Source organism: Dermacentor silvarum, chromosome 4, assembly GCF_013339745.2.
Source record: "Dermacentor silvarum isolate Dsil-2018 chromosome 4, BIME_Dsil_1.4, whole genome shotgun sequence".
Lineage (NCBI taxonomy): Eukaryota > Metazoa > Arthropoda > Arachnida > Ixodida > Ixodidae > Dermacentor > Dermacentor silvarum.
In genome coordinates, this window is record NC_051157.2 from 206705183 (window position 1) to 206849361 (window position 144179).

Consider the following 144179-nt stretch of genomic DNA (forward strand, 5'->3'; position numbering starts at 1 on the left):
CTAGGTGGAGCCTCGCTAGTTCTGCCGCGGTGGGGCTCGCGGTGAAGGGGATCCGACATTGTCTGTTGACCGCCCTAGCCGGGATGGTGCAGGCTGCAGCGGCTGATCCGTTCGCCAGGACTGATTCATCTGTGTAGACCAGCAGACTTCCTTCCAGATCCTCGTGGAGTTTGCAGGCTGCAGCCTGTTGCGGTGCTGCAGCTGGTGTCTGTCGTTTATGCGCTCCAGTGAGCGAGAGGTGGACGTCCGCTGGTCGAAGGTGTGGTGGAGGCAGCGCGATTGTCACAGGGGGTCCGTGATCACCTGCTCGTACAGCAGGAACAGACCTCCCATTCGTGAGGACGGCGGGCTGCGGAGTCTAGCCAGCAGGTCTCCGCCATCCGGAGCACGATGAAGGCGGTCAATGTGCCCCAGGGCGCGTTCAAGCATCCTCAGCGAGAGCGGCCATTCACCAGCCTCTGGCAGTGTTGCGACGACCGGTGAATGCTTTGGGAGCCCCACGATGCTCCTAATAGCACCTCTGTGCAGACCCTCCAGCTGCTCTCTCCTGGCCGGTGTGAGGTTGACTAATGGAAGGGCATACAAGAGCACGGACGTTGCTGCGGCCTGGTTCAGCTTCAGCGCCCATTTTGTGTTTCAGCCGCGCCCATGATGCTGCAGCTTGCTGACAGCTCCCTGCGCCTGGCGTACCTTGGTAGGGGCGGCTTTCGCTGCAAGAATCCACGTGAGCCGGTGGTCAATGGCGAGCCCCAGGTAAGTGACCATTTGCTTCCAAGGTAGGGCTCGGTCAGCAATCTTCAGCTGCTTTGTATAGCGTCGAGCTGAAGCCAGTGGATGAATCAGTATGGCCTCGGTCTTGGCTGCGGAGACGGTGAGGCCTATGCTACAAAGGAATGCGGTCACTGCATCTAATGCCCGGTGTAGCGAGCACCGAATGGATGACATGCTAAACGCCGTTATCGACACTGTTAGGGGAGAGGCGGGCGAGAGCCCAGAGAGAGTCGGCGGCAGAGGCCGGCCGGGCTGTGCGCATGCGCCACAGTGGGAGAGCGGGCACCCACACGCACAGTCTAGGGTGCCTCAATGCCCTCCTCGCCCACCACTCCCCTTCCATTGGGAAGTCGCGTTTGCTCTCCGCCATGCGTTTGCTCCCCGTGAAAACGCCCGTCTCTCGCCCTCGCTCACTTTCCCTCGCACATACAGCATACGGCCAATGAGAGTTTTTTTCTATTGCCTGACGTGACGATCGAAAGGTGAGTCCTTAACAGCTTGGCTGTAAAATTGGATGTCAGAGCAGGTTTTACTGCGTTCAAACCACGGATCACCCTCCTTTAACTAATAGGGCAAGGTTGCTTTGTCCAAGCGAACTTGCATGGGGCACTAATGGTTGTTCCGTAGCCTTTATCTCGCACGGATGCCGTGCGTAGAACACAGCATTCGCAGTAGACGGCATGCGCGTTTTGCAATATTGGCGATGTGGTTAAACACACACACACACACACACACACACACACACACACACACACACACACACACACACACACACACACACACACACACACACACACACACACACACACACACACACACACACACACACACACACACACACACACACACACACACACACACACATGCACAGGAGTTCGACTTGACTGTCGCATACAAGGCGGGAAAACGGCACGCAGACGCCGACTGCCTTTCTCGGTCTCCTCTTGAGATGGCAGCACAAGACGATGACGTCACGGTCTTTCGGGGACTCATGGCCACTACCGATCTTTCACGTTAGCAACGGGTTGACATTGAATTGCTACCGCTGATTGATTACCTGGAAGGACGAACCAACAGCGTGCCGAGGCTATTTGCGAGAGGGCTGGCATCGTACTACTTGCGCCGCAACGTACTCTACAACAATTTCTCACCCAGCGGCAGCAACTACTTACTGGTTGTTCCCTCGTCGCTTCGACGTGAAATCTTACACGCCTGCCACAACGAGCCGACCGCTGCGCGCTTGGGCTACACTCACACATTGGCACGGATTCGGCAGCATTACTACTGGCTTAGACTTGCTGGGGTCGTTAAACGTTACGTTCAGACATGTCTGGATTGCCAGCGCCGCAAACCGCCTTCCGTCAAACCAGCCGGCCTACTGCACCCTGTTCGAGTACCTGCCACGCTATTTGCCCAAGTAGGCATGGATTTTCTGGGCCCCTTCCCAACGCCATGGATTATCTTACTAGATATGCCGAGACAAGTGCTCTGCGACGAATTACAGTAGAAGCGGCGCGATTCCTTATTGAAGCCATCGTTTTATGGCATGGCGCTCTCGCAGCAGTCATCACGGACAGAGGTACTGCGTTCATGGCCAAGTTTTTTAGACATCGTTCTACGTTTACGTGGTACTGCCCACCGGAAGACCAAGGCCTATCACCCTCAAACAAACGAACTGACGGAACAACTCAACAGGACACTGGCTGACATGATAAGCATGTACGTCGATGTAGAACACAAGCACTGGTCGAGGTTTTACCTTATGTCACCTTCGCGCACAATAGGGCTTGTCAAGAGACCACTAGCAACACACCATGATTCAGTCTCGAGGACGGCCGTGAGGTTACGACAGCATTAGACGCAATGCTCCCTCATGAATTTGATGACAACGAGACGGGTGCTGAAGAGATCACACAACGAGCAGAAGCAGCTAGGAAGCTCGCGCGTTGGAGAATCCACGAACAACAGTACTGTGACGCCAGACGCTATAATCTTCGGCACAGACCCGTAACGTACAACATCGGCGACAAAGTGTGGGTCTGAACACCTATTCGTCGGCGTGGGCTCTCTGAAACGCCCCTGCGCAGATAGTTCGGGCCCTACATAGTTCTCGGATGCATCATTGACGTTACCTGCGAAGTCGTTTCGGATGGCTCTCACTATTCAAAGCGCCGACGGCATTTACCCGAGGTCGTTCACGTGCTTCGTATGAAGCCGTACTATATGAAGACTGACAAGACTGTGCAGTTCTTTTATCGCAATTTGCCAAGCCTATGTAATCGGGGTGATGATTTTTTTTCTACGGGGGACAAGGTAGCACGGGTTTTTAGGCTAAGCGTGGAGGTGGAGTTGACGTTGTTGGTTTTTTGTTGACAACTGATAAGGTGTCTTTGTTGGTGCTGCTCCGTGTCCTCGTCGATCCCTCGTCGTTACAACACACACACACACACACACACACACACACACACACACACACACACACACACACACACACACACACACACACACACACACACACACACACACACACACACACACACACACACACACACACACACACACACACACACACACACACACACACACACACACACACACACACACACAAATATATATATATATATATATATATTTGTATATGTAGCATTCCTAACTAGAAGGGCTATATAAAAGACATAATCTCAGTGAGACGGGTGTCGTCCGCCATTTAATCTCACTTCTTTCTCTTCACTTCTCCCCCAGCGACTCTCTTCGTCTTCTTTCATGCATCCAGCGCAAACCGCTTCACTCTTCCGGACTTCTTTTGATTACACCTCCTGGCGCAATACTTGAATGTGTTCCCAATGGAAGCGCACTCCGTTTGACCGGACGCTCCAGTGTACCAGACGCTCTTCAATATTCCATGCTGGGATGCGGTCTTAACCACTTCAAATGGTACGTAAAATTTGGCGTTTGAAGGTACAGTTCCTTTCCTTAAAAGGACATAGTCTCCAGGTTGTATGTCCGGTATCTCGCCGTTGTGTCTCTTGTCAAAATTTCTCTTCATGCGGCGCTTGTAGACCTCCTGTTCTTTTGCAGTTTTCTTGACTTCATTGAGTTGGAGGTTTTCTATGAGGTCTAGCTCACGATCTGCAGGAAGTGTGGAAGCTGTGCCTGAAGTGGCAAAATGAGGACTGCAGCCTAAACCAGTGGTGTACGATCTGTTGTCATGTTTCACAGCGGCCTCGAGGCAGCACTTCCAGCCACCTGCAAAGTCTGGACACATCTTCAGAAACTGCTTGACGTCTCGTATGGCTCGTTCCGCTAGGCCGTTTGCTGCCGGGTGGTACGAGAGGAATACTTGATTGTTATCCCGTGCTCTTCTGCCCACTTTGATAACTTCGCACTCCAGAAAGCCGGCCCGTTGTCGCAGACTATCGTCTTTGTGTGCTTAAAACTTTCAGCCTTGAGGAGATCGATAACGCTTTTTGTATCTTCTTTACCAGCTTTAGCTGCAATCATCCTTGTGCACTCGTCTATGGAAAGCAGGAAAGCTTGCGTTCGTTTGACTCCTTCCCCCTTCTTCTTGAGCTGCGCGAAGTCCAAATGGATTACTTCAAATGGGACGCTTGAATATTCGGGGTTTGTCATAACGTCTGTCGACTGTTTGAATTTAACTTTGTTCACCTGGCAGAGGTGGCATGTGCGTATCTAATGGCTGACGTCGTTTTTTATGCCCGGCCATGTGAATCTCATGAGAAATTTCTTATATGTGCGCCAGAAGCCATCATGTCCGCCCGATCCAGGAGTGTCGTGGTACAAATGAAGTATCCTTTGAACCATAGTTGGTGGTACGTGATACTTTCCTTTGATGAACTGGAGATCTTCGGTACCTTCCCACAGCTTAGTATGATTGATTACTTCTGGATTTTCGCTTGATTCGTGTACAAGTAATCTAGATAGTGCACCAGTGAGAAGCGGGCCAGGACGGTGCGAGATTATGAAATCAAACTGTTGCAGATAGTTGACCCATCTGGCAATGCGGCCTCTTGGTTGTGCCATGCTCAGAAGTTGAGTCAGTGCTTGATGGTCATTGAATAGCTTGAATTTTGCACCTTCCAGGTAAGTACGAAAATACTGAACAGCTTTTAAGACGGCCAGAGCTTCCTTTTCTGTGGTGGAGTAATTGATCTCAGCAGGCTTCAGAGTATAGCTATAATACCCCACAACGTGGTGTTTCGTTTGATCAGCTTGGGTTGAGGATTTTTGATATAGGACTGCACCGGTTGCATAGTGTGACGCGTTTGCGTTCAGCACGAAAGGCAGAGAAAAATTCGGTATTCACAAGATCGGGTCCGATGATATTAGTTTTACCAGCTCACAATAGGCACCTTCGCACTCCTCGTCCCATTGAAAAGGCATGTCCTTCTGGGTTAAACGTGTCAGACACCTTGTTCTCAGGGCATAGTCTTTGATAAACGCCCGGAAGTGTTCTGCTAGGCCAAGAAAAACACGTAGGAAGTGCACGTCGTAAGGCTTTACCAACTTGGAAATTCTTTTTACCGATTCTTGCTTAGTGCTTTTAGTGTGTCCATCGAACAACCTGCCAAGAAATACCACTTTTTCTTGAAAGAATGCACTTTTCTTGAAGTTGACTTTGAGTTGGGCAAGGCTGAGAGCACGAAGAACTTTTGAAAGATGGCTACGGTGCTCCTCCTTTGTCTTTGAGTAGATGATGATGTCGTCGATGTACACGTTGCAAAATGTGCTCAAGTAAGGTTTCAGAATGTCGGTCATAATCTTATGAAACCACGCAGGGGAGTTTTTCCAACCAAATGGTAGGCGGTTGTACTCAAACAAGTCAAATGGGGTCATGAACGCGGTGTACTTTTTCGTCTCTTCACTTAGCGGAATCTGCCAAAAGCCCTTGCAGATATCTATTCGTGAAAAACAATGGCAACCACCAGTTTCGTCAATGATGTCATCGATTCTCGGCATTGGATAAGGTATCAATTCCGTTTGACGATTGACAGCACGGTAGTCTGTACAAAGGCGGAACGTTCCGTCGTCTTTTGGCGCTATGGTTATAGGAGAAGCAAATGGGGATACAGAAGGCCGGATGATACCTGCGTCCAACATTTCTTGCAACGCCTTTTGCAGTCACACCTTTTTATCTCTGGACATATTATAGGGGGCTCTACGAACCACTGTTTTATCTGCGAGCTCAAAAGGAAGGACATGTGATTTCATCGCTGGAGGATAGCTGCCCATGCATATAAGCTCTGGGTGCTTAGTCTTGATGTCTTCCTCGTTGAAAATCAGCCTGGATACGTTAGTTTCTTCACCAGGATCTTCTGTTTTTATGTTGTCTTCGGCCATTACTTTGTCGTCCCAATAGAGGTTTATCTTCAGTTTCTTCATGTCTGGGCGGGACAAAAGAAAATCATAGGTGACATTGGGAATTGCCAATACGTCACTGGTAATAGAATGACCTTGGAATTCAACAGCCAGGGTTATCCATTCGCTATGCATGGTCACTGACCCATCGTAGGCTTGGACACGCAACGTTCTACCAGCATGCAAACGACCGGCATCCACTCGACTCTTGTTGATAATTGAGACAGAAGCCCCACTGTCAACAAGGGCCTCCACTTCAATGCCATCTACCTTAATGGGAGCATACAGTAAGCCTGACGACACCAAATACACGGTCTCACAGCAGCTCTTTTGCTCGGGATTTTGATCCACGGCAGTCAGTTTATGTGGAAGTAGTCCGTCGTGAACTACAGTAACTGGTCCTTCACCATCAACACAATCATGATCGATGCTTCCCAGATGTTTGCTTATGAAGCTTTGTTCACGCTCGGATGACGGCCACGACTCTAGATGTTCACTCAGGTTATGAGAATCAAGTTGTTCTGTTCTGCCGCCTGGTTGTCTTCTCAATGGAACTGTTGACACTGTGGTATGTAGAAAGCTCAGAAGGTCATCAAATGTTCTTAGACCTTTCAGCTGGACTTGACTACGGATTTCGATACACAACCCTTGCGTTACCAAAGCTACAACTGCACGAGACGCTAGCTTCGGTTCTGCAAAATACAATAGGCGACGCTTCTCAATACAGTACTCAAGCAGAGAGCCACATGTATATCTGAACCGTAGTGCGGCATCCCATCTTTCTACCTCGTTGCCTTGGAAAGCAGCTAAAAAGTTGCTTTTCCACAGTTCCCAACATGTTGGTTCATGATCCATTAGGTGCACATCATACCATTTTCTGGCGATAGCGCTCAAATAACGGCGCATATTCAAAATCTTGGTGTCGTCGGAGTGCCACATATTCTTGTCACAGGCGTATTTGAAAAACCACAGCCAGTAGTGCACACTTTGCGAGTCTCCTTCAAAAACATCCGGCTCTACAATATATCGTGATGATTTCTCTTGATGAAGCGTTTGGACAAAAGTTCTCATTATTTCACTTTGTTGCATCGTTTGCCTTTGCAGTTCTTCTATAACAGTCAAGACCAGGCTCACCTTCTCGGCGGGAGTTTCCTCTTTGAGGCTGCCGCGGCGTATGGGTTCCAGAACGAGTTCGCTCAGTGTCTGGAGGTTCACTGTCACCCATCCTGTTTGCACCAAGGCTTGGCGGCTGATTGCAGCTTCTTGCAGCACCACGTTGATCAGCCCGGTAGAACTAACTTCGCGAGGAAGGTCCGTCGCTGGCTCACCGTGCACTTGGTATCGGGTGAAAACAACAGACTCCGATGACGCCTGGTCGACGAAAAATGTCACCCACATGTCTGGTCTTCAGAAGTTGTCGGCTGCAGAAAAAGGTGGAGTTCCTAACTAGAACGGCTATATAGAAGACATAATCTCAGTGAGACGGGTGTCGTCCGCCATTTAATCTCACTTCTTTCTCTTCCAAGCACCCTCTTCTTCTCTCTTCTTCTTCTCTTCCAGCCACCCTCTTCGTCTTCTTTCATGCATCCAGCGCAGACCGCTTTAATATATACACAAAGCACTTGGATAAATCCAGCCACGTTCCGTAATTTAAATCGGAAGAATTGTCCCTGCAGAGTGAAGAAAAAGTAAGATAATTTGAAAGCAGCGCAATAAATAGTAGCAGTACACAGAAGCTCGGGCTCAGTCAAAGTTTATTCCGAGCAAGCTTTTTCGAATTCACCAGCACAAACGACCTCTGATAGTAAATTATTCCACTGAAGAATTGTTCGAGGAAAAAAAAAGAGTATTTAAATATATTTGTCCTAGCAATGTATGGGAGCAGGTTATGCACATGACGATGCCTAGATGCGCGTTGTAAGAACGGCTGTATGTACGACTGCCCAGGTATATTTACCTTCCTATTGTAAAACGAATGCAAAAATTGCAGGCGCGCGATTTTGCGGCGATTTTCAAGCACAGCCATGTTATTTTCCTTCATTAACTTCGTAGGAGAATCCGTTGATTGAAACGTTGCAAAAAAAAATAAAAACAGGGCAGCGCGTCTTTGAACCTTCTCAATTTTCTGAATGTAGAAAGGGTCCCAAACCACTGATGCAGATTCTAGCTTTGGTAAAATGTATGTTTTACATGCGAGCATTTTTAATTAGGGAGGTGCTTTTTCAAGTTGTGTCTTAGAAAACCGAGTTTTCGTGAAGCTGATGCCCAGACGTCTGTTATATGGGTGCTTTATATATGGGTTTTATATGGGTTTATATGGGTATATATAGACGTTTTATATGGGTGGACCATGAAAGCGTGTAAGTAATGGTTACTCTCAGGTATTTATATTCATTTACTTCATGTACTGGTGTTCCCAGAACGCGGTAAGTAAACGTGAATGGTTGTTTTTTCTTCGTCAGGCGTAGAAGGGCAGTTTTATCGGTGTTTAATTTCATAGACAACCCGGTACACCATTAAATTACTTTTGTTAGGGCGAAATACAAGTCAACCTGATCTTATTGACATGTTACTTTCTTATATAGAACGCAGTCGTCAGCGAACAATCCGATATTAATATTAGAATGAACCATATCGACCAAGTCGTTCATATATATAAGGAAAAGCAGCGGCCCTAGTACAATTCCTTGAGGAATTCCCGAAGATACTGGTAATATGTTAGAAGCGTGTCCCCTTACATCAACGTACTGCGCACGATTTGAAAGATAAGCATCATTCCAATTTATGATGAAAGATGGAAGAATAAGGTTTCGGAGCTTCAGGAGAAGTTTTGCATGAGGGACACGATCAAATGTCTTGCTAAAGTTCAAAAAAATTTAATCTACCTGACCAGAAGAATCAAGTGTCACTGCGATATCGTGGACTGTTACGAGCTGCGTGCACGTTGATAATTGTTTACGAAAGCCATGTTGAGCTGAAGACAACAGGTTATTACTTTCAAGGAAATCGGTAATAAGATGAGCAATAATGTGTTCGAGTGCCTTGCTGCACGCGGAAGTCAGAGAAATTGGGCGGTAGTTTTTTTTTCAGCAGGTGATCACCTTTCTTGTGCACAGCTAGAACTATGGCAAGACGCCAATAATTCGGTAAGGTCATCGTTTTGACCGATTCAGAGAAAATGTTAGTTTAGATATGCGATTCTGGTTCTGTATATTGACGCAGGAAAAAGTTCGGAATTCCGTCAGGGCCCCCAGAAGATTTTTATTTTATAGTCAGTAGCAGAAAAAACACACCTTCAAAGGGTATGAAATCGGGACTAGCGACGATGGAACAAGATCAGGATTTGTATCGTCTTTTGAAGAAAACACAGAATGAAAGTAGTCATTCATTAGGTTAGAAATTTCTGCTGGGTCTGTAACTGTTACGTCGTTGTGTTTGAATTTTTCTAAATGAGAAGCTTTACTTCCGAGATAGCGCCAAACATTTTTCCGCATTACTCTTTAAGTAACTTGGCAAGGTTTAAGAAAAATATGTCGAGATGCAGATAGTGCGCAAGAAAGTTGAACTTGAAGTTGTTAAATAAGGTCGTGGTTTCTGTTTAAGTTCTTTTTGGCTCGATTTAGCATTCGCTTAAAATGCAGAATGTCTCAGGTAATCCAAGGGTTTGTTCGCCTCGTTTTAATACGGCGATCAGGAACGTAAGTATCTAAACATTGATGTGCTCTCAAAAGAAAGCCACCAAGAAGCGACAACAGTTTGGGGTAGCTGGTCGACTAGCTGCCACAATACATCAAGAATGAATTCATCATCAGCTTTTGCCATGTTCTTCACCGTTTTCGGAACTTTTTTGTATGTTGCGTAAGATCAAGTTTACAAGTGGGCAGTATCAACTTGTGGTGTGATACACCCTCTTCAATAGCCACATCGCATGAAGAAATATCTCTGCTGAGAAATAAAAGATCTAATATCGAACCATGATTTGCGATTACCAGCGTGTTCTCAAGCATAACTTGTTTCAAGCTGCAGGAAAGCACAATGTCAAAGAGAGGGCTATTAATAAAATGTGAAGCAGACTTTTTCGACCACTTGATGGAAGGTAGGTTAAAGTTACCAGTCATTATGATGTGATTACACTTTAATGACGACACGTAATCATATGGTAGTGATAGGAACTCGAGAGGGGAAGACGGTGGCCAATAGTGAGCGCACAAGGCAAACATATGGCCCCGGCAGTTGACTTAAAAAAAAGGCTTTCATGGTCGTTCATCTGCACGAGTATGCTGGTGGCAAAACTATCTTTTGGTATTACTGTCACGCCTCAACCTCGACTGGTGCGATCGCGTCGAAAGATTTCGACCGCCGGGGATTACATTCGCATCACTAATATCACCATGTAGCCACGTTTCGACACTAAGGTGATGTACGGATCATATTTAAAAGAAGTTGTTCAAGCTGTTCAGTCTTCTTTACTAAGCTGCGGGCGTTAAAACTTAGCAATCTGAGCTTTTTTGAACTACTACGGGTGTCCTGTTAGTGACTATCGCGTGGTTTACGAACTTCTCAGAAAAGGACGCGCTGATTACTAGTGTCATCCCATACGTAAAGGCTGCCATGACGAAGATGACGAAGATCTTTCCAAGATATGCTGAATGTTGTGTTAGATCCTACACCTGCTGTTTAAATTGGAATAGCTAGATTTTGCCTTACCGAAAAATGTTCATCTGCCAGATACTACACATACGTCTGTTTTGCATTTCAGTTCCCGCAGTTGGCAATGGTGACAGCATTACTTGTTTTCTCAAAGAAATTTCTTTAAAGTTTGACGTCATAATGATATCTGAAACTTGGTTTCAAAGCAGCTACGATGTTGTTAAACTGGAAGATTAAACCCCGTTTTACATGAACCGTCAGAATAGGCGAGAAGGCGGTGTCGCTCTTTATGCTAAAATTGTGATTATGAAGTGTTGCCAGATTTTTCATACATTAGTCATGACTACGAAATGCTAACAGTCAAAGACAGTAGAAGGTTGTTATCAGTAATATACTGTCCTCCGAACTGCCGTATCGATAATTTTTTGTTGTTTTGGTAAGCTTTTGGAATTATGCTTAGTCGAAAATGTTCATTTTGTCGGAGGCGGCGATTTCAACAAATATTTTGGAGGACAATAAGTATGTACATGATATAAACAGTCTACGGCTTTACTAATATGATTACTACACCAACCAGAGTTACCCATTCTACTTCATCTGCCCTCGGCCCTCTCATTACAAATATAGAAACGCCTGTATGTACTACGGGTACAATTTCCTATGATATTAGTGATTATTGCCGAGTTTTTGTAGTGTATTCAATGAGTAACACTATCAAACAACACAATGAATTACTTACCACCACATTTCTAATGACGCACTCTATTTATTCAGTCTGGCTGTAATCACACAAGATTGGAATTTTGTGTTAAGAAAGAAAGGGCGCAAGCGAAGCCTATAACGCACTTCTTGAAGCCCTTGTGTGCCTTTAACATGGCGCATTTTCCATTCAGACAGGTCAGGCGTTCAAAAAGATCACAGATCACGAGCGAGTACGTCGAGCTGATAAAAAGTAAAAACCGCCTTTATAATACGTTCTTGCACTCCAGATCAGAAATAAAACTTAAGAAATTTAAGACAGACAGAAATTAATTGAATAAAATACTAAGGCAAGCGAAAATAGATTGCTATCAGCGTGTGTTTTCTGAAATTCTCAAGAAGCGTCTGGATGCGGTTTGGAAAGTGAATCTAAAAAGCAAATTAACCAATTCGATAACTGTGAATAGTTGTAAACTTGGCGGTAAAGCGCTGGCTAACCACTTTAATACTCAATTTCTGAACGCAGGCACAGTGCACAGCCTTGACTCCCGTGTGGCTTTTTCACTCAATAATAGTATTGCAAAAACGATATTTATGGAACGAACTAATGAACATGAGGTGTTTAGAACAATCATAAATTTAAATAATAGCAAAGCATTAGATATGTAGAATTTTTAAGTCAAGCCAATAAAATACGTTAATTTTAGAACCCGTGCCCTGCATTCGTGCGTTGGTTCACACATATTCAATTTAGCAATAGAGTCGGCGACTTTCCCAGATGGTATGAAATGAGCTAGAATACTGGTGTTTTTCAAACACAGTGATTTAAATCAAGTCTCCAATTACTGGCCAATGTCTGTCCTACCATTTTTTCCAAAGCATTAGAAAAAAATTTCTATGCGCCTAACAAAGTTTCTAGACAAACGTGACGTTATAAGGAATTCACAATTTGGCTTTAGGAAGGGAAGACCTACACAGACAGCGCTTCTATTCCTTAAGCGAAGTGTTGTGCTAGCTATAGACGGTGGGAAATTCGAACTCGGGCTTTTAATTGATTTCAGCAAGGCTTGCATTCCCTCAGTCATGATATTATTATATCTAAGCTTTCAATGTAAGGAATTCGCCGCAATCTCCTAGCTTTGAAAATTGGACTTAAAAAATAGGACTCAATGTGTATGTATTGATAATGCTCAATCTTTTTTGTTAACAATTAAAAACGGGGGTGCCTAAAAGGAGTGTTTTGGGCCCACTATTATTTAACTTATATGTTAATGGCTTAGAAAAGATTGATGTTACAGTTAACTTCTTTGTATATGCAGACGATAGCACATTACTCTTCATTGGAAAGGATGCAAACGAAGTAATTAGGTGTAATGCACTGCTACTTAAACTTTGAGTGGTCACAGTCAAACGTGATCAGACGTAACCTTGCTAAGAAGAAACCTGTTTATTTTAGAGCAGGCAATAAAAGTTTTAAACCTGAATACTCAATAAATTATTTAGATAAAACTATTGATCTAGTTAACGAACATAAAATACTTGGTATAACTTTTTCATGTGATTTAACTTGGGATGCTCATTTTAATCAACTTCGCAGTGAGTTTTCTGCAGTGGCCGGGGTGCTGGCCCACTGTCTAGCTCTCATGCCGGTTAAAACGTAGCTACAAATTTATCATGAATTGTTTACCTCTAAACTTTATTATTTTAGTTTAGTATGGGGGTATCAACAGCAATGCGAAAAAAATTCCTGTCATTCAAAATGTGTTTAGCCCTCCTGCATGTTTCTAAGATGTCAAGAGTGCTATGAACGGAAAGCCTTATTTAAAATATACCGCATTTTTTCGCATACAGCCCGCATCAAAAATGAAGAAAAAAGATGTCTTAAAAGTGGGGGTGCGGGTTATCTGCGAATATTCGGGAAGAGAAGGAGGGGGGGGGGTGTCGGCTTCACGGCAACATGCGGCCGGCCGTGCAGAGTCCGCACGCCCATTGACATCGACATGTGCGAAGCCCACAATGGCCAACACAGGTCATAGCCAGATCCACTTCCATATAGTCTTGTTAGAAGCTTTTTTTGGATGGCAGATATGCTTGACATATGCTTGCACCTCGAAATAGTGAATTTATGTTGTTCTTGTATATAAGCCTGATCATATAGACCATTGATGGACTGGCTTTGACGCAAACATGAAAGAAGTATTCGAAGCTGCTGATAAATGTAAATGAAAAGGAAAACAATAATTTCAGAGGCGCGAAAGAAAAAGGCCGGAATGAATAAATACACCACGCAAGCGAAGCTTAGAATGCTGTTAATCGTGTAGAGCGCACATCGCACTATATGGAGAGCATAACTGCGCGACATGCCTGCCGAACATGAACACCCAATCTTTGCGAAAATTACACCTACTCCAAAGTCAGCGCACGCATGACTTTCAGATGCGGTTTCAAATACGGCGCGATAATTTGTCTTTTCATAGGCAAATCACCTTGAAACGCTGCTCGTTAGGTAGCAATGTGCTAAGCTTTCATTCTTGTGACTCTGTCATAGCATTTTGTAAAGCATCGAGTTTGATCATATTGTTATACACTATTCTTAGACAGATATACTGTTCTTTTTATGAATAATATCTCACAATGTGTTGCTGTGCGAAAAAGACTCAATGCGTTGGTACATAAGAATTCTCTCGCTACGTTCGAAAACGCATCTCTGAGCGAATACATTATTTACTTGATTCTAACGCAGCCTCGGACATAACACGCACATGCTTTTTCGACCAGAAAAGGAACATGCAATGCCGTATGTTGTAACTCGCACCCTGAGTTGCAAACTTCGAGAAATTAAAGATGCTGTTTTGTTACTGTTCACTCACCAGTCTTTTCATAGTATTCTAAGAATAAAAAATGGAAATTTGCTCTCACTCGAAAAAAGAAAGCTTAATGTATCCGCGCTACAGTAGACCGAACATCCCTCGTCGTCACTGCCAGATGCCTCATTATCACTGTCAACAGCCCAGAGCATCTCTTCTTCACTGCGGTGTATGGCACTAGAAATCATGCATTTGTTAAACGCTTCGTAAACCATGACACCCTGAATTTAATGTCTAGTATATACTATAGCCTTATCAACTTATAAATCGGACAGAAACTTCCCACAGCTCACAAGCCCAAGTGCAGCTACATGTGGATTGAATTGGAGTAATTAAAGTTTTTTTGCCAATGATGATAGCCTATGACTATCGCAGATTTAGTTTCAGTCTCAATTTTGTCGCAAATTTCACGGGCAGGTATTTTTTAAAAGTAAATCCTTCTGAAAAAAAAAGTGCTTCTTACAATCGAGTAAATACGATATATGGCAAATCAAGCAATACCATTTGCCGCCACTAAAGAAGTCACGACATTTATACACTGAACTTGCTGCTCTAAACATAGAGATAATTAAACACGGGATCAATGTACCACAAGTTGCCCCTCGTCTATCCAAAGCGAGCTCGAAGGTTAGCATGGAAATATAGTTGTCGGTGCTTTCTATCGTCGGCCTCCACACCCCTTCTTGAAAGCGATTACAACGACACAATGCTTCATAAGGGCACTCGAGGTAGACAGAATCAACGGACGGCTTCCCCTTTCTAAGCACTCCTCGGTCCATGCTGCCTGCTGTTGTTACTCTGTGTTGTAGATAACGCGTCGCAAAACCAGCGTGGCGCCCAACAGAGGAGGAAGGCTATAACACCTACGAGCTACACGCTGCTCCTCCACGTCTCTATCAGGCTCGAAAGATACACGCCCTGTTTGTCCTCCCCGGAAGTAAGCGCAACGAGACTCTTGTTGGCAAAACGTTCTGCAGATCTCTTGGAGCATTGCCGACCGCGAAGCTAAAGCATGTCCTCGAGCGCCATGGTGGAGGATCCCGCTCGGCCGCCGGCCGACGTCGATGACATCGAGAAGCTGGCCATGGCCAACCTGGATCCCGCGGTGCAGACCTTTATTCAGACCGGATACGGCCGGGGCCTGACAGTGCGCGAGAATCGCGAAGCCTTCGACAGGTGTGTGGGAACAAGCGATGTTGTCGAGTGTGACTCGTTTACCCGTGTGGATGTGCGATTCTTCTTCTTTTCCGGTCGCTTTCTTTATACTTTTTTTCTTTCCTGAGCGCAGTATTTGCATTTTGGTATTGCCGGCTCTAAATAGACCTACCTCGATATTTTTGTTTCTTTAATAAATTAAAAAAGAAGGCATAGCTTCACACGGGATGACAGGGGTTCTTGCGAGCCACGTAGCTGAGTGAGACCACTGATTTTATTTAAATTACAATTTTCCGAAAGCGGCGTTTTGCCAATGAGCAAGACCAAAGGCTAACCCAGTACATCGGGGATTTGGTAACGTATATCAAAATCTTTACATGCGCATTTAACCACTTCTACTGAAAAATGTAAGCAACGAAGCAGGAGAGGGAACACGCCAATTATTGTCGTATACTATAGGGCGTCATACATTCAGTGATACAATTGGGCAAATAATTTTTTATTATGCCAAGTTGTCTACAACACGCTATTGTTATTAATTGAAGTGATATGTGGAGCCCGGTATAGCTAAACTATTTGCTAAACGTCTACTTCTTGCTACGGTTGCAGTGCCCACACTGCGTTTCCGCGGTAACGCTCAGCTAAGCACAAATAAAAAACTTAACAAATGGGATGCTCTAAAATAATTATAAAATAATTATAAAGAACTCTAGGAGACTATCCATATTAATTCATTTCTATTTACAGTCGGAATAATGAGAAGCGACGGAATCTGATCTTGCTGAGATGAGAAATTGTGCACATAGAAATTACTCGTTGACGGATACAAATATTTTGTGAAGTCTTACAGAAACGAGAGAGAAGAATAAGGGGATCGGAGGGGCTCGATTTTTTCTTTGTCACTAAGATGAGTTACTGCAGGTGGAGACCATACCCATATCCACAGCATTACGTGTTCGGTGCTTTAGTAATTGAGCTAACGCGGCGGCCGTTCTCTCGCCCACCTTCTTGGGTGTTTGTGCACAAGATAAGCCGGAAGTGCGTTAGCCAGCGCCGCTCACGGCCAAGGCGGCGGACGTGGAACGTCACTTTAACAGCAGGCGTCACGTATGCAGTACGTGACCTTAGGAGCAGGCAATTGGCAAACGAATCTTCGTACACATTATCATCGTATCATATGACTGCCCAATTCGAGGCCCTCGCTATGCGCTGAGCGAGAAAATTAAGTGGATCAGAGAGGCTCGAACATATGGTTAGTCACAAGCGTGCGAAGTATCCGACGATGAATCTAAAGGAAGCTGCACAGGCACTCCGCGTGTTTCAAGAAGGCACTGGGATGCCCGAACGGCGAATGCCCACATGAGAGGACCAGGAACAGCGGCGGAAGGACCAGACAGAATAATTTAGCATTGCGTTGCCCTTCTATCATCACCGTGACCCGTTGATATATCACTGGCTGTATCGCTTTGGTACTTAGCACGAGATCACTAGTTGGATTCTCGGTAGCAGCGGTCTCATTCCGATGGGTGTATAGCGCTAAAACGTTCGCGTATAACTGTTTGGGTAGACGTTAAAGGACCTCAGGTGGTCGAAGTTAATCCAACTGCTTCTCTTGACGTAAGAATAAACCCGGGGACCGACCCCAATAATGCTTTATTATAAATAGCATTCCATGCCACCAGCCAAGCAAACATCTCCAGCTAATCATCAAAGGCAGCATTTCTGTCACTACTTCAAGGGAGTGCGTACTGACCAAAACTTATCCACAGTGAACCACGGCAGACTAAAGCGAAGAAATGGGCTGATATGATTGTTCTGCGATTTCTTCTAGGCTAATCCTAATCGCTCGTTCCGTTTCGTGTGCTTTGCAGGTGGCGATTTCTACCCAAAGTGCTCTCGGGATCCTCGCAGAGGAACACCCAGACGACGCTGCTGGGCAGAGTCGTGTCCATGCCCGTCGGCATCGCTCCGACGGCGGCCCACTGCATCGTGCATCCCGATTCAGAGATCGCAGTTGTAAGAGGTACTCGGGCAAATAGCATCAAGCACGCACAGACGCATGCCTGTACACTGTGTTCACAATGACAAATAATAAGCGATTATGCCAATAACGGAAGCACATTCGTGCTCCTTCAACCACTCAATGATTTCTCATATGCACATCTGACACGCTATTTAACCAGACAGTTGCGCAATCTTCATGAAGACAGAGGCCGGTGTGGTAGTGTCCAAAACCTTCGTCACAGCTAGAGCACTGCACGGGCTCGGGCTTATCCGAAAGCCCGGGCCGGGCCGGGCCGGGTAGAGGAGTTTTTTCACGGGCTCGGGCCGGGCTCGGGCCGGGCTCGGGTAGGGCGTGTGCTTTTTGACCCGGGCCCGGGCCGGGCTCGGGTTTTTTGACGCGGGCCCGGGCCGGGCTCGGACTTTCTGCGAGATATTCTCGGGCTTCTCAACTCTGAAAAACATGTATGTTTTGGTCTCGGGCCGGGTTCGGACCGGGTTCAAGTCGGGTTCGAGTCAGGCTCGGGCCGGGCTCGGGCTTAAGGTAAAGGGGTGGCGGGCCGGGCCGGGCGGGTAACGTAGATTATTTCCGGGCCCGGGCCGGGCCCGGGTCTCGCCATAAATGTTTTGATCGGGCTCGGGCGGGCCGCCCAATGTAAAAACGGGCCCGGGCTGGGCCCGGGCCGCAAAAATCGGTCCGTGCAGTGCTCTAGCACAGCATTCGAGTTTCAGATGCACAATAAAGTGGCATGCACCAATATTACGGCATTAAAATTTCATTCCGTGGTTCTTGTAAAGTGATTAAACCATCAGGCAATACTTTGTTTTCTCAGTGCTCTTTTCATGTCCACGTAATAACTTTTTATTCAAATGTTAAGACATTCCATGTAACCCGACTGACGCAAGTACTGAGGAAAGGGTCGACAGACAAGTAACACGAGCACAAGTTTGCAACTGTCCTTTTTTTTTTTAATCGCCGAAACAAATACCCCGTCAGAAAACTCAGGCAACCGAAGCTTGAGCACCATGTACAACGAAATAGGGATAACAATATACATTCGGTTTAGTGTATATGTGGTAGTTAATTAACACGCTTGTCGATCAGCAGTACCAGTAACGGCTCGCTTAACGCGGTGGTGCAGTGCTGCATTTAGTGCGGCGCAGAGGTGTGCGCATGCACCTGGTTCGTCACGGTCTAAGTTATGCTATGGTAGGGTGGTTAGTATGCGAATGGGTGAACTGCATTGAAAGAGCCTGATTGAGAGCATTGATTGAGCGTTCATAAATGATGCGCATTATTGGGCGCTCAGGTATCCACACTATAATCACATGACTATTGCTCAAAGGTGTATCGGATGATTCCAGAAAGTCATGTAGTTTGTTTTTTGGAGCAAATGGTTGTTGTTTACCGCATTTTCTATGCTCGAGCTCTGGCGCCTGTATGAATCGCGAGTAGCAATTATAAACACGTATTGTTGAAACACAGTGACTACCACTCTGTCTTTTTTCAGCTTGCGCACGTTCACAATGCCAACAAATAAATTATACGCGATGTTTGTACGACACAAAGTAATGTTTGTGCGTTGCTCCAGAGTAACACTGGAGATAAAGAACTTGTATGGCTGCAATTGCTTCATCTTTCTGGAAGCACTGGGATTAGAAAAAGCAGGAAAGATGTGGAGTTCTCACTTGAAACACTTGTACCTAGGCTACTTCGGCACGTTTGCGGAAACACGTTTGCGTATTCATTGCATACTGTTCTTGTATTTTGGCGGGCGCTTCACCGCTGACCCGTTAGATTCCCGCCACAGCCATGGCCAACTACACGTGTGATGACCACAGTGGACATTGCATTCGTAGCAGCGGCGACAGATATATCGCGTCTTACGAAGACGTTATGATGTCCTAGATTGACAACTCAACCTTGACAGTGTGTGGTCCGGGGCTCTTACATTATCGTACGTTCTATACTGACAGCGGCTCGTGAAGCAAAGGCCGTGATGGCTGTCAGCGTGGTGCACTCCGCTTCGCTGGAAGAGATAGCAGCCGCCGCAGGCCCCGACGCCGTCCTCTGGGCACAGCTGGATATTCGCAAGGACCGCTCCATAACGCTGGAGGAAGCCCTGCGTGCACAGCGCTGCGGCTTTGCAGCGCTTGTCGTGACGCTAGACGCTCCCCTCGTCGGACGCAAAGCCGCACCCGGGGTCACTGACCCAGTGAGAGAAGCCTTCGGAGAGACGTGAGTGATCGCCAATATGCGTTACATGCGTGCGCACGTGTGATCCGAGAGGAATGGGATACAGCTAGCCAAACTTTACGTTAAAAGCGTCTTGGATTTCTACGGCACTTGCTACCGCAACAGCTCATGAGTAGCCTGTGCAGTTGTAATTCAGTAGGTGTACACATGGCCACAAAAGTTTACGGATCGTACTATCCGAGAAGAAGCACTATAAAGGTAGTTGAAATGTCATCACCATCAGCGTATATTTATGTCCACTGCAGGCCGAAGGCCTCTCCCTGCGATCTCCAATTCCCCTGTCTTGCGCTACCCCTGTCCTGCAAATTTCCTTACCTCATCACCCCGCCTAGTTTTCTGCCGTCCTAGACTGTGCTTCCCTTCTCTTGGTGTTCATTCGGTAACTCTAATGGTTCACTTGTTATCCATCCCGCTAAAATAATGCTGCATTTTATATTAGTCCACTAGAATTATCAAAATAGCAAGCACTCGATCATGATCATCTACGGTTGTTTGAGACATCTTTAAAACAGCCTAGACGTCGGATCAGAAAATTAGACAATTCCATAGAAGCTTCTAGGTCTTCACTGCTGCTGTCTTTAAAAAATACCTTGCGAAGTGGACAACAGCAGAAATGTTGCGTCGTTTTATTGATGAAGTGCAAGGAGCACTGGGAGCTAGCGGCGAAGATGCCTTTAGTAGAACTTTTATTTTTGCAGACTCCCCAATCAGCCAAAAATTGTTAAATCTGACAAACAGGTAAAATTCAGTCGTTATTTAAGAGGGTGCATGATGTTGCTGATAGAAGAATTCCAGGGAAAATGTCTAACAGGGCGTCAAAAAACGGTCGAACAAGTTGACTAATTGATATAGTGCGGTCACGAAATATTTAAAAACCTGGGAGTGCTCTAAAATGTGACTGCCTGCAAATTTGCCTTATAAGCAAATGCTTTACATGACAAACGCATTACGCGGCCTGCCCATCCACATTTCCCCTCTTAATGTTAGAATATCGGAAATCCCCGTTTGCTCTCTGATCCACGCCGCTCTTTCTTTGTGCGCTCCTTAACTTGTTCTTGAGCTTCTTTGTTAACCTCCAAATTTGTGCCCCATATGTTAGCACCAGTAGAATGCAATGATTGTTCACTTTTCTTTTCAACGACTGTGGTAAGGCCCCAGTCAGGATTTGGCAATACCTGCCGTATGCACTCCAACCGAATTTATTCTTTTGTAAATTTCCTTCTCATGATCAGGGTCCCCTGTGAGTAATTGACCTGGGTAAACTTATTCCTTTACAGACTCTATAGGCTGATTGGCGATCCTGAATTCTTGTTCACTTGCCAGGCTATTGAACATTACCTTCGTCTTCCGCGTATTAATCCTCTACCCCACTCTTACACTTTCTCGATGAAGGTCTTGAATCATTCGTTGTAATTCGTCTCTATTGTTGCTGAATAGGACAATGTCATCTGCAAACAGAAGGTTGCTGATATATCCGCTGTTGATCCTCACTCCTAAGCCTTCCCAGTCTAAGAGCTTGAATTCTTCTAAGCATGCAGTGAATAGCATTGGAGAGATTGTGTCTACTTGCTTGACCCCTTTCGTGATGGGTGACCTTCTACTTTTCTTGTGGAGAACCAAGGTAGCTGTGGAATCTTTGTGGATATTTGTCAATATGTTCACGTATGCCTCTTGTACTCCTTGATTACGCAATGCCTGTATGACTGCTGATATCTCCACTAAATCAAATGCCTTTTCATAATGTATGAAAGCCATATAGAGAGGTTGATTATACTCCGCAGACTTCTCGATTACTTGATTGATGACATGGATATGATCCATCGTAGAATATCCCTTCCTGAAGCCAGCCTGTTCTCTTGGTTGGCTGAAGTCAAGTGTTGCCCTGATTCTATTGGAAATTATCTTGGTGAATATTTTATACAATACTGAAAGCAAGCTAATGGGCCTGTATTTTTTCAATTCTTTAACGTCTCCCTTCTTAAGGATTACTATAATGTTGGCGTTCTTTCAGCTCTCTGGTACACTTGAAAACGTGAGGCATTGCGTATAAAGGGCCGCAAGCTTTTCAAGCATGATATCTCCTCCATATTTGATTAAATCGACTGTTATTCCACCTTCTTCAGCAGCTTTTCCTCTAGTCCTGTATTGCAAAGCCCTTCTAACTTCATCGCTAGTTATACGAGCCTCTGTATCTTGTTCATCCCTACATCGAATGAAAGTAGCTTGGCCGCTCTGGGTTCCATCGTCTGCTGTTTTTACTATGTCCTCGAAATTGCTTATGATATTACCCTGCTTATATTTCAATGCAGATATCTTGCTTTGTCCTATGCCAATTTTTCTTCTCACTGATTTCATGCTGCGTCCATATTTTACGGCTTTCTCAATTTTTTCCACGTTATAATATAATCTCCAATATACCGTTCTTTCTTCTTGTTGATCAGTTTTGACTGTTCAGCGAATTCTATCTGGTCTCTTGAGTTTGTCACTTTAACGTTTTGTCGTTTCTTTATTAGATGCTTTGTTACTTGGGAGAGCTTACCTACTTGTTGCCTTGGTTCCTTACCTACCACTTCAATTGCTGTTTCTGAGATCAGCCTAGTTACCGTTTTACTCATTACTTCTATGTCGTCTTCATTTTCCTGTTCTGAAGCAGCATATTTGTTTGGGAGCACCAGCGTGCATTGGTCTGCTTTTACCCTTACTGCCTCTAGGTTGGCCTGTTTCTTCTTGACTAATTTTGTTCTTTCTCTTTTACAATTGAGAGAAATCCTAGACCTCACTAACCTATGGTCACTGCACTTAACCTTACCTAACACTTCTACATCCTGCACTATGCTGCGATCGGCAGAGAGTATGAAATCTATTTCATTCCTTGTTTCCCCATTAGGGCTCTTCCAGGTCCACTTCCTGTTGCTGCGCTTCCTGAAGAAGGTATTCATTATTCGGAGCGTATTCCTTTCCCCGAATTCTACCAATATCTCTCCTCTAGTGTTCCTAGAATCGATGCCGTAGTTGCAAATTGCTTGCTTACCAGCCTGCTTTACCCCCACCTTTGCAATGAAGTCGCCCATGACTACAGTATACGGAGTTTGCACCTTTCTCATCGCTAATTCAAGATCTTCATAAAACTGTTCTATTTCTTCACCACCATGACTGGAGGTTGGGTTGTAGGCTTGTATTATCTTCATTGTATACCTCCCATTCAGCTTTACTACGACGACTGCTACCCTCTCATTAATGCTGTAGAATTCATCAATGTTGCCCGCTATGTCCTTATGGACTAGAAATCCTACCCCACATTCTCTCTTATCTGGAAGACCTCTGTAGCAGAGGACATGGCCGTTAGTCAACACTGTATCATCATCATCAGCAGCAGCCTATATTTTATGTCCACTGCAGGACGAAGGCCTGTCCCTGCGATCTCCAATTCTCCCTGTCTTGCGCTAGCGTATTCCAACTTGCGCCTGCAAATTTCCTAACTTCATCATCCCATCTGTTTCTCTGCCGACCTCGACTGCGCTTCCCTTCTCTTGGTATCCCTTCTTTAACCCTAATGGTCCACCGGTTATCCATCCTACGCATTACATGGCCTGCCCAGCTCCATTTCTTCCGCTTAATGCCAACTAGAATATCGGCTATCCGCGTTTGTTCTCTAATCCACACCACTCTCTTCCTGTCTCTTAACGTTAGTCCTAAGATTTTTCGTTCCATCGCTCTTTGTGCGGTTCTTAACTTGTTCACGAGCTTCTTTGTTAACCTCCAAGTTTCTGCCCCATATGTTAGCACCGGTGGAATGCAATGATTGTATACTTTTCTTTTCAACGACAGTGGTAAGCTTCCTGCAGCACTGTATAAGCCTCACCAGTTGTTCTATCCTCACTAAGGCCAATAATATCCCAGGCAATGCCTGATAATTCCTCGAAAAGCCCTGCTAAGCTAGCCTATCTCGAGAGAGAGAGAGTGAGAGAGAGATAAAATTTCATTGTTTCCATGATGGGGTCTGGGGGCGGCGGTGGTTGGGAGACTAACCCCCAGGCCTCCCCTTCCTGAGACGGCGGCCAGCCCTTGCTTTCTGGCGGCGTCTTCGGCCATCCGGACGGCCCAGAGCTGCTCTTCTGGGTCCAAGCTGAGCAGCAAAGTCTCCCACTGCTCGGCCGTAGTTATGATGTGTGTAGTGTTAGTGCGGTGGGTGTTGGTGGGTGTAGCTTTCGGGCATGCCCAGATGATGTGATCGAGGTCAGCGCGTGCCTCGCAGGCTTTGCAGAGTGGAGAGTATGCATCGGGGTAAATTCGGTGGTATATCACAGGGTTTGGGAACGTTCGCGTCTGAAGTAGTCGCCAAGTGGTGGATTCTGATTTATTCAGTGTTTTGTGCGCTGGTGGGTAGCGTAATCGCTCTCTGCAGTAGTGGAGGAGGGTTTCTCTGAATGTGACCATGCGGTAGGGCGCGTGACCACGGTGCAGAACTAAGGGCTTGTCAGGATCAGAAGACGCTGGAGACGGATGATGCGCCTGGTGTGCTAGAGCTCGGGCGGCATCGTGGGCAGCTTCGTTTCCAGCCAGACCCGAATGACCAGGGGCCCAGATGATCTGTATGCGGCGTTGCCTTGAGGCGGGAGTGCCGGAGAGTAGTTTCTTTGCTTGTGGTGCTATGAGTCCTCTTGTGTAGTTGCGAATGGCCGTTTTTGAATCGCTGATGATGTAGTGTGCATTGGTAGATGCATAGGCCAAGGCGATGGCCGTTTCTTCTCCTTCTTCGGGTTGAGTGGTGAGTATTGATGCGGCCGCGGCGAGGTGGTACTGCGAGCCCACGACTACGGCGACCGCCATGGCGTTCTGGTGGGGGCATTCCGCGGTGTCCACGTAGGCTACATCTGCGGCTTGGTCGTAGCGCTTTTTTTGATTGATTCTGGGGTTTAACGTGCCAAAACCAGTTCTGATTATGAGGCACGCCGTAGTGGAGGGCTCCGGATTAATTTTGACCACCTGGGGTTCTTTAACGTGCACTACAACGCAAGCACACGGGCGTTTTTGCATTTCGCCTCCATCGAAATGCGGCCGCCGCGGCCGGGATTCGATCCCGCGATCTCGTGCTCAGCAGCGCAACGCCTTAGCTGACTAAGCCACCGCGGCGGGTTGTAGCGCTTTTGTAGATTTTCCTTTTGTCCTCTGTCTGCGCGTCGCTACTGATTGTGTTCTGGGTGCATATTACGAGGTATGGGCGATATAACTAACTGATCGCGAATATTTGGAGGGACGGGTACTTTTGGTCCAAATTGGGTGGTATAGGTTATGCCTAGGGTGCGCAGAATGTGCCTGCCCGTGGTGGAGTTGGCGAGTCGTTCGTATTGTGTTATACGCTGAGCTTCAATAAGCTCGTCTATGGTATTGTAAAGGCCGAGGGCATCCAGTTTCTCGTTAGATGTGGAAATTGGAAGCTGTAGGGCTTGCTTATAGGCCCTCTTAACCATGGTGTTGAGTTTGAGCTTGTCAGTCGCATTGAGGTGAAAGTACGGGGCGACATAGGTGATTCTGCTCAGGGCGTAGGTGGTTACCAGACGAATCAGGTTGTTTTCTTTCATGCCGTGATGTCGATTTGCGATGCGTGCAATGAGGCGAGTGGTTTGGTGTACATGGCTATCTTATTGATTGAGCATCTCCGTGTTTCTGCCGTTTTGTTGGATGCGTAAGCCAAGGATACGGATGCTAGGCACTATAGGTATGAGTTGCTGATGCACGTGGAGTTGTATCTCGGGGGGATGAGGGTCTGGGCGTCGACCTCCCCACGTAGGCTTGTATAGAAGGAGCTCCGATTTCTCGAGAGGATGCGCGTGTTGAACGTTGCCAGGCCCAGTTTCCAGTGGCGGCCTGCTTGGACCCAGAGATTCTTAGCACCCTCAGCCGCGTCGCAGGTCTGACCGCTACCTTGGTGGGGTGCTCCGCAGCCGCTGGAGACTGAGGGCCATGGGGTAAGTGCAGGAATCATAAGGGAGGTAGTGGCCGAATACTGCACCAGGGAGGCCAATTCCTGTTCTGGTTAGGAAGTGCCTGTCTTGAAGCATAGTGGGCGTTCCTAATGTGGTTGCACCTGGACTAGTATAGCCCCACTGGCTCTCGGCTACATATTTTTTGCGGGTGTCAGGCGCCACTCCATGCAGGAAAATGTAGGGGACTGGAGGAGGATTGGAACTTGCGACCTTCAGAGTAGAAGCCGGTTGTTGTACCTCAGCTCCATGCCACCACTACTATATATGCAATAAGCTCGTATTATATATATATATATATATATATATATTGAGACGTCGACCGATGCGTTGCCTATATTTCCGAGCAGTCGCCTGAAGCAGAGACGAAGCACCCCACGAGACAAAATATGATGATGAGTCGTATGTACAGATGACGACGACGATATGCACAAATAGCGCTCACACAAGATGATGAGTGGTTTGTACAGATGACGAGACGATATGCGCAAAATGCGCTCACACTAACTTCCCCTCCTTCAGGAAAGCGGTCAGCAAGACCGCAAGCTAGAAAGGGTAGGTACGACGCATGTAGGGTTTCAGGCGAGATACGTGAACGATTTCCGTAGTGCGGCGGCGGCGGCGGTCAGTAGCTGAGCTGACAGGAGTGATGCGGTAGTTAACGGCCGAAGTTCTTTTCAAAACGGTGTAGGGGCTGAGATATCTGTGGAGAAATTTTTCACAGAGCCACGGTGCGCGAACAGGTGTCCGCAAAAGAACTTCGTCGCCTGGGCGGAACGAAGCAACGCGACGCGTCGCATCATAGCGAATTTTCCTTTTGTCCTGAATGGTAGCGGTGTTGGCGCGGGCAATTTCACAGCAGCGGGAGATGCGAGCAGCAAATTCTTCAGGAAGAGACGCGGATGGAGCAGCAGGTGCTGATAGGAGTGTAGTGGCCAAGACGAAAGACGGCGCACGACCGTACACAAGGAAAAAGGGACTGTAATTGGTTGTACGTTGGACGGCAGTATTACACGCAAACGTCACGAAAGGTAGGATGGTGTTGCAGTTGGCGTGATCGGGTCGAACATACATTGAAATCATGTCAGACAAAGTTCGATGAAAACGCTCTGTAAGACCATTTGTTTGTGGATGGTACGATGATGTGGTCTTATCGGTGGTGTCAGAGGCCTGGAGGAGTTCACGAAGGACATAGGAACGTCTTGCCACGGTCACTAAGGAGGACACGAGCTGCGCCGTGGCGCAAAACGATACTGTGCACGAAAAACTCGGCGACTTCGGAGGCAGTACCAGAGCGAAGAGCAGCTGTCTCAGCGTACCGCGTTAGATGATCCACTGCGGTAACGATCCAGCGGTGACCAGCAGGCGTGAGTGGGAGGGGTCCGTACAAGTCTATGCCCACAATTTCGAAGGGGGTGGACGGGCATGGTAGAGGCTGCAGAGGGCCAGCTGGAAGGGATGTCGAGCGTTAACTGTGTTGGCATGATGCGCAGGATCCAACGTATTTGGCGACAGAGGTAAAAAGGCCAGCCAGAAACAACGCGTTTTGATGCGGTCGTAGGTCTTATGAAAGCCCAAGTGGCCAGCCGTCGCGTCGTCGTGAAATGCTTCTAATACTTCGAGTCGAAGTGAGCGAGGTATGACTGGTACCCACCGGTTACCGGAAGGATGATAGATTGATCGAAATAACGCTCCACCTTGAAGCTTAAAACGCGAAAGTTGTCGTCTTAAGCGACTATTGGGGGGTCGTGCCAAGCCAGTAATTCGGTCGATCAGCGTACGGCAGTATGGGCCAGTACTTTGGAGTGAGACGAGGTCAGTAGACGGAAGAAAGTCAACTGAGGCAACTGACTGTCCCGGGCTACTGGGCGTGTGCTGAGACGTGTGGCTAGATGGTGACGTGCAGACCGAAGGTGAAGCATGGGTGTTTGGGGACAGCGGGCAGCGCGACAAAGAGTCGGCATCTTGATGTTGTTTTCCGGATCTATACGTGACAGTGAAGTCATATTCCGGTAAGCGCAGTAGCCAACAGCCGAGGCGTCCAGACAAGTTTTTCAGGGACGACAACCAACAGAGAGCATGATGATCGGTCACAACTGTGAAATGGCGGCCGTAGAGATAGGGTCGAAATTTTTGTATTGACCACACGATGGCGAGGCATTCCTGTTCTGTGATTGTGTAGTTGCGTTCAGCAGGACAAAGAGCACGACTTGCATAAGCCACGATTTGCTCTTCGGACTTCTGATTCCGCTGCAGCAGGACAGCGCCAATTCCATGCCCACTGGCATCAGTGTGTAGAATAGTAGGGGCTGCTGCATCGAAATGACGGAGCACGGGCCCTGACGTGACAACTCGTTTGAGGGTCTGAAAGGCGGCTTCACAGTCGTCCGACCACACAAAGGACGCGCTCGAAGTCAGAAGTTTGTGTAGAGGAGCGGCGATGGTGGCGAAGTCACGGACTAAGCGGCGGAAGTAGGACGCCAGTCCTAGAAAGCTGCGGAGTTCTTTAAGTGCGGTTGGTTGCGGAAATTGCAGTACTGCAGCGATTTTATCGGGATCAGGCTGGATGCCATGCTTACTGACGACGTGGCCCAATACTTAAATGCTTCGGCTTGCAAAGCGACACTTTTTAGTATTGAGTTGGAGACCAGCCTTTGCTAGACAGGCGAGAACTTGGTCTACACGTTGTAGGTGCTGGGAGAAACTCGACGAAAAGATGACAATGTCGTCCAAGTAACAAAGGCAGGTCTTTCATTTTAAGCCACGGAGTACTGTATCTATCATACGTTCAAACGTAGCTGGTGCATTGCACAGTCCAAAAGGCATCACGTTAAATTCAACAAGGCCATAAGGTGTAGCAAACGCAGTCTTTTCTTTATCTGGCTCATGCATGGGAATCTGCCAATATCCGGAGCGCAAGTCGAGGCTCGAGAAATACTCGGCACCTTGTAAGGTATCCAAAGCATCGTCAATACGATGGATTGGATAAACATCCTTACGGGTAATTTTGTTTAGCGCCCTATAATCGATGCAAAAGCACACAGAACCATCCTTTTTTTAACAAGCACAACAGGAGAAGACCAAGGGCTTGCTGAAGGCCTTATAATGTTGCGTGTCAGCATGTCGTTCACTTGTTCTTCTATAACTTTTCGCTCCGAAGGTGACACACGGTACGGGCGACGGCGAATGATGCGAGAGCCGTCTGTTTCAATTCGATGAGTAGTTACAGTGGTCTGACCCAGGCCTCGCGAACAAACGTCAAAACAAGCTTCATGCTTCACTAAAATGGTGAGGAGTGCATTGGTCTGGGCCGGATTGAGATCGTCACTCAAGGTGGCGTTAATATCACTAGTGTGGCCTTCTGCGGGCGTACAATGCGCGGAAGATGTGGCAGGCAAAACACTGACGACACATACCGGCGCAGCGTCGGCGAGCTTGGCGACAGTAGACCCTTTCGGCAGTAGTAGTGGCTCAGGAGTGGTATTAAAGGCTGTGAGGCTGGCGTAGCCACTCGAGAACCGGACCAAGCAAGAAGTGATCGCGAGTCCTCGAGAAATGCACCGCTCAGAAGGTACAACCAATGCATCTCCGTCGACAATGTCTGTTGACTCAACGGTAAGAATACGTTCTTCGTCTGGTGGGATAAGAAAATCCGCTGCTGCAATACGTTTGGGGCACGGGGAATCGAAAACTGGAAAAGTCTCGGTGTCGCTGATGTGAATCCTTGGGTCGCCGCACGAAATTAGTGCAGAAGCAGCGGACAGGAAGTCACATCCTAATATAATCTGATGAGCGCACGTCGAAAGCACCGCAAGTTGCACATGATGACGAATACTGTCTATCAGAACGTGAGCTGTGCACTGTCTGGTAGGAAAGATGGGAACGTCATTGGCACCACATACGACTGGACCCACTTACGGAATTTGCACTTTTCGCAGACGAAAGCACAGTTCACGATGTATAACAGAAATAGCGGCTCCAGTATCTACAAGGGCGTCGACAGAAACACCTTCCACACAAACCGAGAGCGAATTGGCGGGGCGAGCAGGAGGAATTAGGATAGTCCGACACGATGCAGTTTCTCCTCCAAAAACTGCAGCCTGTAGTTTTCCAAACGGGTGTCCACAACATGGGAAGCAGCGCGCAAGGGCGATGAGGAACGGCGGTAAGGTGAAGGAGAGCGACGCCGGGGCAAGCGGGATGCTCGAGCCATGTCCTGGGAAGGTGAAGGAGAGCGACCAGAGGAGGTCGTGGGAATCTGGCCCTGGTGTCCTGTCTCGCTCAAAGTTGGCGTAGCCTCGCCTTTCACCTGGGTGACGCCCGGGAACGTAGGAGTCAAACCTAGGTGCGCTGTCTCGCTGAAAGGTAGCATAGCCCTGCCTTTCATCCTGCTGACGCCGACGGCAGTAGCGAGAAATGTGGCCGCGAATACCGCAGTAGAAACAAACCGGGTGCGACGACCGCCACGGAGAGTAGTACGGCTGTGCAAGAGTATTCGCTGCCAGCGAAGGTAGGGGGTCGCGGTAAGCTTCGGCAGGTGGAAACTGAACGGTCGAGGAAGGCCGGGAGGCAATTTCGGCATAACTGGGCGGACGAAATGGTCCAGTAGACTTTTACATTTGGGCGTTTGTCATCCACGCCAGTTCGTCCTTGATGATGTCACGCAGTCCAGTAGGAGCGGGGCGAACGGTCGCAAGCGGCGCAGGTCCAGAAAGGTGTCCGTGAAGTTCCTCCCTGATGAGAGTGCGTATCATGGCTCGCAACTCAGCATCACCGTTGAGACGAGGGTCGCAAGAGGCGCGTGGCAGGCGAATAGACTGGAGCCTGTCTAGACGTTGGCATGCTGTGATAAGACGGCAACGGCGACGACGACGGCGACGCCGACGGCAGAAATCTGCTTCGGAGTGTCCATATAATTGCTATCGCAATAATATAACCAACGCAGGTTGGGCTCTGCATGACGAGAGCATTAAAGGCGACTGTGTTGATGCCCTTCAGTATGTGGCGAACGCGGTCAGCTTCCGCCATATCACTCTGCGCGCGGCGGCAGAGAGCGAGGACGTCCTCAATGTAGGATATATAGGACTCGTCCTGTTCTTGTTCGCGCGTCGCCAGCCTCTGTTTCGCGATTTCGGAGCGTCCAGACGACATGCCGAATATCTGGTGAAATTGCTGGGTGAATGGTGGCCAGTCCGAAAAGTCACTTTCGTGGTTAAAAAAATGTCACAGTTTCGCCCTAAAGGCGAAGCAATGAATGCGATCGCAACACAGCAATGTCATACGAAGTAAGGTGAGCGGCTTTGGTAGCAATATGAATTGTAGTAAACATGAGCTGATTAAGTAAGCAGGTGTACTGCGGCGTAAGTAGACCGACATGAAGAGAGACTCGATGACCACGAGAAGGCGCGTGTGAAACGGTGGTGTTGATGAGAAGCGCTTCCCATGGGCAGCGCGTGCGATAAGGGACACACCTGTAGCTCTGCACTGCCGATCCAGGCAGCATTGCATGTGTAGCGTGCGTTGGAAAATGTGGCCCGACTATTACTAACTGAATGAACAAGCGTGGTGTGAGCGCGCACAAACAAACGTGAATAGATCACACTGAATGACTGCAGACAACGACTGTCAAAACGCTGGCAGCAAGCGCATATATACGCCGCAGCGGCGAAGGTACGTGCGGTCTATCGCTTCAACGGAAACTGAGCGGCGAATGCACGGCGCATAAAGGTCAGAGCCGTGTGGAGATATGAGACGGTGCCGGCGAGCGACGAGCGCGGTTGTTGGCAGAGTAGAAGTGCGCCCCCCTCCCCCCCCCCCCCCCCGCGCTCCCTCCGGCGCTGGCTTCCCGCTGCCTTGCTTGCGCGTGGGTGATTGAGTGCGTTCGCTCTCCGTGATAGCGCGCGTCCCCGCACGCTTCCGCTCGGGCATACGGCGCGCGGTGGAGATTTTATCTATAGGGAACCTCATGGCGACGGCGACGACGACGGCGACGGCAGAAATCCGGTTGAAGTGTCCATATAATTGCTATCGCAATAAAAACCACGTCTTCGCAACTTCGGTTAGGTAAAAGGAGACATACTGCCATTTGTGCGTGTCGTCCCAATGGTTGAAGTCGCTGGCTCTGTTGTAGTGATCGAGCCAATGTTCCACGTCGTCGCCGCGGAGGCCGGCAAAGACGGGAGGATCGCGGTGTTTGGTGTTCACCGTCCAGGTAGGCCCAGCTGGCTGAGCAGAGGTGGTAGCAGCACTGGTGGATGGGTTGGTTTCTGCCATCACCGTGGTAGGCGAGAGCAAACGACGACCGGACCGGAGCTCCAGGGGAATCGGGAAAGTAAGAGGACGTGGAAATCGAAGCACCTCCGCCACTTGTGAGACGTCGACCGATGCGATGCCTTTATTTCCGAGCAGTCGCCCGAGGCAGAGACGAAGCACCCCACGAGACAAAAGATGATGAGTCGTATGTACAGATGACGACGACGATATGCGCAAAATGCGCTCAGAATATATATATATATATATATATATATATATATATATTATAAGGGTGTTTATTGGACGGCACTTAAATCAGCGCATGGGCGACAGTCCAAAAAACGCAGCACGGACTCTCAGAACGAGCGGCGCTCGAGAGCCGAAGAAAACGACCCACTAGAAGGCGCTGGAGCGGACGACCCACTTCAATGCGCTGCAGCGGACGAGCCACTTCAGAGTTCCAACGGTTCGCTACAATTACCCCGGGTGTGAAAAGGGAGCCGCCCGGCAACTTAAAGGGGTCACCATGAGTGGGTCATGGTATATCTTGAGGCGCTCCAGATTGACGATGTCGCGCCCTCGACGGCGCATGTCCGAAGATGGTTCAACGGGTTCGATAAGGTAATTTACTGGGGACGTGCGTTCGACGACACGGTAGGGTCCTTCGTATTTGGGAATAGTTTTTAAGAGAGTCCAGTTGCGGTGGTAGGGACTGAGAGCCAGACGAGCGCCCCAGGGAAAAACGTGAGCGCAGAAGTGGTGGTGTCACCGCGGATGCTCTTCTGCCGCTCCTGTTCATTTGCAGTAAAGGTCCGGGCAAGGTCGCGACACTCTTCAGCATGTCTAGCTGTGGCAGATATAGGCGTATACTCAGACGTGTCTGGCCTGTATGGAAGGATCGTGTCGATCGTGAGCGACGGGTGGCGGCCGTACAGTAAGAAGAACGGTGAGAAGCCAGAAGTAGTCTGAGGGGAGGTATTGTAGGCGTAGGTGACGAAGGGCAGAATGGCATCCCAATTTGTGTGGTCGGCGGCGATGTACATTGAGAGCATGTCGCCGAGCGTGCGGTTAAATCGCTCTGTGAGACCGTTTGTCTGTGGGTGGTAAGCAGTAATTTTGCGGTAAACGACGTGACACTCTTTGAGAATGGCTTCGACGACTTCCGACAAGAACACGCGGCCTCGATCGCTGAGTAGCTCCTGGGGTGGACCGTGACGCAGTATGAATCGGTGGAGCAGGAAGGAGGCAACATCTCGTGCTGTAGCCGCTGGAAGGGCGGCAGTTTCGGCGTATCACGTGAGATGGTCTACAGCGTCGATGGCCCAGCGGTTACCAGCCGACGTCGGAAGAAGAGGTCCTTATAAATCGATGCCAACGCGCCCAAACGGCCGGTTAGGACAAGGTAAAGGTTGTAGACCTGCTGGCGAGAGGTTCGGCGAAGATTTCCGGCGCTGACAATCGAGGAAGGAACGAACAAATTTGTGCACGTACTGGTACATTCCCCGCCAAAAGTACCGTTGTCGAATTCGGTGGTAAGTTTTGTATACACCAGAGTGTGCACACTGCGGATCAGAGTGGAACGATTCGCATATTTTAGAACGGAGACTGCGGGGTACTACCAGTAACCACTGGCGGCCGTCGGCGCTGTAATTGCGTCGGTGAAGTAGCTCGTCGCGAATGGTGAAATGGTGGGCTTGACGACGCAATGCGCGAGTGGGTGGTGTTGCCGACGGATCAGTGAGCAAGTCTATCAGCGAGACAATCCATTGGTCCTTGCGCTGTTTTGTAGCGATGGTGTGAAGGTCGATGGAAGAAACGGGCAGTTGAGTTCCTGAGCAGCGGACGTTGTCATCGGGTAAGGGGGAGTGCGAGAGGGCGTCGGCGTCGGCATGTTGGACGTCCGTTGCGGTAGAGCACGCGGATGTCGTAGTCCTGCAGACGAAGTGCCCAACGGGCGAGACGGCCTGAGGGATCCTTCAATGACGACAGCCAGCATACTGCATGGTGGTCAATAACGACATCGAACGGGCCGCCATACAAATAAGGGCGAAACTTCGTAAGGGCCCAGATGATAGCTAGGCATTCTTTGTCGGAGACGGTGTAGTTGGCCTCGGCTTCAGTAAGCGTACGACTTGCATACGCCACGACATATTCAGGGAACACTGGCTTGCGCTGCGCAAGGACAGCGCCAAGGCCAACACCCCTGGAGTCCGTGTGTACCTCTGTAGGGGCCGTAGGGTCGTAGTGGCGTATAGTATGGGCGGAGAGGTCAACAAACGACGGAGCTTTGCGAACGCGTCCTCGCACACTCACGACCACGAGTCGAGGGACCCCTTACTGCCAAGGAGCTTCGTCAGTGGCGATATAATAGTGGCGAAGTTTCGAATGAAACGTCGAAAGTAGGAACACAGACCTACGAAACTGCGCAGTTCTTTGACGGACGTAGGTCTGTGGAACTCGGCTACGGCCCGAAGCTTGGCTGGATCTGGGAGAATGCCATTCTTGGACATGACGTAGCCCAGTATTTTCCGCTGCCGTGCTGCAAATCGGCACTTATTTAGGCTCAACTGTAGGCCGGCGTTGCTCAAACGCGTCAAAACATGCCGGAGGCGTTGAAGATGCGTGGAGAAGTCCGGAGCGAAAACGACGACGTCGTCGAGGGAGCACAAGCACGTGTGCCATTTCAGGTTGCGCAAGATGGTGTCCATCATGCGCTCGAAGGTCGCGGGCGCATTACACGGTCCGAACGGCATGACGTTGAATTCGTAGAAGCCGTCGGGCGTGACGAAGGCTGTCTTCGGTCGAGCGTCCCCAGCGATAGGGACTTGCCAGTATACCCTAAGCGCAAATCGAGCGATGAAAAGAATTCAGCTCATTGGAGGCTGTCAATCGCGTCGTCTATTCGGGGCAGCGGATAGACGTCCTTGCGGGTTATCTTGTTGAGCCGTCGGTAGTCCACACAGAACCGTAGGGAACCGTCCTTCTTCGCAACAAGAACGACCGGAGACGCCCAGGGACTGTTTGATGGTCGAATAACATCCCGTCGAAGCATGTCGTTGACTTGCTCGTTAATTACACGACGCTCGGCAGGAGATACGCGATATGGACGTTGCCGTAGTGGCGGTTGGGAGCCAGTGTCGATGCCATGCGTGACAGTGGACGTGCGGCCCAGGGAAGTTTGCGCGACATCGAAAGATGGGCGAAATTCTTCCAACAGGCACAGAAGCTGTGAACGCTGGACCGGCGTAAGGTTTTCATCGATGGAGGAGCCAAATACATCTTCGGGCGACGAATCAGAGTGCGAAACAGCACTAAGTGTGAAGGAGCTGGGCCAGTGCGTGTCATCGGGTGCGTCGACAACTTGTGTGTCTTCGATGGGTTCCACTCTGCCGAGACATTCCCCTCGCAGCAATGTGACAGTATATGGGGATGTATTGCGAACAAAAATAGCGCTGTCACCGTGAGTGATTTGCACTGTCGCAAAGGGCACCCACAATCCTTTCTTAGTGCGAACGCGGTCAGATGGCGAAAGGAGTGCAATTGTGTCGCAGAGACCGTCGCAGTACATTGACGTAGCCGCTGACGCGTGCGGAGGCACTTGGGTATCGTCTGTGACGAGTATCTTATTCGAAAGCGATGGTCTGTCTGCCGGCGTCATCTCTGAGAACGGCGAGAGTTCTATTTCGGCGGGTGTGCAATGAATGACGGCGTTGTGGCGGGAAAGCAAATCCCATCCCAGGATGATGTCGTGCGAGCATGCAGGAATGATGATGAATTCGACAGCATACATGACGTCCCGAATGACGACGCGAGCTGTGCATACTGCTGTTGGGTGAATACTTTGGGCGCTAGCCGTACGAAGGGATAGCCCCGAAAGTTGCGTCGTCACTCTTCGTAGGACACGGCTAAGTTGGGCGTCCATAACGGATACGGCGGCTCCAGTGTCTATAAGGGCAGATGCGCGAACACCGTCTACAAACACGTCTGTTATGTTCGATGGTCTCTGCTGAGGGCTTTCACAGTTCGATAGCGTCGCAGCCCTTGCCTCGTGGACTGCGACGACTAGTTTTCCCGATCTCGTGCGACCTGACGTGGCCGCATCGGCTTCAATGAGAGACGTCGTGGAGACGGTGCACGGCGGGTAGATGGAGCTGGGTGTAACGTCGGTGACACAGGCGGTAGTGGTTCGTAATTAGGGCGGCTGGACTGGCCCATGACGGGTGATGCGACTCGAGGCCGCTGCACGCGATTGCAAAAACGTGCAACGTGGCCGGCGTAACCGCACGCAAAGCATATGGGACGGTTGTCGGAAGTGCGCCAACGGTTTGCCGGAGAGGGTCCCACCCATGGCTCAGGACGCGATGGACGTAGCGGCTGCTGATATGCCTGCATGGGGGGCTGCAGACGGAGCCTAGCGACATCGGCGTACGTAGGCGGCACAACCACTTCGAACGCCTGAGGTCCAGCGACGGCTTCGGCGTAACTGAACGGGGCAGCCGCAGAGATCGCTTGGGCCGGTCTAGCGACAACTTGAGCATAGCTATGTGGCGCCGGTGCCGGAGGGCGCTGGTGATATTCGGGCATGACTTCGGCGATTTCCTGCTCAATCACTCGGCGGAGGGGAGGCGGGGCTGTGGTTGATGGCTGTTCCACATGCTGCGGGTGAGCAAATGGCAGCAGAGAGAGCTGGCGCGCAATTTCTTCGCGCACAAATGTCTTCATTTCTGCCAGTAAGGTGTTGTGGTCAGAAATGGTTGACAAGCCAGTGAGATCTGCGTCCCGTGCTGGCGGCCGACGGGTCAACGACCGCTGCCGGCGCAGCTCCTCATAGCTCTGGCACAGCGATATCATTTCTGCCACCGTGCAAGGATTTTTGGCGAGGAGCATGGTGAAGGCGTCGTCGTCGATGCCTTTCATGACATTTTTGATCTTATCCGCCTCGGACATGGTCGCGTTGGTTTTCTTGCACAAGTCCAGAATGTCCTCTATGTAACTTGTGAAAGATTCCCCGGCCTGCTGAGCTCGTTCGCGCAAACGCTGTTCTGCTTGCAGCTTACGAACAGCAGGGCGGCCAAACTCGTCGATAATGGCAGTCTTGAAAGCGGACCAGGTCGGGAAATCGGATTCGTGGTTGTTATACCACAGACTTGCTACTCCCGCCAGGTAAAAAACCAAGTTGCTCAATTTGCCGACCTCGTACCATTTGTTAGGGACACTCAAGCGCTCGTAGATAGCGAGCCAGTCCTCCACGTTGGTGCCATCCGCGCCAGTGAAGATAGGTGGGTCGCGTTGACGAGAGACACCGGGACATGCGGTTGGTGCTGGAGGAGGCGTTTGCTGGGAGGCGTCTTGCGGCATGGCAGATGGTAGTGCACGGGATCGAAGCTCCAGGGGCATCGAAGGGGTTGCGGAGTGGTTTTGAGGGTACAGCACCTTCCACCAATTTATAAGGATGTTTATTGGACGGCACTTGAAGCAGCGCAAGGGCGACAGTCCAAAAAGCGCAGCACGGACTCTCCACACGAGCGGCGCTCGAGAGCCGAAGTAAACGACCCACTAGAAGGTACTGGAGAAGGAGACCCACTTCAAGGCGCTGGAGCAGACGACCCACTTCAGGGTTCCAACGCTTCGCTACAATATATATATATATATATATATATATATATATAAACTGGGGGGAAGGGGGGTTCCACCCCGTTCCCTGGCTGCGCCACTGAACGGAGACACAGAGTCGTGCCCGCAACAAATCTCGGGTTCTGATAAACGATGGTTTGTACGCTATAGTTGCTTCTTACTTATGAATGCGAAGTTGCGCTGCAAAGTTCAAAGCACACACGCGAAGGAAACACAGACAAATACACGAGATGATGTGGGATATCTTGTGCTTGCGTGCGTGTGTGCGTGCGTTTTCATGTGATAGATAGAGAAGAGAAGAAAGGCAGGGAAGCCAACTAAAGCCCCTATATAAAAAAGTAGCGTCACGCTTTGAAGAATGCCGCCGCCTCCTCGCACACCCTGTCCGAGGCCTACGCCGCGTCGGTATTGGCCTAATGGCATCACGTGGACCGTCGAGCCCCCGGGCGCTGGCTGCGTTTGTTTACGATCACGCTCCATCGCCATTTTCGCCCGAGAAGCGTCTACCGACTGGCGAGGAACACGACGATAGCGACGAACACAGTCGGCGATCGTCGAATCTGATCAGCGGCGAAAGATAAACAAATGCACGTGTTTCAAGCGGTGTAGGCGGCGCCACGGTCGAAAAAGGAGCGCGAAAGAGAGGAGAAACGAGGAGGAGGGAAGGCGGAGGAGGAGAGTGTCGCTACTTTTTATATATAGGGATTTTAAGGCCAACCAGATGCGCGTCCGATTTGCTACTCTACACAGGAAGGAAGAGGGTTAAGGGATCAAACTATGCAGCGGAACTTCGTTGACGCGACTCGCGCATACTTTCAATGAAGCTGCGAATGATTTTTTAAGCTCTGATATATATAATCATTTATTGAGCCAAAGAAGCACGGACGTTGTTGTTGCCGTGCAGCCTACATCTCGAGATCGCTGATTTGACGTCACTCTTGTTTTCAGCTGAAGGTTTGGCTCGGGGCCAATGCCGACTTCCACATTCAAATATACATGAAACGCAGAAAAGCTCTGGTTAGACTACCGCTTAACGTATTTGAATTGAATGTGCTGCTTTTGACAGAGAAAACTGAATTCTGCTGATTGTTGTAAGAAGAATTTTTTGAGTTAGGGGATCCGTTTTTCTTTTTCAATAACGACCTACATTTGGCACACGCAGGAAAATAAAACATTAGGTTTACAGATTCAAAGCTCTGCGCCATAAATAAACCTTGCAATCCGGAAAGAGAGGGCCATCTGGTAATGTGAGAGTGTTAAAGGTGCACATATATGACGCATTAGTGTAGACATGACGCTAAGGGATTACGTCAATCTAGCGCGTTTTGCGGAAGTCCTATTCGCGAGGTAAAGGTGCAATAGGTGACCCGTAAAATGAGAAATCGCAGGGAATTGTGGGGCGCGCCGTCTGCTAGCAGCTTCCGGTTCGACGGACGACGCGGCGGCATCGGTGGTAGAGCACTGCACGGGCCTGATTTTTCGGCCCGAGCCCGGCCCGGGCCCGCTTTACGAGGCCCGAGCCCAGCCCGGGCCCGTAATACAAAGCCCGAGCCCGGCCCGGGCGTTCATTACTAAGCTTAGCTAGGACCCGCGTGTGCATGACCAGGCCCGGCCTGTAATAAAGAAAAATCTTTTTTTTACTTACAGATTGTGCCGTATCTGTCAGCCTCACCTTCTAGAGGTTTAATAAGCTGCAGTATATAAGCAATAAAAGGCCTAAATCTTTGTTTCTCCAACGGGAACATCAGTAATCCGGCCCCTTGCCTGTGCTACTATTTTTCTGGTGGTGCGCAAGCACTTACCTTGATTTGTACGATATAGTTCTATGATGTCATTTAGCATGCAAATATACAGGGCGTTTCACTTTAGCTGAACCAAATTTTTAAAGATTGCCTGTGGCAGATAGCGCAATTATAATCCTTGATCTAAACTACTCGATGCGGTGGCCATTATTTCCACGAGAAATCAAAACGCCTAATTCAAGAATTAACATTATTATGCTAATTAACGTTTTAATTAATTATTTTATAGCACATCTTTCAATCTAAGAATTATAGCCGCCGAGTTCGCAAGGCATATCCACCTGGAACGAATTCTCAGGACTAAACCAGTTTCGAGATAATTTTCAAAGTGTCCGACGAAATCAATCGAATCAAATCAATTTATTGTCCAGTTTACATGCTGGACAGTCATTTTGGACTAAAAGCTACATATGTAGCTGGGCACGCCATGTAATGCGTAGGATGGATAACCGGTGGACCATTAGGGTTACATAATGGATACCTAGAGAAGGAAAGCGCAGTCGAGGTCGGCAGAAAACCAGATGGGATGATGAAGTTAGGAAATTTGCAGGCGCAAGTTGAAAACAGCTAGCGGAAGACAGGGGTAAGTGGAGATCACAGGGAGAGGCCTTCGTCCTGCAGTGGACATGAATAGGCTGATGATGATGATGATGTAGCTTGACGTGACCCAAAAGACCAGGCAAGGCAATAGTACAGCAAACAGTGTGCACACATGCACAATAATTCACATATATTTCCAGCTCTCGCTGGAATTCCTCATAGACGAAATAGCTATGAACGGAAAGACAAAGAATATTTGCGTCACGGCGAGTTAACAGAATTGGGAAAAACTTTTAACAGAATGCATTTTAAACAACACTACAATAACAATACCAGCTATACAAAACAACGCAAACCACCTATACAACATATCATGAGACTGAATGTTACAAGATCAACATTTGCTAAGAAAACGAAACAGTATTTACATTATATACTCAGAACCATACACAAAGGCAGAATAATAATCACATCAGATACACTACAAGCGACCAAAATGTCAGCTGAGTTCTTTCTTACTGAAATTACCGCCATTTTTGTATCTGTTCAAAGTGAATGGTAGGTAATGTATTAACGACTGAAGCTTATAGAGTGTTCTGAAGTATGGAATGGACCATATCTCAGGATTTCTTGTGTTCGCATTAATGCGACGACGCTCTAAGGATGCTAATTGTTTTATGTAGTTCCAAGCTAATTCTGACATTGATGGCCTAATTGAATATTTAACATAATTACGCGAATTAACTTTCTAATTAATTATTTTACGGCACATCTTTCAATCTACGAATTATAGCCGCTGAGTTCGCAAGGCGTATCCAGTTCGAACGAATTCTCAGGACTGAATCAGTTTCGATATACTAACTTTCAATGTGTCCGACGAAATGCATGGGCGTTCCAGTGAACCTTTTGAGGAAAACGCTGTTTTATGCATTGAAGCACAAAAGTAACTGGCCTTAGCGCTAAAATAATGCCATAGTATTAAAACTGGTAATAGTGCGATCGCAAAAGCGGTAACATGGAAATGGTTTCAGGAGTGGTTCTTTGTATAATTTATTTTTCCTTACGCGGAAACAATGTTTGTTTTTGCGGAAAAGAAAAAAAAAACTTAGCGTAGCTTGCACTGGCGGCGCAATGCTAAAGAGACAGCAGAGATGATGGGCACCTAGCTAGTCCTGGCTTCTGGGCTAGGCTAAGCACTACCAACTCATCCCCAGCATTTCCCGGAATTGATTTATTATTGATTGATTATCGATTAGCTATTGATTGGCTATCGATTGTCTATTGCAAGATATTGGCCACGTATTTAGGATGGGGCTAAGCTCTGCCAACTTATCCGAATTCATTGATTATTGATCAATTATCGATTAGCTATTGATTGGCTGTCGATTGGCTATCGTGAGGTATTGGCTACGTATTTGGGCTAGGCTAAAGTCATCCCCAGCATTTTCGGGAATTTATTGATTATTGATCGATTATCGACTAGCTATTGATTGGCTATCAATTTCCTATCGATATGCAATTAGTCCCCACCATTCTTAGCTAGACTTATCCAGGCTCAGCTTCGCTAGTTCACAGGTGTATGTGCTATTGCGCTTGGACCCTTTCTGCACTGCTGCCAGGATCGGCCGACATTTTTGGATTCAGCGGACACATTAGACCCGGCTGAAACACCTCCGCTGTTAAAAATGAGAACTCCATCTGTTTTACTATTTTCTTTGATAAGATATAGTCATCTGATAAGATATACAGTCAAGAGAGCGGTGTGGATCTGAGAACAAACGGGGATAACCGATATTCTAGTTGACATTAAGCGGGAAAAATGGAGCTGGGCAGGCCATGTAATGCGTAGGATGGATAACCGATGGACCATTAGAGCTACAGAATGGATACCAAGAGAAGGGAAGCGCAGTCCAGGACGGCAGAAAACTAGGTGGGGTGATGAAGTTAGGAAATTCGCAGGCGCAAATTGGAATCAGCTAGCGCAAGACAGGGTTAATTGGAGATCGCAGGGAGAGGCCTTGGTCCTGCAGTGGACATAAATATAGGCTGATGATGATGATGACAGTCATCTTGCACGTGTCACTTCAGCTTGGCACAGAATGCATTGAAACATGCAATGCATAACGGTCACGTGTGTTCGAAGGCCTAATTAGGCCCTTCAATGAGCGGGCCCGAGTCTGGCCCGGGCCCGTGGCTTCAAGCCCGAGCCCGGCCCGAGCCCGCGGCCTCAAGCCCGAGCCCGGCCCGGGCCCGGGCTTTAACGCGGCTTTAAGCCCGGGCCCGGCCCGAGCCCGCCGACAAACGCTTCGGACGGCCCGGCCCGGGCTTTCGGGCTGGCCCGGGCCCGTGCAGTGCTCTAATCGGTGGCGTGCCCGGCGCACGTCTTTTTCTACGCGGTTTCAACTGTCAGTCGTGCGAAGCTTTCCGTCCGCTTAGTCGACCAGCACCAGCCGTGGTTGCTCAGTGGCTATGGTGTTTGGCTGCTGAGCACGAGGTCGTAGGATCTAATCTCGGCCACGGCGGCCGCATTTCGATGGGGGCGAAACGCGAAAACACCCGTGCACTTAGATTTAGGTGCACGTTAAAGAACCCCTGGTGGTCCAAATTTCCGGAGTCCCCCACTACCGCGTGCCTCATAATCAGATCGTAGTTTTGGCACGTAAAACCCCATAATTTAATTTTTAATTTTGTCGACCAGCAAAGTCGTACCATTCATGCAACAGATTTCTAGGTTTCAGTTCACTCTGGACGCGACGATGACGAGCCAATAAAGGCAAGGATACGCTTTTATTCATAAACGAACTCTGTTTTTCATTTCGGCAGCCTTTTTTGTTTCTGCCAGGTTTAGCTCTACGATATTTGCCGCTGCTTGGACGCACCGTCACTGAGTCAGGCCCCGGAAACTCCGCTGGTTTTTTGTCCACGCGAATTGCAGCGCCATCCATGAGATGGATGCGGAACCAAAATCGCTTTTCCTTTTTTTTCTTGTCAACCCTCTCTCAACTTTGTCGTTTCTCTCTCGCCTTCAACTATCGGTGGCGCGGCCCGCGCTCATCGTCGGCCGTGCTGATAACGGCCAAAACGGTAGAAAATTTTTTCAGGCATTATGCGGTCAGTTTTTCGCCTTCCGTGCTAGCAGTGTGGTCCATGTGGTAACCTACCGTTGCACGTTTGTCGGCTTTTTTTCCGCCACGTCTCGCAGCTGTCGCTGTTCGTGTGTGGTTCCGTGGTGTAGGACCCCATGAAGACGAAGTGAGCCATGCGACGTGAAATTCTATCGCGTCCCTAAAGACAACAGGTGAGCACCGTGCTGTTTACTTCCCGGTTGTTATTTGTGATAGTAATTGTGCGCAGTCGTACATGGCTGTCCGATGGTGAGGCAGCAGTTGGCTGATTTAAATTAAACTATGGGGTTTTACGTGCCAAAACCACGATCTGATTATGAGGCACGCCATAGTGGGGGACTCTGGAAATTTGGACCACCTGGGGTTCTTTAACGTGCACCTAAATCTAAGTACACGGGTGTTTTCGCATTTCGCCCCCATCGAAATGCGGCCGCCGTGGCCGGGATTCGAGCCCGCGACCTCGTGCTCAGCAGCCCAGCACCATAAGTTGGCTGATTTGAAAACGCCACAACGATGCAGTAAATCGTTATGCCAACAAGCAGCGAACAAAAAGCTCCTGATAAATATAGTACCACTTGTGCGTATCGCAAGGAACACGTGTGTAGGTGTGCGCTTTGCACTTATTTCTATCTAATTGGTCGCAATCGTTTAAAAATGCGTTTCTGAGAATTAAGGTACAACTAGTACTCTGCCGTGATGCGAAACGAGTTCTGTTTTGTATGTTCCAACTGCGATGTTATAATTTATGATCTTCACTGTTCTTCAGGATGGAAGCGTTTTTAACCTACGCTGGAAGGATGGACCTAATGGGTTTGCCCAGAGACAAGGTCAACAACCGCAGAATATGCTCGGTGCACTTCACGGAGGTGGATTTTTTGGACCGAGCGAAAAGCAGCCCGTGAGAAGCTATTCTGTGCATTGGCCATTAGATCAGTTACAATAAATGTTTTTTACACGTGCGTACATGGAACACCATCCACGTTTTGTTGCATTCTATAGTGTGTTGCACTGTCTGCTCCAATTCTGGTTTTCGCAAACGAACACAATAAAGTGAGTCCAAAGAACTGTTGTGTTTTAAGTGCAATTATTCTTTAAATATAATTTGGGCACATGCTTGCTTGATACTAATAATGAACGGCACTGCGTGCATGAAAACGCAAAAAGAATCCACTGCGCACAAGCGCGCAGCACGAACGCACGAATGGCACGGCTGGACAGGAGAGGAGCGCGGAGCGCGCGCTTCGGTCCGGCGGTGCGTCTGATAACACTCGCGAGAAAAAAAAAAAGAAAGCTCGCCGCGGACAGCTAAAGAAATAAAAAATGTGGTTGATCCCTCTTATATAGGAATCGGTATAGAACACGAAAGTGAAACGTGTCTTCACAGAAGTAGTGTAATGTTTATTGCACATTGATATATAATGTCTATTGGTGTTTTGTGGCTAAAGCGCCCTTAGGCGTTGATGCACCCACGCTGACGCCTGGTGGCACGTCTCCTCCATCACGACTACCAACGTCGATGACCATGAGCAACCGTCGTGCATATGGAAGCTGCACTACGCTGCACACGCTAGCACAACGCGAAAGACGAAGCACGTAACTGACACACTAATACAACGCGCAAGACAAAGCACGTAACTGAATCGTCACCGAGTCAAATCAGCGCGTACAGCGCGTCGTAATTGCAGCCTCCGCGATCAACTTCAGAAACATTTTCAGAGCTAATTGCGGAGGCCACGCTCCGCTGTGCTGAGTACGGTGAACGCCACCTGGCGTTGGTAGTGCTTCTTGATGCCAGCGTCCCTTCGAATGCTGGCATCGAGGCGTCGTAGTGCTGAGACCACCGAAGCGTTCACTGTCGGTGCGCGTTAGTGTCATAATGTAGTACTTCTCTTTTCTGCTCGTAGGCGGCGGCACCGCCCCGAGAAAGAGCGCGGGTACACGGAGGAGTGTTAGATATATAAGGCGCGTCTGTGTAGCTCTCTGCAAATGCGTTTGTGGCGCAATGGGTTAAACGCTCGGCGATCTATCGTCGCGGACCGAGAGGTCGTGGGTTCGATTTCCAAATTTTGCATGTTTGTGGAACTTTTTCTTCTGGTTTCTTTCTTTGTATTATGTTCTATGACGTATTTCCGTGACGGAAATACGTCAGTGAAGTCTTGGTGGACCCCGGCATAAAACACTTTCGTGTTAAAAAGGAGCATTGCGCGTGCCATGAGCGGAGGGTGAGGCGAGGCTTGCGAGGAGGAATAGGAAAGTCAAGGGGGAAAGGAGAGAAGAGCGGAACAACGTTATCATAAAAAAGTAAGAAAAAAAGTTCTATAGCGCAAGGGGGAGGGTAAAGAAAATGGCGCCGCTTTTCTTTGTTTTTTTCTTTTTTTCGCCACCGCAGTACCGTCATCCATCCGCTAGGGCCTAACTGAAGTGCGCTTTGGCGCTAGCGTCGACTGAGCGTCTGCTATAAATGAACCAATGGGAGGTATAGGAAGATTCACCCCCCTGACTGAGTGCTCTGCCTGTGGGTCAGTGATTTTATCAAGCGTGTAGAAAGCATTACTTAGAGAATCGGGTGCTGAGGCGATGGCAATAGCAGCCTGGTAAATACTGCCCTGTGATCATCGCTGCAACCGGTATCGTCAGAAACGGCGCAGCTAGCGTAATTAGAAAATGAAGTGCTGAAAATGTTTGAAAACTGCACGCTGTCAACGGCATTTCTTGGTCAAAACTCGAGGTTCATTTGAAGTGGTACGTAGTTAGATGTTCTCGCTTTTTTTTTGTCAACAAGATGGGGAAATGGCCGTATCGCCGACATATTACGGCTGCGCATTATCTCTATCTGTATTCAAGGAGCTAAGGTGGGCTAGTTGGTTACGAGTATTATGTATGTATCTCGGTGTGTACCGTATAAATTTGCGCCGTAAAACCATGTTTCATATTACCTCTATATGTGCATGCGTGCACTGAAATAGTTATTGCTTGAGTCAATGTTAGAGAAATCGGGATCGAATCCCGGCCACGGCGGCCGCATTTCGATGGGGGCGAAATGCGAAAACACCCGTGTACCTAAATTTAGGTGCACGTTAAAGAACCCCAGGTGGTCAAAATTTCCGGAGTCCCCCACTACGGCGTGCCTCAAAATCATATCGTGGTTTTGGCACGTAAAACCCCATAATTTAATTTTTTAATGTTAGAGAAATAAATATCTTGGGGAATCATTCCGTGTCAGCCCTTACACAGTTCATCACCGCCTGATAAGTACCACTGTACGTTCAATTTCTTTGTGTTCACTGATGGTTCAGTTTTGTAAGTGGCAGCCATGCCTGTGATGCTTGTGCAAAGTTGACTCAGCAACCGACGCTGCAAGGCCGTAGTTGCATAAGTTTACCTTTAACGCTTGAATTTGAGCAGCCAACGCCTGAACAGCCGATCATGGTTTTGCTAGGCGCATGCAACCGGGTATGTTCGTGTGTGACAAAGCCGGACTGCAAGCGCATCAATAGGCTTCCGCGGCGAAGCGGTGGCGGCGGCTGCGCTTCCTCGAACCGAAAACAACGAGCAGACGGCGCATCCCAGAATCCCTCGCTCTATTACGGGTCACCTATTGAGAGCGGTGTATATTATTAAGTCCTTTTTGTCAACTGTAGGCGCCCAATAGATTAAATATACAGAATTAGAATGTCTCGTGCTTATTTCGGAACTACATAGTAGAAAACGTGATACCTGACTTAAATGGGAAACATTTTCTATATTTGGCTGCGTTTCTTAAAAAAAAAGTCGCAGTTTCACCCGAAAGGCGAAGCATCAATTGCGATAGCAACTTAGTAAAGAGCTATACGGAGTAAGGGTAGTAGTTTTATCAGCTGTATAAACTTGGACATGCAGCAGCACCAGCAACGCGCAGAACTGTTGTCGACGCCGTTGGCGTTTTGCCCGCGTTCGCACCGAACGCGCTCGGCGTTGGGACTGATGCCGGTGCCTCTGGGGGCGGCTCGGAGGTTTTTGACGAGATCAGAACGGGACACTCGTCGAGCAGCGTCGGCAGTCTTTACCACCTTCTCGCCTCGTAACATTTTTATAAAATTCCGCATTGGGTGCTGCAGCCTAAACGTCGCCTCCCCCACCTACCTTCCGTCCCGCCACAGCCTTTTGCGCGCCGGAAGAAGTCGCGTTGGCTCTATATATATATATATATATATATATATGGTGGTTGTAGAGGAGAAAAGAGACGCTTAATTCTGCAGCCCTTCAGGGCGCACGGCGCTGAACGCGCGTTTGCTCTCCGCCGTGCGTCCCTCGCGCTCTTTCACTGGCACATACAGCATACGGCGACGATTTCATCGCCGTTGACCTCATACGGAACCTCACGGCGACGGCGACGCCGACGACAGAAATCTTGCTGGAGTGTCCATATCATTCCTATCGCAATAAAATGTAAACGATGCTAGCTTTTGTTGTAGAACGCGTTCTATCGATTGGTACGCTTTGTCGATGGAGGGCGTGTTAAGTAGGAGAGTTTGGAGTCACGCGAGCAGCCGGCCGTTCTCGTTACATTCTTTTGTCATACGGTTTCTGAGAAAGAGGTACATCTGTAGATTGTCCAACGTATTTTTAAAGGACGCTGAGCCGAGTTTCGCAGTCGCCAGCAATTTGACCTTCATTTGACCGCAGCTGCGCCGTAGCCTTGGCAATGCATCACGTGACTCGTCGCGCCGAGCTCCGCTGCCGCCGGCACCGGCGGCTTGGCGCAAGCGCTCTCCGCAGCTGGGTCGCGGCCTGACCACGTGACTCACCACGCGCCTGGCTAAAGCCCCGCCCCCCCCCCCCCCCCACACACACGCACATTCAGCGCTTTTACCGGCGTCTCTAAAGGTACGTCCACACTAGCGACAAAAGCGCGCGCGACACGCCGCGCGCGGCAAGCGCCCGCGCGGCAGACTCGCGCGGGCAAGTCCACACTCGCGTTTTGCGGCACGCGGCAACAGCGCGTGGAGTGCCGCGTTGTCTCGTTCCATTCGATACTTCTCGTGACAACGCGCTCTCCGTTCTGCCGGTTTCGTGTTCATTGGAAGTGTCTGTGTTTCGTTGCGCCACTGCCGGCCACGCTCAGCCATGTCGGATACGGACGCGCAGCTACTGGTGACTGTGAACACTATAATACTTATTTGTTCTTTACTTGTGCAACGTCGACGTGCCAGAAAGTGGACGAGAAAGTTTTGGGTGCGCCTTATATGGCGGTAAAGGGACACTGAGAGCCAGGCGCACACTCTGCTTTCCCGCATGTGCCAGCGGTTGGCACGTAGCTCCTTGTCCTTAAAATCGACGTTCGATTTGTCATAGAGGCACGCATATCCGCGAACGGTTTCCAAAAACGCCTCCATTGAGAGGCGAATTCTTCGTCGACGTCTCGGTGGCGGTGTGGGAAAGCTTAACAAAAACAGCCCCCTTGACTGGAGATGGCCTCTGAGATTTTACGGCGTGCGCGTCACTGCTCGATCTCAGATCCCATGCATTATGATTCTTTGCTTGTGCGACAGGTGGCGCCCCAACTGCGCAGCTCGCTTATGATTGGTGCTCGTTTTGCGGCTGCCGCAAAAAATGGGTCTCGCACCCATTCGAGCTTTTGTCGCGCGTTGCTGCCGCTTTTCGTGAATCTTGCCGCGCGCGACAGCATCGCTCGCCGCGCGCGGCGTGTCGCGCGCGTTTTTGTCGCTAGTGTGGACGTACCTTTACCATTGCGTCTCACGGCGTCATCGGTGACGGCGACGCGATCTGGTGTATCTTGAGCACGGCGTTTCGCCTTGGCGCCTCCCTCAGCGTCGACGCTGAGCGACGCCGGGTGATGAAACGCCAAATAACGTAGGGGAAACGCTGAATGTGGGGTGGCCTTAAGAGGAGCGCCGCTCTCGCCTAGTCAGTGCGAGCTTGGCCATGGATGCGAGCTAGTCTAGTACACTGTAGCCGGGCTGTCTTCTGTAAGCGTTGCGCGGGAGCGGGAGGCTCTGAGCCATCGTCGGCAAGCGGCGTCTTACCACCCCGCGGACATCGCCCGGAGAACTGCTTCACTGGAGAGGGTCCGGAATGACAAGCGCGCGAAGCTAGCGTCGGAGACTGAGTACGAGCGAGCGGTTCGGCTCGTAAAACGTCGGGAGCGGTACCACCACGTTGGTTAAGCTAATCAAAGGTTAACCAAGTGAAACCAAGACTTAACCTGGCTAAACCAAGCTTTCGCTTTGCATATCAAGGGTTAGCTCAGCTAAGCCGCAGCCATTTTTGTAAAGTTTCTTGCTCGTGAGAGGGTAAAACTGACGGAAAATTTTACGGAGATTGATGCCACAGTTCGGGTATCAAACATTGTCATGGCCAGGGGTGAATCTAGGTTTTTGCTGAGGGGGGGGGGGGGGGGGGGGGAGTCAGCTTCTGTCAATGATGATGATGATGATTGTAGCCTATCTTATTTACCGAAATTCACCGTTTCTGCTCAATATTAACGCGCCTCTTATACGGCTAGTGCAACTCCTGTAACGAAGCCAGGCATCGGTTTGACCGAACTTATAGGAAAAGGACGTTGCGCAACACAGCCATGTGATAATATATTTAGGTCTGTATTGTTTCTGATAATACAATTTGGGATGATCTCTTGCAGATTCGCAGGTAGGTGTGTAAGCACGGGTTCGTCATTGGAGTTCTGTTGGGACACCTTGAGTTCCTAAAAAGCTTCTTTGTGTTCGGCCGAGACACCTTCGTTTGCTTTGGAGGGCTAACGCTTCCGCTCCAACGCGCCAACCACTACGCTGGTTGTTTACGGTATGCGAATCACCGCGTATGAAGACTAACGACGCCACTTACAAGAAGAACGATGTGGCGTAGTAGCCGAGGGCGCGAGCCAGCGTCTTTTAGGGGCGAAGCTCCTTAGGGTGTGGGTCTGTCCCTCCTCTGTAGTATGTAGTAGTAGTAGTAGTAGTAGTAGTCGTCGTCGTCGTAGTAGGTAGCCACGTCTACTTTTATGAAAAAAAAAATTCCGAAAGTTGTGTCCGTAGCGCGGAATCGAACCAGGGACCCCTCGCTTCCGAACGCGCGGCGCTAACCACTACGCCACGAAGCGCTTTTTTTTCTTTATTGCCGGTCTTTGGCACACACAGAAATATATAAATTCACAGAGAATAACAAAACAGAATCACAATCACAATATTCGTTAAATACGACCGCTCAACTTGTGCGGACGCGTACACGCTAAAATTGTCTCATCGTCAGTAATAATTCCACCCGAGGCAACCATTCTGGGATACATTCTAGCAACTTTTGTTCTTCCACAAAGTCCCTTATGCTTTCTTTAAAATACTGGCGAGCCGCTCTTGCGTCGAGATCAGCGTGCCTTACTGCCATTCTGCATTTCCAAATGCTATGCAGGGCCATGAGCATTACCATATCGAATGGGGTGCCGTCATAACTTTCTATTGGCAAGTAGCGAATGCCATACGCATCGAGGGGGAATTCTTTTTTGATTGTGCGCTGGAGCACATCCCAAAGAAAAACAGCATCCCAACAATCCAGGAATACATGCTCAATTGTCTCCTCCTTTCTGCATATTATACAATGGGTGCCCCAGGGAACAAAAAATGTGGTTGATCCCTCTTATATAGGAATCGGTATAGAACACGAAAGTGAAACGTGTCTTCACAGAAGTAGTGTAATGTTTATTGCGCATTGATATATAATGTCTATTGGTGTTTTGTGGCTAAAGCGCCCTTAGGCGTTGATGCACCCACGCTGATGCCTGGTGGCACGTCTCCTCCATCACGACTACCAACGTCGATGACCATGAGCAACCGTCGTGCATATGGAAGCTGCACTACGCTGCACACGCTAGCACAACGCGAAAGACGAAGCACGTAACTGACACACTAATACAACGCGCAAGACAAAGCACGTAACTGAATCGTCACCGAGTAAAATCAGCGCGTACAGCGCGTCGTAATTGCAGCCTCCGCGATCAACTTCAGAAACATTTTCAGAGCTAATTGCGTAGGCCACGCTCCGCTGTGCTGAGTACGGTGAACGCCACCTAGGTGGCGTTGGTAGTGCTTCTTGATGCCAGCGTCCCTTCGAATGCTGGCATCGAGGCGTCGTAGTGCTGAGACCACCGAAGCGTTCACTGTCGGTGCGCGTTAGTGTCATAATGCAGTACTTCTCTTTTCTGCTCGTAGGCGGCGGCACCGCCCCGAGCAAGAGCGCGGGTACACGGAGGAGTGTTAGATATATAAGGCGCGTCTGTGTAGCTCTCTGCAAATGCGTTTGTGGCGCAATGGGTTAAACGCTCGGCGATCTATCGTCGCGGACCGAGAGGTCATGGGTTCGATTTCCAAATTTTGCATGTTTGTGGAACTTTTTCTTCTGGTTTCTTTCTTTGTATTATGTTCTATGACGTATTTCCGTGACGGAAATACGTCAGTGAAGTCTTGGTGGACCCCGGCATAAAACACTTTCGTGTTAAAAAACCCCTTTCAGCCATCCATGGTTTGACAGTGAGCGTGCCTGTGTGTAACTTAAAAAAGAAAGTCTTAACACCTGACGGCATTAGCATTGCCTTAACATGCTTTAGAACATTGTGCCCATGGCCTGCACCATAAAGGGATAGATATAGAGGCACGGGTAGAACCACATCACAAAGGTCCTTGTACAATTTTTTCCGATTGACTTCACTCAAGTATTCTAGTGAAAATCGCGCTGACAAAAACCTACAAGAAACCACAACTTCACGAAGAAAACCATAAACACCACCGGGCAAACTGCCGGTTGAGACAACCATGTTGGGCAAGTGTGTCCCCGGCGAAGTTGACATACAGTGTATAGGAACGGGTTTTTTACGTCCCTGAAGAAAGAAAATCGATTGACTACCTGTCTCAAAAACAAATGTGACAAACCAAGTCCTCCATTTCAAACTCGAAGAAATAAATTGGTTCGACTTGATCTTTCCCAAGACGATGCCCACACGAACACAGCGAACACACGGTGAATTTTCTGAATGTTTACCCGTGAGCAGTGCAACACTTGGAGGATATACCAAAGTTTGCTCACTAAAAAAAATGTTACAAATTGTAGCTCTGGAAAACATAGACCAATTCCAGCCATTCCACTTGTTTACTTTGTCCCGCAGGTTATCGACTTCACTCCTCCAGTACGATTCACTGTCTTTGTAGCACTGGAGGGGAGCTCCCAAGTATTTAACCGGAGTCGTTACGAAACTCATGTTGGCCAAGGTGTCCGGGGCCTCCGGCCAGTCTCCGTGCCAGAATCCCAGGCACTTGCCCCAGTTTACTGCGCTGCCACTCACAGCACAGAAACGTTTAACACATTTGACAGCCTGTGTTATACTGTCGGAATCTGTGCAAAACACGGCAATATCGCCCGCATAAGCCAACAGCCGTACTTCAACCTCATGCAATTTAAACCCGCGGACACAGTCATTCTCTATGACACTTAAACAAAACGACTCTATATATAAACAAAACAACAGTGGCGAGAGAGGGCAACCCTGACGCACCGAACGCTTGACTTGGATGACTACGCCACGAAGCGCACATGGACACACGCACCCCGATGACAATAAATACCCAACATTAACGAAAGACTGCGCGTTTCTAACGCGTTTGTGCTAGCGCGTTACGGTCCGTGTAAAGGCCCAACCACAGGCACGCTTCGCCACGCGCCGGCACGCGCAAATGCGTCATATGCGTCAAAAGCGTCAGTCGCGAACGGGGTGGCGCGTGCCGGCGCGCGGAGATTTTGCCAGCTGCCGATGCTAGAAAACCAGCGGCGCGAGCCGACGCGACGCCGGCGTCCACCAATCAGAGCCTGCAAACCGTCGCCGGCGTCCACCAATCAGAGTCCGCGAAGCCTCTGGCTGCTACGCCTGATGGCCGCCGATGCGAAGGCGCCGACACCTACGATCGTCCGAGTGCTTCGGACGCACGACGCGTGCGACAGTGTTTCTGAAAGACAGTGTTGTGATACTAGGCCGACACGACCCACGACCGTGGGTGGTGGAAGTGCGACGAGAATTCGTGCCGCGTTCGAACGACGCCGCCGAACCCAACCTGCCGGCCCGCTGGATTCCGCCGATCTCAGTGCGATCGTCTGCTAAAACATCCAACCTAATCACGATTGCAGACGATTGCGGCAACGCCTGTGCTTGTTGTATGTATATTTTCTTGTGCTCGAAACGAATGGAAACTTGCTTTCGAAGTGCGAAGTCTGGATAATCAGCACTCGTCTACCGCCGATGTTGTTTACATTACGCGTAGGCCTAGCGCGTCCGTCGAGTTCGACCGGCGGTGAACGAGCCCAGCTGAGAAACTGTGCCGAAGGAAATGAAATTTCAGTTACGTTTTGCGCTGCTGTGATTTGAAATATGGCTCTCCTGACTTCGTGCTGTGTGTGGTGGGGTGTAAATGAACCGTGTGGAACTTCAGGTGGTGAACCGCGGCGTGTTTCGTGTGTGGATTATGTGGTCTCGGGACTCGGGTTTAGCGGGCGAGCTCTGCGCTGTTTCCAGCGGCAAAGACAACTTGCGAAAGCGAAAGACACTAGTAGCCGAACAATGGGAAATACGCGTACATCTTCAGCCATGCCATCCGTTTAGTTGAAAGTGCACTCTTCGATTCGGCGTGGTGAAATCTAGTTCAGTACAAGTTCACAGTACTCCTTCACTCACTTCTTTCAAGTGCAGGTGTCTTATGGGCTAGTTGGTGATAAATCGCTCGTGCAGCGCTCAAGAACGCTGACACACTGAAGGAAACGTGATACAGCACTGTCATGTGTTCTTGTAGTTGAGCACTTGGGGAAAAAAATCTGTTTGCAGTATGTGCACCGTGTGCAATGCATAGGAGGACCTTATGCATGCTGCTGCGTATACCAGGATTGCTTTGATGCCTGCTTGACAAGCAGCACGTACTGAGTCAGTGAAACTGCAATTGGCTTTTGATATATTTTTTGTTTTGTTTATGGAAAGAGCAGGTGGTGTGAGTGCATGCATTGCAGGGAAGGGTTTACGTAAAGGTGTCATCAGTGCATTTCGCAGTCTGTTTGCTTAAGCTGCCCAAATCTCTTCAGCTTGCACTAAAATGCATCTCGCTGTGATACTATAAACTGTAGTCGGGAAAAAGATTAACTCAAAACCAAGTTCCTAATGCATCTTCGCAGAATGTGTTTAATTCACTAGTTAACACTTGCACTGCAACATTATGCCAATACGCAGCGCAGCATATGCGCTTGAAGTAAATACATTTTGTAAAGGTGGACGACTGGGCCTACAATAACAAACTTTGTGTTAATACTGAAATAAGTGCTGCCATGCATATCAGCCACACCACAACCTCTGTGCACCCAACCTACTTCTTCAGTGGCACCCCCATGAAGACCGTTCGGACCCTTCCCACCCTGGGTGTAATATTCAGCCCTTCTCTCGACTTTTCCGCACAAGTCACTAGGCTCGTCGCATTCTGGGATTTGTGACCTGTCTCTCCCTTCCCTGGGGACCTGAGGTTTTCAGAGCACTCTACACTTCTCTCGTACCACCACAGCTTGAGTACTGCTCATCAGTTTAGTCCCCTTACCAAACTCATCTCGCTGACAAACTTGAGCTTGTTCAGCGCCGGGCAATGCACACCCTCTACTCCCATCTTTTCGATCGTCGCAAGCTCATGCCAGCCTACAAGAATCACCTCAAAGCCCTTAAGTCCTTATTACCTTAATACCAAAGCCCTTAATACCAGCGTAAAATTGCACTTGTCCGTCTATTCTGCAGGGCGCTGTGTGGCTCTCTGGAAACACTTATATTTCTTCTTCTGTCCGTCTGAACAAGCCATCAGGACAGCCTGAGCCCCATCACACCTGTACAGTCCAACGCCGCAACTCCATTCTTATACAGAGCTTTCTCTCCATTAGGACTCCCATTCCTTGCGACCATAGTGAAACGGCACTCCTGTGCATTGTGCACCGTCGACTTCCCAGTTATTGCCCTGTATGTGCGTGTGATGTGTTCTGCAAGTGAGCAAGCGTGTTTGTGTGTGTGTGTGTGTGTGAGCGAGTGCGTCATCTAGAGCAAATTCCTGCTCTAGATGGCTGACTATCAGACGCTCAAGCATGCAGGCATGAGCCTTACTTTTTTAAAAAAGCCTTGCAAGCGGTCTAGAGTGCCATGGTACTGCTAAGGTTATTATTATTATTATTATAGTTATAATGATCCCTACAACCACATTGATGGTGTTGAAGCCAGCATGACACATAATTCAAAATATTTTTGGAGCTTCGTGCGCTGTCATTCTTCTAAAGAGAGCACCAAAGAGGTGTCTTCTTGATGAAAATGGTGATGATGTCTTGAACACTGGTGATGCCTTTGCAGAACATTTATGTTGTGTCTATTGTGTAAAGGATGCTTCAAGTAACCTTCCTTCTCAGCCTGGCACAGTGTTTATGCTATCAGTCAATGAAGACCTTGTTTTCAAGTGTACGAAGTGCCTCAAACCTTCCCTTTCTTGTGGTGTTGATGGTATTCCTCCCACATTGCTTAAGACGTATAGAAGCGTCCCTGTTGTCCCAAGCATCTTCCATAGTTCCCTAAAGTCTAGCATATTTTTTAGCACTTGGGTATGTAGCATGGATATTTCCCGTGCACAAATCGGGTGTTGCGAGTGCAGTTACTAACTACCAGCCTATATCTATCTGCTGCATTGAGTCAAAAGTGTTTGAATCGGTATTGCATTCCCTGCTTTCTGTTAGTGCTAAGAACATTTTAATAGATGGACAGCATGGCTTTGTATGCAGACGACTTAAGGATATTTTTAAGACTGTCAACAGTGTTCATGACTGCATTGACCTTCAAAAAGACATTTTCTCACTCTCAAGCTGGTGCAGAAACAATAATGGTATGTACTCTTAAATGCTTCCAAAACTATGGCATTAAGTTACACGTGCAAAACATACCATGTACAATTTTCGTACGCCCTTCGGGATGCTCCACTGTCCAGTGTCGACGAAATCAAAGATCTTGGTGTGTACTTCGACAAAACACTAAGCTTCTGTTCACACATTAAATATGCACAAAGTGCTCTTCACGCTCTTGGAATTGTATGTCGTATATTGCATGATGACCACTCACCTGTTCTGTTTCTGAAATCGTATGCTGCTGTGTGTCTTCCACTACTAGAGTATGTCTCTGTAGATTGAGGTACAACATGCAAATCTAATTCTGACATCACTGCATGCATCCAGAATAAATTGATATCTGTCTTCCAACACCACTTTTGCCATTCTGGCGACCATAGTCCAGCACTCTCAAATGTACCTCAACTCACACCTCTAGACTCCCTTACACCTCACCCCTTCGATTAATGAAGTTGTTAGTCACACATCCAAGACTTATTAAATCATGCCTTTTCGTTCCTGTATAAGGTGGTCCATGGCATTATACTTTACCAAAGCTGCACAATTTGTCGTGCTGCAACAGTATACCAGGTAACATTCCGCATTCTCTGCCTGGCCTTGTTCCAATAAAGACTGTCCTATATATGGCTTGACTCCAAAAAACATAATAAGAATTGTGCCTGCATTGACATATTTCAGAGTTCATTTCCTATGTATTGTATATATGTAGATAATCATGTTGTATGATTAACTGCAGTTTACGCTTCCTTGTTTTCTTTTCCCTTATATGTTTCTCTATCTCGCATTGTTTTGTCTTCCACATTTGTGTTCTCTGTACATGTTGTCTCGCATATTGCTTTTTAAGTGCACGAGTCAGAGGCCCTCTAGCTGTTTCAGGGCCCTATAATAAACATTTGATTGATTGGTTATTGTTACTGTAATATGAAATTGATCTTTAAATATGTACTAGTATATTAGCTTAGTTCAGTAGCTTTTGTGCAATATTATTATAGTGTGACAGTTTTTTAAAGCATTCATTAAGTGTAATAAAACGCTGTTTGCTTGATCATATGCATTGTGCCATTAATTTCTTCTGGGGTTTAATAATGGTTGGCTGCCATGTCCAGTGTTGTGCAATATATGGCACAACAATTGTTACATGCCTCACATAACAAATTGAATGTCTGTCTCATTCGAAACATCATTGTAGGCTGAAAACAATAAACAAACTGGTATTTCTTTCATTTTTTTGTGGGGACTTGAAGTGTATAAGTTTTAAAAATAACCTGTTTACATATTTTTTTTCATATTATGCAAATGAGCTGCCCATACATTTGAATAAGTGCTTCAAGAGTACGAATAAGTGCTTCAAGGCCTCCCGATGCGGTGTTGATGCTTCAAAACAACCTAGAAAAATTAAAGGTTCCATGGGAAAGATTAGACAAACAAGAATCAGGAGACAAGCTACGAAACTGGTAAATTTTGGCTGTTCGAAATGTCTCTTTGTGAGCGCCACAAGTGTTTCAATTATTTTTTTTTTGCTGATTTTCTCAGAACCCACTTACGCGTTTCATTCATGCACCAACAAGCATAATTATATTTATAATACAGATTTTTCACTGATACTTTGCGTAGTTCCTACGTAGTTCTTAGGTAATTCTTACATAGTTGGCTGTGCAACGAACTACAAAAAAAAAAAAAAAAAAGAGATCGTACGAGAGCTATTGATGTGACATGCAATGCTCGTGCAGGTGTTTGCAAAGTGATCTTGCAGACGACAACGCGAGCGCAATCGCTTATATCGATAGCTTGTGCAGTTATGTTCAAGGAAACCGTTGCGGCAGGCGTACATTCATTAATCAAACGTGTTTTTTTTATATCTAAAATAGCATACAGATCATTGACTTATTGTTTCAAGCTCAGTTTACAGAAGGCTGTTTTAGGCCGCACTTGGACGGTTGAAGACAAAATGGTCAAGCAACAGTGCACTTAGCCGAGAAGCGAGCGCCGGCACGCGTCAGAGCTAGTATCCTGTGGTTGCGCGCCCTTTTCCTCCAGCCGACGCGAAGCGGCGCCTTCGCTTGTCGGCGCGCGCGGAAGCGTGCCGACGCATGCCTGTGGTTGGGGCTTAAGAAGCTGGTGTAAGACGCTGTGGCCTCTCCGCGTTACCCCCGTATTCATAAACGCTGCTCGACTTCAACTTGACTTGCCACCGCCTTGGGCAGCGCGTTCGAAACGCGTTGAAGGCGGTGGCAAGTCAAGTTCAAGTCGAGGAGCGTTTGTGAATACGGGGGTTTATACTCTCTCAGCAGTCATGTGATGGCGTCGGCAAACGCGGTGCACGTTCCGGCATGTGTAAACGGCTGCGTAAGACTCTGTGACCTCTCCCCCTTACTAGAGAGTACTGCACGTTTCTAACGCGTTTGTGCTAGCGTCCCCTTAAGCGGGAGATGGTGCAATTATAATGAAGGGCGCTGTTATAAAATAGGAATGACGTCAAATATGGCGCGTGTCATTGGTGGAAGTCAATCGTTCGATTTAGTGCGGCGAGACTGGGCGAATTACACGGAAGATTCACGGTTTACCGATGATTCCCTCCGCAGCTTCGCCCACTCATCATCATTCACCCCGTGGATATGCGGTGTTTTTATTCATGCTTTGTTTCCTACGCGACGTCATCCTTTTACACAAGGCGCGCATCTGCTCCCGTTTAAGTTTCATTTACCTCGCGACTGCATTCGCGCGCTGGCGTTGGCCGCTGACGTCACGCTCCCCCACTGAGCAGCCGCGGCTTCGCCCGCTATGCGAGAACGCATACCCAGACAAACAGATCCGCTGGGTTTCAGCCTCCTATGCTTCACGTACGACAATAAAACAGCCCGAAGTTATACTGCAAAACTTGTAGCGCACGAACGTTACTGTGCTTGTACTGGATATTGTCGATGTGTAATTGATCACAATGAGCGCTTCATATATAAAGTTGCCTATGCGTAGTTCTTAGTTTAGTTGTTAGTTGTTATTACTTTTATATAAACACTTCAGCCAGATATCTTTGTTAAGCAGGTTGGTTGCGGAACCACCTTGTGAACTGTGAAACTGAAAGCTGCATACTCCACCCGAAGAACAGATGAGTTGTGAAAAGAGTGCGGGGAGAGTTACTCCTTTGAATCAGTCTGACACAACGCTCAACTCTCAAAAATAAACAGTGCATAGCTTAACAGTTTATTATTTTATTACCGTTTACACAGATAATGAAAGAAACACGGGAATAAACCAACGTATAACAAAAAAATACTGCTGCATATGTGCACTGTTTGCTCCCTGACAATTCCCGAGTTCCCTGACAATCCACGCAGGGCAACAGCGAGATGTGATGAGTGGACCTCGCTTCCTCTATATTTATTTTACAAAGGCTCGTTATACATTTGAGGTAGCGGCTGGGTATTTCTTTCATTTTTGTTGAAACGCACGATACAATTTACATGTCACATACAGATTGCGTAACAACATGGTATGAAGTTTTTAGTGTAAAACTGGGTAGAACTCGCGTGAAGCAAAAAATCCGGAGCCATTCCACCCTGTGAAGGTGGAAGACCAGCGAAGCTGTTTAGCACACGACACAGAGGGGACACATAATTTTATCAAAGGTACAAACACATTTTTTTTTGTCATGCATGGCGGCGGTAATCGCGACGAAAGGCACACACAAACGTGTGCGCACACATACATTCATTCTTGATCCGTGGTCTTGATCGGCGGTACACAATTGAGCACACACACATTTCTTGCTTACGGAGAACAAAACGCATGACGGTGCCGCCACCCCGAGAGAGCAGCAGGAAACTAGACACGCAAGCGGTTGGAACGACGACAAAGAGAGGGAGCTGAGTTCTTGCTTACGGAGTTGAAAAATCCACGGAACGCTTCAGAACATTTTGCGCCGGTTTTTCAGAACGAACCTTTCTGACACTTCATCTCCATTAATGTTCATCGCTCGATGCACACTAATCAAAAGGAGTCCTGCCAGCCGCTCATCGGTCATCGTTGATCTATAGTACGTCATCGTCCTGCGCAGAGCAGAAGAACTCCTCTCTCCGTCGACGCTTGTGCATGGTAAGATTGCTCCAATTCGTAACAATGTCTTTGTGTTGGGAAGCACGTCTTCGTCAGTGGACTTAATCAAGCTAGATATGTTGTGTTCCACTGCGCAGCTCTCCCGGGACCAAAATTTACGCCACTCTTTCAGCTCCATCTTGAGAGATCATGGATCCCGGAGGTCTATTTCCCAGAACACCAAATCGTTTCTCAGTTTTTTCAGGTCAACTGAGGTAACAGCAGACGGTAAAAGCTGGAGCAGGGCAAGACCAACTCGATTGCTCTTTGGGAAGCGACTGTCCATTTCCTGAATAACGTGGTCTAGAAAAGGGACAGCAACAACAAGGCGGTAGTACTCGCGCGCGTCTGCCGCTGGAGCACTCACCCGATTGCGCTGAAACCCAAGAAGCCGAGGCTTCGTGATAACATGTGTCCACAGACAAAGCAAGCTCTTCCGCAGTCTGAAACCAGTCGTCGTACTCGGCGTCGATCTGCCCGCGCACGTGTTTCATACGGTCGATGGTCTTGTCTATCATGTTGTAGGCTTCAAAAACGAGACGGCGACATTCAAAATTCAAAAATGTCCCCGTCTCGTTTTTGAAGCTTCGCAGCTATGGGGCGGACAAATGCCAAAACGTTCCTGAGTATTATGAAGGGCACAATCATGTCGGACGCTCGTAACCTGCAAGACAAACCTGAAGCTTTTGTGACGGAACTTGCGTCGAACTGCCAAACACTTTTGTCATTGCCGCATGCTTCTGGCGTTGCCACTGCGCCAAGGCAGTCCATAATTGACACGTATAGCAACTGGAAAATTTCCAGTGCAGTATGCCGTTCAATCCACCTGGTCTTGCAGAGGCCCTTCAGCCTCCTGCTTATTTCGCTACCTGACTGTGAAATAACGAACTCCAAAAAAGGTGTTCGTTTCGGTGAGGCGTCAAAAAAGACAAACACCTCGTTTACAGTGTCAAGAACAGCTCTGATGCTAGGGAGCTTGCAAGCAGTAGCCACCGACAAGTTGAGACGATGAGAGTGGCAGTGTAAGTAAAGGGCTAAAGGAGATAATCCTCGGATGCGCCCCTCAGTACCGACCCGCGCGGATGACATTGACGAAGCGCCATCGTATTACTGCCCTCTAACCGACTTGACATCCAGCTGCTGTTTGGACAACGAGTTCAATATTGCGTGGGCAATTGACTCTCCAGTCGTTCGCTGAAGTTCGGCAACATCAAAAAGAACCTCGCGAATTTCCTGTGCAGAATCAACAAATCGTAAACACACAGCAAGAAACTCGCGATTTGAATAAGGTTCTGTGACCTCATCCGCCATGATAGAAAACACTCGTTGACCATCTGGAATCTGCAATGCAATTTTTTCTTGAATTAAGTCCTTAGTGATCCTAATGCGTTCATTTTGAGTAGTTTTAGAGGTCATTGTCGCGTTGCGTGGTGAATCTTGCAGATGCTGCTTCAGCAGAGGATCATGATTTGCAAGCAGGTTCAAAATTGCAAAGAAATTTCCTGAGTTTGTTGAATTACTTGCGGAGTCATCTCGATGACCTCGGAGACTTATGGACTGTTTGGCACAGAGTAGAACAACTTCAATAATGCGCTTAAGAATGCGCAAGTTTTTCTTACGACTACTGGCTTTGCTTAGACAGTACAGCAGGAACCGTTTTCATGGGTTCTCCACTGCTGCGGTGAAGGTGATTGCCCGAAGCATTGCATCCCTGTGACCCACACTCGACTCATGGGAGTGAAGGGATCCTTCTTTTCCACATGCCTTGGACAGGTTTGTCATAGGTGTCCTCACAAATACGTCAGAGTTGTATGACGAGCGCTCTGTCTTTGGAGGGAACAAGATGCAGAACTTGCAGAATCCGCCATTTAAGTGCTTGCTGTAGACGAGCCAAGGGTGCCTATCTAACCAGCTTCTCTGGAAGGTAAGCCTCTTCTGATGACCTTTATCGCCTTTTTTAACAGTTTGGGTCAGCAGCTGCATGCCTGTCGACGGTACAAATGGGTCCTTTAGGAACTGTAGCTTCTCGTAGTCCGACATCGCCTTGAAGCTGAGTGTACCTTCGACAATGTAACCGAGGTCCCGTATGCATAGCTGTTAGGGTAGCTCTCCATTCGCAGCAGATGGACGCACTGCTGTGCCTTGTCCGCGAAATGATTGGGAGGCACTGGATGGGCTTCGGGAAGTATTCACTGCAGCGGTGTTGATTGGAAATAAAAACATTCTCACCTGAGCGAGAGCTACGTAAATCAACAGTAAGAATGCAGTTGATACGAGTGTACCTACTCCTTGCTGCTGAAAAAGGCAAAAGGCAAAGGCGACAAGTTGAAAATATGCTTACGTTTTCCAAAAAATTATCTGCATGGAAGTGCGCTAAAAATTTAGCCATTCCACTCTTTAAAGTTAGATGACCAGTGAAGCTGTTTAGTAAACGACACAGAGGCCTCCCCATTACTACGACAGAAGACAAGTGAAATTCAAAATGAACAACGGCAACTTGTCTTTCTGATTTTTTTATATACATTGGCGTGGGCTTACTTTTACTTTTTCTCTACCATGGGGAAAACAGGTGTTTTTTGTAGGTTAAGCTTGATGTTTTTTCATCTGAAGGAACTACTGCACTCAATATTTTATGTAATACATAAACAAAAAGCAGTTTGAATGTACTTATCCGGCATATAAGATTTATTAACGCGATGTATGTCATGAAAAATTACGGAGGATGCTGTGAAATTTCTCAGAATGCGAAGGCATTCTTAGCCAAGTTGGACCGATAGCGATGTGGAATGAAGCTCTGAGCCCACGCGGCGACGCATACAAGGCGCGCGAACGCGCTGGGAGCGTGCTGCCGCCATTTCCAGGACGTTTCCAGGGGTGCTATAACGTAAAATGATTGCAAACTGTTTTGATTCCAATTTCTGCAATCAGCCTCCACGATTGGTCAAAACATTTTCGGGCCACTCCCAACTTCGCCTGTCTGTCACGCGACGTCACGAAAACCGCGATAGCTCCCCATCTGATATAACGTGTACACACTGATTATGCATGATTAAACCTTACAAATGAAAAATAATCATTCCTGATTCGACGCCTTTTCACCATTAGCCCTCTGCTATTGGTCCAATGTTTTCTGGCCACGCCCACTGCGCCTGTCTGTCACGCGACCTCACAAAACCGCGAAAACTCACCACGTCAACGTAACGTGTACGCGAAAAAAATGCACTAATATGCCAAACAAAACTGAAAACTGTTCTGAATAGCCACAGACTGCCCCGTTCCGAAAGGAATAGAAGATGGCTGCCCGCCGATCGCTCAGGCCCTCGCTACTCGCACCTGCCAGGGAGCATGTATTTATTTGCGCATGATAAACTTTTTTTTGCGTGGCAGTAAAACGTTATCGAGCCCTTTCGGCATGCATACGACATCGCTCTGCCAACTCTCCCTTGCTGAGGATACGTTTTAGCGGCATTCTTATCCTTCCGTTGCACGCCGCCGTGATCTTCGACCAGCCACCGCAAGCTAAGTAAGGCGAAGCGGACCAATGGAAGAAGCCGGCACCACCCTCTTCATGCAGTTATCTCTTTTCACTGTGCTGGCTCGGCCCCATCGAAACCCTCTCTACTAGAGCGTGCTCCTCGCCTTTTGTCAGCCAATTAGATATGAAAAACCGCTTAGTGTATACAATGTTATTGGTTTTGAAAGCGAACAAAGGTGACCTCCTATAAACGAGGGAGTGTTTGATTGGGTTGTTCAGACAACGCTGCGGGTCACCGCCTGATACTTGCGTCGGTGGTTACGTAAATTTGACGTCAGGAGTTAGGAATCAAAACAGTTCGGAATCATTTTACGTTATAGCGCCCAAGGACGCTGAAATGACCATCCTGATCCACAGCGCCACAGTTGCGCTTCACCTCAACACATATATTCAACGCATAGTGCGCACATATTCAAGCGCGCGCCCGTTCACTTATTCTTGACACGTTCGCGAAATAGTGGGCGTAAGTTTCCGGCGCAGTTGAGGTAGATGTGTGTAGATATTCTGCGCGAACCTTACTATGACAGGAAGCGGAGTTACGTACTCCCTTTAACATTGTTTAAAGAGTGGTACTCCCTCTTGACGACGTACCAGGGCTGAAGTTTCTGTATCCGCGAGGAAAGCCGTACATCTCGAAGTGCCCGAAACACGGTACGGACAGTCCAAGCCGCGGTCCGAGAGCTTGGCCACACATATTCATTCAATTCCTTAATATGCCAGTAACTGTTTTTGCAGTCAACTACTACATACGTCTTCATTCCACATGATTCAATCCAGCCTGATGGAGCACAGTGTTTTAGCGAAAACTCAGTCACATTTCCGACAGCTGATCGCACAGAAACAAGGTAGAAGCGGTATAATGCTTTCTTATTCGTGCGTGGTCGCTGACGCGATGTACGCCTAAAGCACCGTCTCGTTTCTCTAGAACAAATTGCTCGTTTCTCTAGAACAAACTGCTCCGCGAAAAGGGTCAATAGTTCTCGTTCTTCACGTCCGATAGCGCAGTGAGTCTAGGAGCGGCGCGGTAGGTCTCGAAAGCGGCGTTTCAAACCATCGATAGCGGGGCTCTATAACCCCGCTTTGATAGCAAAAGCAAAAGAAAACCCGTAAAACAAAGAGAGTAGTTATACGTTTTTTTTTTGGTACGCATATTTACCTTTGCTGGCTCCAGTGTGTTCAAACGAACGCTTCGACACAGGAGAAAAAAAATGTCGATATCTTCTTCTGTGACATTGTAGTGCAAAATTCCAGACAATCGTTACGCTGCATTGAAGGGCAGATAGGCGAACTACGGAGGAGAGGGGCACATATTAAGTTCATTTATTTGCTGCTTAAGTTGATCAACATTAGACTGCACACTGGGACACTCTGACAGGAGACAGCATAAAACGCAAAGAAAGACGGCGTGATCTCAGCTTGGTCCGGCCCTGCGCGCCTCTGCTTGGTGCAGCTACAGCGTCCTATAGATGGTTTTGTAGTGGGCACAGAGGAAAGCGCGGGCTGATGTGTTGCATGTTGCTCCCGAGAGGAGGCGCGGCAAGACGTTCCTCTTGAAGTATCTCCGCCGTGAGGGACTGCAGATGACGTTCTTCCTCGGACTCTAGTCCTTCGACGCATTGTTCGCTTTTGCATGGTCCCGCTCTCGCTGTCTGTGTTCGCTGTCTGTGTTCACGTTGTCTCTATTCACGTTGCTTCTACCGACGCCTCTCCAATTTGTTAGCTTTTTTCTCCCGCGTGAAGGCATCTACGCTGCACCCCTGGCTTTTTCAGGTAACGGTAAGAGATAACCGATGACTGTACACTGGGGCACTCTGACAGGAGACAACATAAAACTTAAATATAAACTTCCAAGGGGGAACTAAGTTAATCAGGCGCGAAGGCGCTCGCGCGGACATCGGCGTACTTCACAAAAGGGACGTCCTCTCGTTCGCTCGACGCCGCGGACGGGACGAGTAAAACACGGCCGGTGCGAGGAGGTCCAAGGTGCATGAGAAAAATTAACTAAGGCAACTTAGCGACACAACACCCCTACGGAAAACAACTAAGCTTGTGGGTGAGCTAGCTTTACTTCTACGTGACTGCTACCACTGGTAATCGCGAAAAATACCTTCGAAGAATGCTGGTGGCCGTATTCTTTAGCGACAAGCCCATCGCCCTGTCAGCGAGGAGCGATGCAGAAATCTGAGTGGGGGTCAGGACATACGGATCCCCCCTGGATCCGCGCCTGGTCATGGCCCCGTGTGTTTGCCGGGCATAATCAATTCGTAGAAGGCCGTGAAGAGCTTGAAAACTAGAACCACGATTGTCGCCCACGGACAAGCGGGCAGACATTCAAGCCATTTTAGATGCGAAGCAGCTTATGGTCGGGGCTATGCCCCTCCCTCCATGCGGCGTGCGGCGTCCACACCCGTACTGCGCATGCGCATCCTCATCCCCCTCCTCTCCTTGTATGTATATGTATAGTATATGTACACCAAGCTCCGGTTTCCGGAAGCCGGAACCGTAATCTGGCTTCTGCTTCCGCTCCCGTTTCCACTTCCGGTTCCTCTTCCGGTTCCATTTCCGGTTCCATTTTCGGTTCCGCTTCCGGTTCCGGAAGCCAGCTTCCGGCTTCCGGAGAACATTTCCGGCGTTTTGCCCGAATGATCCCCCGGTGCTTCGCCCACTCATCAACATTCACTTCCTCTCATTCCCCTCCCGCAACGCCGCGATGAGTGCCACGGACAGCGCCAGCGTCAACGCCAGTGTCAGCGCCGTGGACAGCGCCGCGGAGAAGAGGGCTCTAGCCGCTGCCACGAAACGACAGAGGCGACAGGCCGATCTGAAAATTAATGGGAACTTGAGTCGACCCCATGGCTGCTTCGCATACTACTCAGGGTTCCCCTACGGGAAGATGTAATTTTTTTTTTTGATCTACTGGAGGGCGACCGAAGTTTGAATGTTTCCGAAGTTTGTTTTAATATAGGCATAAGTTACAGAAGCACTCAATCCATAATAACAAAGAACCTGGGACTCCGCAACGTGTCCACCCGATGCATGCCACGTCTTTTGACTGCAGAAAGGAAGTTCGCTTGTTTGCATGCCTATGAGCAGATCTCAGCGAGCTTTGCGCAAGAAAGGGAGGCATTTCTGAGTCGCATTGTAACTAGCGATGTAACTTTGGTAGACCACTACATGCCTGAATCGAAACAAGCAAACATGGAGTGCAAAAAGAAGAGCGCAGCAGTCCCTGTCAAAGCCAACAATTGGTTGTCAGCTAGTAAAATGCTTGAAACCGCTCTTTCTTTCTTTCTTCTTTTTTTCTGGGTGGGGGGGGGGGGGGGGGAGTAAGGGCGACTCGCGCGTCATTTCGCACAAGGATGTCTTGCATGATCGTCGCACCATCAGAGCTGCGTATTGCTGTGATCTCTTCAGTGAGGTTAGATTTGCTTATATTCGCGAAAGGCGTGACCAACCAACATGTAAAATGTTTCTTCTCCATCACAATGCTAGACTCCTCATCGCTGAAGTCAAATATGCAAAATTAGACATAAAAATAGCTTTGACAGCACTTCAACACGTTCCCTATAGCCCTGACTTATTGCCCTGTGACTTTCAGCTCTGGGCGCCTCACAGAAGCTCTGGGGTGTCAACGATTCGACGACGACGATGCAGTGGAGGCGTACATGTGCAACTGGCTGCTGAGACAACCCGCGTCTTTTTATTATGACTGGATCAATAAGCTACCAATCCGCTGCGAAAAATGCATTTCTAAATCATGAGATTACGTAGAAAAACAATATACACTTGGTTTATTTCTTACCACAAATAAAAGAAATAAAATGAAAATGTTGTTTATATTTGATGCACCCTCTATTTCCATAGCCTGGGCGCGCAGCTTGGTAGTATGCTTCCGGTAATTTGACCCTGATGGGACCAGCAAAATTGGTCCAAAAATCCGGTGGGTCGAAATAAAGGAGGACCAAAAAAAAATACACCAACAGAGCGTTGATTCATTTGGCACTATTTGACTGATTCTAAACGTCCTCGAATCGAACTCGCACCCACTTTTTAAGCGTTCAAAAGAGAAAAATAATTAAAAAAAGAAACACCACTCCGTACGGATGGTTAACTAGCGAAGCAGAAACGTGCGGCCCCTGCGTTTGCCTCGCCATTGTCGCTTGAGACTCTTCGAAATTAAATTGGTTCAAAATTAAATCTGTCCGTCACGTAAGACAATGAATGGCTCATACCCCTTAAGCAATGGCTCATACCCAGGTAACCGCGGCCTCCCCATTACGACGACAGTAGGGAAATTCTATGCTGGAATGATGGGCGGCAACGGGGCCAGCTGTGGAGGAAGACGACCAACGCGGGAGCAGTGGCACGAGCGCGTGCCGGGTGCATGCACGAGCGCAAGCCGAGGGGCGCCAACGAGCCAGCTGCGAAAGAAGACGACGACACTCGAGCCAATTCTGATGATGATAGTTTTCTGTGGACAGGCGACGGACAGAAGCTTTTTCATTTCGCCTATGCGGTGATGGTAAAAACGCTCTTTACTGGCCTTAAAATTGGTGGCCGGTAACCCGATTCCGGGAGTCCGTTGGATCTTGCAGCCGCTTTTGCCCTTTCGGTCAGCTCCTGCTGAACTTTCTGATCTACGCTGGACAGCATTTGCACGCAACCGCTGAATCGTTGGTTCTTCTATCCTTTCTATTTCCGCGGTGTCTTGGCAGCACCATACCATGTGCTACAGATCCGCCTCTATGCCACAGCGTGCGCATTGTGGCTCATTATCTTCTATGTAGATTGGGGGAAGTCTTTTTGGGCTTGAGTGCATGTTTGTATTCTTCTCAGTATTATTTCTTGTTTCTTGTCTAGTTCTTTACCCGGTGGTACGTATTCCCTTCTGCATAGCCTATAGTGTTGTAGGACTTCTGAATATGTACGTGGTTAGCATGTTTGGGTAGTTGTGCTCGTCCGTGTGTTGGGGGTGCCCAGGGTACAAGTGCTCCGGCTGCGGCGTGTGCACCTTCGGTTCAATCTACGGACTGATGCGCTGGTGCCATTTGAGGTTTGCTAGTCTTTCAACTTACTTGGTGTCCTTCGGGATGGTGATGGCTGCTTGTCCTATCTTGCCTCTGGTGTAGTTCCTGTGCACTTCTTGCGCGTCCGTTATTATATTCGTGAGTTTCTGTGTGGTTATTGCGAGCGAAATGGCTGCCCCGTGCTTGTTTTAATTGGGTCTCTGAATTTGATCGATGTGCGGTGTTTCTGACATTGCTCCATGACAGTTATCGTCATGATGCCTCTAACCGGCCCTGCCACGTCTGTGTATAGTGTATTGTAGTCATTTCTCCATTGTTTTAATGCGTACGCATTCTTAGGCTACTTCACACACTTTCCGGGGGGCCATGTATGTATACATTTATGCTTGTATGTGTGCATGTATCTATGTACCTATGTATGATTTTATCTAACCGTTTTCTCGCCTACCTGGGTCGCTGGGTAGTCCGTGGTCGAATGGGTAGCGCATCGGGCTATTGTGCTGAGGAAACAGTATTCGAAATAAACCATCGCAGCAACTCCGGTAACCTAGTATGCGCCAGGCGTACATACGTGCAGCTATTCAACGAACCTCTTTCACGCCGACGTGGGTCACTGTAGATACGAAACTGGGCATAGGTACCCCTGTTCGAAGAAACGGCCACTTGCAGTACTAGGCATGTACAACTTGGTCTGGGCTAGTTTTCAGTGAGCCTCTTTGGTGCCAACTTGGGTCACAGGGTATCTGCCAGTAGGTGTGTGCCTCTCTTCAACGAACGTATTTGACGCCAACTTCGGTAACTAGGTATGTGCCACTGAAAAGGAGCAGCTCTACAACGGCGAAAAAGATCCCTCAAGTTTCTCCGGTGCTTGCTTTGTTTTCTTTTTGCATGTGAGGATCGGCAGCCAGCCCGGAGTAGCTTCTGCATGCGTTCTCTGGGTTGTGCTGCTTTTATTGCGCGAGTGAAAGAATCGAGGGCACCATTCAAAGGCCACGCCATTGCCGCGCCATTGTGTGCCAGAACGGTCAGAGCAAGACGTCCGTTGTGATTTCCGCCTTTTAGAAGCAGTGGATACAGCGGTTATCTCACATTTTCTGACGTCCCACAATTCATCCCTGTCGATGGGAAGGATTTATCGGCAACGAATGCAAGTTAAATTGTGTGCTCAGAGGCAATTTCTTTCTTCTCTTTTGTATAACCATTATGGTCCCTTTACACACACTTTTAATGATAAACTCAGAATAGTTAGAGGACCGTGCCATGACGCCTATAAAGTAGTTGTTACGTGTACTTAAAGCAGACTTAATAAAAGCTTTCAAGGCTCCTAAGTCGTATACAATCGCGCAGATTGCAGACATTACGAAGTGGCGATCGCGTCAATTGCAGTACGTATACGTGTTTGTGCCTTTAGTTTTACTGAAGTAGAATTATATAAGCTTACATAATGCGATCATTTAAGGTTGCGTTAACATAAGGCATGTCTAACTGAGCCTTGGTACCTAATTTCTATGACCACAGAGCTCGATTGCTCATCGCAGCTTCTCGCGCCTTCGTGGTGGCGCGCCCGGCCATGAGTGGGACCCCTGCCAGAGCTGGGATGACATCGACTGGCTGCGCAGTAAAGTCGACCTGCCTGTAGTCATCAAGGGCACCCTCAGAGGTGATTATTGCTGAAGCATTAACACGAACCCCGTAATTCGTCATGTCTAACGATGCGCGGAAGCGATATTCGTATTTAAAACGAAGTTGCTTCTCGGAAACAAACGTCTCGTTATTTCCCGAGTTTACACATGAAAAAAGGAACGAGGCTAACCTGTTTGACCCGCTGTATAAACATGTATGAACAAGCAGTTAGCATGACATGCGTCCGCTGGTAGAAACCTAAAAAAAGTCGCGCCACTCACACCCGGGCCAGATCGCGTGCTTAATAATCTTTTAGGCTCAAATCGCTCTATTGCGTACGTCTCAGGCGATGCCAAATCTTATCGCAGTCTAAAATTGTAGCTAACATCAGTTTCTTTCGGTCAAAGCGAATAATACTCAGTAATTTTCAATGAAAAATTTACTAAAAGTGACATTTGCATAAAACTTTGGCACCACAGTTAGACGTGAAAATGAAAAAGAAACGGGTCCTTTGCTTGCAAAGATCAAAACAATTTCAGATCGAGAACAGTTTAGTTTCAGGGGGTCTTTGTTCAGACATTTTGTATCAAAAAGCAATTTTAAAAATTTTTTATTTTGAGAAATGTCCCTACAGTTCTTTTTACAACGCCAGCAGTGCAGAAATTCGTTCACCGACTTTTGCTAAGCGTGCGGTTTAGGCTACTTGAAATTTCGTGGTGGTCCAGGCCGCAGGAGTGCGTCGCGTATGCCTGCAAAGTGCTGGCGCGGCTCCGCATGTCACCTCACGACGCCGGCAGTTCAGGCTGTGTTCAGCTCGGCGTTTCGTGCCTACGCGCGAGCTTCACCCGCTGCCCAGCAAGCACGCGGAGCACATCTCGCTATAATTGGCTGGTCACCCGCGAACCCAGGCCTCAGGTCTCATCACCAATCAGCCACTCGATGAGCTACAAACTTCGGTGCCGAGCCGAAGCAAATATATTAGCAATTGCTCTGTTGCACTCGGAAGGCCGAGGAACCACCTCACCAACAATAGCGAGAGCTCCGGAAAGAGCCAAAATTTGGCCAACTTTCACGAGAGATTCTTTCCTCGTTTGTCCGGCGCAAAAAGCCCTGAGAGATAAATCTGGGGACTTTTGCTGGAGACTTTTGCTTCTGAAAGTCTCCCTTTGTCTAGATGCTACCAGAGTCCTTATGGTACTACTGAAAACCACGTGCTTTGCTCCTGTTTAACCACTACCTAAACTTCCGTCCAAACGGGATCACAGCGGCCGATGCAGGGTCCGTAATGGCAATGTGGCAGTTTTTTTTTCGTCAGTGGTTGGCCCGTGTCACTGGGGCAACACGTAACAAGGTTGCTTCGCGCACTCTCAGAATTTTGCGAGCGTCGTCGGCGACAGCCCAGCCACGAGCGTGAACTTCAGTACGACCTGCAAATGGATATCTTACACCAAAATAAATTCGCAGTAACAACGTGTCATTTATTAATTTGTCTGCATGGCATATCTACCGCAGGGACCCTGTGTGTCAGGCATTGTGGTGAAGCACAGAAAAAATATCCATTGCAGAAGTCAAACGGGGCAAATAATATAATACTGCAGCAATATTTCAAATAAAGTATTTGCGGACCGATAACAAGCCTATATTTTGCAAGCCCGCAGAGTCACGATGGCGATGTGCCCATGTTATATGCATTATTTCGTTGCTTTACAGCCGATGACGCTGTTGAAGCTGTGGATCACGGTGCTTCCGCAATCGTCGTGTCCAACCACGGTGGTCGTTACATGGACGGCGTTCCTGCTACGGTAGTGCAGTTTTTTTTATTAACCTTCTAATTCACGCTCCTTCGCTATGCATGCATGTGTGCCCGCCTGCGGTTTCACTTACTTTCACGTTGCTCTGGAGCTTTGGCAATTGTCTATTATTTGTAGTCGCTAGTCGTTGTAAAAAGACTGTACACCTAGAATTGTGACGGAACTACGCGAACCATGCGCTTGGCAACGTGCCGATTGCTTGCGCGCATATAGAGCATCTGGTCACACGCGGCAAGGAAGTCGTGCTGGAAATCTGACAGGCGCGTTCCTCTCGGTGTTGTGTAGGCCGGGTGTCAAAGCCTATGCCAGTCGCCGTCGCAGGTTTACGGTGGCGACCAGACGTTTTGCATACATACAAGCTGTGCGGACTAAAGTGAACACTTTGCTGAACGCAGGGACAAAGAATGAAACGAATGGACGGGACGAGCGCTTGTGCCGTCGCTGGATCCATCTCATTTTAAAATTTTGATTGGTCATGACCCGTTGGAGCTAGTGACCGATACCGAAGATAACGGCGACGTCTGAGCTATGGCGTATATAGGACGGAAGTAATGGATAATGTAATAAATCATTAGAAAATAGGGCCCCTAAAGTATTCGATGTCTTTGTTTTTTGAATGTTTGGTTGGGAACAGCCTGTGGCATAACAGATGGGCCAGTGATCTGTACGTTCAATTTAATTATTTATTCTTTTCTAATCATACATCGCGCTGAGTGGGCTATTCTAGCGATGACGGCGTCCGAGCGACGTTAGAGCTCAAGATGAATGGCAAAAACAATCTAAGATGAATTAGATAGGAAATACGGCCCTGCTTAGCTGTTTATGATGAGAAAGTGCTAAGTATTGCGGACCTGCGCAGACTTTTTTTTCTTAACGTGACTTCTATTAGTTTAACTTCATAGTGCTGGTGGCGCTATTCTGTGTTTCACGCTGAAATGGAGCTTGTGCTACATGGTATGGCAGCGGTGTTTGACACCAGGCGTCCCTGGTGTACCGATTGCAGCTGGAGGTGCTGCCGGAGTTGGTGCGTGCCGTGAGTGGCCGCTGCGAAGTCTACATGGACGGCGGCGTCCGGTGTGGCGGCGATGTGGTCAAAGCGTTGTCCCTAGGCGCTAGAGCAGTGTTCATCGGCCGGCCAATCCACTATGGTCTGGGATACAAGGTGAGCGTCATTCCTCGAAACGTGACATGCCGCAAATCGTGTGTGGGAGATAGATGGACAGATAAATAGAAACAGAACGAAGTTGGGGAGGTTAACCGGATAAGATATGGTTTGATTATTTGTACGGGGGGGGGGGGGGCGGAAACTTTTTTTAAAATCATGAGCTATTCCACTTTGTGAAGATGGATGACCAGTGACGCCATTTAGCACACGACACAGACATGACACATAACTTTGAACAAAGGTACGAACACATTTATTGTCTTAATCGTTCTTCTTTCTGGGGTTTTACGTGCCAAAACCAGTTCTGATTAAGAGGCACGCCATAGCGGAGGGCTCCATATTAATTTTGACCACCTGGGGTTCTTTAACGTGCACTACAACGCAAGCACATGGACATTTTTGCATTTCGCTTCCATCTAAATGCGGCCGGCGCAGCCGGGATTCGATCCCGCGACCTCGTGCTGAGCAGCGCAACGCCTTAGTTGACGAGCCACCCCGGCGGGTTGTCTTAATCGGTGGCCATCGTAAAAAACGGTACGCACACAGATTTACTGTCCTGATCGCTGGTAATTATTTGTCTTGGTCGGTAGACAATGGGTGTTTGCGGCCGGCCGGCGCCGATTGCACTCTCGCATCTGTTGTCGCCGTCACTCTTCATAGGCGCCTGACTCCTCGGGAGGCCTCCCCATTAAGACGGCAGAAGAGAAGCGCGGAATTCAAAATTAAGAATGGCAACTTTCTGGTTTTTACAGCGAAGCTGTTTATGGCTAGGGTTCCGTGGGTTTTGGTGTGCGTAAGCAAAACCTGACGTCCCGCGCGAACGCGCTCGTGCTACTGCTCGCACGTTCGTCGTCATCTTCCACAGCTGGCTCGTAGGCGTCCCTCGGTTATGCATTTTAACGCGATAGCGTTTGGGGCGCCGTGTCGCAGAAAATTGGGCGTCGGCGTCGGCATTGCCGTCCGCGGCCGAGGAAATAATCCCCAACCACGCAGGACCTCCAAATATATTTTACCACTAAAGCTGCTCACACTTTGTCTTGCATTCTTTTGCAAAGTTATTCCTCGGAATTTTGAGTGACAGCCCACAAACAATTTTCATGAAACAAAACAGTGACAGCGCATGCCTTTTATGCTAAATCTTATCAGGCGGAAATAATAACGGTGCAAACAATAAAAGAAGGCCGGCCCACGAAAGAGGCCGCGTTTCTACCAGAAAGCGCGCCTTCGTGCATAGCGTTCACCGCCAGCGTGTGCCGGTAAACATTAAGGTTACATAAGCTGCAGTTGGCGGGAAGTGTTAGAAACAGTCAAGGATCTTTGAATGCTATCGCGTTCCACTCCTGAAGGCGAAGCTTAAGCGTCCTCCAAATTTTCGAATAGACTAGTTATCAGTAGACGCCTTTTTCAACATCAGTAGACTCCCAGGTAGATGATGAAGGTTTCCCAAAGATTTTCCGCTGTGCGACCCGCGTCGGCCATGTCTGCGTTCGCACCGCCCTCTCTTTGTCAGTGGTGGTGGTGGTGAAAAACTTTATTGAGTGATGACAGGAGAGAGTTGGGGCCGGCCTTAAGGGCCGGCCTCTCACAAAATCTAGGAGGGGTCCCTAGTCCGGAACCCCTGTGGCTTCTGCTGCAGCACGCGCTCGGGCCACTAGGACGCGTTGATCCTCCAGGGTCGAGCAGCCGAGCAGGGCAGCCTCCCAGCTCTCTCGGGTAGGGGGGAATGGGAAGGGGTGTGGCGGGACCGCCGGGTTTGATGGACAGGCCCACACTATGTGGAATGGGTCCGCGAAGGGATGGTCACAGTGTGGGCAGGCCCCGGAGAATGCCGGGTTAAAGTGTCTGAGTATGGCCGGGCACAATACCGTGTTGGTGTAGAGACGGAGGAGCCAGCGCTCGTCCGCCTTGTTTAGGCCCGATGCCGGTGGTAGGAATCTGAGCCTGTGCGATTTGTACAGGGTCGTGATTTTTTTGAAGGATGTAGCCGGATTTGGTGCTGGAACATCAGGCAATGGAGGGCGAGGCGGATCCCGGTAATTTAGTGCGCGGGCTGAGGCATCGGCAGCCTCGTTTCCACCTAGCCCTGTATGGCCAGGGGTCCAGATGATTGTACGCGTGTTGAGGCGATCTAGATAGTAGCATCGTTTAAGAATTTGGGTTGCGCGTTCAGTGATGCAACCCCGGATGTGATTTTGGCCCGCACTCCGCGAGTCGGTAATGATAATCCGAGATGCGGGGTCCGCTGCGCCGAGTGCTATGGCGACTTCTTCCGCGTGTGTGATTTCGGGTGCTCGTAAGGTGAGCCTTTGAATAGGTACGTTTTGGTGAACAACAGCGGCCGTGTACCACCCGCCGTGATGCGGGCCGGATGCGTCCATGTAGAAGACCCCCGTGCGTGAGCCATAGCGTTGCTGTAGGGCGTTAGCCCGCGCTATACGCCTACCATCGTGGGTCCCCTTAGTCATGTTTTGGGGCAGAGGCGGAATGATCAGGGCACCACGCCAGTCCTCAGGTATCGTGTTCCGCTCTTCTACCGGGTAGGTGTAGGAGATGTGTAAACGGTGTAGGAGGTCTCTCCCAGCCTGCGACGTGCCAAGTCGCAGGTACTGGTTGTTGAGATGAGCCTCTTTAAGTTCCCCGTATGTGTTTGTCATGCCCAGGTCTGCGAGACGTTGGTTAGATGTCGAGATGGGGAGATCAAGGGCACGTTTGTAGATTTTGCGGAGTATACAGTCGAGTGTATTCTCGTCGCATTTACGCAGACGCAGGTAGGGGGTCGAATACAGGATCCGGCTGGTCACGAATGCGTTGGCGAGGCGCAGAGCATCCCTGCTCCGGAGGCCTCCCCGTTTATTCGAAACCCGGCGGATCATACGGCCCACCTGATCCCCTATACCGTACGCAGTTTACGCAGGGTGGTGTCGATTTTGCGGTGTGTGTGGATGAAGAGCCCAAAGACTCTGATTTCATCACGTTCCGGGATAGGCCCGGTACGCAGGGAAAGTTCGATTTGTGTGGTGTCCTTTGGTTTGGGGCGAAGATGCACGTATTCCGATTTGGTAGGTGAGCATTCGAGACCGCAGCGACGGACGTAGTCGTCTACTACCGACGCTGCTTGTTGCAGGCACGTCTCGATGCTGCCAAGAGATCCCTGGGTTGCCCATAGCGTGATGTCATCATCGTACAGAGCGTGCTGCACGCCTGGGACATCATTGAGCAATGGGGGGAGGTGAGCCATGGCAAGGTTGAACAGGAGAGGAGAGAGGACCGCTCCTTGTGGTGTTCCCCGCGTACCGAGGGGGTACGGGCCATGCTCCTTGTCTTGAATACGGAGGTATGTCTGCCGTTCCATGAGGAATTGGCGAACATACCTGAAAGCGTTATGTCCACAGTGTCTGTGAGAGGTGGGTAAGAATGATGTCATGGGTGACGTTATCGAAAGCTCCCTTGAGGTCTAAGGCGAGGACTACCTTGTCGTCACTGGGGTGTTCCGCTGGTTCGATAACGTCTCGGTGTAGTTGCAGGAGAATGTCCTGTGCAGAGCGATGTGGGCGAACACCGTACATGGTGTCCGCAAAGGTGTGTTGGGCTTCCAGATATTCAGACAGCCTATCTCGGACCATGCTTTCCATAAGTTTCCCCACACAGGAGGTTAAGGAAATGGGTATGAGATTGTCAATGTTAATGGATTTGCCTGACTTGGGTATGAAAGTAACCAAGGCCGTTTTCCAATCAATCGGTAGGGGCTCACGCCCCTCCCAGATCTGATTGAAATAGTCGAGGAGGTGAAGGTACGCCGAGTCAGGGAGGTTGGCTAAAAGCCTAACCGTCACTCGATCCCTGCCTGGCGCCGTTCCTCGTTTCATTTTGGACAGGGCCGCCTTCAGATCGTGGAGTTGGAAGCAACGATCCAGGTCAGCGTTCTCCGTGCCTGCATAGGAGTACGCCGGTCCGAGGGGGTCCTGTTGGCGACCGCTGAGATATTTATCTCTTAGCGCTTGTGCCAATTTCTCCGCGTCTCCCGCGTATGAGTGAAGTGCACGCTGTAAGTGTTTTTGTGTTTCTGTGCGTGTTTGGCTAGGGTCTATGAGAGCCCTGAAAAGACGCCAGGTGTTACGACTTGACATCTGCGTAGCGGCAGTGTTGCAGCGTTCCACCCAGTTAGAATCGGCGAGCTGGGCCGCGTACTCGTCCCTTCTTGAGTGAGGGTTGCGATTCGTAGTTTGAGTTTTCGGTTGTGTTTCTGTCGGTGCCAGCGGCGGACTAGGCTGTTCCGAGCCTCCCAGAGGTGCAGGAGGTGGTTGTCCACTGCAGGTGTGGCCTCTGAGAGTTGAACCGTCTGCTCGGTGTGACGAAGTGACGACACGAGGTGTTGAGACCAGGTGGCGTAGCCCTGGTGGCGTATGGGGATCGAATTGGTGTACTCCAATCGGAATTTAGTCCAGTCGGGAAGTTTTGCCTGTTGGTAAGGACGGGTAAGGGGTGTGTTCGGATTGTGGTGAGGATAATGCAGTGGTCGCTGCCGAGGGTTTCCTCGGTGTTGAGCCAATCTGCGTGTCTGATGTTTTTGATCAGTGTGAGGTCGGGACATGTCTCGCGAGTCACAGAGTTGCCAATGCGCGTTGGGTGTGTGGGGTCCGTCAGGAGGGTGAAGCCCATGGTAGAAATCAGTTCCGCCAATGTTCTACCGCGTCGTTTTGCTTACGGACACGAAAAATCCACGGAACCCTAGCCACAAACAGCTTCGCTGTAAAAAAAAAAAAAACGTGAATTTTGTGAGCACACTGTTACGTTTGTTAAGCCCACAGCGCTCTGAAGCACAGGCAGGATGTGAACACCGCTGATGTGAAGACAACCGTCGCTTCATCATGGTCACAGAGGACACGCACCGTACAGACAACTTGAGTCACTTGCAGTTTAATAATAATGTGCTACCTGAAATACTATTTCCGAAGAAACTTTCGTAACTTCGAAGTCGCTAAACAGTCGCCAATCGCTCTGTCATGTCGCTCAAAAAAGGCGGTGGTCACCTAATAGAAAAATTTGTCGTTAAATACACAAGAATGTCGCTAAAACGGCAACAATGGCCGTGACATCGCGCACTCGGGTAATTTGTGCGTTCGAGGTGTACTTTGAAATTTGCCCGTTCCCATTGATTACGCTAGTATGGTACGTATTTCAGGCGAGCATTACAATAAACAAGGCTTACGTGATGTCCTCGACCTTTACCATAAATACAAAGTCTCTGCAATAGAGGGTAATCCAAACAAGCCATATTAGAACAGCTATATTACATCTCTCGATTTCTTTTGCGCAGGGCCAGCAGGGAGTCACCGAGGTGCTCGAGTGCATCCGCCGGGAGCTCGACAACTGTCTCGCGTTAATAGGTGAGAGTTTTAAAGCGAATAGCTTTCTTTGGCTGTTTAGCCCATTTTCGTGGTCGGTGGTTGGACTTCTGCCCCTGTTATAAAGGCGCGTGCGCGCGTGAAACTGAGATAAAAGAAATTTTATTCACCCGTACGACAGTGGTATATGTGTCAATACAGGCGCACTACGATGTAACGTACCGTGCATCACACTTGATAAGTTACAGGCGCGTTTGTTGCCCAACGCCAGCCATTCAACTCTTTGAGACGCACGTGCTGTCCAACTATACTACCGCTACATATGAGCTGGTTAACGGCTGTTTTCTTTACTGAATTACACAATGAAACAAGAAAAGCTACCTAAATATTCTTGCTGTATCAAATGCACGTCGTCAAGCCCACAATTCCTTTAATAAAGCGATTTGCGTTCGGCTATTAGCTTACATTGAGAATCGTCGTCGATAGCTTCTGCGCAAGTTTTTTTTTAATTGTTATGCTGGACTTATTTTCAACTTTCTTAGCCAGTAATAAAAATAAAAATAATAATAAAAAAACTAGCGTAGCTTGCACGGGAGGTGCACTGCTAAAGAGACAGCGCAGCAGATGGGCACCTAGCTAGTCCTGGCTTTTGGGTTAGGCTAAGCACTACCAAGTCATCCCCAGCATTTCCGAAATTTATTGATTATTGGTCGATTATCGATTAGCTATTGATTGGCTATCTCAGGCATTGACCACGCATTTGGGCGAGGCTAAGCACTGCCAAGTCATCCCCAGCATTTTGCGGAATTTATTGATTATTGATCGATTATCTATTAGCTACTGATTGGACTATTGATTGGTTATCGCAAAGTATTGGTCACGTATTTGGGCTAGGCTAAGCACTACCAAGTCATCCCCTGCATTTTCCAGATTTTATTGATAATAGATAAATTATCAATTAGATATTGATCGGCTATATCAAATCGATAACTGAGTAAGCTTAAGTAGTCCCAACCATGCTTATCTAGACTTAGCAAGGCTAAGGAAGAGAGCGGTGTGGATCAGAGAGCAAACGGGGATAACCGATATTCTAGTTGACATTAAGAGGGAAAAAATGGAGCTGTGCAGGCCATGTAATGCGTTGAATGGATAACCAGTGGAGCATTAAAGTTAGAGAATGGATACCAAGAGAAGGGAAGCGCAGTCGAGGACGGCAGGAAACTAGGTGGGTTGATGAAGTTAGGAAATTTGCAGGCGCAGGCTGGAATCAGCTAGCGCAAGACAGGTGTAATTGGAGAACACAGGGAGATGCCTTCATCCTGCAGTGGACATAAATGTAGGCTCATGATGACGATGATTACTGCAGAACCAAGCAGATCGACAGCTGGGCACGTATTCTCCGGCGATCACTTTCGGCGGTACTACCGCCTTCACGTGACCTAGTGCTGAATCAGCCAATCAGCACGCGCCTGATGGCCGAGGCGATATAGTATCGCCGAAAGTGATCGTCCCAGAATACGTCCCCTGATGCATCAAGTTTCTGAGTGGTGCACCTTAGTGTGCCACTGTTGATAGACATGATGATCTTCCTCGCTAATAAACGAAGCGCAAACTCTGAACATTTGACTATTAGGGCGTGATAACGCGTCTTTCAGTATGGTGGGTGCGTCGTCCCACCGAATTGACGTAAGATGGCGAGGAGGAGGAGGAGGAATGAACGTTTATTGTTAGAAACAGCGAGAAAGTGTTCTTTCTTCGCCCTAGGTGGGCGGCTGTCTCAGTCCAGAAAGCCGTTGGCTAATGCCGCAGCCCGGGCCCGGTCCACCAGGCTTCGCTGATCTTCCAGGCTCTGTGCAGTTAACATTGCCTCCCACGTTTCTTCGGTGGCTTGTATCGGTTCTGAGGCATCGTCTTGACTGTTCTTCTCGCGGTGTGGGCACACCAACACCATGTGTTGGAGGGTGTCTGGTACATCACAATATCGGCATAGGTGTGAGAATTTAGTGGGGTGCATCCGGTGCATGATAATTCCATGGACATACATATTTGTTAGTAGTCTGCGGAGGGCGGTGGCTTCTTCCTTGCTTAATTTTGAATGTGGTAAACGATATTCTCTTCTTTCGAGTCGGTAATGCTGCAGTATTACGGCGTAGTTGATGGGAATGTTCTCCACCCTCGTCGATTTCAGGATCCCGTGCGGCAGGAAATCCCGGCTGGTATGCTCTCGGGAGACAGCATGTGCTGCTTCGTTTCCTGCCAGGTGTTCGTGGCCTGGAGTCCATACGACGTAGGTTTCGGGTAGTTCTTGGCGTCTTGATAGCTCTTCTAGAATTTTCACGGCTGCGGCAGAGATTCGGCCTTTTTGTAAGTTTCTACATGCCGTTTGCGAGTCGCTCAAGATGATTGCTGTTTCCTTGCATGTGGCGATGCCGAGAATGATGGCCACTTCCTCCGCCGTTTATGGATTTCTGGCCGGTATGGTGGCAGCGACTAGCTCATTCGCTTTGTTGTTGGTCACGGTAATTGCGTAGGCTCTTCTACCTTGGTATTTTGCCGCATCTGTATATCTCGTGTTGGGGTTCCTTGAGTATTTCTTGCTTAGCTCTCGAACTCCTGCTTGTCTTTTGTCTTTGTGGTGTGTTGCATGCATGTTTCGAGGTATTGGAGCGACTGAGATAGAGTCACGGAGAAGTGGCGGCAATCGGGCTTTCACGTCTGAGTCTGCTATAAAGTTTTCGCTGTATGCGAGTTTGCGAAGTACTGCTCTTCCTATTTGAGTCAGCTTAAGGCGTTACAGCTGGCTGGGCTTGTGCGCTTCACTCATTTCTTCCCAAGTGTTATGGAGGCCAAGTTTGAGTAGTGTCGTGGTTGAGGTCGCACTGGGAAGTCCTAGTGCGCTCTCGATTGCCTTTCTGATGACGATGTTGAGTTTTTCAATTTCAGCTTTCTTGAGGAGTAGATACGGGGTGCCATATGTGATCCGGCTTATAAGGAGTGCTTGGATAATTTGGACGGTTTCTTGCTCTTTAAGTCCTCTTCTTTTAGTGGTTATACGCCTAATAAGATGAGCTACTTGGGTTAGGGTCTTCTGAAGCTTCGGAAGTGTAGCTGCGCCAGAACCATCTTTATGTAGTGTGAGGCCAAGGACGCGGAGGGAGTCAACTTGAGGTATATCGATTCCATTGAGTGTGACGTTGGGATCTGGGTCGACGTAGGCTGGTGGTCTTCCCCGGGTCCTTGCCTTGAGTATAAGTAGCTCTGATTTTTCGGGGGCGCACTGGAGACCGCATCTTGATAGGTACTGTTCTATCAGATCGATTGCCTCTTGGAGGGTAGTTTGCTGTCGGCCGGTTGTCGACGCTTTTGTCCATAACGTTATATCGTCGGCGTATATTGCATAGCTTAAACCTTCGATGTCATCGAGTTGTTGCGGGAACTTAATCATAGCGAGGTTGAACAGCAAAGGTGAAATGACTGGCCCTTGTGGAGTGCCTTTGTTGGGCATTTCGAATTTGTCGCTTCGGATGTTGCCGATGCCCACCGTAGCCGTGCGATCCTTGAGAAAGTCCTGTACGTATTGGTAGGTCCGTATTCCGCAGTTTGCGTCTTGGAGGTTTTGGAGGATTGCATCATGCTTCACATTATCGAAGGCTCCTTTTACATCTATCGTTAAAATAGAGAACTTTTTGTGGCGTTCTAGGTAATCCAAGAGGTCTTCCTTGAGCTGTAAGAGTATATCTTGTGCTGAGAGGAGCTGTCGGAAGCCAAACACTGTGTCAGGCATGAGTCCTGAGTCTTCGAAGTATGTGGTGAAGCGATCGTGAACCATGTGTTCGAGAAGCTTTCCAGCGCAGGAAGTCAGGGAGATGGGCCGTAGGTTGCTGATTTGTAGTGGCTTGTTGGGTTTTGGAATCATAATGACTTCTGCGTGCTTCCATTCTGCCGGGCGAGACGAATAAATAAATAGTATCGATGATAAGGACCGCACAAAGAGCGATGGAATGAAAAATGTGAGGTCTAATGTTAAGAGACAGGAAGAGAGCGGTGTGGATCAGAGAACAAACGGGGATAGCCGATATTCTAGTTGGCATTAGGCGGAAAAAGTGGAGGTGGGCAGTTGTAATCAGCTAGCGCAAGACAGGGGTAACTGGAGATCGCAGGGAGAGGATTTCGTCCTGCAGTGGACATAATTATAGGCTGACGATGATGCTTATCGATGTTGAAAAAGGCAAGCACCGCAGCGAGATGCAGGTGGCGTCGGACAACACTATCGCGTTTCGCTGGTGACAGGCAGCCAGAGGCATTTGATGCTAGCATTAATTTATAAGTATTTGACCCCGAAATTGACAATATAATTTACCCGTGCACTTGTTCTTACTTTTACAAACGGTTCCCTCGTACGCTGTGGGTGACAATAAATTTATTGCCACTATCTTTTGTTTAAGTTTTGTGGTGGATATCTCCAGGTGGGTGCTAATCACAGAGCGAACACAGATGCTGGCTTATTGCTCGGCTTCCCTTGAGCACTTGTAACATGCACTATAATGTCACGGAAAAAGAATCAGTTAGTCAAACTTCATTGATGAACCAACTCAAAATGCACTTTGGCGTGCAAGTAATTTCCGCCTTGTCAAGTAGCCTACCTGGAGAAGCACAATTTCAATATCTGCCTCGAGCAATTTTGAAAGTAAAAAAAAAGTTGCAGTTTCGTCAGAAAGGCGAAGCATTGATTGCGATAGTAAATTAGTAGACATCTATACGAATTAAGGATATTCGTTTTATTCGCCGTATAAACTTGTAAACATTCGACTACTAACTAAATTAACAAGCACGGTGTCAGCGTGCACAAGCAAACATTAAAGAAATTATGGGGTGTTACGTGCCAAAACCACGATCTGATTATGAGGTGCGCCGTAGTGTGGGACTCCGGAATAATTTCGACCACCTGGGGTTCTTTAACATGCACCTAAATCAAGGTACACAGGTGTTTTCTCATTTCGCCTCCATCGAAATGGGGCCGCCGGGTCTGGGATTTGATAGCGCGACCTCGTGCTTAGCAGCTCAACACTATAGCCACTAAGTAACCGCGGCGGGTGCATGCAAACATGGACACATCAGACTCGGACCGCGGACACTCGCTGTCGAAACGCTGGCGTCAGGAAGCACGGCTGCAACAGCGAACGAAGTGACCTTCGTACTGTCTGTCGCTTCAACGCGAACTGAGTGGCGAGAATACAGCACGCACAAAGGCATGAGCCATCGACGGCAAAAATGCGCCTGGAGTGTCCATATAATTGCTATCGCAATAAAATAAATGTTGACAGCACAAAAAAGAAAAAAAAAGTTCACCGATGATTAGGAAACTCCCTAATGGGAAATTTGAGCGCAGCTGTATACGTGTTTTCATTTCCCGATATATTGGCTGCCGCGGACAATCTGCCTCGTGCGGTACGTTGCAAACGGAGCGAAGTGTGACGCGACTGCCTCGCTTATCTGCAGATCGCGCGAGCCAGCGCGTGGGTGACGCGTGGACGCGATTCACAGCAGCGGCCGCCGACAAATCTAGCAGACGACACGCGCTACTCTGGCGCCATCTCGTAGCCATCGTCTCCGCACTGCGCTTTGCTTCTCACGCTTTCGCCATACCATCCTTCGCTTTCCGCCTGATGGTTCCGCTGCACGCTCCTCTCCACTTTTCTTCTCACGTCTTTGATCCCCCGTTGCGATCCGCGTTAGCTTTCATCTTTTGCTGTGCTCGTTTGCTCGGTTACGCCGACGCTTGTCGCAGGAACGGGCGCCAAAGAGTTGCGCTCTAAAAATTATTACAGAATTGATCTCACAATGACTGTCGATGGTAATGCGAATAGCAACCGAGCAATGTTGCGACCGAGGATATTTCTGATGTCACGTTTATTTAACACGCGTGATGGTATTTCTGAGGCTTTCGTTGCTTCGGCTATATACCACATACTGCGATATCGCCCCACTTTGCTATGGAACTCGGGGCTTTTGTGCTTCAGTGCATATAGCAGCGTTTTCCTCAAAAAGTTAACTGGAACGCCCATGCATTTCGTCGGGCACTATGAAAATTAATATCTCGAAACTGGTTTTGTCCTGAGAATTCCTTTCAAGTGGATACGCCTCGCGAACTCAGCGGATATAATTCGTAGATTGAAAGATGTGCCGTAAAATAAATAATTAAAAAGTTAATTAGCGTAATTATGTTCATTATTCAATTAGACGTTTTCATTTCTCATGGAAGTAATGGCCGCCTCATCGAGTAGTTTAGATCAAGGAGTATAATTGTGCTATCTGCCACAGGCAACTTTAAAAAAATTTGGTGCAGCTAAAATGAAACACCCTGTAGAAAGGTAGGTAGGCGATAGATAGGTAGGAGATAAATAGATTGATAGATAGATAGGCTCACAATGGCTGAAGTAATCAAGGAATGCTATTCGCATTAAAAAACGTTAAACTGTAGTGACGCTAAAATGAAACAGAAAAGAAAGAGGCAAGCAAATAATACCATGTTTTATTTCCGATTGGAACAAATCAAATTTATATAGTTCTTTTGGCATAAAGTGATTTAAGACCTCTTCACATGAAATGCGTTAAGGTGAATAACACGCCTTTTGCACAAAAGTCACAGTTGGTTATCAAGTAATAAAGTAAATGCCTTTAATCAACAACCTAATAACACTAGCGCACATCAGTTGCAGTTGCAACACGGAAGCTATAGGTGGCACTCAGCGAGCGCACAGTGACGGAAAAAAACTGTTAAATCTCGATGTAATCAATCACTAAAATCACCAATATGCTTCATTGTATCACAATTCTGTTACATTGAAATGGGACTTTTTATGCAAAAAGAAATATGGGCATCTTCACACTAGTGGTGTGAAGTCTGAGCAAACAGCGAAGCTGGTGGCCATTCCCTAGCTTTAACTTGGTTCTCTCTTAGCTTTAACTTGGCCTCTCTATTAGCTTGGCGTTTCTAGGCTTCAGGTGGCGGTGCTGGGGTAACTCTGGATCGGTGCGAGGTCTTCGGAGTCACTCTCGAGTGGCAGCGCGGCGCTTTTCGCGCCGCTCCTCCTCTTCTTCGGGCGTGACGATCTTCTTCGGCGCGAACTCACGAGGCAAAGTGTGTTTGCACGCCTCGGCGACGCGGAGCTATATACTCTGGAGTGACGTCATTGCATAGCTTCGCCCCCGCGCGGCTGTGAGGAGAAGCTAGGCAGGGTTACGGCGGAGGAACGATTGATTGATTGATTGATTGATTGATTGAAACCTTTATTAGAAAGGATGACCCGTGGCCTAAGATGGGGGTAAGGGATGAAAGGAAGGATGCCTGCAAAGGATTCTTAGCAAAGGACAGCAGAGTGTCAATTCTTCTGGTGGCGTCTCCTTGCGGTGCGACCCAATCTTCGTACTCCGCAGCAGCGCCGCTCGCTTCTCCGCGACCTAAGGGTGGCGTCGTACGTATAGTGGGTTACTAGCTGTTTCACATGGTGCGATCTTGCAGTGCGATTTTCGCAGCTGCGATTTCCGCAGATGCGAAATTCGCAACGGCCGTTTCACATGGTGCGGTGTCAACAATGCGACTGATGTAACGCCCAGGGTTGCTTGCTGCCAGATTTTGTCGCAGACGCCGCATAAATTCTTTTAATGTAATGAAAAAGGCATGCACGTTATAATATAATTGACCTCTCTTTATCAGGACCAAGTGATACGTGCGTTTTGTAATTTAAAAACGCTTCAAAGTTTAATTTCTTTTGGAGTGCGCAACAGCGGTTTGTGAATTTCAATACGAGGAGAAATGGCGGACGTAAAGAGCTGTTCGCAGGTGGTCGTTCAGCGCTGTGTTAGAGTGACCTAGAATTTCTAGTACACTATAGCTGTGTGCTGTCTCGAGTGTGTTTCATGCCTGTGTCGTTCTTCCTGCAGTAAAAAAAAATTACAAGAGCACCTATCAACAAGCCCCTATAAATGTTGCCATCGCATATGCAGTATTCCGAATTCGGCTGCAGCGAAGTCGTCATGTCAACGCAGAGACCCTCGCGCTACCCGTGCTTAACGTCAGCTTCTGAAAAACGGATGTGTGTGTATTGCTTGTCATTGCGCATAAGCGGTTCCTGCTCCTAACAATATTCTTGCACCAAACTTAGCAGCAAGCACCAACCCAAAAGCTCACGTCTGCCCCTGAAGAAAGCCGCAAATGATGTATGCGTAATTACTGAACCTGCAATGGGATTTGTGTTGTGAACGTTTATCTTAGCGCCAGCCTGGTTCGTCAGTCTCGGCACGTGTGCTGTAATTATTCATACAAGTGCTCTCTGAATATTTCGAAAGGTGTAAAAGCCGACACCACATTTTTTTAGGAGCTGCAGTCACTTGTGTACGTAGTACCATATCATTCTGACAGACATGGGCGTCTTCTATTTTCTCGTCCTGTTTCTTGCGCTGTTAGTGTGCTGTGAATCTGTATCAAGAAGCTTAAGTTAATATGCTGCAGTACGTAGCGCAGCCGCGTAGCCCCACGGCTAACATTAAACTACCTTGTTAGGAGTACGTTTGTTTGTTTAATAACAAAATCGAACGCTAAAATTTTGTATTCATAGTGGCAAGTGTAAAGTAAGAAGCTATCAAAACTATCCGCTAATAGCATACATGTGCTTCTACCTGCTTGAGCACATTATCTTAAACGAGGCTGAAAACCCTAAATAACCAAAACATACGCAACTGGAGCAGACAATACGGTTCCTTTCCGGGAAATGAAAGCCAGCATCCCAGTCTGTTAAGCTTGTCATGTACTTAATCTATATTAGACCAATGTTAGAGCATGCTAATTGGAGCCATTTCAAACTAGGTTATTTGACCAAAATAAGAAAGCGCAAGGAAAGTGTCAAGGTACAGTCTAATCTGGTATTCCCGAACCGATTGTATTAGCAAAACTTTATGCCTCCCTTAATTGCCTGCATTAACCCAGTGCTGAAAACAGGGGAAGCTGATTCCCTTTCTTGGTGTTGAAAAGCTGCCAGAATCTCAATAACATACTTATGTTCTGAGAGAAAGTGAGGGGCACTGACAATATCTCTAATCTTTTGTATGAGCCTTCACCTTGAACGAAAATGGAATAAAAATACTTACCTTTGCAAACCTCAGAATCCAAACATTCTCAAAATTTTGAGGAGCCACATTAAATTTTTGAGATATATAGACAATAAAAAGTGTGCCTGAGTAAAAGTGCGCACTGAACACACTTGAGTGGTTGAGTTGCCAGCTGCGAATGCAAAAGCGTCCATAGCTGCTACCTCGAGGTAACTGCTAGGTTGCACGTGTTTCTCCTATAGTCCATGTACCTGGCAAAGGGAATGGTTATACGTAGTCCTGTGCTTTTTTTTTTTCAACAGGTGGTGGCTAGCTTATTCCATCTGTTTATGTATTTATCATTTGTGTGCATCTTATGTGCAAGTGTTTGTATCATGTTCTGATTGTTATGCGTGCAGTGATGCAAGCATCTTTTTTTAATATATTGCACTACAGTCATTTATTCAACTTTGTGTTGAAATGTACAAAATGTGGCCACCCAGTAATGGCCAGGACAGGCCAGCAGGATTGGCAAAAAATATGATGCAGATCCAATGCCCTTGCGTGAATCGACATGAGGCGAAGCTTTCACGCAACCGTCAGTTACTCTAGAAAACTAACTGCAGTGTTTACAGTTGTCCTTATTTCACCCGATGCAACACGTACTCATACGCAATGTTTGCTTATTCACCGCACAGGTCATATAATGTAATGTATACATAGCACGGTGAACTCACTCAAGCGTCGGCTCACTAAGACTTCGAACTAACCATGCGTCTGAGTTCGTTTGAGCGTGACTGAGTAGAAGTTTGGTAAATACGAGTAAGAGCAAGCTCAGTTGAGTAAACGTTTAGTGAATATTGTCATGTAGTAGTCGCGGAAAGCTCATCCGAGTATAATTTTAGTGAATATGAGTCAAAGCAAGCTCACCCGAGTAGATTTTTGTGAATATGAGTCAGAACAAGCTCGGATAAGTAGAATTTTGGTAAATATGACTCTGAGCAAGCTCGACTGAGTAATGATGGCATATGGTTATACGAGTTTATGCAGTAATCCATCTAAGTGCAGACTCATTAGCAACATTGCCTGCATCTTGATGGGCAATACCTACGCCTCGTGATGAGTCTGCACACTTTATGAGCTGTGGACATGCAAGACCCACCCACACTTGAAAAGATGCTATCATTCACACGAAGGAATGCAACCGGCTGATTTCAATGCCTAATTTTAATCTGCTTTTGTTTAATGTGTTATCTACGACTTATAAAAATCAGATGTCTGCCTGCTTTTCGCATTATTACATGTCTTTTACAGGAAGTAGAGACAGAGAAGCAAGAAAAGGCATGGATGTTTATGGCTAAGCAGTTTCTTAGAGTACTGCGATATGTTACAACCAGCATAAACAAAAGTAATTCGATGCACAGAAGTAAGCGAAATGTGCAATTACCTTTTAATGTGAGGGTTAATAGAGATGCGGTAAGGATACAAAGTTTGCAACACACTGAAGGTTTATTTGTTTTTTTATTGAGGAGAAAAATGCATCAGAAAAATGAGAAAGAAAAAACTCTTAAATATTGCTTCGAAAACAAATTGGCAATACTGTTTATTCCCAGTCAAAGCGTTAAATATGCTATTGTAGAACATTCATTATGATATCAACTTTGCACGTTCGCTTTGTGTCTCGCAGCGGAAGTAACAGAACCTTGACTGATATAATTCATTGGGGAAAATACGCATGAAAGCCCTAAGCAACCCACTGCAACTAAATGGTCGCGCGTATAGCGTGACCTATTGACGATAACATTTGTCCGTAGTTGCATATTCTTTCAATTGTTCCGTCCGTAAAAGCATACTGCGATAAAACTGTGGCGTTTGCGTATATCGCGAGTTGTCTCCAAAACCAGAAAATTGGGACGACATCCGATGGCCATGCCTTCCCGTGAGGCACACCTGTAGTGTTTACCAACTCGCAGCGCATGTGGATAACGGAAAATCACGCAAAAGTACGTACTATCAGCACCCGAAACCAACGAAAAAAAAAACAGCGTCGCCAGATTAGCAACGTAGCGTGTCAATAAACGCGTAGAAATCACAGAATCGAATCTGACCTTCGAGTTTTTATCTGCACTGTTCGCGTGTCGGTGCTGATGTTACGTACCGATTGCGCAATCCAAGGGTCCACTCAATTAGTTGCACTGTTCGAGGCTTGTTGAGCGAATATTTATAGACAAAAAAGTATCTATAAACGTTGCGTTGAGCGACCGCCGCCATTTTCCAAAACAGAGCGCGAAATACCTCTCGGCGCAATTTCGATGGAAAATCGCAGCGATTGCTGCGACGTTGCGACGCTGCGACCAACCGGTTGGTCGCAGCCGAAAATCGCAGACTCGGCCCACGACTGCGATTTTCGTCGCATGCGACGGAAATCGCGCTTCCGGTGCGAAAATCGCACTGCAAAATCGCACCATGTGAAACGGCCTTAACTGGGCCGCGGAGGAGCGAGCGGAGCTGTTGCGGAGGTTAGGCAAGATGTCGCTAGGTGGCGCTGTGGCGGGAGCGGTAGTCATGTATCGACTACGCCTTAGTCTCAGAAATGGTCTACGAACAACTGGACCAAATGATAATAGACGAAAATGGAAAAAATAGCCTGGGAAGCGATCATAGACGTTTAGCATTAAAGTTTGGGAGAGATACCAGCGCAGAACATGAACCAATAGCCTCAGAGTTTTTAAAAATGAATGACGAGCAAATAACAGAGATCGCAAACAACATAGAGAAGAAAATTGAGGCTTTTCCTACAGCAGTCTGGGAATATAAGGAACTGGTGGAGGTTATGCAGCATGAAATAAGGCGGACACGGCAATACAATTGTTGGATTGGAAAGAGGAAACCACGTAAGTGGTGGAACAAGGAAATTAAACAAGCTATAGAAGAGCGTAAAGAGGCATCTAGGGTTCATCGAGAAGCCAAAAAGTTGGGATTACAAGAAGAAGAGGTGCTCCTTAGATGGAATACGTACCGAGAAAAGAAAAGGGTTGCGAGTGAGCTCGTGCAAGAGAAAATTAAATGCGCAAGTGAACGTTGGGTGCATAACATTCACAAAAGAGACAAAGGCGCCCCAAAAAGATTCTGGAACCATATAAAAGCACTCGGAGCTCCAACTAGAAACTCGCAAACGGCTATAAGGGATGAAGACGGTAACATCTATGAAGGCGATGATGCGCTGCGGTACATCACAGACGTTATCAGGCATAACTTCGGTACGAGAAAAAGCGTAGTTCAGACAACAGATCCAGCAACAACAGAGAGGCCTGAGAGATCAAAATTCAGCATAGAAAGCTTTTATTGGAAAAAGGCAGCAGAAAATGTCCCTAACAACACGGCAGCAGGACCCGATGAAATCCCAATACAGCTAATCAAAAACCTCGGTCCAAAAAGCAAGGCACTGCTGACTAATGCCATAGAGCAAGTGATTAGAACAAAGAATATTCCCGTTGGATGGCCTGAAAGCAAGATGAATCTTATCTACAAAGGCAAAGGAGATAAGGATAAGACGAGCTCGTACAGGCCAGTTACAGTAACGTCGGTGATATATAGAATAGCAATGCAAGCCATAAAATTAGAACTGTCGAAGTGGGTGGAAGAAAACGGTGTATTGGGGGAACTACAGAATGGGTTCAGGCCAGGCAGACGCTTAGAAGACAATATGTTTGTACTAACTCAGTGCATAGAGATTTCAGTAGCTCAGAAAAGACCTTTATGGATAGCATTTCTAGATATTAAAGGAGCTTATGACAACGTAGACAGGGAATTGTTGTGGGATATTCTTCAATACGAAGGCATAGATGACGATTTCGTGGAGCTGCTGAGGGAGATATATCGAGACAACCAAGTACAAGTGGCATGGGAAGGCCGAAAAGGAAATGAAATGGTAGGAATTCACCAAGGATTGAAGCAAGGATGCCCTCTGTCACCATTGTTGTTCACGCTTTACGTCAAGGGCATAGAAAGACGACTGGAAAACAGCGAATTAGGTTTTGATTTATCCTACATGCGTAATGGACAAATGGTGCAACAGAAGATCCCTGGACTGATGTACGCAGACGACATTGTGCTACTAGCGAACAATAAAAAAGATTTACAGATACTTGTGAATATCTGTGGGAACGCAGCGACAAATCTAGGCCTTAAGTTTAGCACAGAGAAATCAGGGATTATGATCTTTAATGAGCACACGAGTAACTTCGTGGTGTCAATTCAACAGCAAGTAATACCCATAGTGAAGCAATATAAGTACCTCGGCGTACACATAAACGAAGGAAAGAATTACTCAAGCAACCACCAAGATAATCTGAAAATAAAGGGGAAGCGGAATGCAGCATTAATGAAACACAGAGCACTGTGGGGCCACAATAAGTATGAGGTGGTGCGTGGAATCTGGAAAGGAGTAATGGTGCCAGCGCTAACATTCGCAAATGCCATTATATGCTTAAAATCGGATATATTGGCGGGTTTGGAAGTTAACCAAAGATCAGTAGGCCGGTTGGCTTTGGGAGCACACGGTAATACGACAAATGAGGCAGTGCATGGAGACATGGGTTGGGCCTCTTTTGAAGTCAGAGAAGCACAAAGCAAAATTAGTTTTGAAGAAAGGCTCAGGAACATGGATGAAAATAAATGGGCGGCTAAAGTGCACAAGTATCTCTACATGAAAAGCGTGGACACAGAATGGAGGAAGAGGTCAAGGAAGTTGGCAACCAAGTACAGGATAATCGAAACTGTAAATAGACAACCAGGGGTCATCAGAAAGAAAGTGAGAGAAATAGAGACCGTGAATTGGATGCAAAGAATGGAAACGAAAAGGACAATGGAGATTTACAAGAATGAGAAGAAAGAAATTAGAAGGGAAAATCTGTACGATAACACAAAGGGCAGTGCCTTGCTATTTGAGGCTCGAGCCGGTTGCCTAAGGACGAAAACATATCGGAACAAATATTCGGAATTAGATGAGACATGTGTGTGCTGCAGTAAAGATCCAGAGACCACTCAGCACATCCTAATGGAATGCGACGGGATCCACCCAGCGAGAACCGTAGGTAACGTGCAACTCCCAGAAGCGCTTGGGTTTAAAGTGGAAGGAAACATAAACAGATCAGCCGTAGAGATCAGCAAGAGACGATTAGAGTACTGGTGGAAAAAAAGTAGGGAAAAGATGGATGCGACCTGATCTCTTAAAATCATAGGCAGCGGTACAAGGTAAATTTTTGAAAAAGAAAAATAATGATAGGTATACAAAAATGCAAGATAAAGAACATGTATAGTATACCTGATTAAATCAAGCAGGCTAGGTGACTATTTGTCGCCGCCCCGTTTCAAAGGGGATGCCAATAGATCATCATCATCATCAATCATCATAGTAGGCATTTGAGGCTCGAGCCGGTTGCCTAAGGACGAAAACATATCGGAACAAATATTCGGAACTAGATGAGACATGTGTATGCTGCAGTAAAGATCCAGAGACCACTCAGCACATCCTAATGGAATGCGACGGGATCCACCCAGCGAGAACCGTAGGTAACGTGCAACTCCCAGAAGCGCTTGGGTTTAAAGTGGAAGGAAACATAAACAGATCAGCCGTAGAGATCAGCTAGAGACGATTAGAGTACTGGTGGAAAAAAAGCAGGGAAAAGATGGATACGACCTGATCTCTTAAAATCATAGGCAGCGGTACAAGCTAAATTTTTGAAAAAGGTATACAAAAATGCGAGATAAAGAACATGTGTAGTATACCTGATTAAATCAAGCAGGCTAGGTGACTATTTGTCGCCACCCCGTTTCAAAGGGGATGCCAATAAATCATCATCATCATCATCATGGCGGGGCGAGGAGGTGGCGCTCCGTTGCTAGGCGATCCCCGTGACGTCAATGCAGGGTGGATGAGTTTCTCTGCGTACACTAGCGGATTGTCTCCTGCTTAAACAGCTTAACAGCTTCGCTGTTAATAACTACCAGCACCGAAGGATTTTTCTTACACAGAGGGGCCGCAAGATTTTCAAAATTATCGGGCAATCGGAAAAAGTAAATTTGCATGAGAAAAACAATCATTTTGTTGAATTTGACAGCCGGCGAGGTTGCATGCCACGTCGATGAAATCTTCACATCAGGGGTACGAAGAGAAGCCAGCCACACATTCGCGTCTACTCCGCCGCAGCAGCTGATAGTGCCGCCCACAGTGTGGCGACGCTATCGTGAACAGCGCCAGCAGCGGGGATCGAATGCTTCGTCGGCCTCTCGCTTCCACGCGTCTCCGAAACGCGAGGTTTCGCATCCTCCAGCACTAAACGCGCGAGAAGACAGCGCACGAGGCCACGACTTCTGAACTCGCTTAGTCTTTGCACACGCGGCAGAATCCTCTAAGACAGGGCGCGCGGGCTGCCTATGCGCTCCGCCGCACTGACCTCCATGCGCAACTACGGCCGCACTAGAAAAGCAGTCGTCACGCCAACATGGCGCCCACTTCCCACAGTATAAAGCACAGTCCTGCGAGCGATGTCTGCGGCAGCGGACCAAACATCGAGCATTTATTCCGAAAGCATTATATGGCTCACGAGGCGGAAAATCGGGGGTTGGCATGACCACGCAATGGTCCAAAGAAAGGCTACAAACCTTTGACCTTTGGTGGCAGTCGAACCCACGACCATTAGTGGGAGTCCAGCCGACGACCCTTGTGGTTAATTATGGCGAAGTTCATTAAGGTAGAGTTAATTCAGCAACTCGAACCCTTGAACCTTTGGTGGGAGTCGTTGTGCGAATCGTGCGACGAACCCCGTTGGTCACGTGACTTCGCGCGCTTCTGCTGGCGTGCCGCTCGAGCCACGCGACTCCGCCACTTGCACCACCGGACGTCGCCACGCTTCTGCTGGCGTGGCCGCAATGCTTTCGCGTTCATCCACGCAGAGATAAATAAGTGCCCCTTGAATTTTCGTGCCGCGCTCCTGGATTTCAATCTCAAGGATCGACAAACGATTTTCCACGAATTTCGGCTACTGGACGATCGGCCATTGTCCGTGCAGGCGCAGCTAGAAGACCGTCCCCATCACTCGGCGTCCCACAAGGCAGTGAAGACGCTTTTGTGCTTCTTGAGGGCGACTGGCTTATGTGAGCGCCTTTTACTTTATGGTGCGAACCGCGCGCGTGCACGAATTTACCGCATCTCTCCTTCCCCTCTCCCTAATTTTTGTATTCCTTTTTCCCTTCCACCCGAGTAGGGTAGCCAATGAACCACTTTTTTTTGTTAATATTCCTGCCCTCTCCGCGTTATTTTCTCCTATAGTGCTGCTCCTCTGAAATAATTTTGCGATAAACTTTCTTAAAAGAGCATTTCGACTACGCTCTTTACAGGCGACAGTGAGAGCTTGGCAAAGCTACAGTGAGCTTCCGTTTTATTCGAACAGATCGAAAAGAAGTTGCTTTTACCGCTGCTCATAATCACTTAAATTTTACAAGATTGCACTATTTGGTCCACGTCGTTGAAGATGTCTCTTGGCATCGTTGTTTTTCTGCTTTATCTGGAGTCTAAGTCGCGGACAGGCAGCCGAACGGCTAAACCAGTCCACATCTTCGTAGCTACGCGCTTACTTCCAGTGCACATACCGTGGTAGGCTTTCAGGTTTTATTGCGATATTAATTATAAGGACTCTCCAGGTGCATTTCTGCCGTCGATGTCGCCTTGATGTCCCGTATAAAGTCCAGAGGCGACAACATCGTCGCCGCGCGCCATATGCTGTATGTGCGAGTGACAGCGTACGAGGGTGAGCTGACGATGGCGTCTTAATCTCGCACGAGCAAGGGAGGAAAGTGGGGAGGAAGCGTGTCGTCTTCCGTCGCACGCAAGGGATCGGGGGTTCCTTTCTACTCCCTTGGCTGCTGCGTATGCCGCGGCCGCGTCGGCCATATCTTGCAAGCGATGTGCGCTGTGTCTTCACCGCTTAATTAGCGTTGCAGCGAGAGGCAGCATGAAGGTCAATTCGCTCGCTGCTGCTGACGCGCTTCCTCACTCCAGCGTTTTGACAGCAAGTTTCCTCGGTCATCGAGTGGGACGTGTTCATGTTTGCGTGTGTGCGCGTGATAACATGCTTGTTAATTTAGCTAGTAGGTGAATGTTTACGAGTTTATACGGTCGATAAAACTACTATCCTTATTTCGTAAAGCTATCTACGGATTTGCTATCGCAATTGATGCTCCGCGTTTCGGCTGAAACTGCGACCTTTTTCAATGTGAGCCATACATGAAAATATGTCACGTGTGCTATTGAGCGATATCAATGATGGCATGCGATAGTGTTGCGAAATTTGAGGAGAAGAGAAAGCAGCGTCAAGTACAAAATTTTTAAAAGAATGGTTAGACTAACGATAGGAATAATGACAGTGCAGGTGAGACAAAAACAAAGACTAAAGGACAACCGGACACGCGCTGACTTCCAGCAGACGTTCGAACTTTAGTTTGATGCCAGCTTCTCTCCTGTTTTCCTCTCGTCTCAGCTTTTGCCCCAAGCATTCCTTCGGCGCCAAAAAAAAAAGGCACTCACTGGAACATCTCCCAAACCAACTCTCTCCTCACCGATTACTATCTGCACTACATACACGTAAACGAATGATTTCCCTGTGCAAATGCTGTGGTGGTTATCTTACAATACCTGAAACCTTTGGCACTGCCTCCACGTGGAACCAATTCTTACCCCATCCCTCGCATCTACTTCTATTTCCAAACGTCCCCAGTCCTGGGTAGACTGGCTCACTTCATTGCCACCATTACTAAAGCTTCACCAGGAAGCGCTGGCGAGGCATACAGATGCGTTCTTGTGCGCTTAACGTCAGACCAGCCTCTCTGAGATAACTGTTTTTTTCTCTATATCTGTGTTTGTCTCACTTGTGATGGTCTGACAAACATGTACTGGTACAAACGTGCCCAAATTTTTGTTTGTGTTAGAACGAAAGTGTAGGTCCTTGCGAACAATCTGCATGGCAATGAACACACTGAAATAATATTCCGGTTCTCTTTTTATATCGTCAAGCAATGGACGAGGCGCACATGTTGGCTTTAGTCTGATTAAATACAGCAGTGCATTAGTCAGCGCTTGTGTTGTCTTCTTCCTATTTTGCCTTCGTCTTGCTGCGTTGTCTTGCACTTTAGAAGCCTTTCGATTAACAGAGGAGTTTCCAATGCAGGTTGTTCGAACGTGGAAAAGCTGCACCCTGGCTTCCTTAGGCGCAACTCCATTTCCATCCACGAGTACACCGGCTCTACATCACACGCTGCTGCTACAACTTTCTCTTCATGAAAAATAGAAATAGAAAAGCTACGCGCCTTAAAGGCCAACTGCTACAAAATTTTCGACCCCGTGAATTACCTAAAATCGTATAGCGCAGATATAGAACAGCTTCCGTGCAAAATTTTGCCTTTGAAATACGAGTAGATGCGTCACGGAAAGGTAGCAAAAATAGTCGTTTTTGATACTGAAACTGCTAAAAAAAACACACACAGGCATTACAACTCGCCGGAAGTGACGCATGACAGAGAACGCCCGGCTTCTCAGCATGATCTCGGAGGCCTCCGAGATTATCCGGCTGCCCGCGGCACGCTGATGACTCTCGGAGGCGACGTGCTGGGATTTACGTCATGTGCGCTCACCACTAGGGGCACGCGTCGTCAGCTTATTGGCTATGTAAAAGCTTTTAATAAAAAACTCTGCAGATTTACTGAGTTGGAATCTATATACAGCAATGCTTTGTGTGATTTCATAAAGAGTCGAAAACGCACACACGCACACGCACAAACAAACTATGGTATTTGCCTTGTTGAGATAGGGATGGCTCATCGTCCTATTAAGGGTAAGGGAATAGGGGGATCAGGACATGAGGACAGGGCCTGCCTAGGCACCAAGGAACGTTTCCCCGCATGGTTACACCTTGCGGAGAATTCCCGATTCCGCGGCAAAGGCAAACAGCGCTCGCAGGTTGTTGTGCTTATGTGAGCTCTCTATCTGCGTAAGGTGGATCACCAAAAAAAGCTATTAGAAAGTTTCAGTAATGCGGCATGATGTACGTACGCAGCACGCAAGCGCTTTGCGGAACGTAGAAGCGCGGGTCACGACAGCGCTTTTAATACAAGGAAACGCCTAGGTACGTAAACCTACTGCGCCGTTTGTCTCGTGCTCCTTTTCTATTTTATCTCGCTCTCTCCCGAACAAATGAGAACCACTTGTTCAGCACGTGAGGCTCCCCACCTACGTGCGCAACAATTGGATGCATGCGTGCGCAGCTGCCACGTACGCATCACGTGCCGTTCGTGCTGCGTTCTGCTCATGTGCACTTTGCAGAACGTAGCGATCTTAATATCGAAATACGAAAACTCTCTATTAACGCAGCTTTCGTAAGCGTTATTAGTGATAATTCATTTAGCATTCTTTCCTTGTTTAAGCCATTTTACAGCGTATTACAGCGTAAGCTGTTATAGGCTAATTCCAATAGCCGTTTCTGGTCGCAATGATGCCGCCGCCGCCCCGTAGCCGCTATCGCCGGAAAAGCGAAAAAAAGTACCCGCTCTCCGCCGGGATCGAACCCAGGCCCGCTGTGAGGGAGTCGAATACTTCACCTACTGAGCCACGCAGGCGCTTGCTGTCACGCAGAAGAAAAATTCCCTTTATACGCGCCCTGCGCCTGCGCGCATAGGCAGGCGCGCAGGTGTAGACGACCCGAGCCTCCGCCAGTATGGTGGCGCTATCTAGTTAATGTGCCTGCAACCGCCGCGTGCGACGACATGCGATTCAAACGAGGCGCGCAATGAACGCTATCGCCATTTTAGATGTGCGCCACGTATTCTGGGTACCTCTTCGGTACACGTTATGGCGTCTCCTCGCAAGGTACGAACCGCTGCTGGAGAAGCGAATCGTAGAGCTATGTGCGCGGCTACAACCAGGTCAATAGGGCTCAGCAGACTGCTGTGCAGAGAGCATTAGGAGCCGCAGCTCGACGCCGACGCCGGGTGGACAGTTCAGTTGGTTGTCGTCAAAATCGATGCGAAGACACTTTGCCGCGAAGACCTTGTTGTGCGTGGTGCCGAAATTGGAGCTGCTCTTGCGCCGCTCAACCAGCTTACGCTCTCACTCTGCTGCGTGTGCCGCGCAGGCCTGTGTTTTGTAGCGTTAGCTACACTGGCCTAGCCAAGCCCGTTTCGCGCGGCACATCAAGAGCCGTGCTGCGCATGCGCAAGGATCAGTGATGTCACACGGCTTGCGCACCGGAGCCGGCACCTCTCGCGCACTCCGCCGCCGCCGCGCGCGACTCACCGTCGCCGGTCTGCGCATTCCAGAGGAGTGACGTCGTAGCCGTGGTAGACGCACTGGCGCCGGCGCGCGCTCGCTGTGCAGTCGCCGTCTGACACTGCGCTGGAGCCGCTGCGCTTCTGACTGGCGTTTGCCAGTGTGGTATAGCCATGGAGAAGGAGAGCGCAAATGCTGCTCAACAGCGCAGAAGAACGGAGAAGCTTGACTCATCGGATCCCGAAGCAGTTGCCTGGCAATTAGCGGTTGAGCGTAGGAGGAATGAATACATGTGCCACATAATACGTATACCGCGTGTGTGTCATTGGAGCAGCAGTAAGCATGACAATCAAGCTAATCCTTGACAATCTAGGCAACCAGGAAAGCTAAGAATAATCACCTGAACCTTTGCTAACATATATCCTGGCATAGCCGAGCTAAGCCACTGCAACTTTTTTGACCCTGCCTATCTGTCTGTATGTCTTTCTGTCTAGACTCTTCCTACCACCCAGTTGCCCAAGTTGCCATCAGCTTGGGCCACTAAAGATGTGGTTTGTTTTGGTCGTTATGCCGTCGTGCTCGTTCCATCATCGCCATTCCAGCTGCATGGTCTGACTCTCGTCATTACGTCGTCGTCACGCCTTCTACCCCGAGCCAGTGGCCTATGTTGCCTAATTGTTTGGTCCACCACGTGATGCCGTCGTGGTGGTTGCATCGTCGTCATTCCAGGTTTGTCACCCGACTCTAGTCAGGCCATCGTTGTGAAGCGTACGTCGTCGTACCGTCGTCGGACGAGGCAGAAACAACTTTATTTGATCCGTGGAAGCCCGCGAGGTAGAGGAATGCTTACGAAAGGGATAAGTGTCATCCACCCGGCTACAGCACGAAGCTACAACTGGGCTGCTTTCGTAGCTTTGTGGTTGCGTCCTCCTCCACGTTGCGAACTTACGGAGAACTGATTTGTGTCGCTAGGCTTCGATTTGTCGATTGATTCGCTCTCGCCCTGCGCTCTGCTATCCTCCTGGTTAGCTCAGATGGAAGAGTGACGGCCCTGGAAAGGTGTTAATCTCAGGTTCGATCCCCGGACCAGGATTATTTTTTTTACAGCTGCGAAGCACTCTCTCCGAGAATGGCGATGCGGACAAAGCAACGCAACAAATAAACGTTTTCTTCTTCTTCTGTGAAAAATCCTTATGGCTTTTCTTGTAGCTTTGTGTTGCAGTCGGATGGATGACTATTCCTTTCTTTCATAGCCTCAGGGATGTCTTTCAGGCTTTCTGCAGTGTCCTTCAAGCTACAAAGCATCTTCCGTATTAATTTCTTTTTCTTATTCTCTGTCACTATTTCGTTTGCCTGCGAAATTATTTGAAGCTGAGCGATGTTTTGGTTTCCGTTTAATATATTCTCACTGTGTGCACGTTCTCCCTGATAACTCGGTTATTAATTAGCCTTTCTTTTCCACATATCTTTTCATAGTGGTGTTGTATAATTTCTATGATAACGTTACTATTACTATAATTCCCCACCGTTTCGGAAAATAAAAGTTTCCCCCCCCCCAATATTATCGGAACACCCCCCAATGTGGGTATGTGCCATGTTTGAAGCACATCATCACCCTTTATGGCTGCCACTTCGTACGGCCCACCACCGACGCTGCAAGGCCTGCGGCTTCCGACGCATGGAGACGCGAGCCCTTTCCACTCTGCGCCGCCGGCTGTGCAACAGCCTCGGTGCGCAGGACCAGCGGCTCGCCCTGCTGGCACCATAGACGCCATGTCGTACCCCATGCGGCTGCAGTGCGCCCAGTCGCCACTGACCGCAACGACCAAAACGGGAGCGCCTCAAGGTGAGCTTCTCGCGTATACGAAGTCTGTAGTAGCGGTGCTCACACCTGTCTTGGTAACCTATTTTTTGCCAGTTCTTTACCGTGGCGAGAAGGAAAAGAAAATTTAGGCAAAACCTTATCTCGCAATGAATGTCAACAGCAATGCTATTAGCGTTGAAGCAATGCAGTGAAAGACCGTATTGCCAGATTGCTCACTTCCGCATAGCTCAACACCTCAGGCGCGATGCACGCTCTGGTCTAGTTTTGTTCCATTCAGTTCTTTCTCCACACTCGAACGCATCTGATGCTCAGCGTTTACCTTTTCTGTAGCTTAATTCCACGCTTATTCCTCCAGCCACTTCTGCTTCTCTGTCCCGTCAGCTACCGAGTGGCCAAACTGGGGGATCGCCCATGAAAGTCCACATACCTAGTGTCACACGCTCCGTTACACATACCCAAAGGCCTAATTTGACGAGATAGAGGTTGGGTGCATACGGACATAGACAGAAAGGTGCGTCAAATTCCAAAATAATTTTTAATGGTTTTAAAGCATGAACATTAGGCGACGATTAAATTGAACTCGCCGCTTACGCTATGTGGCTCTATGCCGCTTTACGCTGCAGAAGATCCTTACATTCTAACACTTTAAAGGGCAACTCCGGTGATTTTTCGATGTCAACGGATGTCGATGAAATTCGCAGGGTACGTTACTCTGCACACTTCCGTCATGTCCTCAAAAAAGCAGGTTTGAGAGTTGCACAGATTTTTTACAAATTTATTTATTTAACTCCCTTGAACACCCTACGTTACCTCCTCCTCAGTTACAGGCCACATTGTGAGTGACGTCAGGAATATGCCACGCGGAGCATGCCGGGATCATGCAGACGACAGCGAGGAGAGCGCGGAGGAGTCGACGATCGTGAGCGAGTGCTTGGCATTAGAAGTTGTCGCGAGAAGTTGCGTTCCCTGTGGACGCGGGCAAGTGATGGGGGTGGTAAATGGTGTTGCGTTGTTGGCTGCACGAACTTCAGCCCTCGCCATTCCCACAGACAGTTTGAGCCGAGTTCGTGCGCCTACTGTTGGCGTACCTGAGCGACTGACCTGAAGGTAATTAAGCTATTAGGATGAAGAAACCTGCTTCTGTAGTTCAATTTTGACCATACGGATTTGGAATAAACTATTCCTCATTTCGTACAGTGCGCACACGCAAAAAGCTTGAAGCGACGACACGACGCGCTATCAACATCCGTACGTTGCCGTTCTCGAAGGCGGCCAGTCGCACTCGCCGGCGCTTCCCTAAATTAAATCTGACTACATACATGGGTTTATTTTTACGTAATAATTGTTGTGCTGACTCATTATCTAGCTTCCAAAGTGCACTGTTTGCCTGGTATACCCTAAATTGGCAGCAAGCGGACGCCCCTTCAATACCGCATCGTAAACAACCACCTCGTTCAGCTGCCAACGGTGTCACATCGTCGTTTCCACGCGAAAAGTATGCGTCCTCTAAATGAATCATCATACGCGCTAAGTTCTCGTCTGTATCTACTTATGGCACACATTGTGTGCAGGAAGAGAATACGAAGAACGATAAGCAAGCAGCATAACAGCGCTCCCGTACCACGGCCTCCCGCTCGCTGTTTTCGAAGGTGTGTGGTCGCTCATATCAGCGCAACTCAGATGCAACGCGCAACGGTGCTTACGTGCAGACATCGGCGTGTTTTTCTATGTTGTGACATTAATTGATGACACTGATCAGCGGCTAGCATTATATCTAAAGCGAACGACGAGCGGTCGCTGCACCTGCCGATGTAAACAAATGCACCGGATCGGTGTTTTCGACTGTCAGCTGCGTCCTTGCGGGATACAAATGCGGAAAGTTGTCCTCCACATCTTGCAGCGAGCATGCCAAGCACTTCCCTGAGAAGGGGTAAAATACCTAATATAGCAAGCAGCACGTATAAAATCAGTGGTTAGGGTTACGCTTGGTCTTCATGTTGCAGCGCGATATGTTGCGCATAGGCTCTGGCTCTCGTGGTGGCGGGTCGAATGCGAACGGCGATTCGTGGCTATTGAATTCGTCAGAATCATAGCTGTCACTGTTCCAAAGAGGTGGTGCAGCTTACAATGTCACCCGAAGGTCCGGCGCGGTCACGAACAAGGTGAGCGTACAGTGTTTTAGAAGGTTTTGTAGTGGGCCCACTGGCCTATCCTTCCCATTCACTCCGCTGAGGCGCCCGATGTTGCCTGCCGGCGCGCCCGCCAGGGGCGCTGAAACAGGTTTCTCCTGAAATTCCCAACGCGCGCCGCCCGCCCGGCAGTTTCTTCGCAGTGTTGCATGTAGGCTGTCGCGTGGTCTTGATGCTTTCTACCCGCTTCATTCAGGTAGTGCGTGCCTCTGCATGTCATCAGGAGTACAGGCGTCTGTTCCGAGTAGGCGAAAATGCCTAGCCGCCGCCGGAATTATTGTTTTGCGCCCGGTTGCCGTACGGGGTACAGCCGCGTCAAAGACGCGCCGAAGGCATCCCTCTTCAATGTTCCGCGCGATGAGGAACGAAGGAAGCAGTGGGAGCGGAACTTGCACCGTGCGGATAAAGTTTTGGATGCGACATGTGCGGTCTGCGAGCTACACTTCGAGCAACGATATATTATCAGAGACTATGTGCACTTAGTGGACGGCAAGGAAGTACGCATCCCACGCGGAAGGCCATTGTTATCGGAAGACGCCGTCCCCACAATTCTGCCGAACTTGCCTGCGTACCTATCCAAAACGACCCCAAAACCAAGAAGCAAGAGGAAACGACTTGATAGTGATGCTACGGCCAGGAAAAAAAGCAGGGATGACCTCGTGCTTGACACACCTGAGCCGTCATCGGCGAGTGTCGACGTTCCCAGCACTGAAGCAGCAACACCGACGGCAGCAGGACCAGCGGAAACGGATCACCGTTTCGCATTCCTATTTCTTCTGAAGACTCCGTCTAAGTACTGGAGCACGCACTATTTCCCAGAACTTGATGGGGTGCTGTACTGCACGTCGGTTTTGTGCGATGGTGCTGTAACATCCGAAAAAGTTGTGATGTTTGTTTTCGACCAGCAGACAGATGCCCATTGCAAAGTCTATCTGAGGGGAAGACTGGCTCAGGAGCATCGCGTAATGTCCCAGGCAGAAGCAGAGAACCTTCTGGAGAAAGTAGACGCTTTCAATCTCTGTGTTGGAGCCCTGAATGCCCAAGAGTACAATTCAGGCTTTCTGACAGCGGGAATCAGAGAGAAGCTGACGTTAAGACAGGGGACATACTTCAACAACAATTGTCATGGCAAAGTGACAACCAAAGGTAGGCACCATGCTCAGCATATCTTTTTCTCGACATGTATTCTAATGACATTGTCAGAATGAATACGGGAAATATTAGAAATTAGATATATGGCTAAGAGCGCTAGAAGAGATGTTTATAATGAAGTGCGCCATGTGTTAATACTTCTGCAGGGCTTTATAGAGCGTCAGTGACTGTTAGTTTCTTTATTTTAGTGATTTGTAAGTTCATTCTTTACATTTATTTTTTCTGCCCTGACTTGATCAAAGCATTCCTTTTTGTGTGCAGGAGGGCAATGCATCGGATGCAAGTATCTACGCAAGGTCCTCTTGAACAGGCAGTCGAGGGTTCAGCGTGCACCTGCCAAAAAGTTGCAAAGTGTTTCACACAAATTAAGGTGTTTGGCACAACGAAACAAGCGCCTTGTCTCCCGAATTTCATCATTACACGCCGACATCCAGAAGATGCAGACATTTAATGCTACTCTCTCAGAAGAAGTGATTAATGAGCGTGTTTCCAAACTTCCACAGAAACAGCAAGAATGTGTCAAGCAATGTCTTGCCGCCGCGCAGGTGAAGGAGAAAGGCATCCGCTACACCAAGATGTGGATTTTAGAGTGTATAATGATGAAAATGAAAAGCTCTCGCTTGTATGATCATATACGAGATAACAAAATACTTGTCCTTCCTAGCAAAACCACCCTGAAGCGCTACATGTCTGTCTACCGATCTGCTTTTGGGTTCAGTAAGAAAGTTCTTGAAGAACTTAAGCTCAAGACACAAACAATGGATCACTTTAAGAAGCATGGTGGGCTACTCGTGGATGAACTGAAGCTCTCCGAGCACTTGTGCGTGAAAAGTACTGGGCACATCGAAGGGTTTGTTGACCTGGGTGACTACACAACCAAGGCAGACAAAGGAGTACAGTCCGACCATGGGATGGTGATCCTCTTTGTTCCATTTGTTGGCAAATGGAGCCAAGTGATAGGTACATTTGCCACCAGAGGAAATGTGAAAGGGGACTTGCTGGCCCGTGTTCTAATTGAAGCTATAATCCTTGCTGAGAGCAGTGGCCTGTTCGTAGATTTCTTGACATGTGATGGTGCAACGTGGAATAGGAGCATGTGGAAGGTATTGGGAATTAGTGGCAAAGCAGGCCATGTCAAGTGCAAAGTGGAACATCCTGTTGATGGCAGCCGCTCGCTCCACTTCGTGTCAGACTTTCCCCACCTGATAAAGTGTGTGAGAAATGAACTTGTGAAGTGTCCCTTCAACACTCCAGACGGACACGTGAGTTTTTTTTTTTTTTTATTCAGTAGCCATAAAACTGCTGTTTCAAGTATGTGAGTGTTCTTTAACATTACGAAACAATTTCTAATGCAGGTAACAATGTGGCATGTCAAAGAGGCCTTCAAGAAAGACTGCAGCAGTGTCACGCTAAAGGTGATGCCAGGCATTACAAGATCACACTTGCAGCCTGGTCCTTTTGAGAAAATGAGAGTTGGCTTAGCATTTCAGCTATTTAGTGACAGTGTCCTCCAGGGTCTTCGGATTTACAAAAATGACATTGAGGCAACTACAGGGAGCATCAGTGGAACGCAAGAATTTTTCAGGTAGCGACATTAATAACTAGTGTGACCTGCTCATCAAACAGTCAAATGCATGCTTAAATAATGTAGTGTAGCCAAAAGATGCTCATTTCTTCATAAACATGCATAAATGATGTATGAATTGTTGATAAAACTAGAAATGCTTTGAAAAATTATTGCAGCACTTCGGGTATCCCGAATTTTGAAGCAATCTCCCAATTTTTTTTTACAGGAAGATGAACCGCCTCATATCAGTCATGACATCCAGGCATCCAGCTGAAGCTTTGCGGCCAAATTCTCCTTCAGCTAGAGTGCTGTCAGACTTTCTCGAGTACCTTGGGGCTTGGGAACAGCATGCAGGTGGTGCTGGAGGATTCTTCAGTGAATCGACAGCTGTGGGTCTTCGGGTTACCCTAACGAGCACACTTGAGCTCCTTTCATACCTTAGCACAATAGGTTACAGGTATTTAATGACATCAAGGTTGAGCCAAGACCCTCTAGAAAATATATTTGGTATCGTCAGACAATCTTCTGGGTGCAACGACCACCCGACCCCGACCCAGTTCCTTGTAACCATGAACTGCCTGTCTTTCTACAGCCTTATAAAAACTGTAAGGTATGGCAATTCTGACCCATGTGCAGTGAGCGCTTCGTTAGATGCCACAGCAAGTGATAGCACAAGCGCACCAAGCAACAACCTGTGGGAAAGGGTCGATGCATTCATTGAGTCTGGAAACCTGCAAGCCGCAGAGAGGGCTCTGACCGTTTCCCATGACCACAGCCAGCACATAGAGAAGAGTGACTCTAGGTTAACATATTATGTCGCTGGCTACGTCGCACGAAAATGTGTGTTGAAGACAAAGTGTGAAGCTTGTAAACAGACTTTGACAGTTCCAGCCAGTGAGGAGGACTCTGAAATCGCTGAGCTCACGCGGCTCAGGGATAAGGGGGGGCTGTTGTATCCACGTGGGGCGCTGTTTAACTTTGTGGAAACTCTAGAAAACTTGTTTACGGAATGCTTCAGCAAGAGTAAGTTGCACTGTGAAAGCATTCTGGATGTGCTGAGTTTGGCAAAGGAGAAATGCACTAGCACGATCGGATGCAGTGAACATGCCACTGAGCTGACCTTGAAAGTAGTCAGCTTCTATATAACTACCCGCCTGCATTTCTTCGTGAAAGGGGTTAATGCGGAGAAGCGAAACAAGAGGCAAACAATGAAGCTTCGTAAGATGAGCAAGTGCACCTAAGCAAGTAATAGTAAATATACAAGTAATAGCACGCTTTTCGAGGGAAAATATCAGATCAAGTAAACTGAATATGAACCACGAAAAAAAAATAGTCCAATCACGAACTACGGCTTGTTAAAATTGCCAACATTAATACTAGACATTTTAAACAAATACCCAGGTAATATACCGACTGCAAAATACAATCTCCCAACCCAATTTAAAAAGCAAGCAAAAGAAATATTTCCTGAGTTCTAGGTTTTTATGCTAATTCATGCATTGATGTGTTGTTAAATGCTGTGTAATGCATATCGTACAATCATTTTAAACAGATTCTCCCACATGGGTACATCGGTTTGTCGCTTTTCATTTCTCTGTTCTTTTTCCCTCTCAAAGCAAAAAAAGTTTTTCTTAATTGTTGTTGTATTATACCATACATAAGTGTTTGCAGTTATGTGAATTGTGAATGACAGATCACACTGCTGCAGCTGCTGTCTGATGGTAGCCAGATGGTTGCTTGGACTCCTGCTTAGCTTCTTCATGCTGATCTGCACAATTTTTGCAATGTGCACCTGACCACAGTTTTATATTTCTGTAAATAAAATGTCTGTACATGCTCTAAATTATGCCTGTTTGTGTCGGCTTAAAATAAGCTGAGCTGACAACATCGTCGGAGCGCGTGCAATCCCCATGCCATTTCCAGTGGGCTGGAAACTCATGGCTTAGCAGGACGTGTGTTTGGGCAAGTTGGCTCATAATTTATGTGAAACAAACTAGCGCTGAGAAACTGGTAAATTAAGAAGGGGCACCTGTCCGCGTGCTTCTTGTTTATGTCCGCGTTTCTTAGTGCTCCTTTGTTGGCATTAGTGGAGAGTTTAGTTATTAGCAAAGCGTGCTTGTATCCTACGGCGATCTCCTGGTCGGAACGTGCAGAAACGTTGAACGTAGGGAGCCTACATGCCTAGTTGAACGGTAAAAGCAACGCCGCCTGCCCGGTCGCCGCCGGGACTCGGAGCGAAGCTTCAGGAGGAACGTATTGCCGCGCAACCTCTCGGCCGCAACATGGCGCGCTTCAGACCACGCCCCCCAGTGAGCCCACTAGAAAACCTTCTAGAACACTGTAGTGAGCGTCTGGTCTTCGCCGGTTTCGTTCGCCCCGCGGGCGAGACCGGCATGCGTTGCGCGCCTCCCCCGCCGGGGGTACACTCGTGACGTCACATGTAGAGGTTCGCTCGGCCGCTTGGTCAGGTTTCGGTTTCGTTTTTGCGCTTTTTTGCTCATTTAAAATTATTTTCGAATTTGCGGAACAATTCTCTTATTAGGCGCGTCACAGAAGGGTCTCGGGAGCCTAAATGTTCCATTACCTTGAAATGGTCAAAATATCGCCGGAGTTGCCCTTTAAAACTAAATTGGACCAGTTTAAAACTAAATCTACTACCATGTTTGGCCGGCTGTTCGACCACTCAACCACTTTAATACTAAATGCAAGAAAATGTTTGGCCGGTTGTTCGACGTGCCCCACGTGTTACGCCAGCACTGGCGCAGACAAATTTCTACTTTCTTGTAATGACTGCAGCCAATAAGTAACTTGCGAATTTGCTTTTTGAGTCGGTGATTCGATTTATTCCATAAAAAAAAGGTCAGGACTGATTCCATTATAAGTCAAGAGCTAATTACTTCGTGATGAATCGATTCACTAGCAAAATACGCAGATCATGAGCACCTTAACCTTTTTCTGATGCATTGCATTGGAATAAAATTATGTAAATTTGACACATCATCAACAGCCGAGCATAATTCAAGACTGAAAGGAATAATCAAAGTTTGGCTTCGGCATTCAACGTGGGGTGCAGCAATTGAAACGAATATGTGAACGTAGATACAAGAAGCAATACGTATTTTGCCAGCAGCCAGGAAAGGAACTAGGCCAAAATCTTGTCGGTACTTCGTCCCATGTACATTCCCGAACCCAACACTACCTACTAGGGGTCATGCTTCGATTTCTATCTTTTTTTCTCTTTCTTTTAATGGTCATAGATATCCTTTCATTCTGGAGGGAAAACACAAACTAGATGTCAGATCCATTGTAGTCTTACTGATCACCGAATTCTGTTCTCCGCGCTGCGTTGTTACGAGAGCGCAGACACCAAATTCTCCACTGATGATTTTGTAGTTTTTTTTAACTTTTGGGCAATACACAGCATATAGGGGAGCATTAGAACAACCAGCATATCCACTATCATGTTCCCAGTCATTTATAATTAAGCGATTTTCATCGCACAATTCCGGATTTAAAAACTTCCGAGAGTAGGGGGGATAATACTTGAGTGACATAATTAGTGAGTAACCCACGTTACCGATTTTACGTGAACAACCAAGGCCCTGATGACTACAAACTCACCGGTCGTCTGATGCATTTCACACGTGCGCCCACGTTCTGTGACGCCAGAGATAGATAAAAAAGTCGCAGTTTCACCCGAACGTCGAAGCATCGATTGCGATAGTAAATTACCGGACAGCTATACAAAGTTAGGATAGTAGTTGTAAACATAGACACATTAAGGATATTAACGAGCATGGCGTCACGCGCGCACAAGCAACCATGAACGCAGCTCACCCGATGACCTCGGAAACTCGCTGTAAAAACGCTCGAGTGAGTCAGCGTGGGAGCAGCAGCGTGCGAATTGAGCTTCGCGCCGGCGCTTGCATCAACGTTAACTTAGCCGCGAAAACACAGGGAGGGTGGACTCCACCCCCGTCGCCGATATCTTTCAAGATACAGCCGCGCGGGCGGGCGTTCGCGGCGCAAAACGCACCCCCCCCCCCTCCCCCGAGCTTTCCGGCCCGGCGGGAGCACGCGGCCGCAGCAATTAGCCCAGCTCCTCCACCTCCCCAACCTCCCTGCAGCATTGTGCGCGACTGGACGACTGTGCGCTTCGTTTCTGCTTCCCGACCATGCATGCGTGAGCCGCGATTGCCGGCTCACCCTTGCACGCTTTCACTTCCACATACAGCTTACGGTGCGCGGCGACGATTTTATCGCGCGTGGACTTAATACGGAACCTCATGGCGATGACGATGACGACAGCGACGGCGGAAATGCGCCTGGAGTGTCCATATAATTGCTATCGCAATAAAAAAATGTGGGTAGCTTGCACTAGTGGTGCAAGGCTGGAGTAAATAGCGGAGCTATTGATCGACCTAGCTTCTTCCAGGTTTTACTGGGCTTGGCTGTTTTGCTAGAAAATGCAAAGTGCTGCTAGGCACGGTATTCCGAATCGGCTCGGCGCCGGCGCGCAGATTCTCGCTTGGCCGCGCGACGCCCTTCAAGATGAGCGGCTTCTTCTTCGGGTGTCCGCATCTTCTGTGGTCGTCCCATGTCAAGGCTACATGTACTCGCCACAGAGTCAACGAGAGTTCTGCCATAGAATAAAGAACCAACTTTAGAGAAGGGAAACTGTAGCTTCCACAGTGGTACGAAAATAAGAAGCGGCAGCGCATGGAACTTACTTAGGCATAAGACAGGTGGCGCTGCTCAAACAGGAAGCGGAAATGTAGTTTTTTTTGAGCAAAATTCAATATGGCCGCTTTTTACCGGTCGCGTACGCTGGTACGCGCCGCGCTCGCCCGGTTGGCGTTGCGGCACGCCTCATTTCCTTGGCTGCCGCGTAGTTTTCGCGTTCTAATTGCCAGGAGACCAAAGAGCCTCTACTGACGCCCATAAAAACAAGCCAAGTGAGTGAACGGAACGTGCGACTTTATTGGCAGATGACAAGCAGTGCACCTTCTCGTACAAGAGCAGAAATAAAAATTGCATGTCGAGATGCGCTAGAATCATTAACGCGAGCTCGTAAACGGCTCACTTTCGTCGTCGCACATGGCGGTCTGGTAACGAATGACGGCCAGCAGTGCAAGCAGATTGGAAAGTGTCCCACCTGTTTGCACCGACAGTCGCCGTTGAACATGAGCAACTTGCATTGCGAAGCAATCGGGTGACGCAGGCATCTGCTGCCGCAGCCAACACAGCGACATGGACTACTCGGAAATTGAAAGTTACCTCCGTTAGAACCTGCACGTTTCTTTTTTTGTTATTTCGGGGGCCGCGAATGTGTAGGTCACACTTGGTGTCCCTCTATCTTTCAATATGGACATGGTCGGTTTCGCGGCCATCACCTTCGGCAGCCTTTTTGCGGGCCTTTCAACTTCACACACATCGGACCATGTAAGCATGTATACTGGTCTAGGATTGCCGCAAAAAACACATGAGACGAAGAAAGAGATAACACGAAGCTGTTCTGACAACTATTTATTTAATGAAACGAACGGCCAACTTATATAGATCAGACACACGTGTGCACCCGAAAAGCAACGAGAAATCCAATAAAAACACAGAGCGACTTTCAACAGGGTTGCGATACAAATGCTAGGATAAACATTTGTAGACTACCGAGGCACCTAACACGTGTGTATCACGTAGAAAAATAAAAAAAGTTCCTTCTGCGTAACAGAAACTGACTGAAAACTAACGCAATCACCATCCTTAAAGTGTCGCATGGCTATTGCCTCTACAACCTCTCTTTTCAGCTGGCCATTTTTTCTACCGATAATCTCCTGTTACTCAGAAAGAACTTTTGTTTCTTTCCACGTGATACACACGTGTTAAGTGCCTCACTAGTCTATCAGCGTGTATCTTAGCATTTGTATCGCACCCCTCTTGAAGGTCGCTCTGTGTTATTATTGGTTTTCTCGTTGCTTTTTGGGTGCACACGTGTGTCTTATCTATATAAGCTTGGCGTTCGCTTCATTAAATAAACAGTTGTCAGTACCGCTTCGTGTTGTCTCTTTCTTTGTCTCGTGTGTTATTTGCGGTAACTTCCCAAATCATGAATCACCAACTGGCCTACATCTATACTCTTCTAAATGATGGTCACGCCAAATCGTGGCCGAGGAAGGACACATGCATAATTTGCCCATGGCTGCAGCAGGAAAGAACAGAACGGGGAGCACCAATCACGAAGCATGTAAAGTGGAAGTCTATGTTATTGTGCGGACTGCAGGAGCGAATGCTTACCACGAGAGACTGCTTCCCAATGCAGCTGACCAGGTCGCCACGTCCGAGAAACGTAACACAGCAACCCTAACCAGGTCAGATAGCAGTGAAATGAGACTGAAATCAATGACCGCATAAGGTCCACACAATACATTATACATTGGTGAAGATCCATATGGCAACAGTGAGCATTCACGTACATGGGTCACTTACGGCACATTCAGCTGTCAGACTACAGGCATAGCGCTTGCCTCCAACACACATGGTGGTCTGATAATGAGCGACAACAAGCAGCGCGAACAGATTGGGCGGCGTGTTCCACCTATTTGCACCGACAGTCACCATTGAATATTAGCAACTTGCATTGCGAAGCAATCAGGTGATGCAGGCATCTACTGCCCCAGTCAACACAGCAACAAGGACTACCCAGCATTTTAGCATTAACTTCTTGCCAGCCTGCACGTTTCTTTTCTTTGGAGGGCCGCTAATGTATGGCTCGCACTTGGTGCCCCAATTTGTCTCACTATGGACAAGTCGGTTTCGTGGGCATCACCCTTGGCAGCCACTTTTGCGGGCCATTCCACCTAGGTGGCTATCAACTTCATACACCTCAGATCATGTAAGCACGTATGCTGGTCTATGTTTATGCCAAATTGCAGCCGACGAAGGCCACAAGCAAAATTTGCACATGGCTACAGCAGGAAAGGACAGAATGGGGAGCACCAATCACGTTGCGTGTCAATTGGAAGTCTATATTGCTGTGCGGACTGCAGGAGCAGGTGCTTATCTCGAGAGACTGCTTCCCAATGCTACTTACCACATCCGAGAAACGTAACACGGCAACCACGACCAAGTGGGACAGCAGCGAAACCAGACTCTGTAATCAATCACTTCAGTGTAGCACAAGGTACACTGAAGGTTATCAAACAAGGCAAGGCTACACCCAGGCAAGGCTAGACAAGCAGGGCTACATCCAGGCTATTGACCAAGAAGAGCAATGCTGAATGAGACTAGGAATTAAATATGGCAATCAGAAAGCTTGTGTTCATGAAAGAAGCCACTTGGCTCTACAAGCACTGAAGGCCAAAAACATTAAGAAAAGTCAAATGCTACATAGCACACGGTGCAACGGTTAATGCAAGACGCATGCCGATGCTGCATCGGCTATTTCTGGAGAGGAATTGTACATGGCAGCATACACTAAGAAATATTGCTACAGATATCGTATGCTACTAGACAGTGAATGGTATTAAGTATGAGCACAGAATCGGTTGACCTTCATGTTTGGATGAGGAAGAAGGATTATCCCTATAGCAAGAGTGGGGACCGAAAAAGCTTGCATTTATAGAAACAAAATGTACACTCGCCATAAATGGAATTTGACATGACCAGGAAGCTGATTAAGGAAGGGCAAACTGATGGAACTAAAAGGCCAGCGTCGTCCGTGCTTGTTGAATGGTTGCAGGTGCATCTCAACATGAAGAATTTCTAGAAAGTCTTTGTTGAGGTACCTGGATGACTCGGTCAATATCCGTGCTGGTGGAATGATGGCTGAGGCTCTTTTCAGTCTTGACACAGTCCTCCGTAGACTTGATATCTCATCCAAATACTTCTGCATCCGCGTCTTTGTTTGTGGTGTAAAATCCTTGCAAATTCGGCTCCACCTCCTTCCTGTCAAGGTAGATGGGGGCTCCTGTGATGAGGACCCAGTGGCGCACCGACGGGGGGGGGGATTCGGGGGTTGTGACCCCCCCCCCCCTGAGGCCGACTTAACCCCCCCTTTTGTTTAACCCCTTTTCTTTCCTTACGCATTTGAGTACTGCAACTAAGATGAAAGACGCGCAATCGTCTGCGCACTCGCAAAAAGCGCATTTTTTTGACAATTTCCCGTGAAGAAATCGAAATTATTGCTGTTTAGATGGTATTGGCAAACTGTCAACCCCCCCCCCCCCCCCCCCCCCCTGGCAGAGATCCTGGGTGCGCTACTGTGAGGACCATGGTGTGCTTAGTGCAAATTCTGTTGGGGCAGAACAGTAACACATGAGATACAGCACAAATTAGCCAAACTCATGTAGGGCTTTCTTTTATGTTTGAACCAAATATGCTGATCCGTAAATGTGGAAAGACATTCATATCTGCTACAAACAAATGACATGTATCTCAAGACTAGTGAGCCAATACAGTATATATCAAGCATATTTATTTCTGAACTTGGTGTTGTTTACCTTGTAGTAACAGCCAAAGTCCACACAATGGCCTTGTTGTAGCAGGAAGTAGCTTGTCTTTGGTGTATGGAGTGCTGCTTTACACTGGTGCCATCCTCTTTACTGCATGTCTGGAACAGAAATTTTGATTGCATCAGAAATTGAAAAAGCACAATTTTGCAATATGAAATGCAAGAAGGTGTGACATATATATTGTAATGGTTTTAGACTGCAGAACACATGGAACTGCACACTTTGTTCTAGGGTGCTTAAGCAACATGTTAATTAAATGAATATTGCTACCTGCCTAACTACAATGCGTGTCAACAGCTTAAGCATTATTAGGATCACAAATGAGAGCATTTGTGCGCTCATTTATACACCAGAAGTTATCACGTTGCTGATTCCACAAGCAAATGCAAGACAAACATGAAGCTATTAGAACTGCTGCATTCCTTTTCTGCACGAACGTGATGCACCCCTTTATTACTGCAAAAACAAATGCCCCAAGGTAAATCAAACGGAACAGCAAGAACACTTGGAACCAATACAGTACGAAATATGGGTAAATTATCATGCGTGCAACTCTTTAATACATTAAATTCAGTACTTTCACTTCAATTTACTAAAGGGTTATCCGGCTTTGTGGACGAAAGCAGTTGCCGCGGAATCGAATATATATATATATATATATATATATATATATATATATTGATAAGGCTACTCAGTCGCCTACGGCCACGGATACAACGAGATGAAAAATGTGATGGGCGTTCCCATATCGCTCTATTTTTTTCGTCATTGTGTTTGCATAACGATGGCCGCGCAACTAAGATCGTTTCGGAAACAGCAACGGAGGGTCCTGACTGCCCATATGTAATGCAGGATCTAGTTCGTTAACTTGTCTCCGACCGTAAGTTAACGAGACGAATATTACATAACGATTCAAGAAGCAGCGATGGTAAACGACTTACCGGTATTGCCGTCCTCAGTCGCAGCAGAATCCGGCTCCCGTTTCGATGCAGACTTGTTCCGCATGGCTCACGACCGAAACCTAGCTTTCAGGTTTACATTTCTCGCAAACCCGTCACTTCACACCCCAAGTTAAATAACGCGAGGTGTCGAAGCGCGATAAACTGGTTTTAGCACAAAATAAGCAACCAGCATAAGTGTACGAACCAATGAATCCGTGCTTGCCGTGTTCGCGAAAAATACCGGTAAAAATTTTAAATCCAGGCCAGAGGTCACGTGGGAGATCGGTGATGATGAACGTTATTTTGCGTTTATAATGGCAAAAAAGAAACAGTTGGTACTCAACAGTACAATCTCTAATTAAGAATAATAATTTTGTACTGTATGGCAAGTAATAAAAATGCTTCGATGAGCGCGGGAGAAAGTTTGTAGGTTAAAATTGCGCTTATTACGGCGCCTCTAGCGGCAGCTACTGAACTCACTTAGGCATATTTTCGAGGGGATGTACTATGCTTGTTTTGTTAGCAGCGATTTTTTCGCCCTCTGTGGCCATTTGGTGAACTCGCCAGTTTCCGGGGCCTGGTTCTGCCGCCGTCGCGGCGGCTCCGAGCTCTATCGCCCCGGTGGCGTCACGGCCAAGCTGCGCCTCCACATTTGCCGGGGCCTGGCTGGATGAACCGAGCCGCCGCCAGAAGCGCCTGCTGCAGTCACGGACAGCGCACGCTTTCGGCGCGAACGCAGGGAAACGCTGCCGACACACACACACACACACACACACACACACACACACACACACACACACACACACACACACACACACACACACACACACACACACACACACACACACACACACACACACACACACACACACACACACACACGCACGCACGCACGCACGCACGCACGCACGCACGCACGCACACACACACACACACGCCCGCCCGCACGCACGCACGCACGCACACACACACACACACACACACACACACACACACACACACACACACACACACCTGTACTTTTGTCCCAAAATAAACCTTGACATGGACGATATTGTGGCTACCTGTGGTGCCTGTCGCTAGTGCATTACTGAAACATGCGTAGCACGAACTGGCGAGGGTGGAAGTACAAATGCTTCAACTCTTGCCTTTAGCTTCCAGTTTCGGGTTTCGAAGTACAGGTTGTCTGATAGCACTTCCTAACAAAATATTAACGCCACTAGGCGAGGTTCGTAGATGCTTTAGAAACAAACAACTTTAAGCGTGTGACACCGGACCGCAGCGTCCTGTGCCCTCTTGTTCTGTGTTTTTAGCGCCGCTTCTTCCCTAACAGTATAAGTAAGTGTCAGTTCCCATAGCGACCTAAAGCCAGGCAATACGTTTGGAGTGGTTAGCTTTTGAACGAAAGCTACAATATGACATGACTCAGTGTCAATCACGGAAAAACTTGTCCTCGCTGTTTTGCATGCTTTGATTCCTTGCTTGTAATTTTCTGGCAGGAAGGGGAACATTTTATATCTGAACACCCTTTTCACAGGAACGACAAAGCAGGACAACTCCAGACGAGGCAAGCGGACTGCGTTCGGACCAGCACCGCGTCGGGACTCAAAGTCTCGGCGCAGCTCGAAACGGCGCAGCTCTCCATCACGGTCGCCGACGCGGCGTGCGGGGTCCAAGCTTCAGAAAGACCGCAGCCATGGGGGCAACCGACGGAAGCCCAGCGGGTCACCGTCTGCAAAGTCGCCGCCAATAGCTTTCGTTCGGAAGAGTGAGGTGCCCGCTTCGCCAAAGAGCCGGAAGCGTAGAACCAATGCCTCGCCTCCTGGTCGCAACATACTGCAGGACTCCTCCGGTACTGCACGTCAGCGGCGTGGCTCTGCTGCTCCGCCCTGGCTCCTTCCGACCGAGATCACGGCTCCGCTCGTTGGTCCTCCTTTACAGCCGCCGCAGCAGCCTTGTGCGCCGGCCACCATGTACGTCCCGTGTCACAATCAGAAGTGCGAGGCGTTTCCCAGATTTTCCGAAATTCCCTGGGCCTTCAACTCGGTTCCGACGCACCGGGTTCCCAACTACGAATGCAAAAATTTCGCACCTCTTCCTGAGCAAGCGGGACAACTGCCACTGCATATACATGAAAGTACTATGCCACACATGAACTACGCCGCTGACCCTCTGCCTGTACCTCCGTTGCCGTATGGCCCAATCTACGGGTACCACGTAAGTGGGCAGCGTTTGGAGCCAGGCTACAGTCACGTTCCTTCGCAAGGCCAGGCTGCTTATCCGCCTGACTCAATGCCAAACGGAATTCTCCGACATTACGTTTCTCGAGCCAACGATGGCAGCCCAAGGTGGGAAACCACTTCACTCGCTACAACCAAGGAAAAAGCGAGCAGTTCCAGCGCGAGCACCACCACAAGCGAGATGTCCAGCGAGGCGGGCAGGTCGAAGAAGCCGACGGAAAACGCCAGACTCGCTGTGTGCCTCGGATGCGCCGGTTTGCTGGCCTTCGTGACACTTTACGCTTTACTCAACGTCGCCGTAGGTGGTCGTCTCTCTGCTAATGACGGTGGACACCCGATGACGGTTCGAGCGGAAGATGAGGGTGCCATGGGAGCTTTGCACAGCTTTGACTCTAACCGACAGGAGGCACCGCATTCACAGGTGCTGAACGCTCCATCAGGAGGGCATATTATGACGTCACGGCATCCGAAAGTGAGCGCGGAGAGAAAAAGTTCCGGCAACAAACGTTCTAGAGGTTAAGAATAGTGGACGTTTAGGTCAAGGTGAGCCATAAAGTACGGAAGTGTGCCTGTGAAGAAATTAGTGTGTGAAAACCGGCTGCATGCGGCCAGTGTCTTCTTCTGAGGGTTCGGGAACAAAACAATTCACAACACTAGCAAAGAGTATTTACTGGCTAAAGCTATGAGCCCCACTGTAGGTAACTGCTGGGAGACGCACCTATCAAACCACTGAATGCTATCTCACGCTAGGCATGAACCTTAGCTATGGAAGATGTTCTCAGTGATGCAAGAGGCAACAATGCAGGAACGCTGTCTGTAGTCGCAACTGCTGGTTCATCAGTTTAGTCGTAAGGTTGTATGTGAAGTAGCATGATGAATCAAACACTTGGAGGACGCTTAAGCTTCGCCTTTAAGAGTGCCAGGCGATAGCCTTCAAAGATCCCTGACTGCTTCTGATGCTTCCGGGTAACCGTAATGTTTACCTGGAAACGCTGGCGGCGAACGCTATGCACGAAGGCGAGCTTTGTGGTTCTTTTATTTCTTTCTCCCGCGCTCCGCCGCTGCCGCGGATGCGCACAGGCGAGCGCCATCTGGATAGTGTTTCAAGAAACCGAGCGGGGCGCGCCGCTCGGTTTCTGACGACAGACCTGAAATGGCAGCTGAAAAAGGGGTTTGTGTTTAAGTTTCCGCGTAACAAAATTATGCTTTCTCGTATATTGAAGTTACAATCCGACGCTATCATGTCTCTGGGTTGTGTGCAAGTCGTACTTTACGAATTTTCTGACGCAACATTCAGTTCAGTAACGCCTATGCGCCACGCGGATGCCCTGTGTGGTTCGAGATGATTTTTCTCTAACGAACAACGCCGGCCGATGCCGACGCCGGATTTTTTGCGACACTGGGCTCTTAGCGCTGTCGCGCTAAAAAAGCCAATTAGTGATATTTTAGTAGTAATTGAACATCCGGGTTACTTGTGCAAATTCTCACTCACAAAATAATACAGGGCATAAGGCGAATATGTGTAGCATGCCACTAGAAGTGCATTAATGTGTTCACTTCTTACATATCATATACTTGCGTGGGAAATAGAGCCAGGTTAAATCAATATGCTTTGCACTCAGGGCAACAATGGACGAAGGGGGCAAAAGATGTAGCACTAGGCATGAACCCCAGCTATGAAGGCTGCTGTTAATGATCGAAGGTGCAACAATGCAACGCTGCCTGAAGCTTCAACTGCTGATTCAGCAGGAGTGTCACGACAACGGGTCCTTTGCACTGAAGAGAGCGATGGTATGACGACGCTCACGACGGCATCACGATGAAGGTATGACAATGAATATATTATGACGGTATGACAACGGCGCAATGACGCTAATGGAACAATAATATGACGACAATGAGACAACGACGAATGTGTTACGACGACTGCATTACGAAGACTGTATCTCGACGATGAAACGACCACGACTGCTTCAAGGCGATGGTAGGACAACGAATGCATGACGATGGCGTGACATATGGCCACGATCGCGTGACGAAGGCGGTATGACGAGTGTCGGATGAGAAAGCTGGAATGATGAGAATGTACCGACCATGGCGGCACATACTTACTTGCACACACATGCATACTTAGTGGCCCATGCTGGTAGACAACTTGGGCCACTGTTTCGGCGTAAGAGTCTAGATATACCTAGATAGATGGATATACAGATAGATACAAAAATAGATAGGCTCAAAACGCCTGAAGTAGACAAGGAAAGCTAGTCGCATTAATAATAAAATAGATAGATGCAGAGGAAACTTCGGAGGTTAAACAAATACAATCCGGTTTGCTTATTTGCATGAGGGGAAGGCGGAAATGTATTTAAAGTGATAAGCAGAGAGAAAGATATCAGTATGGAAACGGATCGGAGTACAGCATTTTCACCCATCACCTAACTAAAACAGTCTACCTTCCAGGCTGATATAGACCGCAAGAAGCGAACTAGCCCTCTGGATATGTTTAGCGCATACGTCTATTGGCATGCCTATTGTACTAATGTCCTTTGCTCAGAGAGCGGCCGGTTGTCTGGTACTCCAGCGCTGTACGCAGCACCTGCCTCTCTTTACTAATATGTCGGCAGATGAACAGAAGATGTGCGATTGTTTCATCAGAGCCGCAAGTGTCAGAGTGAGGGCAGTCGGCGCATGCAATAAGAACTGCGGCGAGTCGTGAGATGTACTTAGTTGGTGCGCTACTACGAACGGCCCTATTACACTTCAGTTCTTGCGGCGAGTTCTGAGGTGCGCAAAATTTAATAGCGCACTTCGTATACTACAGAGGCGCACCACCTATAAGAATGGGAAGCCAAAAATTCGCCAGCTGAAAACATGCCGTGAAGAGGCCTAAAGCTCTTCGCGAGTAGCCGGATGCCGCCGCCGTCGTGAAGCATGCGCTAGTGCAACATTGCGCTTTTAATTACAGCAAATACGTGGCAGGCAAGAAATATGCTTCATTTCCGCTTAAAACACACACACACACAGACGCGCGCGCACGCACACAGACAGACAGACAGACAGACAGACAGACAGACAGACAGACAGACAGACAGACAGACAGACAGACAGACAGACAGACAGACAGACAGACAGACAGACAGACAGACAGACAGACAGACAGAGACAGACAGACAGAGACAGACAGACAGACAGACAGAGACAGACAGACAGACAGACATACATACATACATACATACATACATACATACATACATACATACATACATACATTTGTTATTGTGAGGCATAACAGAATAAAAATGAAAGCTTCTACCCGCACCATAAGAATATAGCAGGCGTTGCCAACTTAAAATAAATTTTATTTATTTATTTATTTATTTAAAATGCTCTCAATGCCTGGTGATGTTACAGAGAGGAGCGGTGAATCATTATACAATGTTAGATACAGCAGTCTGAAAGGATGAATGAACCGGATTGCTGTCGACCGAGGCGGGGAGGTGGTTCCATTCGGGTGCTGTCTTGGACAGAAATGAATTGAAGAAAAGGTTTCTGCGGCAACTTTGTACTTGTATCTTGATGGAGTGGTCGATTCGAGATGAAATATAAGGGGGTGATATAAGAAGGTCATTTTTTTATTTCTGGGTTAGTATAGTACATTTTATGAAAGAGTGATAACCGGGCGATTTTCCTTCTTGATGATAGGTCTGGCGGGTGAAGACTAGTTTTGATGGCGGATACACTGGCACTGCGGGGAATAATTGCATATAATGAAACGTGCAGATCGGCTCTGAATGGCTTCAAGTAAGTATGCTAGCTGTGCTATAGAGGGATCCCAAATTGATGAAGCGTACTCTAGTTTAGACGTCACTTGTGTTTTATATAATGTAAGTTTTAGGGAAGAGGGCAGCGCGAGAAAAATTGCGACGTAAAAAACCTAGTGTTCGATTGGCAGAGTTTGTCACGTATTCAATGTGAGTTTGCCATGACAGATTGTTAGTAATGTGAACACCTAAATATATATAGGAAGTGACAGAGGACAACATAGAGTTGTTAATTTTGTATGAGGATGTAGAAACAGCACTACCGCGAGAAAATTTCATCATTTTACATTTCTTGACGTTTAATTTCATTAACCACTGGTTACACCACGATGAAATGGTGTTAAGGTCAGATGGAAGAAAAAGGAATCATCTGGGTTAGCCATTTCACGATAAAGAACACAGTCATCAGCATGAAGACGGATGTTAGACGTCAATTTCTTCCTACAGATCACTGATGTAAATAAGAAATAAAAGAGGCCCAAGGACTGAGCCTTGTGGCACACCAGAAGTTACGAGCCAGGTTGGTGAAACGGAATTGTTAGCAGATACGAACATAGTTCGTTTGTCGAGACAGCATTCAGTCAACTTAAGCAAGTAGGGGTCAATGTTAAGTGAGCTTAATTTCAGAAGAAGCAGACGATGACATACTGTGTCAAAGGCTTTTTCAAAGTCTAAAAAGATACAATCAATGCAAGAACCTCAGTCCAGAGATGAGAACAGGTCATTACTAAACATAACTAGTTGTGTCTCACATAACATTTTTTTCAGAGACCATGCTGATATTTAATAAAAAAAGTTCTTAGATTCAAGGAAAAGCACGAGATTAGAGAAAATGACGTGTTCCGTAAGTTTACCGGGAATCCTGGTTAACGAAATGGGTCTGTAGTTGATAGCGCATGAAGGTTTACCTTGTTTTGGAATAAGCACCACTTTCCCCGCCTTCCCGTCGTTTGGCAGCACACCGCATTCTAAGGACTGCTTGAATAGTTTAGATAAAATAATAATAATAAATAATAGATGAGTGGGTTACAGTGCATTTAAAAAAACTGAGCAGGTATTTTATCAGGGCCGGGTGCAGATACCTTTAGATTCTCTATGAGATTTGTTATGCCAATGGGATCTATCGTACGAAACAAGGGCTTATTAAATACGTGTGATGATTGATCATCAGAAAACGAACATTTACATACGTTGCGCAGAGCAACACAGCACATATCAGATCGTATGACGTTCCCCGTCTTATCAAATAGTTGGATTTCTTGTTTCGGTTTACCGCTAACCACTTCCCAAAATTTACGCGGTTTATTTCGACGCAGCGAAGAAAGAGTGCTTGAAAAGAAATTGAGCTTGGCCGCTTCAAGTTCACGTTTGTACTCAGAGACGCTGTTTTGATAAGCTGCCCAGCGCTCAGCTTTATCGCTTGATACTGCTTTTCTGTAAATTCTTTTTTTTTTTCGTAGACAGCTGAGCAGCGGAGTGAACCAAGGAGAGCGAAACTTGGAATGAATTTTACGCAAAGGCACATATCTCTCGATAAGCGAAAGCATTTTTGTTTGATAAATTGCCCAGTTCTCTTCTACACTATTATACGTGTAGAAGCGCAGGAACGATTCGCAAAAAGATTGCATTTCGCGCGTCAATAGCGGCGCTGTTCGCTCTAGCATAATCTCTTATGATTTTGCTGTGCTGTGGCGCTCGCTCGAAAGGAAAGTTGCAAAGAAAGTGAAGGATACAATGGTCGCTTAGCCCAGGCAAATATGTAAATGCTGAAAACACATCTGGGGTTGAAGTAAAGACAAAATCTAGCATGTTTGATGAGAGAGCAGTAACTCACGTAGGTTTTTTTACTAATTGGGTTAAATTGAAATCATGACAGAGATTTAGAAAATTAGAGCTTTCATTAGTAAGCGTAAAATAAAGCCATGGTTGTTATCCCACAAAATATCCGGGAAATTAAAATCACCTAGAACCAGAAGGGGAGAATTTGGGTATCGTATTAGAATGTTATTTAAAGCGTCATGTAAAGAATCACAGAACGCGGAACAAGACTCAGGTGCGGGGTAACAGGCCCAAATAATTACTTCATGACGTCCGAAACGAACGCTGAAATACTGAAATAAGCACACCACCGCCTGTTCTTCCACTCCGATCAGATCTAAAAGAATTATAATCATTGTGACAGTGTAAAATGTCATAGCCAGCTTTTTTACTTGAAAGCCAAGGTTCTGTCATTACAACCACTTCTGCCGCACAATCATCAACGATAGAAGACAAATCATCTCGTTTGTGAATGACACTTATAATGTTTGTAAAGACAAAGGATATGTTGCCTACGGTAGACACGGCCCTCTTAGAAGACTTTTGCTATCTCTTTGGCGGATTATCCTGCCGTGACGTAGAAGCAATTGACGGAAGCGGAGAACTGGCAAATGAACTGGGAATGGCCAAATAAAAATTTTGGGGGATGGGTTGGAAAGGGGGATGTTGGGGGAGGGGAAGTTAAGGTGAGGGGAAAGGGAAAGAGTTATACCACCAGCGAAACCATGGCCAAGGGAACGGGCTTGGGCTGCGGGATTTATCGGAATATATACGAATAAGTTCTTGCTGCTAACATTAAATGGAGCGTATTAATCTTCTTTGTTGTGGTGAGTTCTTCGAGTTAATATTTGTTCTTCGACTTTTTCTTGCTTCTTTTCTGTGTGTAGTATTCTTGCTTCGGCTTTAGCTATAGTTAAAATGAGAGACATCTGCAGACAGACAGAGGCCAATGAAGTTCGGATACCCGTAGGATAGTCAGAAACCCTGTCCAGAAGCCACTGTCCAACACATGACATATTAGCTGCAAAGGCGGTTCAGACAGAGAGCAGTTTACAAAAGAAAGTTAATGCCTCTCTCTTGTCGTTGCTTCAAGCTTGCCTGACGGCGACGCGGAAGCAGTCCCGTTCAGTACAGGCGTTTGTTAAGTTCATTGACGCTATGCTTTTATTGCGATAGCAATTATATGGACACTTCAACCGGATTTCTGCCGTCGGCGTCGCCGTCGCCGTGAGGTTCCGTATAGATAAAATCTTCACCGCGCGCCGTATGCCCGAGCTTCCGGGAAGCGTGCGGGGACGCGCGCTATCACGGAGAGCGAACGCACTCAATCTCCCTCGCGCAAGCAACGAAGCGGGAAGCCAGCGCCGGAGGGAGCGGGGGGAGGGGGGTGGGGCACTTCTACTCTGCCAACAACCGCGCTCGCCGCTCGCCGCACCGTCTCTTATCTCCACACGACTCTGGCCTTTATGCACTGTGCATTCGCCGCTCAGTTTCTGTTGAAGCGATATCCCGCACGTACCTTCGCCCGCTGCTGCGGCGTATATATGCGCTTGCTGCCAGCGTTTTGTCAGTCGTTGTCTGGAGTCATTCAGTGTGATCTATTCATGTTTGTTTGTGGGCGCTCACACCACGCTTGTTCATTCAGTTAGTAATAGTCGGGCCACATTTTCCAACGCACGCTACACATGTAATGTTGCCCGGATCGGCAGTGCAGCGCTACAGGTGTGTCCCTTCGCACGCGCGCTGCCCACGGGAAGCGCTTCTCATCAACACCACCGTTTCACACGCGCCCTCTCGTGCTCATCGAGTCTCTCTTCATGTCGGTCTACTTACGCCGCAGCACACCTGCTTACTTAATCAGCTCATGTTTACTACAATTCATATTGCTACCAAAGCCGCTCACCTTACTTCGTATGACATTGCTGTGTTGCTATCGCATTCATTGCTTCGCCCTTAGGGCGAAACTGTGACATTTTTTGGGCATGAAATTTTGATTTTCTGGGTGGAATTGGCCAGAATTCATTAATCCAAGGAATTACCAGCCTGAGTTCATATTTACGAAAGTGGTTAAGGAGTGTTTTGGTGATGAATAGCGCTACGTTTAAGTTAATTAGCCAAATTTTTTATAATAACTCCAGTAATCATTAAATTGGCAGACTTTCATATGCCAGCCCCTGTGATAAAATGAAGCCGAAGAAATGCCTTAATTAACTGGTCTTCCACATTCTAAAGAAATTTCAAGCAACTTTTACGATATACGCTAAACATAAGAAATTACCACAAACTCATGTCACGACGACTGTCGACAGTAATGAGATTAGCATTCGAGCAATGCAGTGACACACCACATCGTTTAATTCAATTTATTTAACATCTGTCGTAATAATCCCTGTGGGATTTTAGTTGCGTCGGCTATATGCGACACGCACCGATATCGCGCCACCTTGCATGCCACTCACACGCCAAGGTCGCCCATTAGCACGGTGGCATGACGGCGACTGTATGACGCGGATGCAGTAACGACGAAAGAATGAGTCGATGGAACGACAAAGGTGGTATGATGAGGACATGAGGAAAATAAGATGGCAATTTTTAAATGATGACGAAGGTATGATGACGACAGCGCGCCGACGTCTTAAGGACAGTGGGATGACTACGAGCGCATGATGACGATGATGTGACGACGATAGCATAACAGCGGATGCATGATAGCCAATGTCTGACAAACCCAATGGCGGCGATAGCATGCCAACGGTGGCATAATTCCGATTGAATGACGACGGTATGATTACGATAGAATGACGAAGGAGGAATGACATCGACGTGTCGACGAAAGTGATATGACGACGACGGCGTGGAGACAATGGGATAATGTTATTCAAATGATGATGATTGAAAAACGACAGCACGACGGCAACGACATGAAGACAATGGTATGATGACGATGACGAGAGACGACGACGGTATGACGACAGTCGGCTGACGAAGTTAGAATGACGACAATAGAACAACTGCGACGGCATTACGACGATGGTACGGCAATGCATGCATGAAGACGACTTCTGGATATTAATCTTCAACCCCACTCTTACACTTTCTCGCTTAAGATCCTCAATTATTTGCTGTAATTCGTCCCCATTGTTGCTGAATAGGACAATGTCATCTGCAAACCGAAGGTTGCTGAGATATTCGCCGTTGATCTTCACTCCTAAGCCTTCCCAGTCTAAGAGCTTGAATACTTCTTCTAAGCATGCAGTGAATAGCATTGGAGAGATTGTGTCTGCTTGCCTGACCCCTTTTTCGATAGGCAATTACTTTCTACTTTTCTTGTGGAGAACCAAGGTAGCAGTGAAATCCTTGTAGATGTTTGCTAAGATATTCACGTATGCCTCCTGTACTCCTTGATTACGCAATGCCTCTATCAGTGCTTGTATCTCTACTGAATCAAATGCCTTTTCATAATCTGTGAAAGCCATATAGAGAGGTTGATTATACTTCGCAGGTTTCTCGACTACCTACATGGATATGATCCATCGTAGAATATCCCTTCCTGAAGCCAGCCTGCTCTGTTGGTCGGCTGAAGTCAAGTGTTGCCCTTATTCTATTGGAAATTACCTTAGTGAATATTTCAGAAAAATCTTGAAAGCAAGCTATTGTGTATATAATTCTTCAATTCTTTAACGTCTCCCTTCTTATGGCTGAGTATAATGTTGGCGTTCTTCCAGCTTTCATCACTACTTCGAATGAAAGTAGCTTGGCTGCTTTGGGAACTGTAGAGGTCAGTATAGAATTCTTCCTTTGCTTTTACTATGTCATCGAAATTGCTGATGAGATTACTCTGCTTATCTTTCAGTGCATACATCTTGCCTTGTCCTATGCCAAGTTTTCTTCTCAGTGATTTCATGCTGCGTCCATATTTTCTGCTTCCTTAGTCTTTTTGACGAATTCAAGTGACGACAATGGTGAGACTACGACGGCATGATGACGACGATCCGATAACGGATACATACATGATAGAGACTGTCTGACAACGACGCCATGAAAAGGTTGGCATAATCACGATTGAATGACGACGGCATGATTACCGTAAAATAATGAACAAGGACTAGCGTCGATGAAACGGACGAAGGCAGTATGACGACGACGTTACTAAAGTGATGACGATGACAAAAACGACCGCGTGCTGATGACGATGTTAAAGCCACTGCACAACGATGACGGTATGACGACAATGGTATTACGACTCTGTGACTATGATGGCATGATGAAGATTTCACGAGAGTCGGGTGACGAAGTTATGAGTACGTTACGACCACGACGGCATCACGACGACGGCCTCGCAAGAAATTTATGACAACTGTATGACGACGACGCAGTGACGACGATGGCATAACAACGGTATGAGGACAACCTGATGACGACGAATGTATGGCGACAATGTGTGATGAGAGTCTGATGACGAAGCTGGAATGACGTCAATGGCTCGACCATGACGGCATGGCAACGGATGTATGATAGCGACTGTCTGACGACGACGCAATGACGGCAATGCCATGACAACGGTACATAATCATTATTGAATAACGGACGAAGGATTGACGTGAATGGAAGGACAAAGGTGGTATGACGACTACGGCACAACGACAGCATGACGACTGCGGCATTAGGACAATAATATCGAGACGACTGTGTGACGCCGATGAGGATGACGAAGTTCAAATCACCACGATGAAGCGACCAGGACACCATCAAGACGTCGCTATGACAACAAATTCGTGACAACGACTGAATACAACGATGGTATGACAACCGCATGAGGACAATGGAATCATGACGAGCGTGGGATAAGAATGGCGTTACGATGACTATCACCAAACCTGTATAACGACAATGGTGTGACGAAGAGGGCATGACGAGAGTCGGATGGCGAAGGTGCTATGACAGTTATGGCACGACCACGACGACATTACGATGACGGTGTGACAATGGAGGCATTGGAGCCGACTGTATGACGCTGATGCAGTGATGATGGAATGATGAAGAATTATATCGATGGAACTTTAAAGGCGGTATAACGACGGCGCCATGACTACATTAAGATGTCGATTCTTAATTTATTGCGATGGTGTAACGGGAACAGCATGACGACGACAACATGAGGACAACGGAACGACGATGACTGCACGAAGACGATGGTATGACGACAACCAGAAGAAGAAGAAGCTGGAATGACGAAAATGGCACGACCACAGCGGCATGACGACGACGGTTCAAAACGGCTGCATAGTAGTGACGATGGCGGCATGACAATGGTGGCACAATTACGATTGAATGAGGACAGTATTGACATGTGCACTTATACACTGCATTTCAACCGCTAACGACGCAATGTTAGTGCCCAGCACTTGTTAGCGCTCAGCGCTCGACGCGCCGGAATTATTTGGAACTTACTCGAATGTCATCGTTGATTCTATCTGTTGTGTATGTCGTTGCAGAACCTTGTGTAATCAGATTGTATGCGCTACACGAATTATGTAGTACCTTCTGGAGGGCACGAGGGCACCTGCGATTACGCTGGTACTTTCGACGAGTCATGTATAAAAGCCGACGCGCTTGACGTGCTGATAAGATTTTAGACGATCGTCGACTTCGTTGACCCTATTGTCATGCTTGAGTGTTACTTGTTTTGCTGGGCATAAGTTCACCCAACAAATAGATAAATTTGGACCTTACAGTTTTCACACTGTCGTTCTTCACCGTTACTACAATGTGACATCAGGTGTAGATGCTATTGCGCTGATATACCGGACACCCCCGAAAAGCCGTGATCCAAGCCCGAACCCCGAAGACAGCAACAACGTTGCTCCTGACCACGGCCACTCGATGAAAAACACACGGTGCGGCCTGCCGCGTCGCGGCGCAGGCAATGGGCGAGAGCGTGGAAGTGGAGTTGACAGTTGTCGCCGCATTTCGCTAGGAGGGCGCCAGTAGTAGGGGAGGGCTCCACGCGACGCGCGGGCGGGAAGGAGCGCGCGTTCAGCGGGTAGGTCGAGATAGTGGTTGTTTTTCTCCACATGAATCGCTCGCACTGAGTGTCACTCAAGACAGTTTGCGCATGTGTGATATTTTATGCATTAGGCAAAATGACGCGCAACTGTTGTGTGCCGTTGCGTTCCACGAATGCATCGAAGGACCCGCAAACACGCTACCACGAGTTTCCCAGTAACGCAGAACGCAGGGCAGCATGGCTGCGAAACATTTCCCATGAAGGACCCGGCAGGAAGGGAACAGTATGGCAGCCGAATGACATGTCCCTGGTGTGCGCCTTGTATTTTACGGAGCAGGACTACAAGAAGACCGACAAATTGAGGATACTTTTGCCAACGGCTGTGCCGACAGTGTTCCCCGGTTATCCAAGCTACATGAGCACGAGGAGCACGCCTGCTCAGAGGAAGAAGTGAGTACGCTTGGAAATAGCAGACGATAATGCGCAGTCGCGTGCCGAGCGCTCGGGCAATGCTGCTTCAAAAGACAGGCCTGTCATTAGCCAAAACGGATCTTCAAGTGACAGCACTGAAGCCACGACGCCCAACAACTCCGAACTAGGGAATGAAACGTGTGTAGAAATTGCTACATTTTCAGATGCATCATGTCAAACTACATTCGACCTTGTTAAACTGACAGAAGAAGCTCAAAAAAAAACGCGCTGCTTCCAAGTAAGATCGCTCGTATGAAAGGAGCACTGCAGGCCCTTCAACAAAAAGTGGATGAGGCTGAGGAGCGCGCACAGTTTTATGAAAATAACACGGACATTGCCTGTTTTATGAAGGTGCTCAATGGTGCTGCGCAAAGTGACAAGACTGCCGAGTTCGTTAGAAACCAAGTCCACAATTTCTCGACGAAGAAACCCCACCATAGTGACGTCATTTTAAGGGAATGTGTAATTTGGAAGGCATGCTCCAACAAAGGTTCTGAACATGCAAGATCCAGGAATCTCTTTAAGCTCCCTTATCGCTCAACGCTCCGGAAATATGTAGGCCATTCAACAGGTGAAATCGGCGTCACTTCGTTGATAAAGGAGCGGCTGTGCATCGAATTCAAGGGTCTCACTGGTCTCACTCTTACGAGCGCTTCTTGCCAACTAGGCAGGAGATGTTAATGTCTGTTGAGCGTCTCGTACGCTTGGCTCAAAAACCTCCGGCCAGGAAAGTGCTGCGCCTGTGATTACAGTAACACAGTGATCCTTTTTTCACGCACGTGCAATAAAGCAATTATGACTCCCCTGATGTTCAAATTGCTTTTGTTTCTAAGGTGTGAGCAACAATGATTCCGGAAATACAACCGTACCTGTCAATGAGCGACTCTCCTGTTGCAAAAATAACTGTAGCACAAACATACATTATCGAGGGTGAACAGAGCAACGGCAACAAAAGAGAGAAAACATGACGCGAAAAATCGCAACTCGCACGAGCAACCACTTCAGATAAAACTAACACTTGCTATATTTAGGTTGAAGCATCGCCGAAGCACATTCGGTAGGACGGTTACCAATATAGTTAACGCAATAGCAAGTTTATTGTAACCCTTTAAAAACTAACAAGCGCATAGCAGCTGCGCTGTCAAGCCGCGATGCGCCGCAATAATTCCGGCGCTCTCGCTTTCGGTCTACCCAGAGACTCCCCTACTGGTGGCGCCGCGGCGGCAGCCCGGAGCACTAGACGCGCCACGCAGTATCCACTCCACGCGGCAGGCCGCACCGTGTGTTTTTCATCGAGCGGCCGTGTCCTGACCATCGAGCTAGCCTCGGGCTACAAAAATAGTAATAATGTCGTCAAATTTCGTTCAGTCTCTGGAAGAACATACTTTATGTTAGATTTGAGGTTTCCTTTTCCTGATGATGTTTGGTTTGATTAACCATATGATAGTGCATTATTACTTATTATGCATTCATTGTAATTTGTGTTCAACTCTTTTCTGCTATTTTCACTTCCTCTATTCCATCCTCCTGAAAGAGTAGGCAGGCGTTGTGCCCCTCTCGGTGGCACTTGTCAGCTTGCTCCTTCCCAATTTCCTTCGCGTCCTTGTGTGTATGTGTGAACATGTCAAATAATAATAATAATAATAATAATAATAATAATAATAATAATAATAATAATAATAATAACCAATCAATCAATCATGTTTATTTAACGTGCCCAGGAACAACCTTAAGGTCTGAGTGCTGGCGCACGCATACATTAAAAACCAAAACCAAAAACACTGCAGGGGAATATCATTAAAAAATAAATAGTTAAGAAGAAAAATTGCGAGAAGAGAGTACCAACAACACAGCGCAAAGTAAATACAAACGAAAAAGAAGGAGAAGAGCACTTGAAGAATGCATGAACACACAACCATGAGCCATGAACGCACAAGACAAAGCTCGGAAAAGAACGATGAAAACGAGTTATGAAAGATATCAAGATCACAAAAGTAAGCGTTATAAAGACTCTGTATTCTGTGGACGGTTGAGTGTTCGTGATGATAGGCAGGAACATGAAAAAGTCTATGTTCTCTGGTGATCTTGCGCGGAATACGAAACATGATACAGCTGAGAAGTTCTGGAGACGTGAGGTTACCGTGATGGAGTTTGAAGAGACACAGAAGGTCAGCGCGATTACGTCAGTAACGAAGTAGGGGCAATGACAAAAAGTCGACAGTGCTAGAGCAAGGTCCAGCATCCGTGTTAGCAAAGCGGTGATGATATATGCTTAGAAACATTTTCTGGACCCGATCTATAATGTCACTGTTGGATCTAGAGAGGCCGTCTCAGACGACCGTCGCGTATTCGAGTTTAGGAAGACAGATTGTTGTGTACAACTTGCGGAACGATGTAGGAGAATTGAATTCTCTCGATAGTCTGCAAACAGAGCCAAGAGTGCGCATACCGCGCATTGCAACGCATTTAGTGTGAGTTGAAGAGTGTAAGGTTGTATCAAAAAGCACACCCAGATCCTTTATCTCACGGACCCTACACAATGGGCACAGAATCTACCGAATAAGAAAAAGAAATGCTTGCTGTTTTGCCGGTGGAAGTCATGACTGTGGTCTCAAACAGCATTCAAGGTTAGATTATTATCGGTGCGCCATTTAGAAAAAGAAAGTAGGTCAGGATGCAGGATGCGACAGTCATCAACCGTGCGAATTGCCCTCAAAATTTTTGTGTCATCGGCATATAGAAGGAATGAAGAATGCCGAATGGCGGAAAGAACGTCATTATTAAAAATAAAAAAAAATGTGTGGTCCCAATACTGATTCCTGAGGGGCGCCGCTAGTTGCCATGTAAGAAGACGTTTCGCCATTGACGTTAACATAACATGATCTATCAATAAGATAACTTATTTTTAGATAATTAATGATTCGAAACCAAAGTATGTAAGCTTGATCAGAAGCAGTGAGTGGTTGACCACATCAAAAGCTTTGCTGAGGTCACAATAAATGGTATCAACTTGCCCCCTTTGAAGTACCGGCGTGGAGATATGTGTCATGAAACTTGCGAGATTTGTGATAGTGGAGCGGCCGGTGAGAAATCCATGTTGATTCGGAATGAGCGAGTTCTTCACAGTAAAAGACAATATGTTGTGAAGAGCAAGCTGAGAAATCTTAGACGTGTCACAGCGAAGAGAAATTGGGCGATAATTCGAGACATCCGATTTACAGCCAGACTTAAACACAGGAACAAATAACGCGCAGTTTTCCACATGTGAGGGAAAGTAGAAGTAGCCAGAGTTATTAAATACAGATGTCAATACTGTAGCAAATATACTGCCGTAAGCTTTTAGAATTGCGGAGGGGATGCCATCAGGGCTGCATGATAGGGAAGGCTTCAAGCGCCTAAGGTATTCGTGGATGAGCTTTTCGTTAAACAACACAGCACTATAGATCTAGGAACCGTCGTGTGCTGCTGAATGACACCAGCATTGAAACCTGCAGATTTATATAAGGATGAGAAATGGGCAGCAAAACAATCCGCGACTGCTTGGTCTTCTGGCCCTCTAGAGTCAAGTAAGCGAAAACACTCTCCACATTTATTGGAGCGCTACCGATGTACTTCCAAAATTCCGCCGGCCGGTCGGAGGCGCTCTTTTTCAAGAATGCCATATATGAGTATTGATCCCGCTTATAGAGGAGTTTACAGAGAGCCCGAAAAAAAATGGAACTCTTCTCTGCACTCATTATGCAACGGAATTCTAGTGTGTGCCATCTTTATGCTTTAGGGCTATTATTTCATTTCATTTCATTTCATTTCATGTATTTCACCTTAAGGGCCCGTAGGCATTACATTAGGTGCACCTTAAGGGCCCGTAGGCATTACATTAGGGGGCACATAAAACACATGTAAAGCTCAATTACTTTAACAAAAATGCAAAACTGTACTAGAAATACTATCAGTTAAGTAAAAAATACAATTGTGAATACATCGAAAGTATAAACGGTAAAAAAAATCAGAGCAGGTTATGAAGATGAGTTAGGTCAGTGTATAGGGCCGGAACATTGTTTGTGTGAGGCTGTCTAGTGGGTTCTTAGTTTTTCGCGGAATTCCTTGCGTTCTCTGTATGCCACTATGTGTTCTGGGAGGGAATTCCACAGAACTATCGCACTACGAAAAAAGAAGATGAGTTCATAGATGCCGTGCGGCCGTTTACACGTGCTATTGCCTTGGTATGGCTGAGTCGAGAGGACGCTCCAGATTGTGGTTTTAGTAGCACTTGGCTTGATTTCTGGTGATAGAAGAAAGAGTGGAGCAGGCAAAGGCGAACATGGCGTGATGCGAGAGATGACAGACCAAGTGACTGCTTGAGTGACGAAATACTGACGCAAGAAGAGTAATTTGAGGTGATGAAGCGAGTGAATCGATTCTGAATTGATTCTAAATGCGCGGATAGATATGCTTGTAAGGGATGCCAAATGGACGATGCAAATTCTAGTTTTAGACGGACGAACGTTATGTATGCCAGTTTTTTAACCTTTGGTGATGCAGTGCTCAAATTACGACGTAAATTGCCCAGCGTTCGTGAAGCATTCGAACAAATAATTTCTATTTGCCTTTTCCGTGATAGCTATGATGTCAGATGTACTCCGAGGTATTTGTATGCTGATGTGGTTTCAATAGAGATATTATTCATAGTGTAGGTTTTGGTAATGAGGGTGTGCTTCCGAGTGAATATCATTGATCTGCACTTTTTGAGATTTAGCGGCATATGCCATTTGTTGCACCAGTCGTCAATGATATCTAGGTCAAGTTGTGATTGCAAGGAGTCGTCATAGGAGTTGATTTGATTATAAATGACACAGTCATCAGCAAATAGCCGTAGTTTTGTAGTAACGTTAGCCGGTAGGTCGTTAATATATGTAAAACATAACAGTGGTGATAAGCCAGCGCCAGTGCTGCACACGTTCCTCTAAAACAGGAACAAAAGCTCGCTCCTCGTTCTTTCCCAATATTGAAACGCGCTCCCGTTACAAGTTCCTTTAATGCGAAAGGAACGCGTTCCAGTTATACTTCGAACATTGGAACGAGTCGTTACATTAACGTTACATTTTATGACTATTGACACTTCCCGACATACGGCCGGACTACACTTTTTCAAGAGCCATTAAATGTCACGAATCTACCATACCATCATACTTTGCCCCTGCTGACCTTCCACGTATGCCCCCATGGGTAATGTCCAAAATACGGGTACGTCTATCTATTCCTGGAATTTCTAAAAAATCGCGAATACCTACCGTCGCCCTCAGACATTTCACACTTGAATATATGTCGAAAGAATATGACTCCTCGGTGAATGTGGATACAGACGGATCGGTCTCGTCGTATGCGTCTGGTGCGGCTTTAGTCGTGCCTGCGCATCAAGTCATTCGACGTATTCGTCTATGTAACAAGACGACTACAACATCTACGGAACTAGTGGCAATCAGAGAGGGCGTTCGATATATTTTGCAACAGCCTCCTCAGGTATGGACAGTCTTCAGTGACGCAAAGTCGGCTCGGCAACTACTTAGACTGGTGTTGAAAGAAAGCGCTTACAGAGTACTCGTTGGCGCTTCAAACTGCCGCTTCAAACTTTAGTGCAAGAAAACGGCCACCACATCACATTTCAGTGGATTCCCAGTCACTCTGGTATACACGGCAACGAATTGGCTGATGCCGAAGCGAAGAAAGCACTCGAAGAACCAAGAGTCAATGCTTGCAATTCATTTTTCAAGATCGGACGCCAGCTGCCTCCTCTCCAGTGTCATCCGAAAATCGATAGAAAAGCACTGGGACAATCCGGATAATCGACACAGCCGACTAAAGAGATTGGACCCTACCATGAAATTTAGGCTGCCTCCGAAAATTCAACGCAGCTGTGCGAGTCTTCTGCACAGACTAAGGCTGTGGGTAGCGTTTACGCGCGGATACGTGCACCTCACGCGATGCACCGAGTCTCCAGACTGTGAGTTGTGCCATGTAAATGAGACTATAGGTCATGTGATTTGTGACTGCCCTACGTACGTGGAAGAGCGTCAAAGGTTGAAAAATGACCTTACGCGTCTCGAGAGCCCACCGTTGTCAGAGGACGTTATTTTAGGCCCTTGGTCAGACGCTCAATCGAGTTTGAAGGACATGCAGGCGTTACTGAACTTTGTAAAGAAGTACGGGCCTGGACTTAGGCTTTGAGCATGCCAAATTGCTTGCCATATGTTTTACATCCTCCTTCTCTCGTCATCGTCACCCATCGTGCGCCCCTTTCTTCCCTCTTTCTTTCCGTCTTCCCCTTCCCCCAATGCCGAGTAGCTGGCTTGAGGAATTTACCTCAGGCCGACCTCTCTGCATTTAGCATCATTAAACTTCTCTCTCTCCCTCTCTCTCTGTATGTTTATTTGATTAGGATATAATGGCGGCTAATCCTCAGGCCAAATTAAATGAGCAATTTAAAACTCACATAGAACGACGTATGTTATACGAATTTGAACATCACCCGCAGCAGATTATCTTGAAATAAAAAAGAATCCAAAGAAACGCTCCTATATGAATTCTGCAGGGAGCACCGGACAAACTCCAGAGATGTGTGACTGCAACCTTGGTGCTCGTCTATTACAAGTGCAAAACATATGACACTTTCCACTTCGGTCTTGGACAAGAAACCACATCGAAAGAAACAATTATTACATAGGCGTTTAATGAATGCTAATTCAATAGTGCAGTATGAGTGGGAAAAAGAAATGTCCAGAATACGTATTCGCACCTTAGTTATGTCCCTTGTTTGAACTCAGCAAGAGTTGCATCTCGATGTTGGTGCCTGACAGAGGAACGCGTTTTTCAAGCAAACTTGCATTGCCTCAAAAGTGTTGGCGGTGGTGGGGGTGTTACGCTAAAGCCGTATCGAAAACGTGTCGAAAACTCGCGTCTCATTCGCTTGGCATATACCAAAATTGGCATGAAAGGGTACGAATGTATGACTAACATGGCTGCATGATAGGTCATGACGCCAATAACATCACATGCACGATTAAGAATAATAAAATCACGCGTGGCGCACACCCACATTGGATATGCGCGTATGAGCCAAGGCCAAGAATGAGAGGAAGGAAGGAAGAAAGAAAGAAAGAAAAGAACAAAGAAAGAGAGAATGAAAGAAAGAAATCACGTGTCGCTCATACCGGGGCCGCACATTTGAGCTCCGCTCCCAGACTAGAGCAGGTGCGGGGAAAGCTGCGCCGGCGCCGGATCACGTGACGCGCTCGACCAATCAGGGTCGTTTGGTGTGTCACGGGGAGGGAAAGGAGAGGAGCTTGGCGCGCGATCCGCCGGGCTTACCTCGCCTCAGATCAGTTTCGGCGTCCGGATGGGAAGGCCCGCACGTGGTGCGTTCCGCCGAGGAACAGGCTGTGTTTGAGCAATGGCTCCATGAACTCGCTCGGGAAAGGGCGCGTCGTCGACGTGCCGATTTTAGCATGAGGGCTTCCGAAGCTTGGCGCTGAGCCGTGCTCCCTCAAGGGCTGCAGAAGATAGCGCCAACCTTTCCCTTTCCCTCAAGAACCACTTATCATCATCATCATCTTCCGAAGCCCAGGCGAAACGACAGCGAATAGCCGCGGACCCCAAGTTGAGGGAGCGCGATGTTGAGGCTAAATGTCAGCGATGAGCCCCCGACCGTGAGTTTAGGGCAAGAGAAGCGGAACGCCTGTGACAGCGTCGTCTTGCCACCAAGCTTCGCTTACACCCTTTTCTCGACAGGGCTGGTGATTTTTTTTGTTAGCACTTCGTTGGCAATGCTGAAGAGCCGAAGTTCTTGAGGGTACTGCCGTGTTGTACTTGAGGAAAAGTTGAGTCAATCCCTCGAAATTCATCTGCTACAGCGGGTAGTCAACTAGTACCAGCAAGTACCGCGATACCTCATCCTGTGCCTCGGCTGGAAGGGTTCGGTGCCCGTGAGGACGTGAGGAGTGGAAACTTTCCATCCGCTGCGAAGTCCCTCGAGTGGCGCTGTGATCCTGACGTCATGGTTGCTTTGCGGCAGACCGCCATGCCGGCATGGAGGAAAGAAACTATAGAAGGGAGCATCACGTGGCAATCTTGAAGCCTAGCAACAAAACATACAAAAGAGATCTCACAAAAAAAAAGCCCCACAGTCACGTGACAGGCAAACGGTAGTTCTCTGCGCCTCACGTGGTCGCCCATCCGCCCTGCGTGACGTGCTGCGTACGTGCGTTCGTCTGTTCAATGCCGTGGAACGTTTACAGTAGGAACGTCATTCCCTCTGGCGTTCCTTCATAAACGTAACGAGTTACCGTTACAGTTCCACCGATCCTTAATGGAATGATGGCGTTACTCCGTTCCTGCCAAAAGGAACTAGTTCCAGGAACCCCGTTCCGTAGAACACTGCCCAGCGCCCTGGGGTACGCCTGAAGCGACGTCGCTTAGCGGTGAACGATTGTTATTAGCTGAAGTGAATTGCTTGCGTCCATTGAGAAAGTGCTCGATCCATGAGATGATGTATGTTTTGATAATACACAATGATGTGCCGTGGTAAGCCGAGGTAGTAGAGCATGAATTACACGATCGAATGCCATCGAGAAGTCTCAAAAGATGGCGTCTATTTGTATGTTAAGGTCCGTATAATGTAAAAGGTCATGAGTGAACTCGGCGAGATGACTTTCACATGATAAAAACTTTCGAAAGCCATGCTGGTCGGGGTAAAAGAAGTTAATTTATTCTATCTGAGTTATTAAATTGGACGCTATCATGTGTTCAAGTAATTTGGAAGAAATGTTTGTCAGGGAAATCGGGCGGTAATTACTAACGTTAGTGCGGTCACCTGTTTTGAAAGTAGGGACTATTTCCGCTTTTCTCCAGTCGTCGGGCACGTCTCCTGAATTTAATGATTGCGTAAATGTTAAGTACAATGTTTTTGGCTGATGGTGAAATAGTATTTTTAAGAAGCTTGCTGTTAATTTGGTCGCAGCCAGCAGAAGAAGATAGTTTAAGTCCGTTAATTAGGTTATGTATACCCTGGACGGCAATGATTAAGGGGCAGTTCGCTTAAGGGGCAGTTGGGGGAGCGGTATCGACAGAAAAGTTCTCAAGCTACAAAATACTGATGAAAAAATGTGGTTGATCCCTCTTATATAGGAATCGGTATAGAACACGAAAGTGAAACGTGTCTTCACAGAAGTAGTGTAATGTTTATTGCACATTGATATATAATGTCTATTGGTGTTTTGTGGCTAAAGCGCCCTTAGGCGTTGATGCACCCACGCTGACGCCTGGTGGCACGTCTCCTCCATCACGACTACCAACGTCGATGACCATGAGCAACCGTCGTGCATATGGAAGCTGCACTACGCTGCACACGCTAGCACAACGCGAAAGACGAAGCACGTAACTGACACACTAATACAACGCGCAAGACAAAGCACGTAACTGAATCGTCACCGAGTCAAATCAGCGCGTACAGCGCGTCGTAATTGCAGCCTCCGCGATCAACTTCAGAAACATTTTCAGAGCTAATTGCGGAGGCCACCCTCCGCTGTGCTGAGTACGGTGAACGCCACCTAGGTGGCGTTGGTAGTGCTTCTTGATGCCAGCGTCCCTTCGAATGCTGGCATCGAGGCGCCGTAGTGCTGAGACCACCGAAGCGTTCACTGTCGGTGCGCGTTAGTGTCATAATGCAGTACTTCTCTTTTCTGCTCGTAGGCGGCGGCACCGCCCCGAGCAAGAGCGCGGGTACACGGAGGAGTGTTAGATATATAAGGCGCGTCTGTGTAGCTCTCTGCAAATGCGTTTGTGGCGCAATGGGTTAAACGCTCGGCGATCTATCGTCGCGGACCGAGAGGTCGTGGGTTCGATTTCCAAATTTTGCATGTTTGTGGAACTTTTTCTTCTGGTTTCTTTCTTTGTATTATGTTCGTGTACATTGTAAGCTGACGTATTTCCGTGACGGAAATACGTCAGTGAAGTCTTGGTGGACCCCGGCCTAAAACACTTTCGTGTTAAAATAATTATTGAGGGCAGTAGCGCACTGTTCACATTTAATTAGCTCACCGTCGGAGTTAACAAGATCTAGGGTGTTGGTGCGTGTTTTAGTGGACAGTAGAGGCCATAATTTGTTAGGGCCGTCTCAGAAAAAGAAAACAGAAAAGTGATGCTTAAGGCTATGAAGAACTGTGTGAATATGATCAAAATGCTGTTTCAGGCTGCGTGCATTAAAGTGAATGGCGGAAAAACTGTCATGTTTAGGTATAGCATTAGCAAGTTCACTCGGGGAAAGAACGTCCACGGTCAATATGTTAATTACTATATCAGCCTTATATTAACTTTCACACGTCGAATATTTATAGATCAGCTTCGCAATTGATGCGAAAGACGCGGCTTGTCATTGTTTTCCTAGCCTTGGTGACACAGGTGTCTGTCCAGACGAACATCCATTCCCTCTGACTCTTAAGTGAGCGCGCCTTGGAAAGCAGCTTTTTGTTCTCAGGTGTTAGGTGGTCATTAGGAAAATGGCATTTTCACGAGAACCAGAGAACCCAAGAGAAGAGCTTGTAAGCCGAGCCTTGCGAGCCTTCGAAACAAAAGCATCTCGCTTTTGCGTTGAACAAAATCGAACAATGATGTTATTTTGGCTTGCAACCGGAGTAGGAACTCCATGAATAGTGTCAAAATCAATTACAGGCACAGGACAACCAGTTTTCACACCCAGGAGTTCAACAATTTTTGAGCAGTCCTCACCCTGAGACGCTCGGACACCCTTGATCTCAACGTAATTCAAGCGTGAGTATTGCTCAAGGTGAGAAACTTTGAGTGAGAGTCGATCATTGCTTAAACACTGCAGAAAAATGAGCGAAAAATTGGTTAAAGTTGTTAGCGACTGTTGGTAAATCTGAATCAAAATTGTTCTGAATATCATTAGCCGGATTTGAAGATAAGCCCCTCAATTCGTTTATCAAAGACGACGTTTTCTTAGTATTAAAACTGAGAAAAACCAGTGGTAGCTTGAGTGGCAGTATTATAGGCGAACGTGACGAACGGAAGCACAGCGTCCCAGTTGGAGTGGTCGGACGCTACGCACGTGGAGAGCATGTCGCCACTAGTACGGTTGGAATGCTCCGTCAGCCCGTTCGCCTCGAATGGTATGGGTTAGTGGTCGTATGGATGATGTGACACTCCTTCAGAAACGACGTTACGACTTCACAAAGAAATGCGCGGCCTCGATCACTGAAAAGTTTCTGAGCGGCTCCGTGACGAAGAAGAATATGCCGCAGTATGAAGGATGCAACATCTTGGGCAGTTGCAGATGGATGTGCAGTCGTTTCTGCATAGCGTGTGAGATGATCCACTGCAAAAAATGTGGTTGATCCCTCTTATATAGGAATCAGTATAGAACACGAAAGTGAAACGTGTCTTCACAGAAGTAGTGTAATGTTTATTGCACATTGATATATAATGTCTATTGGTGTTTTGTGGCTAAAGCGCCCTTAGGCGTTGATGCACCCACGCTGACGCCTGGTGGCACGTCTCCTCCATCACGACTACCAACGTCGATGACCATGAGCAACCGTCGTGCATATGGAAGCTGCACTACGCTGCACACGCTAGCACAACGCGAAAGACGAAGCACGTAACTGACACACTAATACAACGCGCAAGACAAAGCACGTAACTGAATCGTCACCGAGTCAAATCAGCGCGTACAGCGCGTCGTAATTGCAGCCTCCGCGATCAACTTCAGAAACATTTTCAGAGCTAATTGCGGAGGCCACGCTCCGCTGTGCTGAGTACTGGTGAACGCCACCTAGGTGGCGTTGGTAGTGCTTCTTGATGCCAGCGTCCCTTCGAATGCTGGCATCGAGGCTTCGTAGTGCTGAGACCACCGAAGCGTTCACTGTCGGTGCGCGTTAGTGTCATAATGCAGTACTTCTCTTTTCTGCTCGTAGGCGGCGGCACCGCCCCGAGCAAGAGCACGGGTACCCGGAGGAGTGTTAGATATATAAGGCGCGTCTGTGTAGCTCTCTGCAAATGCGTTTGTGGCGCAATGGGTTAAGCCCTCGGCGATCTATCGTCGCGGACCGAGAGGTCGTGGGTTCGATTTCCAAATTTTGCATGTTTGTGGAACTTTTTCTTCTGGTTTCTTTCTTTGTATTATGTTCGTGTACATTGTAAGCTGACGTATTTCCGTGACGGAAATACGTCAGTGAAGTCTTGGTGGACCCCGGCATAAAACACTTTCGTGTTAAAATAATCCAGCAGTTGCCAGCACCAGTACAAGGAAGCGGGCCGTAAAGGTCGATTCCGACCCGATCAAAAGGACGGGATGGACAAAGAAGCAGCTGCAAGGGTGCGGCCGTGGAAGTAGAGACCGATTTTCGGCGCTGGCAGTCGAGGCAGCAGCGGACGTACTTGCGAACAAACTTGTACATGCCAGGCCAGTAATATCGGAGCCTAAGGCTGGTGTAGGTCTTTAACACGCCACCCTGTGTACATTGGGGATCACTGTGAAACGATGCACATAAATCAGCCCGAAGATGACGCGCTATTTCTAGGAGCCATTGCCGACCCTCGGGGAGATAATTAGAGTAGAGGAGTTGGTCGCGAATCACAAAGTGATGCGCCGGCCGCCGTAGAGTCCTAGAGGCCGTAACAATGGTAGGATCAGCGAGAAACTCCAAAAGCGAAGAAATCCACGCGTCTTTGCTCTGCTCAGAGCACATGTCATCGATGGCAAGTGCTGAGAGGCCAAAGTTGAGCGGGCAAAGACTGTCAGGATCAGGGTCAGGTGAAATTGGCGAGCGGGAGAGAGCGTTGGCATCGGTGTGCTTGCGTCCAGGGCGCTACACCACCCGGATGTCGTACTCTTGCAAACGGAGTGCCCAGCGTGCGAGGCGGCCAGAGGGGTCTTTCAATGAGGAGAGCCAGCACGTCGCATGGTGGTCCATTACTACATCAAATTGGCGGCCGTATAAATAAGGTCGAAATGTCATAAGGGCCCAGAGCATGGCTAAACACTCCTTTTCCGTAACAGAGTAGTCTAGCTCCGACTTTGTCAGCGTGCGGCTAGCATAAGCAACGACGTATTCCACAAGACCACTTTTGCGTTGGGCAAGAACCGCCCCAAGGCCGACTCCATTAGCATCTGTATGGACTTCAGTTGGGGCAGTGGGGTCAAAATGCCGCAGAATAGGAGGAGAAGTGGGCAGATGGCGAAGGGTAACGCGTCATCGAATGCTGTCGACAAGGCGGATAGGGCATTGTCTCCAGCCAGCAGTTGAGTCAAAGGGGCGATGATCATGGCGAAGTTCTTCACAAAGCCGCGAAAATAAGAGCAGAGGCCGACGAAACTGCGTGGTGACTTTAGATTAGTGGGTTTGTGGAACTCCGCAACTGCACGGAGTTTTGCAGGATGCGAAAGCACGCCTTCTTTGGATACGAGGTGGCCTAAGATGGTAAGCTTACGAGCCGCAAAAAAGCATTTCTTGATGTTAAGTTGCAGGCCAGCCTTAGTGAGACAGCTTAATATATCTCTTAGTCGTTGGAGGTGAGTCGAGAAATTAGGTGAGAACACAACGACATCATCTAGGTAGCACACACACGTGTGCTACTAGATGATACTGTCCATCATACGCTCGAACGTAGCGGGTGCATTGCATAGGCCGAATGGCATGACATTAAATTCGTATAATCCGTCTGGTGTAACCAAGGCGGTTTTGGAGCGGTCAGCCTCTGCCATGGGGACTTGCCAATATCCAGACCGAAATCCAAAGAGGAAAAGAACTCGGCACCTTGCAAACAGACAAGAGCATCGTGTATGATCTGTAGGGGATAGACGTCTGTGGGACGACGTGACGCGTTTGGTTGCCCACATTTATTATATGCTCCTCACAGATGCTGTTGCTAATGCCGCCGTTCTTCTAGGCGTCTTGTCACGTTATACCTCGCGCTCAGCTCGCACGTGCGGAGCAGCCGAGGGGCAACATCGTCGTCGTCGTCGAGACGCTGTCAGAGACGCTGACGGCTCGTCGTATGCCCCCCCCCCCCCTCTAGCGAAGTAGCCAGTGGGCGAAGGAGCGATCTCTATGAGCAGTTGGTAGGTTCTGCTGTTGCGAAGCGCGTTGACATGACATGACAAGAACTTTATTTGAGTCCTGAGGAACTTAGGTACAGGCGAGTCGAAGGCTCCCCCAGATTAAGTCGGTGGCTCCGCCCACGATGGGACGGGGAGACCAAGTCCCGTCGCGATGTTGTGGGCCCTCTGCACAGCCTGGAGTTGAATTTGAAGATTGCTGCTCTTGAGCAATTCCTCCCATTGCTCTTTCGTGATGCGCGGAAAGACGTTAAGGGCTGGGCACAACCAGAGCATATTGTTACGGGGAGAAAATATATGTATTTACAATATATACAGAGGGTTGTAGCTCTGTGGCCAGGGTGACACCATCTACCGAGCTCCGAGACACTTCAGCCTCTTCTTCCCCAGCCAACGTCATTCTGTCCACAGCGGTACAAACTCGTACGTGACATGAACCCCCCGGCGGCAGAAGCA

The 144179-nt window shown here is 47.8% G+C and overlaps 4 protein-coding genes across 4 annotated transcripts; all 4 read left to right on the forward strand.

The window, feature by feature from the left end:
* Nucleotides 1-15185: 15185 nt before the first annotated feature.
* LOC119450908 (2-Hydroxyacid oxidase 1) lies at nucleotides 15186-97247 on the forward strand. Its single transcript, XM_037714380.2, has 8 exons — nucleotides 15186-15539; nucleotides 17390-17541; nucleotides 19497-19758; nucleotides 70245-70366; nucleotides 72040-72131; nucleotides 73144-73302; nucleotides 78623-78692; nucleotides 96965-97247. Exons 1-8 carry the CDS (start codon nucleotides 15376-15378, stop codon nucleotides 97075-97077), a joined length of 1134 nt encoding a protein of 377 aa, XP_037570308.1. The 5' UTR covers nucleotides 15186-15375; the 3' UTR covers nucleotides 97078-97247.
* A 3425-nt stretch (nucleotides 97248-100672) lies between these two features.
* On the forward strand, nucleotides 100673-118099 carry LOC119449207 (arginine-glutamic acid dipeptide repeats protein-like). Its single transcript, XM_049666331.1, has 2 exons — nucleotides 100673-100903; nucleotides 116776-118099. Exons 1-2 carry the CDS (start codon nucleotides 100678-100680, stop codon nucleotides 117996-117998), a joined length of 1449 nt encoding a protein of 482 aa, XP_049522288.1. The 5' UTR covers nucleotides 100673-100677; the 3' UTR covers nucleotides 117999-118099.
* On the forward strand, nucleotides 104353-105556 carry LOC125944916 (uncharacterized). Its single transcript, XM_049666333.1, has one exon. The coding sequence runs from the start codon at nucleotides 104661-104663 to the stop codon at nucleotides 105540-105542; it is 882 nt and encodes a 293-aa protein (XP_049522290.1). The 5' UTR covers nucleotides 104353-104660; the 3' UTR covers nucleotides 105543-105556.
* Nucleotides 106021-107031, forward strand: LOC125944915 (uncharacterized). Its single transcript, XM_049666332.1, has one exon. It carries the CDS (start codon nucleotides 106021-106023, stop codon nucleotides 107029-107031), a length of 1011 nt encoding a protein of 336 aa, XP_049522289.1.
* Nucleotides 118100-144179: the final 26080 nt, after the last annotated feature.

Coding starts and splice junctions, on each gene's coding strand:
- LOC119450908 (XM_037714380.2), top strand. CDS start 15,376: ATGTCCTCGAGCGCCATGGTGGAGGATCCCGCTCGGCCGCCGGCCGAC. Junction 15,540..17,389: donor AATCGCGAAGCCTTCGACAG/GTGTGTGGGAAC, acceptor TGTGCTTTGCAG/GTGGCGATTTCTACCCAAAG. Junction 78,693..96,964: donor CAACTGTCTCGCGTTAATAG/GTGAGAGTTTTA, acceptor TTTCCAATGCAG/GTTGTTCGAACGTGGAAAAG.
- LOC119449207 (XM_049666331.1), top strand. CDS start 100,678: ATGGCTGCCACTTCGTACGGCCCACCACCGACGCTGCAAGGCCTGCGG. Junction 100,904..116,775: donor CAAAACGGGAGCGCCTCAAG/GTGAGCTTCTCG, acceptor CCCTTTTCACAG/GAACGACAAAGCAGGACAAC.
- LOC125944916 (XM_049666333.1), top strand. CDS start 104,661: ATGCAGACATTTAATGCTACTCTCTCAGAAGAAGTGATTAATGAGCGT.
- LOC125944915 (XM_049666332.1), top strand. CDS start 106,021: ATGAACCGCCTCATATCAGTCATGACATCCAGGCATCCAGCTGAAGCT.